Here is a 144179-nt window from a genome sequence, read left to right as displayed (position 1 = left end):
ATGAAAGGAAGCATCACAAAACTTTTCAAAATAAGCATGAGTGTAGATGCCCAGTTATAGAGAAAACACTTGACCAAGAATTTAATTGTACTGACAGAGAGCTTTTCAACACAGAAACTCAATGTTTTCCCTCCATCTTCACAGGACTCTCTGCTGTCAAAAACCACAGATTCCAAAGGCTTCTGCTTTTGCAAAAGTTATAACACAAATTCACTGCCATTCTCTCTCTCTTTGTGCTGAACAGATATGACAGACCACTGCTTATCACTGCAGTTACACAGTGTAAAACATCTTGCACGTGGATGGGAAATGCATTTTTTCCATCTTCTCCATCTCAGATGAAAGCAGAGCTCCAGCCACACAATATTTTTTCCTTAGAAAAAGGAGACATACATAGGCAACTTGCAGGTGGGGGAAATTAAAAAAATAGAGTGGAGGCTAGAATAGATGCAAGTGTAGGTGGACATTTTGAAGTAAGTTCAGCAGTTCAATATCAAGGGAAAAAAAATAACATTGTGCTGCATATTCCTTACTGACATATGTCTGACACTTCAAATGTGTATATGAGCCTCATATGAGGAAGCATATATATTTTTGCATGAGCCATTTAATGCTTCATACCCCACTTCATCATGAAAAATACCCTCTAAGATCTCTAGATTTTAAACAGAAGAATAAAGATATCTTGAGCCTAAAACTGTACATGAAGACCAGTACAGATCAATGTCTTAGTGTTGCAGAGTATAAGAAAACTGCATCAACAGCCCAGGCAAAACTGAGCTTTCAGAGGAACATTTCTTCTGTTTTCTTTCCTCTATTTCTTCTCTCTCACTTGACTTCTTCAACATGAGAATTTTGAATAAAAATTTATGAAGTTTCTTCAGTAGTCACTGCTTTTTTTTAGGTAGTCATATATGGACATTAAAGCATAACTACTCACTAAGCCATGAGCCATTAATAATATCTTACCTAGGTTCCCAGAGAAGCTGTGGATGCCCCATCCCTGGAAGTATTTAAGGCCAGACTGGATAGAGCTCTGAGCAATCTGGTCTAGTAGAAGATGTCCCTGCCTGTGGCAGAGAGGCTGGAACCAGATGATCTTCAATGTTCCGTCCAACCCGAACCATTAGATAAATTTACGATTCTAATGAATAACTGCTAATATGAAAGGTGAAAGGAGCCAGCTGGCAAAGTTGTAAAACTGGTGCTGGCTTAAAAGGAGGTAGAGTAAATCATGTGCCTTACCAAAACCTATAGCCTTTCACATAACAGTGATGTACCCGTTTTCTATTGATGTATTTTCAATGACAGCAGTTGAGCACTTTTAAGACTGGGATATGTCAGACTACAATGTGGAGAACTTGTTTTCCTTTTAATAGAAAACTCCACATGGATTTTACTTCAGAGGACTGCAATTCTGTTTTGCAATCAAATTATCCTGGCTATTTAATCTAGGGACTGAAGTATGAACTAGAAAAAAACCAACAACAAAAAAAACCCAACTAAAAAACAATTCAGAGAATTATAGCAGTAAGAACTGAATTATTAGATTATCCTGTCTATATCATTTTTTTAAAACCATTTCTTTTTTCCAAATAAGATAAACACAATTTATTCCATGATTATAAAGTCAATGGACCTGAATTCCCATGAGATTTGCCTCTCATTCTGGGAACGAAAAAAGAAAATGAACATTGTATTGGATATCCTCCAATATTTGTTCAAATGCTTAAGCAAATTTGCTTGAGTGTCTTTTCAGTCTCTTGATGTTTTCTATTAACAACATCATTTTAATCTTTACTGACACTATCTTTTGTTAGTATTAGGTAGCTTTACAGGATCACTGAAATAATTTAAACCCAGTCACAGAAGTTTCAGTTCATAGCAGCGTCCACAGGGAGCCCAGATCACAGGTAATAGAGGTAGCCCTACGTGCCTGTACTCACCACCTTGTCCATATTCATCTGGACAATGGCTAAGGTGTCCTGAGGGTAAAAAAGTGATAAAATAGACAATGCTTTCCAAATATGTATTCTGCATGTTTGTATAATGTAAAAAAGTGAATTGTGGAAATGTGTTCCTTCCTTTACAAGATCATAAGTTTCTTTAGTCTTAACTAAGGCAATCTGCAAGACTAATGAAAAAAACCCCAAACTTCTTTTGACTGAATGAAATATGTGATTGAACAGCGTATACTTATGCTCTTGAAGATTATTTCCCAAAGAATTCAAGTTTTCAGGAACAGGCGATTAAATGTAGGACAAGAAGAAGTCAGTGTTTTGCATGTGTGTTTGTGTGTGTCATTGTTCTGTAATCTCTAGTTTGGGTTAAAAATTATATTCTATACAAGAAAAAAAGTACTGAATTTTCTGAATAGTGTTTTTGCATGGGAGTATGATTAAAATCTTATTTCCAACTTCAAGCCATATGGTGAGTGTTGATTCACATTTGAAAATAATTCCTACTTTAACTGCCTCTGGTAGCTCTTGGGAATAAAAACTGAAAAAAGAAAAGTAAGCAAATGAGTATTCCCAAACTTACTGTTTGCTGGAGCTAGATAAAACTCATATCTGAAATATTTAGCATTCTTTCTTACGCACACATTTCCTGAAAACTCCTTGGTCACCCAAGCATTTCTGATCACTTCATCCGACCCAGGAGCAGAGAAAACCCATCAAGCTCTTGGTGGCTGTTCGGTCTGGGCTGCAGCAAGAGCCATGTTACGAATCTCTGCAGAAGTTCAGAGGCATCTGTGCCTGCTGATGAAGCTTGTCAAGGAGGTGCCCTGGGCTTGATTCCCTCTGCCCAACTCAGGGTCTGCTCCTGGGTAGCCCTGCTGCCAGGGTCCAGCTGGCAGGGGCATGCACTGAATGTGTTTGTGTCTCTTGTCATCTGCTGAGAGCCTGGGGAAGCAGCTCCAGTGGTGTACACAGCACATGAGCCTGGCTTAGAGGGAATTCCTCACACAAGAGAGAGCACCCAAGGGGCTCATTGCTGCTCCAAGCAGCCTCTGATCAAAAATATTGCTCATCTGCCAGGCACAGCCAAGTGCCACTGAGGACAGCCCAGCTCTGCATGAGGCAAGGAGTCAGTTCAGAATGATTAAATCACTGAGTTGGAAGTGAAATAAGGGTGAGACTCAACAAGCGAGGCCAAGTGCTAGGAAGAAAAAGGAAAGATGTACACAGTGCTTAAATCCAACAGAGAAACTAAAAAACCATGGAAGCAGATCCAGCTGCAGTTGAACGTAACTGTGAGTTCCTTTGGACTTCATGAAACACAAAACTGGGAGAATATTATCTGTTATATATGCAGGTGTGCCTCGATAATCTCATCAAATCAAGGGAAACATCAACACCAAATCTTGATTGCACACGATTTCCAATTGGAGAGTTCCCAGGAACTCCTAGGAAAGGGAGGAAGTATAGTATAGGGGAATGATTTTAAAATCACCCTTTCCCAGCTGTTTGTTCCCTCCACCCCATGCCTGAGAGATGATGTAGTAGGTAAGCTAAATAACAATTGCTCCCTTTTTTCAAAGCAATTTTCTGAGCTGTTTCACAGATCAGTGCATGTGTCACAGAAACATAAACCTTGAAGATTTTGCACTACGTCAGGACCAAGCATAATTTGACACCGCTCATCTCCCTTTCACTCTCTTCTGGCACTACCAGGCTCCTGATAAGGGCTTGTCTAATCTGTCTTCATGCCAAAAGCTTTCAGTTGTCTCGCCACTGGACAACGTCTAGCTTTCCCTCTGGCAGGTGAAAATAGGGCAAAATGAAACCTCATTAGTTCATAAGGAAATGGTTCCTGTCGTTGTACTGCTTACGCTTTGTGCGTATGCAACCAATTTTGGAGACTGAATAGAGTTTGCCATTTTTTAATATACTATAGGCTATCAGGTTCACATCTGCTTTCACCACGTAGATAAAGTCCTAGTCTATTAGAAATAACTCAAGCAAATGAACCATTATGAAATCCCTTAATTTTATGAAGATTATATTGTTGAGCTCTTACAAAAACCCTAGTCCCTTGCTGCCAAAAAGCCAGCTGTAAAATCTCAATTCGCAAATATAAAATTCTGAATTTTTAATTTTACAGAACATAATCTTACCCAAGAAACTAAATACATTATTGATACTATTGCACAAGATCTGAAGAATTAGCCATCTAAAAGAAAATTAGACTATAACATTTACTTTTAATGTGTTTTAGAAAAATGCTTATGTGAAAGTTCGTGTATATTAAATTACCATCCTGTTTCTTTCTGCCTATTCTTAAAAAAACCCCTGCCAATGTTATCACAGAAATTGAAATGGTGCATTGAGATTGTATACATTTCTACCCATGATGCTACAGAAAAAATGCAAATATCTTTGTCTTAAATAAATGTATATCAGTGGTCTCACAGTAAATACATTTTTATGAATAGGTGAGTACATACAGAAAACCAGATGAAAGGCAAGATAACCCCGATTTAGGAAATGGAGATCCAGTGGCACGTAGTGTTTGCCTGAATTGTGACAGTATTTTGCCATAAACTATTGAAATTTCTTAACAGTTAGATGGATTCTCTTGACTGCTTTGTCTGCCAGACCAGAACATAGTCCACCTGGATACTTAAGAAGGATGAGACAAAAGCATCTCACTTGGGTGTAGGAGCATTTGAAGTACTTGTGAGAGGAAGAGAAAGCACAATGAAGGTACACTTCTCTTTTTCCCATCTTCTTTATATTAGGAAGATTTCTCATATTCAGAAGAAAAATGGTATTTTGAATCATGCAAATCAGATTGACCTGACGAAACACAATCCCACTTACTACTTATGCAGGGGTGCTTTAAAGTGATTCCACAACAAGCAGCCCTCTTTGCAAATAATGCATTTTATTCCCCAAGCATTGCAGTCTCTTGTGTATGTTGCAGTCACCCTAGGGCAAGGCCATCTCCCACATGTATAAAAGCAAAACATTGTGATACGAATAGACATCCATTCAGTTTTGGAGAAGTTCCTGAGAAAGAAGGTCAGCTAGACTTCCCACTGCATCTTTCATGGTTAAATGGTAAGACATTAACATAAGAGTTTATCTCATCTTCCAATGCACAAGACGGAGTCAAGGCCTGAAGCCCAGCTGCAAGTGACACTTTTACCCCAGCAGGGGCTACCAGCAGTTTTCCAGAGAAGATGGATGGACTGAAAATGAAATTGGTTTCACATGATGATCTCATTTAAGGCACTTTCCCAGCGCTCTTGATAATACTCCATCAATCTCCAGCATCCCACATGGCACAGGTTGAAAATATCCAATCTGGAGCTCTCATTCCTGTTACTGGAGTGCCATATGCTTCCCAGAAGACAGAACAAGCTTTGTGCTCACAACAAAAAAAAACCTAAACAAAACAAAAAAAACCCAGAGAAAATCTGGGCAAAGCCTCTTTCTCTCTCTAGTGCTCATTCTCTTTTGTACGCTTCCTGTAGGAGGCACACAGATCGGGTAGTGGGGCCAAACCAGCAGCTGAAAAATACATATTTTAACCACCTCTACATACAGGGATACAGTGGTATAGTTCTTCTAGGGGTTGGATGGAGAGGAGTTAAGTCAAATCCCTTGCAAGTGCAAGAAGAGAAAGACAACCAAAACAGAGAAAAACAAATCACAGCTGGGGGAAGGAGAAAAGAGCAGCAATCAGATGTTGATGTTCCAGGAGCTGACCAGGGTCCACTCCACCTTTGTAGAGATGCTGAAATAAGGGGCCTTTTTTGATTGATTTGACCAACTTGAATGCCTTCCATAATTATTCATTATGCCCAGTGATGTCACAGTATTTATTGACAGAAGCCTAATAGTTTCTTAAGAAATTGTAATCATGGTAGATTTGATTCCTACCAGTACAATCATCCCACACACTCCCGTTTTTTGACCCACAGGTGAACACTGCCTAGCAGAGGTTACAGTATCCTTCTATAACTCTCAGCAAATCAAAATTAAATATTTTTTTTATATTTTTCCCCCATATTTCTAGTTTCTTTTGGCTTGTCCTGCCAGCCTGCCAACTCAGTGGCACCGCAATATAGAGCTCTTTATCACATCCTTTAATTCTCAATATCCAGTGAATGCCAGACTACCAACTGCCTTTTATCAAAAATTTTGTGGAATAAAATCAGGTTGAGCTTTTATCATTTTAAACATGTAAAAACAAACAAGTTCCAAAACCACTTTCAACACATTTACGTGAATGTCTTCTCTTAGAATGGATGGACACTCCCTGGAAAGGAATTCCAATTCCATATGCACATAATAACTATTAAAGAAAATAGACAATATTCATAAAATGTTCCTGGTGAGGAGAAATAGCAGTAGGGAGATAAGATATTAGCACATACGTTAGCTATTCCCATGACTGATTAGGAAAACTGAAATAAATTATTGCACATATTGACTAATTGCTAATACTTTTCTCGAATTCTGTTATGAATTATTATTTATTGGCTCCATGGTTTCATGTGAAGCCTTCCCCAAAGGCAAGCACATTCATTTAATTGTAAGCAGTTAAAAATTTCAAACAGCTTCAGAGACAGTCCATAACAATAAAAAGGATATACTTAATCTGGATACACATATTTCATAAATTTCTCCCGGGCCGTGTATTCCCACTGCAGTGTTTTGCCAGCTTAAATGCCAGCACAGCTGTCTCTATCTTTCCCCCTGGGTACTAGTGTTCCTCCTAATGTTTCATGAGGGAAATCAAAAGGGGAATTTTGATACAAATCATTTCAGTTTTTAAAGAGACAAGAGAATTCACACTCAGGGCTGGCACTCTATCAAAGGAGCTTTTCACTTATTTGTGGGTCACTTGTGGAAGAGACCTTATTTCTCAGGCGTCTGAAACTACTCTTTAGGTCTGTTGGCACCAATAAAGCTAAGTGGCACACAAAAAGGATGAAAAAAATTGTCTTTTGTGCCACTACAGCAATTCTGGAAATGTTTTGTGTTATTCTATAAATATTTACCTGATGTCACCAGGCAGCTTCTTTATACAAATTGTTGCCCTTAAGCATTCTAGCGATTCCTTGTATGAGTGTTGTACCAGGTGTTTTTTATTGTCATCATTCAGCTCACAGGCTGCCTTTTTGGATAGTTTACCCTACCACAGCTTCTTGCTGTCACTACAATATCTTTTTATTCCAAATAAATACTTAAATCTTCAGCTGTTTTAATGACTTCAGAAATTGAACAGAGATGCACTGGGGTAACAGAAGCAGTGCAAGGTTCCACTGGCTACAGACCTATCCCTCAGCTGTTTGCTTATATGGAGCCATTTCCCTCTGTCTTGCAGACAATAAATGCAAAATGCTCCAAGTGTTTTTTCATCCCATTGCAGGGATTCTGTAACTGACTGGCCTCCAGATTGATCTACCCCATGGATCAGGAACAAGGACATTCAGTCTTAGTGAAAACAGGATCTAATGGCTTTTACTAATGCTTGTCACTCGTTAATGAATGGACAGAAACTGTTCTGGCAGATAATTTTGCCCCAGATATTTTAAGAGAGATTCTTTAGCAGTAATGATTTTGTGCCATGTGTGCAGGTAGCCGGTGAGCTTCAGGAGGAGATGGAGGATTGTAAATTGCACCTGAAAAGATCTCTGTCTGTTACTGACTCCTGCATGATGTCAGAATTTCCACTACTGCTCTTTCAGACTCTTGTCTGGACTGGGGATAAGATCCATCAAAATTATTCCAGTCCAACTGGAAGATGCTGTTACATTAAGGAAATACCTGGATGGGGATATCAGCTTTCTGCCTAGTTTGCATCTGCAATGCAGCCACAACAGCCACGACAGCCGGAACAGAAGAAAAATGGTGTAGTGACAACATTTTCACAGAATCAGAGAATATGCTGAGTTAGAAGGGACTCACAAGGATCATCGTGTCCAAGTCGTGGCCCTGCACTGCACCACCTCCAAGAGTCACACCATATGCCTGAGAGCATTGTCCAAATACTTCATGAACTCTGTCAGGCTTGGTGCTGTGACCACTCTCCTGGGGAGCCTGTTCCAGTGCCCAGCCATCCTCTGGGTGAAGAATCTTTTTCTAATATCCAACTTAAACATCCCCTTACACAACTTCAGACCATTCCCTTGGGTCCTGTCACTGCTCGCCCCAGAGAAGAGACCAGTAGCTGCCCCTCCTCTTCCCCTCATGAGGAAGTTGTAGGCTGCAGTGAGGTCTCCTCTCAGTCTCCTCTTCTCCAGGCTGAACAGACCAAGTGACCTCTTTCCAGGAACTACCAACTGTCTAGCAGATGGATTGTAGAGATCAGAGTAATTTTAACAGTGACGATTGCCTAAAAATTGACTGTCACTACGGCTGCAGCACACCAACAGTGCTACAGTTCTTGCTAAGGCATTCCTGACACACACACAAGAGCTTATTTTGGAGACCATATTATTATGCCTAGACTTGTAAATTATTGTGCAGTAATGGAATTGTGTTAGGAAACTAATATATAGCTAGCTCACAGCTAATCACAAGGGTCTTCAGACACTGTGTTTTATATATCTCTTAAAGCCCAGCTCAAGTAAGAGTAGAGACTGAGGCATTTTTTTTAGTCAAGAAATCCTGTATTAAAGTAAAATGATTTTTTTCATTTTCAGGATGCTTGAGGCTGGTCTTGATACTTCATAATCTGACAATATCATATTTATTTTAATATTCTGTATTGTTCTAAATTGCAAAGGTTGATGCAATGGAGCATTTCCCAAGGGGAAAGGGGGAGCAGTGCTAACAGAGGTGCTGACCTTTCATACCTGCATCCACCATACTCTTTTCACAGAACACAGGTGCTGACAAGACTCAGCAGCAGGTTATGAGATGGAGGATGGAGGCAATCCAGCTGCATCATCTTGGTGTTGCCTGTGCTGTACAGGAGCCTGGCAGCCCTCACAGGATACATGGAGAGCTCCAGCCTTCACCAGGAAGGGAGAGGCTTGTATGATGAATATCTCTTATTTTCTTCTCATTTCTGGGGTGACTGAATTCAGTTTTCATTAAGCTACTGTGAAGATTTGAGCCAGCTTTGCTCACTAGCCTCCTTCTTTTCTGCCGAGGGCTAGACCTGCTTCACTTTTTCTACATCTGCAGGTAAATCAAAGTGAAATTCATTAAAGCTGTGTAACTACTTAAGATCAAATCTAATCACAGCATATCCTCACTCACTCTTTTCTTTTTAATTACACCTGGGTACCAGTGACACATCACAGAACTGGCACTTTAAAGTACAATATTGCTCCTTTTTATGATGGTTTTGTTGATGTGCAAGTACTTCATCAGGAAGAATGACTAGAGATCAGAGAAGTATGAATCCGGTCTGCAGATCCCATATGTTCTCTGAAATAGTGCTTTTGGAGAGAGGAAACCAAACATATGTGGGATTCATAGCTGTCTCTCTTTGCAGTTTGGTCTGCCACAAAGAGTAGTCAGTCAACTGTCAGATAATGAAAAGTTAAAGAAATCTGGATAGGTCATAATGGGCAGGAAACTGCAAAATAGGGATCATAATGCAAAAATATCCTTTTTTATAACTGAATTAACAACTCCTTTATTCTTAGAAGCACCAAATCAGTACCATTGCCTCCTGATCACAGAAGCTACACGACTTTACCTGAAGTCTTAATAGTGAACTGCATATTTTATTAATGATCTTCACCATGAAGCACCACAATGGCCAAAGTACCAGTATTTCATATGACAGAGCACATCATAGCAGGATGAGAGGAAATGAGGAATGAGGGGAAATGGATGTTGCCACAATCCACCAGGAGAACAGGATGGAGGAAGGATTCTTGTAATATGTAACCATCCTCTAGGACACATTAGTTAGAAATTTGTTTTACGTGGTGTAAGCCCCCAAAACCAGATTACATTTCCCAGAGAGCACTGCTGAGAGCCAGTCCTATGGGGGAGGAATTAGCTCAACTGCTGACAGCACCAAAATATTTTGGTTTTCAGCTCCTTGTCAACCAATCAAATATCTCAGCAGGTGTACGCCCCTGGGCTGTAGACAACCATTGTTCTTGCATTCCTTTTTCATATATTTTTCAGTTCCAACCAAAAAAACCCTGTCTCAAATCTAGAAACCAACATAATAATTACAGAGGTAATATATATATACATCTGTCTGCTGACTGCTGGCACACGGCCTGAGTGACTGATTAAAATCAATTACTCAGATGTGGTTGCAATTTTTTCTTAATTACACATACTCTTAATCCAGATGACAATAAGGTTATTTTTAGCACAATGCAGTATTACCTTCTTGAATTTCTGTTTAATTACAGTCTACTGTGAGTTTATAAAATTTCAATATTAAATATTCAGTTCCTATTCTTAGAGAATTCCAGATTTCTGGAATAAATAGTCCTTCACAACACAGCAAATAGAAAAAATTGACTGTTCATCGAAACACATCTCAGTCAACATGTACGTGCAGTAAACCAACACAGGAAATTTGGGTTACGCTCCCCAAAAAAATTTTAAAGTTGTATAGGTGTGATTTTTTGGTTTTGGTTTTACCTTGCATTAAAGTCCATCTGTCTTTTCTTACAGAAAAATATAGCATAATTCTGATCCTTTTGTTTGATGGTACAGAAATGTGGTGGAGGGAGCAATTGGAACAGTAACTGCAAAATAAAGTATTATTTGAGAACAATGGCCATTTGAAATCTGGTAAGACAATCAAAAAAAAAGAACAGCTTTTATCATGAAGGGTCTTAAGATAAAACATTAATTTCAGAGGGATTCTGCCACAATCTTTCAATCTCAGTAGGGGGTATACAGCACTTTTGGGATTCTTCTCCTCAAGCATAACTTCTGAATAGACGGGTATTACTCTGGAGTGCCATGCCATGAGCTATTCAGAATGACAATTGTTTAGGAGAAATCCACAAGAATACTTCAGCAAACAGCTCTGTCATGGCAGGTGAAATCACATAGAGGACAAGTAAACTAAAGTTGCAGACTTGAGAATATCTGAATAAACATCAAGGTCAAGCACTTGTGAAACTTTGGCTGACTCAGCACTGCTTTTTTTGTCTACCGGGGCACATGAACCAGTAAGGCCGTGAAATTTTTAACACACTTGGTTTAAGAGAGGTCATGTATTTGGAAGGCACTTCTTTATACATGCTAAACTGCATTTTCATCAATATAAATTGATTTTATCATTCTTCAGAATATATACGCTATATTACTTATCAATCCAATGGCATTTTAGTCTTTAACCAAATGAAATATTGGTCCATGGTTGTTTCTTATGCTCTCACTCTATTTCCACAAGTCAAACATAATAACACTGTTTAAATCTATCTTTAAGCTTAGTCACAATCCTGAAATTTTATGGTGCATAACAGATTGATCCTGGTAAATGTTTAGCCAAGGAAAAAGGAAAATGAAATTACATATTGCTTTAAAGGTTAAAAATTTTCTTGATGTATCTGTGTTACATGATGGTTAAACCAAAGCGTTTGTTGTGGGAACACATCCAACTTTCAGAAAGATGATATCAGCCACCTGGATTGGTCTATTCACTATAACAATAAAAAGTCTATCTATAGGATTTGACTCCAGCAAGGACTTTAATCTGCAAGTTTTCCATTATACGTATGATTATGCATGCAAAGTCGCTCAGTTATATAAGAAATGAGATTTCTAGCATTATCAAAACCAGGAAGAGTTTTGCATACCCTTAGGTATATTTATGCTTTTTATATCCTCCTTACATTTCTTTAAGCAGACATTTTGCTTCCCAGGTTTTTTCCCAACTGAGAAGACCTGCAGCACTCTTTTTATATAACCTAGAAAATGCAGGCACAGCTTAACAACCACAACATGAAATACTGGAGATATTTTGTCCTCATCCATGCAAGCACATTTTATTCAAAGAAAATAATGATATCTCTTTAACCACCCACTCACAACACCTTAATAAAGTTCTGTATTTTCTGAATTTGTATTTAAGAAATCCTTTACTTCATTACTTTTGATGCCTGGCAGAAGAGATAGTGCCATTAGACACGCTACTCGCTCCCTGTCTATAAGACCTGAGCTCAGGATGACCTGTCAGGAAGAGTGTGACTTGTAGGTTAATGGACTGAGTATAAATTGAGATGAAAACCCCAAAACATCAAAACTGGAACTAACTCTAATACAATAGTTTAACAGTTAATCATACTTTTATTTCATCTCTTCTCATTCTCCAGAATCATTGTACTTCAATATCCTCCTCTCAATATTGGGAACTGAGTCTTCAGAAAATGGCAGATAAATCCTGTGCTGAGCTAGTTAAGCAGGAGTGCTTAAGGGCAACTTACTTTCAAGAGGTCTGCAGCACTTAGTGCTCTGCTTATTGGAGGTATCAGGCATGTGAGTTGTACTCCTTGTCAGCCCAAATGCCTTTATAGAAAAAAACCAGAAAAATCAATCTTTATTTTAATCAGGTGCAACTAATGAGAATTCTAAGGTCCCTTGGCAATTTAATTGGGCTATAAGATCATCAGAATATTTCAGTGGGAAACTAAGAACCTAAATGTTTACTTAGCTCTAGTGCTTATGGCCATCTTCTCACCAGTTTTAAGACACCTTTTGCCATCTGGGGTCTCCTCTGCAGATTTATTACCAAGAATTATTCCTAGCCATACCTGGGTTTGTTCTGAGTGTAGAGTGAAAAACATGATGAGTAGGAGTAGAAGCAGAAAACCTGATTAAAAAGGCAGGGAAAAAACCAACAACAACTGCAACAACAACAACAAAATAGACGAGAAAATTGCAGTCCTTGGTGTTGCATAAATATATAATTTGTTCTGAAAAAAACCACAGCTGTGGAAGGAAAAAAGGATTAAGTCTCAGCTGTGGTAGAGCTGAGACAATTACAGACAAGGCTTACCTTGTGAAAGCTGTTAAGAGTAAGTCTGCAAATAAAGATTAGGGAAAAGAAAATTCCTAGTCAACCTGGGATTATATACCATCTGAGCAACAGATCTGAACATCAGATTTGAAAAAATTCCTTTAAGACTTTAAACTGAAAGAAGTGGAATCCTGGTATTATTTCTGGGTTTCCACCTGACAGGGATTTAGCTAAAGAAGAATTTTTTCTAGCTCAGAGACAGCTAAACAGTTTAGCCAGAGTTACGGTGTTAAATGTGAGCAACTGATGCATAGCACAAATTAGCCCCATGTAACCATTACTCAAAATTGATGTACCTTTGCTCTCCTCCATTTCTAGAGTCTGAGAACTCACTCAAATTATGGGGAAAACATTCCCTTGAAAGTCCCAGGTTCCCTTGGCAACCCAGCTGAAAACCCATTTCTGCAGAAGCTATAAAAGAAACTTTCCCTCCTTGTCATTCTCCACCACTGACTCTCAATGGGGAGCAGCTTGAGGAGCTGTAGCTGCTGGAGCACATCCCTCTCCTCCTGAAGGCAACATCTGCCTGAGTGAGAACTCTAAGACTGCTGGGAGCCCCCTGTCCCTTTCCTCTATCTGACAGCAGCCAAATCCCATGTCTCCACAGCTGGGTACTGACAGCTCTGGACAGCTGAATCCGGGCAGAAAGCTTTGGATGTTGGTGCCGTAGGACTCGCCCATCTGCACCATTGTATGTAGGCATGACAAATCTGAATGTAGCATTAAGAAAACGTTTTTTTTAATAAAGCTTGAAAACTGCATTTAGTCAGACATCCTTAATTAGAGCAGCTGCCAGTAAAATAAGTGCTTTGGCTAGAAAAATAAAGAGATCTGCTATGCCTTTTGCTCTGCTCAACCCACTTGAATGTGTCCAAAACACAAGACAAAAATATTAATTGAATTCATGTTTTACAGATTTGGAGCTATTCAGATGTTGAGTACTTTCAAGCTTAAATAACAGCTCTATTAATTATTACCCACAGTCCTCTGCTTAGAGCCACAGCTGTTTTTCTTTCACAGACATTTTTCACAAATTACAAAACTACCTAAATTAATAAAAGTCTAGGCACATATGATTGCGATAGCTGAAAAGAGTTTCAGCTCATAAGCTGTGTGACTCCCCACACCGCTAATTCAGAGCAACTGAGCTACTCTATCAGTCAGCTTTCATCACTTAATAAAGTTACTCAAATATTGAAAAACACAGGCTGGATATCTTTAATGTGGGTGGGGAAGATGTCTGGACTAGCTGACGCTCTTTCTCGTATCTTTTGGAAGATGTATCTGTTTCCTAAACTCATGTAACACTTCATGGGATCATTATATATGTGCCCAAAAGGAGCAATGTCTAGCAGAAAAATCAGGCTGTGAGGTTTTCAGAAAGCTTTTGTTGGCAGCTGGGAAGGAAAAGACTTCTTTGTGAAAGCAATGGCTGGTTACATAGACTCGGAGACAAATGGAAGAGCTAAGCTGATCCAACAACTGTTTTCCCTCCAGAATAGAGGGGATCTGGCATGATCAAAACCAGGGACTTGGTTCCTGGGAAATACAGGAGCAGCAATCCTATTTTTGTCTCTAGTTACAGAAGAAATGAGGCACATGAACAGTATGAAGTGACACATGTAATTTTTCTAGGAAAATGCCCACCAACCAACACTGCATTTCAGCATGTTGTTAAAAGCTGTGTGCATTTTGCTGCGAGGTTTGAAAGGGTACATACTTTTCTTGATTAACATGAATGTATCTTATTAATATGAAAAATTACTGTAACAAACCAAAATGAGGAGAGGAAGAGGAGAGGAGAGGAGAGGAGAGGAGAGGAGAGGAGAGGAGAGGAGAGGAGAGGAGAGGAGAGGAGAGGAGAGGAGAGGAGAGGAGAGGAGAGGAGAGGAGAGGAGAGGAGAGGAGAGGAGAGGAGAGGAGAGGAGAGGAGAGGAGAGGAGAGGAGAGGAGAGGAGAGGAGAGGAGAGGAGAGGAGAGATCTAAGAGAATAAATCTTTTAATTAATCTTTTTTAAAAGATGTATCAACGTCTAAGCCAAAATTTCACATGCTTGAAAGCTTCCATGATGCATTGAAAAGACCTAATTCCAAATTAAAATAATGTAATATAAAGAACTATGGGATTTTCTGTTTTTTTAGTAGAAACAACGCTATTCACAGTTCTGCAGATCTCTTGTGGGTTTTATTTATAGTCTGATTTTGCATTCCAACTTTCAAAAGTTCTTTGCTTTGTTCCTGAAAATGTTATTTCTGTGATTAGAGCAATCTGGTGTCTGCATGTGCTGTCAGCTATCACACTCTGGCAAAAGAGAAGATTTAGGAGCAATGGCACCCAGAAGAGACTTTGGTCAACATTTAAAGTTATGTCCCACAAGAAAGTGCAGATGCACAAGTGGACAAGGAAAAAGATTCCCTCTGTCTCTAATGCTGTGATATTTTTCTCCTGGAAGAGGGATGAGGGATCTGCTTCGGGCCCGGAGACAGGGGACATAGTACCAACAGAGTGTTTGTTGTGGCAAGCACCACCTCAACTGCCTCCAACCTTCAGAGCAGCCAGCCAGCCAGTGTGACTGTTACCTTTCCGTCTGTGGGTGGAAGCTAATGTGAAGGAGAAAAAACAATAAAAACATTAATTCCCTTCTCCCTTCCTTTCCCTGCTATTCTACTCTAGCTGTATTTCTTATGTCAATAGCACACTTTTTAGGTCAATGTGAACACGTTCCTACGTGTTTGTACAGCTGAATGCTCTCCTAGTCTATCTCATTGTTCTTTCTGGGAATTGAAGTTACTCTTCAAAGCTGAAGGGGCTGGGTTGGTTTTCTTCCCCTAAAACACTCATTTTCTTGATTACAATAAACCAGAATTTCTCCTTTGGTGAGTTTACACGATGTCATTTGCTTATTAGATTTGCAGCAGTTTTATGATGTGGTTTACATCATGCTAGATTTCATCCTTTGAGATTTTAAACTGACATGGTGTCCAGAATGCCCTTGTATTACCCAGCAGGTGCTTGGACCATGCGTTTTTCATCTCAGGCTGTTGAAGAGAGCAGTAAGGAAAAGTGAGTCAGCTGAAGATCAATTTTGCACCAGGTACAGTTGAACGTCATTTATAGTTTTGCCTTTGAAATCACTTAAAAATCCCAAACAAGTGCAATTAGGAAAGAGCTGAAACATACTGTGGAGTATGTTATGGCTGCTGAAGTATAGAGTCACTATACAGAAAAAAGGGAGTACTTTAAAGACAAGGCAAAATCTGTATCACAGATCATCTTGAACCGTTCTCTGTAGTGTTCCCTATAAATTTTCTAGCCACCTTCCTGTATTTCTCAGGTACATTTTCCTATACATTATTTTATCTAAAAATGAAACGTTTGACTTTAACAGGTCCTGTTTATAGACTCTAGGGCACTATTTCACTGTGGAATGGGCAATTCTACGGAATTCATGCCTTCTGCACACACTTAGAAGGAATGTCCAAAACTGATCAGAAGATTGCTTCCTTTCAGAAAAAAAAATCTCCCAGTACACAGAATATATATACCTTGCAGGAAAAGTTCCATGTTTTCTCTTTTTTTCTCTTTGCCATGAAAATATTTTCTGTAAACATCTATTCTCACCAGTTATTTCCCCTACATCTTTATAAATGAGGCAGCTCTCTAAAACTCTTCTAGAAAAGTCCATATCCCAAAGAACTCTGTGAATAAATAACAGACACTGCAGCAAATTTAGAGGACTTTTCCAGTGTTATATCGGTCCAGCAGACCTTTTGGTTACTTACTGCTCTTTGGTTACTTATTGATCTTACTTATTCAAATTCAAAGCCATCTGAAAGAGGGATCTTGCATTTTTATGTTGATCATAAAAGAACCATTATATTTTGTTCCTCTCTATTAAACCATGGACATAATGAGGCATATTTCCTCAAGCTTACACACACCTCATATCAAATGTTGAAAAACGTTCCTCCAATCAGACAGAAGTAACAGAAGACTCCAAGAGTCCCACGGAAATAGCAGTGTAAGTGTCAGAAGTGCTATAACTAATTACTAATGAATGAGTGACGTAAGTGAAACAGAAAAAGAATATTAAAAAAAAAGAAAAAAATGCATTGATGACACTTACAGGAAAATTTCAAAAGCATACATGCACAATAATTTCCTTAGCCACCTCCCCCCTTCTTTTTTTTTAATTTAAACTTATCCATGAGAAAGAAAAGGATACTTTGAAAACCTTTATTAATGCTCTTCTTTATTAGATAGAACAGGATTTGCATACCTGCCCTTTTCACACTTTTTTACTTCTAGCTTCACCAGGTACTGGAATACACTTAGTATTCTGTACCAATAGTCTTTATTCATTGAATACCTTTGTCTTGCTAAGTGACAGCCTCGATCATACCAGACAAAAGCAGAGTGAAGTTTGCATTAACAGAATACAATAAACATATCATGGTGTTCATTCATTGAAGAAACATTTGCATAATTGCCCTAAATTAGAGACATTTAATTTTAAGTGATTTACTAAAAGTTGAAAAAGACTTTTTATTCTCAATTGTATATAGTCTGATTCATGACAAATCTTTTGTTGTATGTCACTTAGGAATTTTCTATTTCTTGTCAAGGTATTCAGTTGATAACTTTTCTGCCAGGGAATTCCGTGGCAGAGAGTCATACTGTGTTACAGCAATCTGGATACTCAAACTTCAAAAGTAGAAAGGGGAAACCACTCTGAACTTCTGAAGGTATTTAAACATTTCTGCATCGTTGTTACAAGCAAACACATCAAGTTCTAAATTATATTTATTATGTATTTTTCTTCAGATTCATAAGCCTTGATCAATTTCTGCCTTGAGACAAACTAGTCCATGTCTTTCTCAGTTCTGATGCAGAGCTGAGCAAAAATAGGGACACAGATTCAAAGGCTGGAGGACAAGTAAGAAGATTTGGAAACACTTCTTTTGAACCTTCTTTATTATTTCTGCTGCCTTAACAGGTAAATAAAGAAACCAGGTTTGTGAAGGTCCTCATCCAATTCCTACACTGACAGGAACTTTTCAAATGCACTACCTACACATAAGAATCAAGTGCTACTTGAATAGCACTCACATGCCACCAGATCCCAACCATGGCCTTCTAGGCTGACAGCAGGTGGGATATCGTCCCAGAATTTCTGAAGTGCCACTCTACAGTCAACTGAGAGTAAGCAACAGAGCCATGCCCTCCCTCACAGATTTTCCTCTCACATACTGTTAAAAAAGCACCTGTTCCCTGGTATTTCAGCTGGGATGGTTTAAAATAGTATATCCTCCGCACCTAGGAGACGTGATCAGCCACCATTGATCGTGGAGCTGAGTCATTCCAATGGATGAGCATGCAAGGCTACTGAGGAAAATTTCCCACCTGGAAAGAGTAAAAGTTCTAGCACTTGAATCAAATTATATGTCAGCCTATTTCATGAGACTGTGAGACTGACACCCTGCTCCAGACTCTGTCAGGCACGACATGTCACAGCAAGAGAGCTGCATCTGATCTGAGTCTCCTGCAGCCCACCCATGTGGATGCCTGGGCAAGAAGGACCTTATGACACATATCATGGCACATGACACACCAGTCCACACACGGTATTGGGATCCTCATCCCTCCATTTATGGCTCTGTTCCAGATAGGCAAGACCAGTAAAAATGGTAATGAATACTGCTCTGACCTCTATGATCTATTCTAATTGCCCCTGGTTTTTTCTTTAGAGAAGGTTATTGTCTTTCACAGGTCTCAGCAAGGTTTCTGAGATATCCAGATTTTTTTCTGCAGAGGGAGGATTATTCTGCAGGTTACGATGAAGTGAAGCAGAAATAATGTAATTAGCTTCCATCAGCTTTCTCCTGATTTAGACCAACGTATCTGATACCAAATTTGGGGCAAAGTTGTAATTACATATGCTTTTTTAAACATCTTTGAATTTGTAGAATAAATTTTATTTGTGTTCTGCTTCTACGTCCTGCTGACAAAGCAATGTTCCACCAATATGCCTGGGATGAAAATGGTGGAAAATGGCTTGCAGCAGGAAAGTGTTTCAGCTTCTAGTGTAACTGTTGTAATAACTAATCCATTATGTATAACTCTAATTGTATTATATAGCACAAGAGAGTAAATGTAGGGAAGAAAACAGTTTTCTGTGCATTGTCAATCTTTACAAAGCAGAATGGAATGTTAAGGAAAATAAATTAATTCACAGGAAAAATACTTCAAAGAGTTTTTTCATTAAAATATTTCTTTTAATACTCTAGGAGCCAGACCAGTTAAAAAAGAAAGTTCTGATTTCAAAAAGACAGTGTCATATAACCATTACCACACTATGGGGAAAAGTTAATGCTGATAATGCATTTTGAAACTTTGCACTATTCTGTGCATATGGCTTAGCAAGATCAATAACACTGTCTTGAGCTAGTCTGTAGATTTTCCCCTGTTAATAGAGGAGAGGAAAAGACCTGCTCACTATTAATTTCCACAAATAGTTTGGTAAATTTCAAAGTAATTAATCCCTTTCTGAATGTTGTTCTTTTTGTTCCTGAGCCATTGATAAACAAATATATAAAAACCTTCCTCCTGCACAATGTGAACTGCAGACTGTTTACCAAACTCAAATTATCTGGTGCATAAATAGACTAAAATATTCCTCTTTAAACTAATATAATTTAATAAATTAAATAAAATACCATTTACAAGAAATTTACTGGCTGTTACTCTAATATTCAGGATATTTTAATACTGATGATTTCTGCATAAGCTTAACAGAGATCTAACTTAGCTGTGCTGCTCTGGCTTCAGCTCAGCTCTCAGAAATAATCAAGTACCCTGGAGATGGAGCTTCATGTTGCAAGGAACAGATGTATTAGATTTTCATAAATAAATGTAGATTATTATTTACTTCTGCTTTTGTACTCCTTGTTTGGTTTTAAAAGAGCCATCATTTGCCATTCAGAATGAATTTAGAATGTGATATAAACTCAGAAATGTATAGATTATGAATAGTAACCACAAAATTTTCTCTTCAGTGAGAAAGAAAAACAAGTGTTCAATTTGTGACAGTTTTGTGGTATTTTACTTGCTACATTAAGAAAAAATTTACGTTCTACTCAGACTTAACCTTCCTTCACTGAGCTAGAGTTATCATAAGTAGGAATGATGAAAAGGCAGTATTGAGATGGATGTCACCAACACTGAATTCAGTAAGTGTCCATGTGTTTCTTCACTAAAATTCTGCATAACTTACTTCCTTAATGTCTGCTGATCAGTACTTGAAATATGTCAGTACTTGAAAGAAAACCTGAACGGTCAAGACTTTTTTGCCTTCCTTACCAGGAACCAAAGACCTCAGTTATCAAATCCCTAGCCTCCAAAATAATCTGATATTGCAACATGAAAATATTGGTCAACAATACAACAAAAATTATTTTAAGACCTTCTGCACACAACATACTGATATGAAGGTATTTGTTCATAAAACAATCTACATCTGACTTTAGAAGCAAGTAAGCTAATTACTATTGCCTTATTTGTGATACAGATTCAAGTAGGTAATACATCATTTGCCATGCTTTTTCTTGTAAGTTCTTTAAGAAATTATGACAAAGAAGACACTTATAAATGATGAGCACATTCATAACTCAGTTCTTGATCTTTTTGTCTGCCTTCTGTTTTCCTGCAGTTCAGAATAATTTTGTTTCAGACTGCTTACTAAAGGCAACGTAAGTGCTCAAAAGGCTAAATACAAAGATCAGTAAGCGCCACGTAAACAGCAAAAGTTGCTCATGATTAATAAATAAAAAAGTAATCAGTAGACTCATTGTTTGCTTCCTATGCAAGTAACTTCCATGGCAAAATGAGGTCACAGTGGCTAATGTGATTGTGTGCCTGTGTTTGTCTATTTAATTTCGGATTAATGTCACCTTAACCCACAGGTTAAATAGTGATGGATTTAAAATAGATCAACTAAAAAATCCACTGCATACAGTCTAATTCCACCTTTATTTGGCCACGGTCTCACTACATAGCATTAAACAGGATTTGCTTAGGGTCCTATTTGATGAATAAATGTAACACCTGCAATTTTTAACAATGATAGTTGGCTTCAAGACAGCTTTCATGCACACCATATAAACTGCAGATTTTTTTTTTAATGTGGGTTGTCTTTTTTTCCAAAATGACACAGGTGATGGGAAGGTTATCTCAAAGCCTACTGGTTTGGCAGTCATAACATGGCACAGGGAAGATGTTATGCACACATCAACATATGACACTGTCCAGGAGTGTGAGGCATGCCAGAGATGATGGTATGGGTTGTAAAGAGTGTCTGCCTGGAGCACACCCTGGGATGAACTCTCTTCCAGCTTCTTAAACACAGTTACTTGGCTTGTTTCAGCAAGATGTCCCGGACTAAATCAACATATGTGTGATGTGGAACCAGGACCCTGGAAATAAGAAGAGATAAAAGTGGCTGTGTTGTCACATCATGGCAACTTCCATGGTTTCAATGAAGACAGTGAACAAGGTCTCCTTTTTGGCCTGAGTAACTGTATTGGTGACACAGCACAAGAATGGCACCTCTGAGACTTGCTTTAGAACCCAGCTGCAGAGAAACTTCTGTAAAATATAGTTCGTATTGTAGAAAATTTACAAGAAATCTGGTGAGTTTAATAGCACTTTTATAAGCACATCAGATAGTATTCCACTCAAGACTTTGCTAGCAATGGTGAACATCAATATGCCACACTAATTGCTACATTAAAGGTTTTCTTTCCCTAACTAGTCTGTTTTTGAAAATACAATCCCTCCAGTTTTATGTGGTTCCTCATTTCTGCATGTATTAAGAAAAATATTTGTATATCTGTCTCTGTGGGTTTGTATTTAAGCATTTTTCCAGCTTGCAGTCAGATAAATAAGCTTTTTCTTTTCTATACTTCAGATTGCCTGAAAAGCACTGAAATAATGCTTTCATTTCTCAATAAATTCATGATCGTTTAGTGATCAAAATAGAAGGCAGTGTGCATATGTTCGAAAATATCTTCCAGCACCATAGGGACTTTCAATAGTTAAAATTCTTTGTTTAGGATGCTTCAGCAACCATTTAGGTTTAAAATCCTGATATTGCATTTCAGGTTTAGCATCTGCCGGGTTCCTGTTGGTTTGCTCTGTTCATAACTTCATAAATTGTTGCTGCATTCGCAAGAACAAGAGATGTAAAGGACAGTAATTCCTAAATTGTAGGGGAAAAAAATTTGCTGGTAAAAATCAGCCTATTACAGATTAGAAATCAACCTGCTAGATATTAAGTGTTCCTTTCATGGGGTCCCTCAGTCTCTTCTGAAATTAGAAACAATAGGTGGCTGTACCTGCAAAATCACCTGATATTCCTATAGCTACCACTGAAGCACCAACCTCACACTTTGTGTATCGTTACTTTTGCTTTACTCTGAACAACACTGAGAATGACAAGAAAAAATTCAGGAACTTGTAAAATTAATTTGTCTGATATTCAACAGACTGATTACTCTGAACTCTGTAGATTGAGAGTAGATTGACAGCCCAGCATTTTTTCACCAAATACTACATCACTGGCAAAGAAAGGATAAATGTCATTATAATGCTTAGTGAATCATTCCACTTGCAAATGCCGACACATCTTCCTTCCTATCAGACCAAAAGAAAACATCATAATTATATCTAAGATGCAAGAGATGGCATTCTCATTTAACAGTACAGTAGAACTGTGAAACACTGGCAAAGACTATTGCAGATAGATCTTCATGTTTTCCAATTCCCAGTCAGAATTACTGCCACATACACAAACAATATGCCTCAAATCAAATTTAAACATTTCTGCATATAAGTCATCTGGCTATCTCAGCAGAAAGTACTTAAATCCCAAGGTCTCTGGCAGCACCTTTAAAGTACCATTAACATTGCTATTTGCCATACATATGACTTTGCAGCGTGCAAAGGAGAAAAAAAGCATATGAAACAGGAAGTGCAATTGTGGGTGAGTAAGATGAAAGCTTGCATAAATGTTGACAAACAAGAGAACAAAAGAAAGAGCACTTTGTCTTCTAATTACCTTTGGTTAACAATGGTGATGATACCACACACCGCCCAAACCCCTAACCGAGACACTTAGAAAAGCACCAAGTGAATGTAAAACCATAGGATAGTGGATTGATGCAGGTTTGAGGGACATCAGGAAGGCATCAAGTCCCACCTCGTGCTCAAAGCAGAGATTACTTTGATGCTCTGAATTGCACAGAGCCTTGTTCTGCCAAAAAGCCCAACTCACCTATGCCATAATCCTGCTTTCTGTTACATTTGCTGCTGGGCAAGCATGAAACCCCAGCCCTTTTTTTTTCTTTTTTTGTGAAAAAAGGGAAAGATTTTTATAAAAATATGTAACAAAACAAATCTCTGGAGAATGGAGGGTTTGGTGCTTGTGAGAATAAACTTCCAGAATATTCTGAAACTTTGACCTTCAGTTGACACATTAATCAGCAGATGGGAAGCTCTCTGAGTCCCAAGGGAAACCCTGTCAGGGAGCATCTACAGGGAGAAGTGTCTGCAGAAAGTGTTGTTGATATAGACTTACCTGAGAAACACACCAAATCTGAAAAGGTTTTCTTCCCCAGTGCAAATTTCTGGCTGGCTCAAGTTACCATAATAGATTGTTAGCACCTGCATTTCTTCATTACAAGTGAGAGTTATTAACGGCCCGTCTGGAACATCTGACTCTCAATTTCTGAAGGTTCAAGGAGATGGTTCATTTAGAAAAACTGGTAATTTTATCTAGAATTTTTTTTCTTCTTTTCTGATGGAAAGTTTTGTGTCCCTATACCATTACATCTATGTGATTTGTACTAGGGATGTAAAGAACGTTAAAAGTAGTTTATGACACTTCCTTCACTCCAGAGGCTCAAAGCAGAGAATAGCTGATTCAAAGGTCAGATTGTTTTCTTTCTCAAGGAAAGTTTAAAGTCCACCAGCCTGTGATTTAAGAAATGCTAATAAACAGAGTAGCTGCTTATTTTTAATTAATGATTTTTATTCTTGAATTTTTTTGCAGAAAACCAAGAAAACTACTCAAAAGTTGCAGTACCTGACTCCAATAATCACTTTTTCTTAATGCCAGATAACAAATATGCAATGAGAAAATGCAGGTCTCAAGTATTTTTATTTTTCAAAACTGATTCCATGAGTCTATAGAATCATAGAAACATAGAATGATTTCGGTTGATAGAGACCTTAAAAATCATCTCATTTCAACCCAGCTGCCATGGTCAGGGACACCTTCCACAAGACCAGGTTGCTCAAAGCCCACCCAGACTGACCCTGAACTCTTCCATGGATGGGGCATTATTATAGTGGTGAACAACCTTTGGATTTTGGATATTTGCCAATACAAAGAAAAGGGCAATTAGAGCAGCTGTGTTTAAGAGGAGAAAGGTGTTTTTTGTGAATCTTATACCCAATGTTTAAAAACAATAAAGTCTTATAAGTTACCGTAGCAGTGTCCTGAGGAAGGTTCTACATCTGCTAATTTTCATGGTAGCATTATTGTCCATTGCTTTCTTCCCCTGTCTCTTTTTGTCTATCATTACTAACTACTAAGGGAAAATCAACCAAGGAAACCCCACCAAAACCCAACAAACCCAAACAGTACTGGATATATTTAAGTCCTGGTTTTGTTGCTGTGTATAGCTATTCAGGAACCGGAAGCCTCTCCTGCCAAACCATTTCTGTGGTAGAATGGATATAGAAATTGCTCGGTCTACAGCTGTGTACCTCCTGTTACTAGAAAGCTCCGATTGAATAATTCAGAAATCACATCCTGTTACCCTCACATGTAATAGAAGTATGGTCAAATTCAAGAGGGAAAGACAACTTTTTGTCACTCTTAATTTGCCGCAACAGTCAATATTCCCTGAAAATTAACTACACTATTCCTCTTGCTACTCTTAAAGTTAGCTGTATTTAAGAAGCGGGCTTGAAAACCATCAGCAACAATGAGGAACTGCACTTGTTCTGTCTCCTCAGTAGCGGTAGGGGCCACATAACAATTTGATTGAGTTGTTATCAAAGGTGTGTGCATGTTCTCACTGCACAAATGACGCCACAGACTCTGCTGCAGTCACTGGCACCAGAATGGCAGCACAAGTTAAGGACATGCAGTGGAGGTGTCCTGGTGTGCCAGCATCAGAAAGTCATAAAGCACATCCCTGCAATAGACTCGGGATCCGGTACAGGAAGTAATCTAAAAACTTTCTGTTTCACTTATAATTCTACTAGGAATATGGATGGATCGAAAGCAAAGTGGCAACAACCTTCTTTTTAAGACCAGCCCTTACATCAGTTTAGGTGAGACTTTCACTTTAAGACCAGCCCTTACATCAGTTTAGGTGAGACTTTCTCAAGTGACACCACCTAATAAAGTCAGTGGTAGTAAATTTACCACCATTACCAAGTGGTTAAAAGAGTTTAAATGTAAATCCCCAGTTTATAGCTTCTGCAGTCACAGCCTACTTATTAATTGAAACTTCCTAAAACTTCTAGCTTTTTGGGGTTGGATTTTTTTAATAGACTGATTTGAAATATGGCTGTAGCTGCAAATTTTCCCCATTTGTTGAGTTAGGCCTCTTCTCTTGAGTAGTGTGCTTGGATGGAAGGTGGAATTTCTCAAAGACCCATTCTGGGCATTGAATGTGTATTTGCTGAATACCCTGTTACTTGTTTATCTTTTTCTATGAAAACCGCTGTATTAATACAGCTTGCACTGAATAATAGCAAGTCCCCTTTGACTCTCTTTGAAGCTCATACACATGCTTTCTCTCACTCATCCTCTATTAGGCATTTTGATAGAAGGCAAAGAAGGCTGCTGGTTAAAAAAATAACGATTTTAAAAATTGCTCCCTTCATTAGCAGACAAGGAGGGGAGCCAGGCAGGAATGTCGAGTCTTGGTTTAGAGGCAGAGAATGAAGATGTTACCTCATTACGGATGTTGTGAACTGATTGGATAGCTCGGGGCTTTTCTGAGCAGGAAGCATTTGAAGCTGTTGGAGGAATCCGTGGAGGATAGATGGGTAGCTGACCTGGCGGGCTAGAGGCTGGAGCTGGGGGACATCAGTAGCTCTGAACAAGAAAAAACAACGCCACAGTGAAGAAAGAGTCAAGAAAAAATGAGGTGATAAGTGTCAGAGGAAAGTGGGATGAGTCCAGAGCTAAATATGAATGCTGGAAGAAGAAAAGTGTGAAAAACAGAGAGGAACAAATAGCTTTCTATCTAGTGCTTTGTACCATGATATTCTGTGTTTCACCCTCTGAAAGGCAGAATGGAAAAAGACAACATTATAAAGAGGAATTCTACTCTTTGCCACCAAACCCTAGCTCCTTCCTTCACCAAATCTTTCCCCAGCATATGCCGTTTTTCCCACCCTGCCCAGAGGTACTTCTCTGTTAAAAAAAAAAAAGAAAAAAGAAAGTTCGTTGTGAAAATGTGACTTATTAAATCCAGAGGGACTGTTTAATTTTCTCTGCTTATTTTGACTACCAGCCACTGCCAGGGTGCCACACACCTCCCAGCACATATAACCAGCACTGTATAGGTCCAAGCTCATTTTGGGTAGGAGAAGAGAGACACATCCTGAGGTCTGATTCCAACTTCTGTGCCAGGACAGAAGGAAAGTGAGAAAATAGGCATTTCCAAGCTCTCTGAATGAAAGGTTGGCCTTGATTATGTCTAGCTTTGCCTTGGCTTCTTCTGCGCTTCTTTAAAACCTGAGCCACTGCTACATCATTATTGAAATGAGAAAATGTTCAGTGAAAAAATAGTTTGATAATGGACTCAGCAAAAATCTACGGTTTGCCAAAGTCATGTGAATAACCTAGGAGAGAAGAGCTGACTAATTTTCATTGGGAACCCTGCACCCTCACAAATATCATATTAAAACCTTTAAACATACAGTATTTTTTCTTATCTGCAACAGAGTCCTCATGGGTGGTGTCACAACCAGATCACACTGTGAAAACTGTGGTCCTTCTTCTGTCATGTGTGATTAACCAAGGCCTTTAAAAGATGATAACTCAGGTGCATGTCCCTTACACACACTCGTGAGAAACTCATCGTTTTAGGCAAACCCTTTATGCAAAGACAAAGGTGTGTAAGTGTGTGTATATTTGTGCATGTATGAATGATAGGGATACTTGCATGCTTTTGCGTATTCATGTCGGACAATGTGCATTTTGTTCTGTACAGAAGAGCACTTGGAGTTTGTTGCACTGTGAAAAGTAGGCAGATTATGAATTGGCATCTTCCTGCTGGATTTTAGTTTACGGACTGGGTAGAAACTTAAAATCCTTTCTGTATGCTTGGGTTCTTAGCTAAAAATGAGAGGCATCAATTATGTCTCAGATAGGTTTTATACTGAGTTGCAGGAATACTAGCAGGGAGAAGTGGATGCTGTAGCAGCTGCTGTGAGCTGAAGGTTGCAGGCTGGTGGAAAGGTTTGACAAATCAAGCTCCTGGCTTTTTATTTTGTATTTCCTTTACTGAGCTTCATCTAATATTTCAAAACTTTTATTTTGCCATACTTTTATTCTTCTCTGAGGTCATTCTGTATAACATAATGTCATAATTAATATTTACCAGGATATTTTTTATGTTTGGTTGCTGTATTCCAGGATTGTTTATAGGCTAAATTTACCAATCTTAATGCTCAAATTAAACTGCTAAAACTACAGAGAATCAATGAGTATAGCGTAGCTTTGAGAACTACAGTTGATGCCTCCAGCGGAATCAGTTCTTATCCTTGCTACAATCTCTGGAGACATTGCAAACTTAATGATGTTTAATCCTGTATATGCCATTCCAATCTTATCCCCAGGGATATAGACTATAAGGTGGTTCAAATCAATGAACTATAGAGACATAAACCCAGACCAAATTCTATTAGAAATAGACAGGGTTTATCAAAGGTTTTCTATATCCCTTTCAGCTATGACAATGTTTTTTTTCTGTTTCCCTGTTTTGCTAATACCTTAAGCACACTCCATTGATAAATTCATTGCAATTTTTTCCCATTTTCCTTATCTGGATAATATAGTGGAATGCAGCCTTCCTGCTGGCTATGCTGATTCAACCAAGCATGTTGTTATTTTTATTTTTGTGTTGAGGAGAATTTGATAACCTAGCTGTCAAAAGGTATATGAGAGGCCATCTATGCAGAGAATACTATATTTTTGTAGAAAACCTGGAGAATCAAAAAAACCAAAGTATCTCAGTACCTATTTTTAGGTGTGAACAAAAATCAGCAAAGTTTAATATAATTAGTGTTTGGAAACACTTGTTCTGACTTTAATTATATTTTAGCTTAATTAGTTCTGACTTTAATTTAATTATATTTAGCTTAATTATGTTTAGCAATTAGATAAAATGCATGGTTAGACCTGTTTGCAAGTCCTCCCTTGCTCACTGTTAGCAAGGGAGAAGCAGTAATTTATTCTGTATTTCTGGAGAAAAGTTGGCAAAGAATTATTGCTTCTAACACTAGATTATAATTTCAGAGGAAGATTACTTGAAGTAAGATTCAGTGAAAATGTTTGTATGTTGTCAAACTGGTATCTGCACCAAGCCTCTGTGTTTAAGCATCCATAAGAAATCTGAGCTTTTTTTCCAGCATTGATATTATTAACTCAGACCTCGTTTCCCAGGCCTCCTTATGTCTTGTTCACAAACTCTGTAGGTGATTCCTACAGCCTCAAGGTTCCACTGTGGTGGCCGGTTAGCCTGTGGTACGAGGGACAGAGAGAGTTCTTGGTAAGACAGTCCCTGGTGCCAAAGACTTCCGCTATAGTGAGGGAAGGGAGCGTCTCCCACGATGCCTTGTTCGGTTATGGTAATATACCCCAGTTCTGTTTCCCCGGCTGGCTTCTGGTGTTAGCCACACCCCACACTTAAGCCTGAGTTTTCCCATGTTCTGGGTCTTTGCCTCTAAAACTCCTCACAGTGTAGTAGCAATAAACTGTTTCTGTGGAAACCTACGCAAAGACCCTTCCCACCTCTTTGCTGCCGACCTATATTACAGCAGCTGTCCATGCGTTTGTGCGTGCGCGTGTGTGAGTGCATGCAGCTGATCCTGCCAAGCGGCTTCGCTCTGGAGATGCTTTTAGAGATCACTAAGCACAGAAGCTGCAGAGCAAGAGGGATAGGAAGATTCCACCTTCACTTCCTAATTGTCTTATTAGTCCCTATACATGTCCAGGACTTTTGCCAGTAGATTTTTAACACAAAGATGCACTGATTTTTATAGGTTTGCTGTTGTGAGGTTTTTGTAAGTTCCAGTCCTGGTCTATTTGGCATATACTGGAGAGGGAATTTTAACCAGAACGTGTAGTAAAAATGATGGAATCCCCATCCCTGGAGTGTTTAGGTCCAGGTTTGAAGCAGCTTTGAGACACCTGGTCTAGTTTCTCTGTTGTGTTGGATAAGTTTGCACACAATACCTCATGGCATCTTTAGAGAATTAACGTATTTTGGAAGAGGACTCCCTTCATTTGATTAAAGTTATTTTTTAAGTGATAAGGTGAACACTGTAAGGGACGCTCCTTCGTCCTCATAAGGTTTTTTCCTAGAACTTGATTGTTTCACAGCTTTTGGGTGTGTTATGATTGCGGTTAGATTTGAAGAACAAGATTCATTGAGGTTTGGATTTTTGCCATATACTACTGCCATTTTTATGTTCATTCTGGCATCTGGATGGTCAAGTATAGGAATATTTCAAATGTTGTTTGGATGATGGTGATAACTGATTTGCAGATGAAATCAGCCACAGTGTTAAAGATGTCACTTTAGCACATAGGTACAGCAGGGATTTGCTCTGATGCCATGAAGATTTTTGCCTTTTCTTTTATACCCCTGTTATAGCTTTTTTACAACTTCTGTATTCCTAGTGCTTTTTCCCTACATTATGGGACTTGTTTGTCAAGCTAAGAGACTAAACATTTTAGAAGCTTCGTAACTAGGGATCAGTGGGCCCCAGACCCCAAGGTCCTCTCCAGAACACATTCTGTAAACTAAAATAGAACCATCCATGAGAAGTCTCCTTGGGGAGGGGTTCACTTGAGCTTCTCATTGGGGAATCTTTGATAGATATGCTAATTAGTAAGACCTATAATGTTATACCTGACCTTTTGGAGTGGGTATTTTCGCAGGGTGCATTTCGATGCATATGTACTGGACGTGTGCACCTAAGGATCCTTAAAATAAATACCAAGGTAAAATCCCTTTTCCCCTTCTAACTGTGTATGAATCGACTAATCATGTATGACTCGATTTTAAGACCAGGAAAAAGCATCAACTGGGCTTTTAGATATTAGTTCCTGCTATCTTTTCTTCTGACTATTCATTTGGTTCTTAGGTGGCAAATCAACAGCAGTCTGGAATTAATTATATTTATTTAACTTACCCCTGTAGTCCTAATAAAGTCCTTGTCAGAAATGTAAGCTACACCTATGTTGTATAGTAAATACCACAGAGTCTTACTATATATGATTGTAGCTAAGTTTTAACCTCTAGAGCAGTAACTACTTTTGAAGGGGTATAAGAAAATAGTGAAATATAAACATGATAGCTTTTGTACTGATGATTGTAAGCCAAAAGCAGAGCCTTGCACAATCCTCAGCTAAAAAAGAGAGAAAAAATTGTCTCCATTGTTGATTCTCATTAAAAAGAGATAAAAATAAAATATAATTCAAATGTATCCTCTAGTAGCTTCCACTGCATAGCCTGTCTTCACCTACAGTATCATTTTTTTTCCTTTAACCTATTACTAACTCATCAGCATAAGAGAAGGAAATAGATATTTTCCCAGTATTTGCAATTATAATGAATACCAGTGATTGCATGTCTCCTTCCTGTAGCTGTCCTTGAAATGATTGTTTGCATGGGTTTCTAAAGGACCAACAACCCCTCTGCAAGTTCTTAAAACTCCATTTTGGACTTTATAACCGACTCCTTTCCTCCCTCTAACACAATGCTAAATGTTCTCCATGAAATTTTTTTCACTAAAAACTTTTTCACTATTTTTGGCATTTTTTAATCTTCCCTGTAGGTTTTCTTGGTGACATATAATAACTTTGTGGGGTCCTTTAACGCCAGTCATCCTTCAACAGCAACAGAGAAAAAAACCACTGATGCTCATAGAAGGACCAATTCTCAGGAGCATGTACCAGAATTATCTGCATTAATCTCAGTGCACTCACAGATCTAAGGGAAGTTCCCATCTAAAACCTCTTTCCTTTTTCTGAGTATCGCTTGGAGAAAGAAATGGCAATTATAAGGTAGGAAATTATCTTCACCTGGCTATGATTGTGAAACTCTGGAAATTGGGTTAATTAGCAATTGAGGATATACAGTGTTGAAATACACAATACAGCCCTTCATGCGGATTCAATCCTAGACAGGGATTTGTAACAGCTGTCAGAAAAGGCCTCCAGCAAACTCCATTTCTGATCCTTGATGTCTTTCCTTCTAAAGGCCATTCAGTGCAACATTAATGAGGCTCATAACTGTCACCCCCTTTCCTCTGACTGTACCACCCGTTTTCCAGGTTTTCCCTTCTGCCACCTTGCACCAAATTAACGCAAAGAAAACACATCCAAAACTGAGCGGTTAGGTCCCTCAAGGGATCCCAGTGCTCCCAAGTAGACATTCTTAGTGGTGGGCTACAGTGGCAATGGATATGCTGGAGGAAACAGGAGCACGTCCTGAATGTTCTTTGACAAAATGTTTGACATTTCTTCAGCTCTTCCTCACGCCTCTGTTTCGGACTTCTGAAAAGGTCATATCAGGACAACTGCACATGTTTTCAAGGACAATACATCTGGGGATGATATGTGCAGTGAAAATTGGAGTTCTGATCAAACAACAGCCTGCTCACTACTCTTACCACTTTCATTAGAAAGAGCTTTTATTATGAGAGAGGGATATTTTTCCCTGCTGAAATATGCTTTTCAAATAGCTCCTATATTACTCTCCAATCATCACTTGTAATTGGACTACAAAGTAGTAGTGCAGGAGTGCGTGTCAATCTGCTGGAGTGTAGGAAGGCTCTACAGAGGGATCTAGACAGGCTGGATCCATGGGCGAGGACAATTGTATGACATTCAAAAAGGTGAAATGTTGGGTCCTGTACTTGGCACACAACAAGCCCAGCACTACGTGCTTGAAGAGGAGTGGCTGGAAAGCTACCCAGAGGAAAGAACCTGGGAGTGCTGCTTGACAGCTGGGTGAACTTGAGCCAGCATGTGCCCAGGTGCCCAATGGCATCCGGGCTTGTTGCAGAAATATTGTGTCCAGCAGGGCGGCGATTGTCCCCCCTGTACTCAGCACTGCTGAAGCCACACCTTGAATGCTGTGTCCAGTCCTGGGTCCCTCACTGCAAGGAGGACATTGAGGTGCTGGAGAGTGTCCAGAGAAGGACAACAGAGCTGGTGAAGGGTCTGGAGCACAAGTTCTGTGAAGAGCAGTAAGGGTTGGTCTCTTCTTCCAGATAAAAAGCAATGGGACAAGAGGGAATGGCCATGAGTTGCACTAGGGGAGGTTTAGTTTGGCTATTAGGAAACATTTCTTCCCCAAAAAGGTTGACAAGCTGTCACGATCCACTAATAAAAGCGAGGGTAGTGATGGTCCATTTATTGATCTCAGAGTGCAAAAGGACACAAAGGATTTCAGTTTTAATCAAAACAGTGCACCTTTATTAAGTGCCCACAACACCATAATGTGATACAGGAGAGAAAGAGAGAGTGATAAAGAAAACAAAGTAAAAGGGTAAAGAGGAAGACGGGGGGTGGGGGGGAATAGCTACCAATGGATGGGATGAAGTCCTCTTGGTCTTCTGCCAATGCATTCCCCTTCTTTCCGTGGGGAGATCTCATCTCAGTTAATTTGGAAAGTCCTTTTTTAGTCCTTTTCAAAAGCAAGGGGCAACTGGCCAAGAGGCGGGGAAATCTCCACCCATTGTTATGAGGCCCGTTGCTTTAGGAAATGGGTACAGGACAGGTCACTCCTTTTCACTTCAGCGCAGTCCTTCCCACCTTGGCAGCAAGAACGGCGCAGTCCTTTGTGACCTGCACTAACTTTCCTCAGGAATGTGTACCAGTTCCCAGGGGCACACCTGCAGGCAACACTTGGCAGACACCCCACCTCAGCCAGGCCAGGACTCCTGTGTTCAGTCTCTGTCCTTGGCGATGATCGTGAGGCAGATGAGGAATCTTCGGACCGTCTCTTACACAAGCATTAGAACAGGCTACCCAGGGAAAATGCTGGAGCTACCATTCCTGGAGATGTTTAAAAGATATGTAGATGTGGCACTCAACGTCATGGTTTAGAGGAGGACTTGGCAGTGTTAGCTTAATGGCTGGACTCAAAAACCTAACAGGTCTTTTCCAAGCTAAACAATTTTATAATTCTATGAGTTACAAGCTTCACACTGTCTCATGAGGAAGAATAATATTTTTAGCTTCATTCAATTGAATTTACCAGGAGAATAAGGAGATGGGCAAATAGAGGGAGAATTTAAGGTTTTTATTTTGAGAGAAAAAAACTTCCTTTGGGATTGAAGCAGAAGCAAAAACATATGTTTTTCTCCCTCTGTGCTGCTCCCCCACCTCCCAAAAAAGAAAAACAAGAAAAAAAGGGGGAAAGAAAAGAAAACAAAAGACCTTACAAATAATCGCTGTGTGTAATATGCCTCACTAGAGATAACGCAATATCTCAGCACCTTCCAGGGAGTTTTTCCTTCCTTTGCAATATAGTTTCCATTTCCACTGTAGCATCAACTATAAATCCTTCTTCTGGAGAGTTGTTTTTCCGGTTCCTCTGAGAAGTGTGTATGGGAGACACACTTATTAATGCCACCAAAAAAAAATGTACTCAATGTGCAAGTAATTCTACAAAGTACAAGCTACAAGTGCTTGTTCATATGAGCTTATTGCCACAGCTCAAGTAATTACTGAAAGGCAAAATATGAAAGATGGTATCCACTTAATAAGCAAGATTACAGCCTTTAGGGTGTATTTGATCCTCTTTACCCAACTGTTAATCTTTTCAATATTACAGCATTTGTGATTAACGCTATAGGTGGTGATGAAGTGTGGCCTGATTTAATATTTCTTATGTGACAAGCACAGCCTATGATGGATGCTGCTATTGCACTCAGAGTGGGTAAATTTGCCATCAGTTATGTAGCATCCAGATTACCTGAGTGCATGAAGTCACTGCACAGGGATGCTTGACTCATCCTCCTGTTGACAGCACCAGTGAGAAGGGTGGCAACTCCCAGAGGAAAAGATCAAGGATGAGGAGAGATGAAGGAACAGGACCACTTGAGATTAACAATATTAAAGGTTCTAGAAATTCTGACAGCTGGTGCCAGACATAAAAGACATTAATTAAAAAAACATATTAAAAAACACAGACATTGCAATGTCTCCAGCACTTTCACTTTGATCTGGGGGCTTGAGGAATATTGGTGCTTTGTCCTAAAGCACGGCCACAAAGCCCACTGAAACATCAGTGTGAGGAAATAAACTGCAGAAACGGCCAGACTGCAGAGTTACACAATGTTTGCAGGTGTATATGTAATTGCACTTTCATTATATCTTATTGAGAGTGATTCCACATCTGTCAATAGGAGTCATATTTTCCCAGCCACAATCAAAGCTGTAGGTCATAAAAACACATCAGAGTGGATAATTAGTCCCATTGAGTGTGGGGAGTGAGTTTGTCCAAATGTACTAAGTATTCCGTACCTGCTTAGGAAGGGAAACATCTGTGATCGTAGACCTTCCTGCAAGTACCTAAGGAATTATTTGACATTGTGATTATACGCCTTAAATGTGCTTTCTTCATTTTCCTAAGCATTTGCCCACTGTAATATTCAGAAATTGTTAGTCTGATTAAAAAAAAAAAAAGGTGTAAAAAACCTGCATTGATCAGAAATGGAATATTCACAGATTTAGTGGTTAGGCTCTCTCCTGTATGTGTCTTCACTAAAATCCTGACTGCATGTGACACAACAAAATACAGGACCTTTGGATAAGGTGATAGCTATGTGGCATGATTTCAAAGCAAAAATAAATAAATACTAATTGCTTTCAATTAGTATAGTCCACAGTCTACCAGAAAACATAACTTGAAGGAATTTACCACAGAGGAAAACTCTTCTTTCATGAAAACCCAGACACTGCTTCTCCAGAGCCCTTCTCTGCAATATCTGTCCTCCTCTTTAAGAGTTAGGAGCAATCAGATGAAATGAAATAACTTTATTTCCTTAGAGCTCTGTACCTGAATGTGGTCACTGTGTTGTATTTGATCAAAGAAGATTCATTACTGATTGTCTTTAATGAACTTCTGACACTGGATTTTTCCCTTCTATTGTTTTCATATTCTGATCTTCATTGCTGAAAACCAGGAAGTCAACAGCCTTTTGAAATAATTTGTCTTTGACACAGGAAGCTTCATGAATTTTTAAACGTTACTGCCTAGCATACATATGAGAACCTCATTCTATCTAATTACATGGGTCTGAATTAATCCATCAATGTCTTACATGACTGCATTCTAACCTGAAAGGCTGATTGTATCGGTGAGAACACTGTCACATATTAGAGGAACTAATTAAAGACTGCACAACTTCATTAGTTCTGTCAAAAGTCTCTGGTTCGATTAAATATGCTGCAAGTATATCAGTGTTATAGGATGGACCCGGAGAGAAAGGTATAACTTACATAGGTGAGAGCTTCTACATCTTTTCTAACACTTGAATGAAAACATTGCTAAATTGCTCTCCTAAATGAAAATAATTTTTTAAATCACAGGCATTAAGAAAATAAAGTTTTAGTGGATTTGATGTAATCTTCTGCTAAACAACTGCTTGGTAAAATATGCTTTTATTCTTGGATAAAAAATGATGAAGAATTTTTCTCTTCTTTCCCTTTTTATGTCTTGTTTACTGTTAAGTTTTATGTTGAGACAACTATATGTGTACAAAGAAAAGATAAAACACATTAGGCACATGTGTTACAGAATTAACCCAGGAGATGGATTCAATAGCCCTTGCAGGTTCCTTCCAACTCAGCACATTCCAAGATTCTATGAACGCTGTTCAAAAACTAAGCAAACTGCCAGCATGGGAAAGATCTGTAATTCCAAATGTTCCACAAAAATTATTTTTAGCTTTCTATAAATTCTGAAAATTTCTTTGTTACAAGATACTATCTTCAAAATCCTCAGTTTCTACAGCATTTCCACAGACAACCAGGGTTAAATGCACTAAGTGTTTTTGACTGAAGTTTTTTGTGGGAAAGTCAGCAACTGGACCAGCCAAAGTGGTTAGACGTCTTCATAACTCACAGTGATCTCCAGAAAGCGACCAGCACAGCTCATGATCTTTGATTTGAAGGACGAAGAGAGGAAATTAGCAAAAGATACAGATTATCTCTGCCAACATTCTGATGGGGAATCAGAGAGCTGGCAAAAGCTACAGGGCAGGGGGAGAACCAGGCGAGTAACTGTGATTTAAAAGTCTGGAAGGGCGTTAGAAATCTATTCTACAGACCAACTTCACAATAACATATATTCAAGCCCATTGTATGTATCTAGAAGGTTATTTAACTGCCCAGGTTATTTCATGCCTGCCCACACCTACTGACACAGCAGGCCCGCAGTTCCAGGAGGAGACAGATATGTTCACCTTCACAGCCTTCCTTTCCTCCTGAAGCTGTTGCTGCTTTTATGCTCTTGGAGTTTCAATTTCTCCTTAAACAGGAGCTATGGTGCTTTAAAGGGTTGATTATTTCTCTCCATAGATGCTTAGCATGTTCCAAAATCTTCCATTACTGTATACACACTGGGGTGGCATGGGAGGATCCCCTCACATTACACTGCTCTCCTCCCTCTATGGCCACATCTAGGGATATCCTTGCTCCCCCCTCCCTGTTTGGTAATGTTCAAATTGCACTCAATTTTTATGTCTAGACAGAAAGATTTCCTTTCAAAACTGCAATTATAAAGTTTGATTTGACTAGCTAATGAACTGATCTAGCTATATAAATGAAAATTAAGAAGTAACACCATCAGCACACATACCAAGAGCTGCTCTTTTGGACCAGAAAATTCTAGTATCTGCTGTTCAGTATATTCACTGGTTTGATTTTCCTCAACACTTACGAATCCAGTAGAAACTATGTAAATACTTTTAAATGATTAAGAGGCAATAACATGTTTTTGTCTTTTTATAGGTTGTGAGAATTTCCACAAGAAGCCTGAATAGGAAAGATTGCTTCACAAAGATTTTTCAATGCATTATAGAATGCCACTCAATTGGATTTCATTTGTAACAGAACTGCTAGAATGGTTGTTTCTGAGTTAAGTGAACAAGTAATTCTCAAGAAAGTTCATCAGTGGGCTGCAGTATATAATTTTACTTTGTCTTAGGTGTTTTGCCTTTGAAGTTAAACTGCTTACCACAATTATACTTTAAGGGTCTTACATTGATTATTCACAGTCTTTGCTATTATTTCAGTGAATCATCAAAGGAAAATCAGTTAGATTGATTTCTGCAAAAGATAGGGCTTTGTCAAAGATGATTTTCAGAATAAAAGGAAAAGTGCAGTTTTTAGTTTGTAATGAAACAAAGTTGTTAAAAAATAATTTTGTTCTAACATAGAAGTTTTCTTGTGTGTGAAGAACAACATTTTAAAAGCAATGCATAGGGAGCTAAATACATTAACCACATAATTCTTTTTGATAAGATTTGTCCACAGTTCTTCTTGTGTACTGCAATGAAAGTTCACTCACAGGACCCAGCTGAAAGGCTTTTTGCTAAAGACCGTACTGCACGAGGTGGAAAATGCAAAATGAAGAAATAGGCTTCAGCTGCATCAAAGAGAACATGTATTTTGCTGTTCTTAATAGAGACTAGATGAAAGGAAGAAACATTATTGCAGTACAACATCCTGTTCTCCCTAATTATTGTCATTGCATGAGAAATGCACTATATTGTGCAACCCCTCTTAATGTGGAAAGATCTCTTAGCTATTCTCTGTATAATTATATAATAATTAAAACACAACCAAGGACTATCAAATTCTGCAAAAGAGTTTTTCAACAGTTTCTGTGAATCTCATTGTAATTTCTGAGTAAAAAGCAGAGAGCATCTGTTTTCTACTCTCTAATCATATGTTCTTTCTGAAAAATCAGGTATTATTGACTCAAGCTATTTGGCCAGATTGAAACCAGGATAGAATTAAAACTTCTGATGTTACAAAGCAGTTTAGACTCAAACTCTCTTTTGGTAGCAAGGCAAGACCTAAACCTACATTAGGGTCTGTATCACACTATCCAAAATAAGTGTAGAAATAGATGTTTGGATTACAATTTTAACCAATTTATAAACATTGTGAAATCTAATAAAATCTTACACTACTAATTAACAGAACCTGTTCAATTTCCCACTGAATGAGAACAAGTATGTGAACTCCTGTTTTTTCACTGGGAAGGGCACTCTTACACCAGAAGCAAGTTGCCTTTATCCATAGAATTCTCTCTTTTACACCTCTGTCTGTTTTTTTCACTATTAGAAAAGTCACAGAGAGGATTTTAAAATGCTCCTGATTTAGCTGATCTTTGGGGTATCTCACATGGGATATCCATACTGCATGAAGTGTCAGGGGACATCCCAGGCCCTCCATCTCAAAGACTTTGAAAAAAAAACAGACAAAAACAAACAAACAAATAAATAAATAAAACAAAAGATCCTTTGGAGACAGTGTCAGTGGGAACAGTTTGTAGAAGAAGGGCACTGCCCATTCCGCTAGAAGTATTTTTATACCTTTAATTCGCCAGGTAGTGTGTCCTGGAAATGTAGGATCTTCCATCAGGAAATGGTGAGGGCTTTGTGGGAAGCTTTTTAAGAGACCACAAGAAGGAGGACTTTTACCATGCAAATAAGTATTTTCACAGCTGCTTGGAAGGTTAGAACTGACAGCTGTCATTCAAAGAGAGCAAGATGAACAAAGGCCTTTGATGTATTTAATCTCAGCCATCATATATTAATCAAGATACACAAAATAGAAGAATGTGGTAGTAGAAAATGAGGGGCTTGGATAATGAAAGCTGGGGAAAAGCAGGTTAAAGGGATAGTAGATTTCAAGGCCCATTACAACACAGAGAGTTTCTTAAATCTTCAATGCAACCAAAAGAGGAATTGTGCTTTCTGACTTCTTTTCCTTCCCATAAGGAGAAATTTGGTAGGGGAATCTATGAGCCGGTGGGGCGTTCTTCACTTTGGGTAGTTGGTTATGCAACCTGTGAAGACCAAAAAATTTTATTCTTTAATAAAATTTTCTGCTGCTGACAGCCATTTAAGATTAAATAAGTCAAGACAAACAGTAAAGCAGATGTCAATGACAGAGTATTTTGTCATCTAAATCACTTATATTTCCATGCTCTGGCTCATTTAAATTTGTCCCTGTATTTTCAGAAAAAGATTTTTTTCATGAGTGTCAACCTCTCCAAACTAGTGATATTTCCACAAGTAAAAGGCCATGCTACATGTCAGAAAAATAGGCATTAGTCTATTTAGAATTTAAAGAGCAAAGAAGAGCTATGATGTCTGCAATTTCCCAGTGATATTGGTCCATGATGCAGTCATCATTATATGTATAACAGATGTTATTTAAGCTGCTACAAGAAGAACCATTTGATGGACAAAGAAGGTGAAATCCTCATTTCTGAGGATGAAAACACTCTTCTGACCATGACTGCATACAGGTAGCTTACTGGGGAACTTGTCAAATATTCCTTATTCTGACAGGGAAGGGATTGCATTCACCACTAAATTTGCTTCATTTCCTGAGATCGCATCTCAAACTCATTTTCTCAGCTATGGGTCCGTTTTCAGAAAGCAAATCTCCATTTTTAGGTTACTTCACTTATTTGTTCTAGGTTCCCTGATAAAACCTGCTCTGTCTCAATTCACTTATCTCGTAAAGTTCATTGAAGTTCACAATTAATCTGACAGATTCTTAATTTATACCTCATATGAATTAACTTACCCTCAAAGACCAACTTCAGTGGGTGTAAGAAATTGATGTCATAATGGAAAAACCATGAATTACAGCGAAAAATCCTAATCATGGGCAGTCACCAATCTGAGGAAGAATGAGACCATACAGACTTTGGGAACTTTTAATCACTTTTTATTACCTAGAGCACTATGATCTATCCACTGACTAAGGGAATTTTATCTGGAAATCGTTAGGTAGGAGGCTTACATAACGTAGTTCATCTAAAGTGCTTTCCTAGAACTTCCTGAGTGAATTTTGAACATTGGATTTGAATACAGTACTGCTCTTCATTTCTTTTTCTTAGTTTATTGTCACAAATCCAAAAAAACTGTGAATGTTCATCACAGACTTTTTCCTTTATTTGTGTCCCTTTCTAGCCTGAACAGTTTGCAATGACTCCTCTTTCAATTCAGTGCCATATTCAAACGAGAAAATAAAGTTTGGGCATAGATTTATTTTATATTCATTTTAATTCCCATTCCATGTGCTTTTCACAGCTGATCATTTTATTGAGTTGCTTTTCCAAATGAAAACTCCAGCTGCTCTGCCCTCACAAACCATTTAATACATATTGTATAAGCCTGTTTCAGTAGACTGCTCCAGAGGCTCAATGGTTATTGTTTTCCTCATCTTCCACCTCTAGACAGAAAATCTTTAGGTTTATGTTGCAAATGCAGTCTTTGAAAAACCCAGCACTTTCTTGTATTCCTTAGAAAATGAGCGAGAATCACATAATCACAGAATATTCTCAATTGGAAGAGAGCCACAAGGATCATCAAGTTGAACTCCTGGCCCTGCACAGCACCATCCCCAAGAGTCACACTACGTGAAAGTTTTCTTGAATTCGTTCAGGCTTGAGGCTGTGAGCACTTCCCTGGTGATCCTTTTCCAGTGCCCAACCACGCTCTGGGTGAAAAACCTTTTTTTCATGTCCAACCTAAACCTCCCCTGACAATACTTCAGGCCATTCTCTCAGGTCCTGTCATTCGTTGCCAGAGAGAAGAGATCAGTGTCTGCTACTCCTCTTCCCCCACAAGAAAGTTGTAGACTGCAATGAGGTCTCCCCTCAATCTCTTCTTCTCCAGGCTGAACAGACCAAGGGACTTCAGCCACACTTCATTCAACTTCCTCTCAAGACCTTTCTCCATTTTTGTTGCCCTCCTTTGGATGTTCACTAATAGTTTAATCTCTCTCTTATATTGTGGCACCCAAAACTGCCCCCAGCACTCGAGGTCAGGCCACCCCAGTGCAGAGCAGAGAGGGACAATCCCCTCCCTTGCCCAGCTAGCATTGGTGTGCCTGATGCTCCCAGGATACAGCTGGCCTTCCTGGCTGCCAGGGCACTGCTGACTCAGTTTCAATTTGCCGCAGACCAGGACCCCCAGGTCCCTTTCTGCAGCACTTCTCTCCAGCATCTCATAGCTTGCTTTCTTTATTCTCCTCAGTAAATTCTAGGTTATGGGACAACTTTAAAGAAAATTTGGCAGGTTTCCAGCTGAGCCAGTTTCCATATGCCTAATGCGAAAAGGTGTTCAGGTTGAGAAGAGAAACCCTTCGGCCACACCATCAATTTGACCCTTTTCAGACATTAAAGAATCCATGTTTGTGCACAGCCTTGAGACACAGTCCTTTAGGAAGCAGGAGTTATTGATCCTGATGCTGGAGTATTTTACATATAAATACCTCTGTAACTCAAAGATTTTCCTGGCTTCTGGCCATTGCCAGTCAATGTGGCACAGCGCCTGTGCTTGCAGTAAACCTGAAGTTTAACATCCCCATGAAGCAGTTCCATAACGCAAGAAGTATCCGCTTACCGTAGAGAGTCTCATAGCCAGGGTCTAGTTACAGTTTTCCTTGGACATAGCTTTGAGAAACCAAGAGATCAACACCAACAAAACAAGCAGGTCAGGCTCTGAATTCAATTCCTATACCAGAAGCAGCAGATTATCTGTACAAAAACTGACTCCTGTTACATTTCTAGTTAGTATGCACACTTTTCCTTCATGAGAAGTTCATGGAAGTCAAATGGCTTTTGTTTGTCTGTTGATAACAACATCTCCTGGGATATTGATGGGAAGTCTGTGTACCTTTCTCACATGCAGTGATCCTGCTCATTGCCACAGACTTCACCAGCTGCATGCCAATATTTTACTTTTCACTGCTGAGCAAACTTCTTGAGGTTCTTGCCAAAGGATGCTGCAAAGTCTGTTTACTAGTGCCAGTTCCTTGAATCCTCTCATACTGTCATAACCCAGGGCCACCCAGAACAAATAAATCTAGTGATATCAGCTGAATAACATTTGGAGCTCATGGCAAAGATTTTGAAACACTCCTGGTATAAAATCCCAGCAATACAGCAGTGAGGCTTGCTCTGCATCATCAACTCCAGAACAGCACTACTGTTCAGCTATGTGAGGGCTGGGTAAAGGACAGAAACTGCATAAGCAGCTTTTCGGAATGGTATTATCAAACAGACATGCCAATACTCTAAAAAGGATAAACTTCCACATCTAATCCTTTAGAGGATGGATCTGAATGTAACCCATGCTAAGAGAAGCATCTGGATTCATTGCAAATTTTAGTAGTAAGAAGTTGGATGCAAACTGCAAATGGTTCCTTAGGTTCCCACTTTCAAATTCTTCTCTTTGCCTCTTAAAACCTCCGAACTCTCAGTGATGGTTTGCTCTCAAATCCTTAGTATACTGCACTAGTTTTTCAGTGGAGTCTGCTGTTTTATCGAAGCACAAGGGATGGGATGAAGGAAAAGAAAAGCTGCCTCTGTTTTTTCAAAATTTAAAATTTATCTCTGTGAGTGCTAAGATGGTAGCTAAGGACACAGAAACCAGGACAATTGAACTATGTTTTTCCTCATTTTCATTTTTTAATTTTTAACTTTTTCTTTTATGTGCAATTCTATAGATTTTTAACTTCAGCTTTCATTTTTACCGTACAGTACCACCTATTTCAGCTTCAGCTATTTCTATTTATTTTTACATCTAAAGAACCTTGTAGTTCAGAATCAAATTTTACTGTGAAACTGCTGTTCTGTTAAAAAATAATGTATGCAATTAAATTAATACTCTGATGTTTTCAAATAATTAAAACTTAAAAAACTAGTTTTCATAAGCAAAGAAGTTCCTCCAAGCTCATTGCAGAACATTGATAAAATAATTTTTCAAATACATTAACAGCACTAACTGCTGAACAAAGAATTAATTTATTAGATTAAGTAAATATTTAAAATTCTTTCCTTTTTTTTTTTTTAATACTAAGAAATATTGTTTCCCCGGGTTTACATTTTCTTTACCACCACCAGTTCTGTCTCACTGTCTATTCACCATGATTTTCCACAAAAGACCCAGTCCAGTTAAGTCTTGGAGCTTTCAAATTCTGCTGCTTCAGTAAATATCTGCAATCCTTCAAAGGTAATCAGCATCTTCTTGAGATGGAAGTACAATATAGACATGGGAATCATTTAATGAGTTGTAATGCAGCAATTTTTTCTGATACGTTCCTCAATTCCCTCCAGGCTACCTCCTTTCCATTGCAATATGATAACTAATCCTATGTTTATTCCTTGTGAGCTCACACAAGGTCAAACCTAAGAGGCTGGGCAATTTCTCATAAGAAAAAGTATGAAAGAAAAAGCAGATGACTACTAAGAGCCACTGTCAGAATTGTGAGGCCCAGACTCCCCTCATCTTTATAATATTTGATAGTAAACTCTTCAATTTGGTTGGGTATTTATAGTTTACTATCCATATTAGGTCAATTTTTGCTCTTAGCCTTCAAGATTCTTGTGCAAACCATTAGTATTTACAATTAAAATTTTAAAGTAATCCTTTTCAGAAATTACAGCTCACAGAGAAAATAAATTTATTTCGAAAGTGGTGTCAAGACTCTGTCTACTAGATTGCAAAGCCCAGAAGATCCCGCAATAATACAGCTCAAACGCCCACCTGCTGAGCAGGGTGAGCATTCCATTGTGCTCTTTGCTTATGGTTTTGTCTATAATCTGTCATCGTTGATGTCTTGATGCAACTTTCCAAAGAAAAAGAGAGAAATCATTATGCTACTCTTTATGAATAATTGCCTGTTTGTAAGAAACACTCGTTTGTGACAGCCATAGATTTTTTCTTCACATGCTCAAAATCTAATACAATTCCGCTTCCCTTTGTTGGTCATCTGCATTTCTGTGGTCGTGATTAAATATGATTATATACTTGATGTGTCTTTCCCCCTGAAGTGACTAAATTTCAAAATTCAGAGACTACGTACTTCTACAACAGGTTTTTTTGGTCAATCTATAATACCAACTGTACAGTAAATTGGATAGAGCTCCATGTTTCAGTATTGTCTCTTGTCTGAGGCTCAGGTGGTATTGATGGCCTGGCTTTGTGCTCTTTTGAAATATGCAGGAACTGAAATATTGAATAATGTACTGTATTTTACATAATAAAACCAATCCACACAAGTGGCTGAAAATGCAAAAGGAAGTTTTAGTGGAGAAGTTGAAGGCAGTAACATTTTGTCTTCCTGCGGGAAAATATTTTTTCTGTGAGTTATTAAAAAAAAATCCCTTTGATTGTTGCTCTTCTCTCTCAGAAAGTTTGGCTCTATATTTCTAGACCACCACTTCCCCAAGGATCACCCGACCAATTTCTGACCAAGAACAAAAGCTTGGACATCCTCAGACTACCCCAGGCACACCCAACTTAGCCTCGATGGATACCTTCAGGAACAACCACAATCCTGCAAGCCCTAGCACGTTTCAGGACCTGCTTTACTTCCAGTTCCCCTCTATTAGGCTCATCCCAGTTACCCAGCCCATGCCCCTTCCCTGCACCACCTACCAGCTTTCTGCAGACCACACTTGCACCATCACCCACTGCAGCCTGTGGATGGCCAAGGGGCAGGACCTCCAGAAAGTCCTGGCCAGAGCTGGACAAACTCACTGCCCCAGTGACCAGCTTTACCTCCATGACTCCACAGTCAACTACATTTCAGATGCCCATGGAAGTGCTGGGAATTTGGCTGAACCACAGGAAGTTGCCAGTCCAGAAAATATAGTCTGTTTTCACTCTTCAGAGGGTGTACAGCATTTTCCAAGAGTTTTCTGCTTCTCAAAATGTCTGAAGTGTGTGACACATGGAAAAACCGTGCCCTGGTCCTGCTGCTGCACCTGCATGCTCCTGGGTGCCTGGTGACTTTCTCCCTGAAAAGCTGAGAGTTGGCCCACATCCAGTTTCTTCTTTTCTGGAATCCTTCAGAGCTCTCTTGGATTAAATTTATCTATAGACCTCCTCATACCCTGGTCTGGGACAGATTTTTATTTAAATAAACACAGGAGAAATAAATGCAGGTTGGTCCTATAGTGAGTCTCACTCAGAGAGATTAATGTGTCAGATGAAACCAGTAAACTAAAAATGAGAGAACCAATATTTAAGAGTAATAATAGTCCCACTAGTTCAGGCCACAGCTCACACAGTCTGCTCAAGTACTTTCTGAAAGTCTCCACCATCACAGGCAAAAACTTAAATTCAAAAACAAAATGTGAGAAAGAGAAAAAGGCATTGGACCTTGAGAGAAGCTCTTGTAACCCCACAGTTTACCTTTTTTCCACCTAGCTCCTTTGTCTCTTGCTGGTGAATGAACTGCCTGAAGAATGACTTTACAGATGCCCCTGGGTCTATCCATTTCCAGTCAATGCTCCTCCTTCCAAAGCTGCTGCACCCTACAGGCCCTGGAGAGCCAGAAAAGCTGCTTTCTGGTGCTCATAGACAGCGCAGGAGCAGCCAGAACAGTGCCAAACTAATCATGGAGAGGGAAAAATTGGCCTGTGGTTTTCTTACCAGATCCTGAAATCACAAACTTTCTGTTATGCCCCTCTTCTTGGAAACTCATGATGTTTCTGTGTTCCTACTTACTCTCTTGGAGGTTCTTTAGTATAGAAGACTATTCCTCATTTCCTTTGCTAGCCATAGCACTTCATTCTTCCATCCTTTTTGCAGGACTTACCCTTCACTGCCAGCTGGAGTGATCCTGGTCTACCTTGGCATGCAGAGTAGGCATGCCCCTAACCCTGTGATGCGTTTGGCAAATGCCCAACAGACCCCCATTCTCCATCTCTACAGTTTCCTTGGATAAGCCAGGTGACCAGGCTCTCATTGCTTGCTGCACTTGGACATTGTGTTCTGCTTAGTGGTTGCAAAAATGACCTTCCTTCCACTATGGGCAAGAGTGTGGGAGCCTTCTCCCAGCTTCAGGCTGTTCCTCCAATAGGAGAGTGTCATTTTTTACAAATGAACAGTGACACCAACTTAATGCAAAGGCAGAAACACACATAGGAGAATGCTTTCATGGACTAGATGCAGCGCTGCCTCTAGCACTGCAGTCCTGGAGGCAGAAGAGCTCTGGCAGACAAACCCTGCAGGGCACAGTTACATGGTGGGCAGGGCCAGTGCTGCCCTGGCTCTTCCAGGGTGCTCACAGGGCCAGTGGGAGCAGAGGGCACTGTAGCAGAACAGCATTGGCACAGCTGTGAAGGTACACAGAGATTAACGGTTTGTATGATTAAAATATGGAGGAAATGTTAAAAACATCTATATCTGTGTATTCCTATTTCACTTTCTGTCTTTATCTAGCCCAAACCCAGTAAAACATGCAGGACGACAGCAAAGCTGTTTTTACATTCAGTTCATACCTGAGTGAATCTTCATCAGAGGTGATGGCGACACTTAGCACCAAGGAGTAGGCAAGGGAACAGCTGGAAAATCTCATGTCTACGGTCCTCCAGAATTCTGCCTCTCCAGCCCAGATAAAAGCCAAAGTGCTGCAAGCATGAAGGTACTTCCTCTTTTTTTTCTGTGTCACTCAAAATCAGTTTCCTTTCACTCCGAAAAGGAAACATATAACAGACCGGAAAGAAAAATGCTGAAGTCTTCCAGGCCTTTTTGGCACACCTAGGCTTACTAAAAAATGCAGAAGCCTCGGAGAGCTGACTAGAAACTGGCCAGCTGTTGAATCCATGTGCTTTTGATATCTGTCAGTGAATCAGTCATTACAGTTCAAATACTCTGACTTTTGAGAAGGGTCCATTGATCCCTGTCTCTGCTTTTTGGAGACTTGTCTCTGACATATTAAATGCCTCAAAACCAAATGTCCATACATAATTTTTTAATTATGGTTCAGATATGAGAAGTATAGATTCTTCAGCAATTTGTATTTTTTTACTTACTCTGGGGTGTAAGTACATGGCTCTTCATCTCCTCTAAAGCGATGTAAAGCCGTTTCAAAACCCACACACATGACACCAGGTTCTAGTACCAACGGACTTCAGACATGTATCATAAGTCTGCCTTCAACACAGAATTGCACATAAAATGAGTTAACAAATCATCCAACAAGGCAAGGATCGTGGCATCTCTTGCTTACACTGATTTTAATGTCCTAGAGTAGAACAGATATATGTCTGGGATTTTCAGATTCCTGCCATCCTGGCCAAAGTGGTAGTTCTGTATATTTACTCTGTATATATATATATTTGAGTCCTCATATTCCGATAGCACAAGATTTTTAGGAGAGGAAAGAGAGGACATCTGAAGAAAGGCAAACAAGGTAACCTGAGACACAAAGCCTGGTGCGCTGTATTCTGCTTATGATATGCTGTACTTCTCTGCTACAGTTTAACTTTTCATAAGTCTGGGGGAACTCAGTCTCCTATATGTCTATATGCAAGAAGAAAATAGCAACTCATGTTTGAAAAATGGGGTTTGTGCAACTTTTATTTTTGGAGGAAATTCAGTGTCATGATAGAGGAAATAGCTACATTAATTTTGAAATTAATTTCAAATTAATTTCAAATTAATTAAATTAGTTTCTCTTGATTTTTCTGTTTCCTCTTTAAGAACAGAATACATCATCCTCATACAATATTAGTGCATTTTATGATCAAAATTCCCTTATTCTCTTGCAAATAAAGGGAGATTAATGCTTTGAGAATATGGTGAGAGCAGCAGTGACATGGTAAGAAGAAATGGTTTGTGGGGAAGGCTGCATATTTAAATCACAAAGTCCTTTCGTTCTATGAGGACATCATGTTCTTCTTGGACTGGTCTGGTGGAAGAGAAAGAAGCAAGAAAATTTCTTCTTATATTCAGTTAGATGCTAGTTTCTATGGAGACAAGTTTCTCCAGTCATTTTTATTTGCAGGCATTAATAGCATAAAAAATACAGAGCAGCAAGGGTTTAACCCTGGATTGAACCCCATATTGAGCACATTCTGTAGGGAGAAAATGAATGTCTAAATTAGATACAAGGGCCATTATGCAATCTTGTTAACATTCAATCTTGTTAACTGGACTCTGGCAATACAAAGCAAAAAAACCTGAAGAGTCACGTATTTTCATACCCTCTATCCTCTTTTCAAATTTGTCTGGTACAGAAACCTGAGAGGGCAGCACCATCTGCCCTTTGGCTGGCCCTGTGCAGCTGATCACACACATTGCTGTGCATTAATTACCTACCTCTGTTTTCACTGGCACCCATGGAAAGGCTGTTGGATCCCAAGCCTAAGGTAGTTACTGACTATTCCAGGAGAGGTGAAAGCAATGAAATAAGCTATCTTTTTTAGTGCAATTGAAGTAACTTGATGTGAATGCAAAGACCCATATCATTTTGTGAATTTAAGTGATCAAAAAGGGAAAAAAAAGAGCAATTACTTTCAAGTATCAGGCAATCAAATTTCTCTGAGAGGGCTTTTTTCAGACCTTTCTTTCTCCTCTCCCTGCACATACTTTCATTTCCATTATATTATTTTTAACTGAATAAACAATTTACAGTGAACATTTAGCTATCCATATGTGTCTCTTATATATGCAGATCAGAGTATTAACTTCCTTGAGTTTTCAGGGATTCAGGAAGGGAAGAGCTGTTACTGTTCAAACACTGAACTGCTCAGTGGTATTACATAAAAACACTTAATACCTAAAACCTCAGTTTCATTATTTATTTGTTTAATTAAATGGAGGAATTGGCGTTAAAAAGAAAAATAATCTCCATGGATACTGGAAGAAGATCTGATAGATAAATTTTTTTAATTCATTCAGAATATTCGAAGATTGCCCAAGGCCTGCTTCTCAGTATTAACCTTTATATTGAACAGATATGGGACATTAACACCAACTCCAAGGTAAGCAATCCTATGCACTGCCCAATCTGAAGTGCAAAGCAACGGAAAACTGCCTCACTTTCGCTGGACTTTTCAATTTTAAAGCCAGATTTCAGCTCTCTGTGACCCTTAAATGCACAGAATTGCTGTATTGCAGTACCCAAAATAATTGTCATAGACAATAAAAGGCCCAAATATCTTGATTTTGAACAGCATAGTAAGTCCTTTCTCTCACTTCATTTTCCCTGTCAGATCACTGGAAAAGGGGGTTAGTGCTTCTAGTTTCTTCTTGTGCTGGAAAGTTTGTCTTTGTAAAATATGCCAACTTTGGGACAAATATCTTTTACTGCAAGTCTCTGAGTATTTTGGTGCTGGTGTCTGGATTGACCAAAGCACCTAAGTGTAAGATCTTCTCAGCAGGATGTTCAGAAAGCAGGGAAAGCTTCTAAGTGCACAAAAGATGTAAATTTGTTATTTTATAGAGTATAGGAGGACAGATGTTATACTACATTTGCCTGTTTTAGCTTTGACAGATAGTCCAGCTATTGAATAAGCAGGAATGTGCTGGTTTTTCCATTCTTCTCAGAATATGACACAAAAATGGTGGCCTTAATCTGAAACACAGAAGTACCAAATAGAGAAATTTGATATTCAGAGTTAAAAATACTTTCCAAATATCAGCAAAACACACACAAGCTCTCTGCCAGTCACACACCTTGAAAATAGAAAAGGCAAGACACAGCTGATGCTTGCACAACAGTGTGCTTTGGGAAATTCTGTACCTCATAACTAACTAAATCTGTGGAAGGTAGGCAAGTGAAATCTGGATTCCTTGTGTCCTCTGGCTGGATTGTCTGGTTCTTGTAGAGCGTGAACCTGCATAGTTGCAAGTCAGACACCCTGTCATCCATTTGGGAGAGCATTACCATAAGTACTGTGTTTGCACAGCAGCCTTTTCCTCAGCAAAGACCTTAAAAGCACCTCTCTCTTGCTGTTGAGAAGATATTTTTTTCTATCCAGCAATCCATTCCCATGAAACCAGGAGTGGCTTTATATCCCTGGGGCAGCAGCTGCCAAGCATCTTTTGACTGAAGCTGAGCAGCAGGTCCAGGAGTGAGGCTGAACAACAGACTGGCATGAAGAGACACCACATAAACCTCCTTAAAAAAGTGACTATTAAGTAATTGGAATAGACTCTTTTCTTTACCAGCCTGAAGCCCTCAGTTATAGAATGTGATACACGGACAATATATATTAAGGATTTAATCTGTTCTGCCCACTGCCTGTATAATTTCTGCACATGTGTCTGTTATTTCCTGTCCTCCCTTCACACAGAAGCTCTTTAATCATCGGCACACCCATTTGATCTAACCTACACAGCTGAATTCACTTCATAAGTGAATGCCATCAAATTGCTTAAGGTTAAACTAAAGAAATACATTTCTGCACTTTTTGTAAATAAATAGGTAGATATTAGGACTTAATCAGGAAGTTAAACGAGGTAATACCACCAAAATTTCTTAAGAATATCATAAATGAGACTGATGCAAGGAGGAAAATGTTCTGTCAGCCTGGAGGATGAGATCAGTAAAACCAAGAAATACAAAACTCAGTGCGGAAAAGACGGCGGAAACTGCAGCAAGGTTGTGCAAAGTCTGAGGAAAGGAAACTGCCAGGTGACAGGTTGGTGAGGAGGAGGAGGAGGAAAAGAGAGCTGACCTCAATCAAGTGTGTGCAGAAGTTCAGGAAAATGCCATACTGTGCAAAGCTTAAGATAGGCAAGCTGTTCCCAGGGACAAGTGTGGTTTTTGGGGCACTGGGTGCACACAGGAAGGACACCCATGCTGGCCACATGCAATTTGTGGAGAAGTCTCATTGCAGTGGTAGCTGCCCTGTGCAGGACTGGACAGAGCCCATGAAGGCAAGGGGAAAAGTTGGAAGAATAGCACATCTGGGCCGAGGTGATGAACAGTGTAACTGAGGCCGTGGAGGCTGAAAAAAACAGCTTGAGTGATGAATGACCATGAAGAGGTGAAAATTCACTGAAAAAGGTGGAAGAGTGGGAGGGTGTAAAATAGAGTATAAAGAAAGTGCAATACATTTGAGCATGTTTTTTATAGCTCGAGGTATTGCATCCATTTTCAATAAAAAATTGGCATCTCTATTATGACATACCCCTTTCTATAGATTTATATATTCAATTCTCCAATCTGAAAGACTTGCTGTCATATATAATTTGAAACCTTTTTAAAATCTACCATAAAATACAACCCAGGTGTATAGGTGATTAGAGGAGCAGTAAGAGTGTACAGGTCAAAACTCAGTCACAAAAGGAAGCAGTTATCTGTCATTTCCATTTGGCACAGCTGTACATCTCCATGTCCCAGGCTATCAAACTGTTGGCTCCCTGACGTGCCTGCAACTCCTCTTTGACAATAACATATATCCAGAACACTGCAGCTTTGCAAGACCTGAGGCAAAGCAATTAGAAAGAAAATTGGTGCATTATCGATTGCAAACTTAGCAGGGTCTTGGGCAGTTACTTAGAATGATTATACTGCTCTCTTCCTCTCTGTTAATTTTCCACTTGAGTAATCAAGAAATAAGTTTGGATTAAAGACAGAGTGTGTTTGACAGCTTCATTACCCAGTTGTTGTGCTCAGGAATCCAAATGTATTTCATATGTAAGGGAAGACTTTTTCTGATGCTCTTTTTCTAGAAAACTTAGGTGGCTTCCTGTGACTGTCTCAGTTGTGGCTCCAAGGATACAGCTCTGGTCAAGCTGATTTTCATGACATTAAGCTGTCTTTTTTCTTTACTTGGCAAAACTGTGTTTCTTCCCACAGTGTTAAAACATAAAACCATGAATAGATAGATTCCAGGCTGGTTTCAGCCCTGAGTGCTGTAAGTGAACATGCAATCGGCAAAGAGTAGAGTATTTACTACCTTTAATTGAGCTTTCCTGTTGCTGCTAACCTAGTGTACATAAGACACGAACAACACATGAAATACTACATAAAACTTAAGCTGTTGTTATCAAGCAAATGAAAAGATAAGTAGCCTTTCTTCGTATCAACGAGCAGGAAAACAATGTTAAAACTTTAGTGAACCTCTACACAACTGATCCAGCTAAAAATATATTTCTGGACGTGATGAGTACTACCAGAGTTCCTCTCACCTGACAGTGCTTAGAAAGTGGAGATATTTATTTACAACTCCTTAGCACTATGTTTCCAGAACTCTCAGCAGAATGAGGAGACCCTTTACCCACCAACCTGCAAACCACCATGCTCTGATGATTTGACCAGCTCTGAAATGAAAACCAGAGCTGTGTTCATGCTGACAAACTCGTGTTTCACCATGCCAAAGGGTATATCTGCTCACTGGCTCTTACTCAAGGAGACAGAGATATTGACTTTTACCCAAACTGTACAGCACATCACAAGATTTTGAGGTAGTCAATGCTTTTATCCAAACTGCACAGGATTTTTCAACATTTGTTTATATAGCCTACCACCACCAGAAAAAAAAAATCCATCTACATAATATGCTTTGGATATTGAGAGAGAGGGAATACTTCTTGCAGTTGCTGAAGACCTGTAACCAATTACTCCATCCTCACCAGCAGGAAATTCTTTGGGAGAGAACAGTTCATGAAAGGAATGCGGCATAAAGCTTTGATAAGAATAATCTTTAGTCTGCAGACTTTAGCACCAGGTCTTCAGTGACTTGTGGCAGACCCTATATAATCTGCATGCTTCACCAACAGGGTCTCGGAGGAGTGGGTCAACTGGACAGAAATGGGAAGTGTCCACTAGCACTTTTTTTTTCTGATGAGGGGTGAATCTCCTCATTGACCCCCAAAGTACCTTGGAGCTCATGACCCCAGCCAGAGATGTATCTTAGTAGTCCACCCAACACCACAACCACTCATGGGCATGGAGACACAGGGGCTGCAGAGGAACTGGTCGGCAGCAAACCTCCCTACTCTGCTTGATTCAGGTTTCCAGCTGGCAACACCAGCTGCCTCTACTCCTGGTGTGCACTACAAGATAAATGGAGCCAATTAACCCCAGTCCTTATAGATCTGACAGATGTGGTAGGCCAGGCAGAAAGAGGATGGCTGTCGCTGTTATTCCCCAGAGAACGGCGAACCACGACACAAGTCCAGATTGCAAGGTATGGCCAAAGCAGCCTCGTTTAATCACCCATAACCTTTATAGCATGGGTCACAAAAGAGAAATTACATTATTGGCCTATTGACCCACCACCTCTCAAGGTGATAGGTTGAGCAGTTAGACACCCATTTCCAAATATTATTCTTAAAGAAGGAAAATAATTTTCACAGTTCTCATAACAAGCTGCAGGTATAAAAATGGTTTACATTCTCTCAAAGTGTTGTCCATCCACTCCAGTTCGCAGAGAAGCTGTGAGAAGCTGGATTTCTCTAACTGCCCTCTCATGAGAAAGAAAAGTTTCACAGGAAAATTCCTCTGCGAGCCCTTCCTAGCATCCACAGATGGCCACATGGTCCATTGCTCTCTCGTGCCTACAGCTCCCTGGCTCATAACTTTATTAGGTATTAAAACCTGACACATCAAGTGGAGAATCTAGTCAGTTGGAACAGGGATACGGTGAGTTCAATGGCTGCTTTATCCATGTTGTTATTTTGTGCTTTTGCCCTGGTTTGTTTTACTTTTCAGCCATCAGAAAATGCAGCATCTGCCACCCCAAGGAGAGCCCCTGCCTGGGGACTCACTGCCTCTCCCCATAAAGTCAATGACAGCAGTATAATTTCCTGGGTTAGGCTACGGAAGTGCTTGGATAGGAGGCAGGAGAAAGTCAATTCCTACAGATCTACTTCATGTCTGTCCCACTGCAGAGCCCTCCCCAAATTAAACCTTGTTTCTCTTTCAGTTCTACAAACTGCTGTGATAGCAAGGGAGGCTTGTAATACTGATATTTTTTCTCTCACAGCAATGTCCACGCAGAGTTTGCTTACTCAAGCATTGTAGACGGGTCTTTCTCTGCCTATAATTCTGCAGCTGTATCAAAAGAAAGGAGATGTGGCTTGCTAGCCCTTTGTGTTGGATGGCACAGCAGTGTTTGAAGAGGCCTGTGTTCTCTCTCACATAATAGCACTGACAGCTTATTCAAAGTACTTGATAGGGACAGCATCAACAGAGGATGATGCTAGTTCTGGACCTGCTAGTTCTGTGCTGGAACACAGACTTTTGCTGTAGTTCTTGGTTTTTTTTCTGTTTCCTGAGGGATATTGCTCCCCATAATGTCACCAGAGATATCGTCTGAAGAAGAAAGGAACCTGCAAAAGTATCACATGTATACAACAACAAAAAAAGGATAACAGCTTCCACGTGACAGTAAAAATAGCTTGCTAATATATTTGTCAAGAAGAACAGGACTGAAGCAAATAAAACCCATTTCCTCAGAGGTGATTAAACAGAATCGTGCTGCAGGTACAGTTAAACAAAATTAAGGATTCAAGCACAGCTGTCAAAGCTTGAACATTGGCTGTTCCCCAGTGTTCTTGTGCTTACATTCTCCTACAGTATCTGAACATTGCAGGTTCACTTCAAATTAAGCTGTTTCAAAGTAAACATGATTAGTTGCTCCATGAAATGTGGAAGTTTATATTTAATGGCTTTTGGTTTTTCTGAGATTGGGTAAATACTGACATATCCTAAGAATGATTTTATTTTTGATTAAAAATACTTGGTTTTACTGGTGAGGACTTTAAAAGAAAAATGTAGTAAAACAAGAGATCAGCTCTGGTCCTGAAATGACCTAGTCATTGCTTAACTTTCTCGCAGTTAATACTTCATGATCCCTTGATTGCTAATTAATTCAATTTTTGTTGAAACCTTGAAATGAATGATTCATTTTTGTGTTGAAGGGATTATATTTTTTAATATCACTACTGAAGACAATTACTTGCAGTCTTCTCAAATGGTAAAACTGTATAATGCAAATTAATGCAGTCCCAATTGCTTGCATTTACTCCTTTTGTCCACAATATGAGTAAGTGTTTAAGCTGTTTTCTCTGATATTTTCTTTTGAGAAGGAGAGCATAATTTTTGAGAATATATTTATTTAGTCTTCACTGACAAAACAGATATATAATTTTTGGCAAATCTACCTATGATCTTTGACCCAGACTTGAAAAACAGGATTTACTGAAATATTGAATTACTTTAGATTAAAATAGCAACCCTTCTTAGAAGGACAACTTTAAAAATCTCTCAGAAATCACAGATAATCTTGTTATTTATAGTTGTTATCCTTTTTATATCACGAGTAACTTGATGGCTTGCTATTGGTTCTCAGTTGACAATGATCATGAATGACTCTATAGACTTTCTAATTATTTTCAAAAATTATTTTGAGACTGAGAGAGAAAAATGTGTCAACTTTTTTGTTGAAGTCACAAAAGCATCATTTTCTTGGAATTTCTGAGGTTTTTTTAGGAGAAAACTTTTCTTTGCATTGGAGAAAATTCTCTGCAGTATTAGTTTGACTTTTTCCCCCTTCTAGAAAAACTCAGTCAGTAGGAAGTGTTCTCCATCTTTTTGTCCTTATAAGATCCAGTACTGTATTTTATAACTCTTCCATTATATCTCTTACTACCCATAAGCCAAAAATGAAGAAATAAAGACAATTTTTCATACAGTTTTAAGTGAAAAAATAATTTCAGAAACAAAAGAACTTCACTTAAATTGAATTTAACATAAGGTTGGAAATATAATGGCCTGCTCTGAGTTGATATAAATATGTTTAAACACAGTTGAAGGGAAGAAAGGACAAGTGATCTCTTGTATACACATAAATCCTTAGATGGCATTTTCTATATTTTATGGTTCAGTATTGCTATTGGAATTTCAATATGCACTATTAAAAGGGATCGGTTTTTAAAATTTCTTATTTGGGTGTTCAAGAATACTGTAGGAAGCTGCTAAGCAGAATAGCAAAACCAGAGAAGTTAAATGGGCTTTTTACCCCTGAACAGTTTTTATATGGCATTGCAATCTGTTCTGTTAAAAAATTAGATCACTTCAGAAAAATTTATAACAAGAAGGGGAAGACAGTATTTAATGAGAAGACAAAAGAAGAAAGATGCCAAACACAAGACAAATCTGAGCTATTTATTTTTTTCCAATAAAATTTTTACAGAAAATAATTTGTTTGATGTGACACATGAAATATGCTGAAGTTTAAAAAAATAAATCCCAGAATTGCAAATATCTTAGAAAAATAAGCTTCACTGCCATTATTATAGCTTTTATGTGGATTATACAAATTTTAGGATTCAAGTAACATGTTCTTGGTCTCCCAGGATTACATACTGAAGTAGGATTATAGGATTAATCTTCTCTAAATAATTCAAAAATATGCTTTCCCACAGGAAGAACAGCATGCAAAGAAATGGTATCCGTGTTGCAGGCAGTTAAAAAACCATGGCGTATTCAACTCAATGAGTTCTTCACTACTGCAATGTGTTGAAGGTGGTAGAGAGGATGATTACACAAAGAACTCAGACTCAGAGCTATTCCAGACATTTAGGGTCAGGAACACATGCAGCAGGTTAATTTTTAAGACATATTCTTTAAGATGGACTGACTAGGGCTGGTGTTGGTACATCAGGGTTTCCAACTTTTCTTTTCTGGGCTGTTCAATACAGGTGGGTGACTCCCAGAAAATCATATCTAAATCAACATGCATTCTAAGTGGTCTTTGCCATCAGACAAGTAAATCTGTATGTGGAAGAAAACTGAACAACAGCTGTGGAGCAGCACCCATATTATCGTGAGGTCCAGTATGAATGGGACAGGGGACAGGGGCTGCAATAGGAAGGTAAGGCTCTCACATTCCTTGAAAACACCTGCAGGGATCCACAGCAGAACTGATAGGTACTCCCCTGCTCTTTTTAATTTGCTTTGCATACAGAGGGTTTTCTTTTAAGCTCACAACAATAATTTGATGCTTCTAAACAATTCCCTACTTTGAAAAACATATTTACATATCAATCAATTTATAATTATTATTGTTTTGAGGGCTGCGGGTAAAAGCAAGGTAAGATTAATCTCCTGTGTTTGAAAAAACACTTTATACTGTAACTAGAAAATCATTTTTTCTGAATAAAAATATTAAATTAGATTTAAATGCTAATTGCTAAAAATATTTTAATTTCTGCTGTTTGGGGACTGAATTCTGGGACCCTGAAGTATAATAGTTAAGGTATTTCAACTGTTTGGATCCCTTCAGAATCAGATAATGGGCTGCAGCAACAAAAAGTGTCCTAGTAGCCCCAGATTTATCTAGGAAATAATTACATGGTCAGAATGAGGAGGTTGGTATATCCAAGGAGAGCAAGGGCAAGGTGATGCACTGCAGGGCTGTAATACATGTGTTTCCAGGCACCTCAGCAGCCCACCGAAGTGTAAGAACCGGACTGGCTGGGGAGTCCTAATTCTGAGGAGAATCAAAATAAATTTGGAAGAACTCCTTCATCCCCTCCTTTGTGTAAGCATAATTCAGGACTAATAGCCCCACTTATTTCAGTGGGAATTGCTCAATACAAATTTAGCTGAACCTTAGCACGCATTTTGCCTATGAATAGTTAAATGTACTTGAGGTAGGCTGGGATTTGGTTGGGAACAGCTAAGTCAATCTTCTCATGCTATCAGGAATTCAGATCTAGAGTGGGAGCAGAATGTATGAAATTAATATTCTCCAGTGCACATACAGGCTTGTTGCTGGCTGGGATGCATGGGTAGTAGAACAAATTCAGATTAAACTGCAATGTATATTGACCACCTCGTGCAGCAAGCTTTGCAGACAACAGTATATGGTTTTCCTTGGGAAAGAAATTTAAGAAGGAATGGAGCTGCACAGTCCAACCCTGCAGACATCCTCACAAGGCAGTGTTGAAATAAAAGAGCAGCAAGCCAAGTAGAGGGCTACTTGCTGTTGGACAGGGAAGGTTGCAAGTGCTGCAAACACAATAGAAGATCCAGTTTCCTTTTGTTAAAAGGAAAAGACTAATGCTCTGGTTTGAATGCATATGAATGGATATGCCAAGAAATGCTATTCTGAAGAAACAAACTCAGTACAAAATCTGTAAAACCTGTGTTACATGTCTAGGTAGCATTGCTGAAGGAACCAGTTCCTCCAGAGTTTAAGTCCAACCATTCACATTTCAGACACGGGTTTCAGGATACTGTAGTGTGCCTAGGAGCCTGCAGGACTGATCCAAAAATTGTGCAAGTGACTAGAAATCTCCCCAGTGATTGAAATGGGTTTGGTTGAATTCCCAGGTCTCATGCACAATAGGCCATGTCCAGACTCCAGAGCAACTGTAGGATAGTATGGCATGGGCGTGTGTGTGTGCGCAGTGGGGAAGCAGCAGACATACAGATCCTGCTGTGGTATGAACAAAAGAAGCAGCTGGTGAACCAACCTGCATAGCTTTAGACTCTTCAGGGTAATTAATCTTGTGTAAAATATGGAGCTACAAAGAAGGAAAAGCTAATATCATAGTCGAGTCATAAGCATCTGCCACTTGAACGTGGTTTTTCTTTCAGACATAGAAACACCACAGCATTGATTCTGGGTTGAAATTATCAGTACATAGCAACAGCAGGCACTGCTCCAGTGAAATGCAAGACAAGAAAAATAAGTTCCACCTGAATATAGACTATAGTCTAATGAAATGTTACATAGTACAAAATAACATCCCTAAGCCATATTTGAAGTAAAAAAACCCAAGAAGTAAATTCAGCCCACATCCAATTTAAACAGACAAACTTCATTTTTTACCTTTTTTTTCATTTTTTACCTTTTTTTTCATTTTTTTATTTCTATATTGCCCTGTGGGTCAAGTTAATAATTTTGTTCTAACCAATATTTTGCTAAAAATATTAGATTGGCCAGAAAAAAGTGCAAACCTTGTATTTGTTCATAAAATTGACGAAAGTGAGGCTCAAGAGTCCTAGCCATATCCTGAAAACTTTCTCATTGCCATAGTTTCCCTTAAAGCCCTGACTGTTGAAAAACTGTGCTCCCAGAGAAGGTACACAGGCCACCTCCAGCTATTGTGTTTACTAATTTTAATTTGTTCTTCTTTACTTCGGTAGAAAAACAGATTGGTCTCATATACAGAACGGAAAAATAGTTACCCTTAGAAGAGTAGTTTTCTCTCTTCTCTTTGCAAAAATGAAAGAGTAGCAAAGTAATGTTAGCCAGGGAAAACTTTCTCCACACAGATAAACAACTTTGCTTTGTTCCTCTTCCAACAAGCACATTGTGGGTAACCTCCTAATCAAAGGCTCTCTCTTTTCCCCTGAAAAACTATTTTAAAAACGTCACACTTCTATAGGCTCTCCAAATTATGCATGAGAAAACACCCAAAAATGTTTTCTGTTGTTAAAAGCTCCTGCTGATCTTATTAAAAAAAACCTACGACAAACAGCTAAAATTGAAAACGAGAGTTATGACTGTAAAATCCCTTTTCCATGCTCAACAACAACATCCTTTCCTGATACATCAAAGCCACACTGAGAAGATTGTTCTGTATGTGGGACAGCAGACAGGATCCCGAAACCTACTGTTTGAAGAATGTGATTATGTATGTCACATAAGAAAACATAAGCTGTGTGGTAGAGAGAAGGCAGGTTTCACAAAAAAATAAAGGCTTATACTGTGCCTTGTTTACTATATCTGATGAATGACAGTAACACCAAAGTTTTAGCTTCATGTAAGGTGAAAAGAAAATAATCTCCCTGTACCTATAGCACAATTTTGCCTCAGATTTTTGTTGAAATATGAGATTTTGAACTCCATAGGGTAAAGGATAATTTCATGCCAGCATATATTGAGGGAACTCAATGGATCAGGTGTCTCAGGAATGTTTCAGCTCTAGCTTACTTTTGCAAGTGCACAGCAGGTTTCCCAATGATTATGGTTTCTCCTCAGTGGATTATGTAAAGCTGAACTGCTGATCCCAGTTTTAGCCAGAAAGTGCACCATAGCTTGTAAGTACTTATTTCTTCAGAAAGGAAAAAGAATGGGATTGGCAAACTTTGCAGCCCAAGAAACTCCATTTGTGAAGCCAGGATCAAGAGACATGAATACAGACGTGCAGATTCCCATTTTGTGCCACCTCTGTCATTAGAAATTTTTCATTCCCACGCCTGTAATCTGAAAACTTTAACAAACAAATGCATAATAAAGAGTACAATGTTACTGTGTTTTAGCATTAAGAAAAAGCATTTTCAGAAGGAATTCTGTTCGTAAGAAACCATAAAAAGATTAAAATTTTTGTAATCTCTTTCCTTCCTACTCTTAGTTTATGCTACTACCACAAGATCAAATTAAATGTCAATTTCAAAAGTATTTTGCAAATGTATTTTTTATTATCAGCTACTTACCAATGTGTTTGAATAGTAGTTGTGTAAGGTTTGCTTCAACTATTCATTTTTCAAATATCTGCTAGGTCCCACACTATTGTTTATCCTCTCCAAATAGGATAGTTGCAATTTAAAACCAAGGACTGGAGAATAAGGAATTTTCATTGATATTTTTCAAATTAACAAATATGAGAACTGCAATCTGTGAAGTTTCAAAATTCACAGAGGGTTTTCTCAATACAGTTGGATAAATATTAATAGTTCAGCTTATACTTTTTTTGCTGCTTTTGTTCATTAAGGTCTTCCTGAATAAGGAAGAATCAGGAAGAACCAGGAAGAATCAGAAAGAATGAAAGACAAACATTTGGTCATGTCTGTTAATAGTTCAAAGATGTGAAGTTTTACCACCATTTTGGCAGTCCACAGACAGAGCTCATCTAGAGTACATAAAAGTTGTAATTGCTTTTGAAAAATCATACCAGGATGAATCACAATATTATGCTATTTACCAAGGAACAAAATCCCAGATATAAGAGAATTAATAGTCAATAATCGAAGAACATCAAAAAAGGTTATTGGATGCATACTCCAAGACTAATGGATAGTCTTCCTCAGCATTTAATAAAGCTTGAATAACCTGGTCTTAGGGAGCAATCCTTCTGTAGACAGGATGATGGACACAGAATAATACATTTTATGGCAGAACACATAATTTCATTTTTTATTGCCTTCCACCTTCCCAAATTCACTTTTTCATATACATAAACAGAAGTTATAATACAATTTCCAAAACCAGACATCAGGCGTCTTAGTTGGGAAATACTATATTATTCTCTCACTTGTTAAACACTTCTGTTCACTTATCAATTACAGTATTCATTATCATAATTACTAGTGCTTGATTCCACTACATGGAATCCTGCAGCCAGCTAAGTTTTACAAGTCATTTAAGAGCATAACGATATGAAAAATAGCCCATAATGTTCATTGTTTCGGCGGTTCTACTGCTAGTCTGAATAAAGTAAACATGAATAACTAACAAAGCTAAGCTAATGCTTAAAAATGCACAAAAATTATGCACAATCCAACATGTACATAAATTACTAGCTGACTTTGCAGACATTTGGATACTAAAATTAAAACATAAACTAGGCTCTAACATTAAAGGTCTCAAGTGATAATCATTGTGTTTGCACTTATTTCTGATATTTTGGAAAAAAAATAAGCACCCATGATATTTCTCTTCTTAACAAGGTATAACACTTTGTTATCTCTTGTTTGCTGCTGATCTTCCCACAAGAAATTGAAAATGTCCCCATGATTGTTCATACAATCAAACAGGCAAGGAAACTTGACCCTGAAATTTTCTATGAGGAAGTGGTTGAAAAGTTTCCCAGTTGTGTGTTATGTATACTTTAATGTTAAATGCTGTCAAATGCTCAAAAGCAATTTATCCTCTTTTTTGAGCTTGAAAACAATGAATTTACAGTGGTAGTAATAACTGCTTTAGGAGATATACAGATTGATCTACAGAAATTTATAGAAATTTTTGTAGAGTTTAATACAGAAATTAAAAGAAAAAACCAACACTTTCTTGGCAGCAGGTAAACCTGTCTCTTCAGAGTGAGCACAGGCTGGGCAGTGCCTGAGAGCGGCATGATGGCTAATGAGATGCACAAGGATTGCAGGCAGAGCTTCCAAAACTGGAAAGCAAGTTTAGTAACTCCAGTTTTGCTACTGCTGACACAGTTTTACTCAAAATATGAATAAAAGACTGTGCTGGTTTTGGCTGAGGTAGAGTCAATTTTCTTCCCAGTGGCTGGTGAGGGGCTGTGTTTTGAGTTTGTGCTGAACACAGTGATGATAACACAGAGATGTTTTCGTTGTTGCTGAGCAGGGCTCACACACAGTCAAGGCCTTCTCTGCTTTTTGTGCTGCCACGCTGGTGAAGAGGCTGGGGGTGCATGGGAGGGTGGGAGGATACAGACCCAGGACAGGTGACCCCAACTGACCAAAGGGATATTCCAGACCATATGGCATCATGTTCAGTTTGTAAAGTGGGGGGAAGAAGGAGGAAGGGTGGACGTTTGGAGTGATGACATTTGTCTTCCCAAGTAACTCTTATGTGATGGGGAACTGTGGTCCTGGGTATGGCTGAACACCTGCCAGCCCATGGAAAGCAGTGAATTAATTCCTTGTTTTGCATTGTTTGTGTGCGTGGCTTTTGCTTTTCCAATTATGCTGTCTTAATCTCAACCCATGAGTTTTCCAGTTTTTATCCTTCCAGTCCTCTCCCCGATCCTGCTGGTAAGGGAGTGAGTGAGCAGCTGTGTGGAGCTTAGTTGATGCTGGGGGTTAAAGCACTACAAAGACACAATTTTATATTAGATATCAGAGTGTGAGAAATTATTGAGATGAATAGGCATATTAATTAAACAAAACACCTTATGATTATAGGAGGAATACCAGGCCCTAATGTTCTGCACGTGACAGTTAATGTCTGCAAGGATATAAGAGAAACTCTACCAGGGAGAGGAGCTGGTGCTGACCTCCCTTTCCCAGAGGCTGCCCAGTAAAAGCCCATTCATGGATAGGAAAACAGAAGCAAGGGAGTGAGACAGACTTCAGTGGAATTTCATACCATTCCCATAAAATACTTCTTGCCTCCTGACTCTATGGAAACATAACAGTCAGTAATACCAAAGGGGAAAGAGTAGTAGCCAAAAGGAACAGAACTGTGGATGAGTCAGGCCTGTGTTATCAGACAGAAAGGTCATCAAGTGGGGGCTGTTGAGGTGAAAAAGTAGATATCACCTTGGCAACCTGAGATAAACTCATGAAAAATGTAATGGTTTCCCTATGAGGGAGAAAATGACAATCAGATTAATATAGAATCAAGATGCTTTTATTCAGTGTAGGTAAACAATTCTCCAAGTGACGTGAGTGCATAAAATATTTCTTTATTTTCTTTCTAGGGTGGCCTACACATTCTAGTTATCACTGACATATCAATGTGTTAAACAGGTCAGAGAAGTAGGCATGGAAACTGATGCTGATTAAATTTTATTCCGATTTCTGGAAAGTAGTACTGCAGTGGGGTTGTTGCCTATTTGATCTTTAATTTGATTTCCTAATCTGATTTTTACCTGATAGAAGAGGGATGAAAACAAAAGATTTGTGATTAATATTTGGTGGAAATTTAGGAAGTGTTTTTCCAGTTCAAGGTTTGCATTTTCGCTTATTGTTTTAAGTTCTGACTGTAAGTTCTTTCTTGACTTTTAATTTTCCTCACAGAGATTTGGGAACTTGATGAGAAATTCTCTTTGCCCTTTTGTGCACTCAATGTGAGACACACACCAGGGTTTTTTCAGTCTGAAAAACAGCCCAGAATAAAATATAATTTCACTGCCTGAATAGTTGAGGCTGAGGCAAAATTTCTTACCCTGTTGAGATGTGGAACACCAGCTTCCTGACAAAGCCTGGTTCCACTCAATATTTTGGTGATAACCAGCTGAAGAACTCAGTTGTGTGAAAACCCACACACAAGTTGTCAGATATAAATTCATAATAAAGCTTTGTCATCAGCATGGGAGACATTGAAATGTAAATTACATAAATTTCCTAAACTTTAGGCATAGGTTATTCTTTGATTTTTTTTTATAACCTTTGCCTGTGTTTTAGCACCACCCTCTAGCACTCATTATGCCTTCACATCTGGACGTGTTGTGCATGCACTGCTTTTTTGTTGTGCATTTGTGTGTTAATATTTTATTCTTTTAAATTCTTAGCAATTTTGAATTCCATTGTTCCACTATAACTATTCCTCTGCTATTTTTATAGACAGTTTCCTCCTTAGCTTAGTTGCAGTAGGTTTTCATGTAAGTCGAACAAGAAAAACTACTGATGGGAAAAAAATAACTGGCTAAACAAGGTACTGCCCTGCAGCAAAGAAAGCATTAATAAATAATATGTATTAAAGTGTACTTCAAGTACTTACATAGCCAGATTTCAGACCCACCAAAGGACCGATTTTGATTGTTTCTTCTGATTCCCTGGGTCAGGTCAGGAATTTTGTCTATCAGTTTTCAAATATATCCCAAGAACTGCAAAATCAGACTCAAACTAGGCTGTTAGTGAGCAATCTCCCACTGATTTTCAACTCAAGCTGAAAAACTGTGAAAACTGCAGCACAAGGCCTTAGGTTAAACAAACCTCTGACATCTACTGTTTTTCACTTAAATACGTATTTGAAGTTAAAACATATGTTGTAGACTCCAGGAAAGTATCTCTGTTCAGAATAGCAATTGTGCCTCTGAAAAGACTCATCCAGTGATGATTTAACACTTAATCCTTATATTAAAAGTACCTACTTCATCTCGTTTATCAGACTTGACGATCTATAAATTTTCAATCCACTGGTAGCACTCAGCACCCAAAGGAAAGCATCTGTATATGTCTTTCCTTGGGAATAATATTTGAAGTAAGGATGTAGCTGTTAGTCTAGGCAATAGCTTACTCATAGCCACAAATTGATTGCCACTGGCAGGCAAAGGCCACACTTTAAATGAGTAAACATATAATAAAAACATTTGATAGAAATACTGGTGAATTTTTTATAACATCTATTTTGCAGTCTTTTAAACAGACCCCATAGATTTGGGGTTTTTTCTTAAATTGAAAGACAGCCATGGGACTGAAGCCTGCAGTTGTGCATGCCAGCTCCTTCACCAACCTCCCAGGTCCCTACCAGTGTATTTATAGCCAAACTTGCTGTTGGGGTTGCTTCCATGCACCAAAGCACACCTCCTCTCTCCAGACATATTTTGCCCTCTGTCCCCAAAACACACCAGGGAATAATTTATTGCTCACCTCCCCAAATCTGTGTTTGGTGCATGACAGGCTCCAGGACCCTGGCTGTGTTCAGTGGAACCTAGGAAGGGACCATCAGTTTCCACATACCCACGCAAGGTTGGGGCAGAATCTCTTCTGGCTCTCATTGTACATCTTGTCTGAGGACCAATGAGCAAAACAGGAGAGACAAAACCATTGTCTTGGACTCAGAGGAGGATTTGATTTCTTTTGCATTGCAAAAGCTCAATTCATCAAGGAAGCTATATCGACTTTGGAATGAAGTGGTGCCAGGAATGGTATAGTAGGGTGTTGAAAATTAGAAAAATGGCAGCTTTTGCAGCATCTGACAGTCCAACTCTCTTAACACTCACTCCGATTGTTTGAAGTTAGTCACTACAGTAGTATCAGCAGCAGGGGGGTAAACATACCTGCTTGGTTCTTCATAAATCTGACCAGTGACTTCACTTACTTATTTGAAAGCAAAGATTGGAGGTCAGACTTAGTGTGAGTACACACTAATGCAAATTCTTCCTTATTCTACATGCTAATGACAATCTCACCCAGACAACAGATTAATGAAGACTTTAACCTGAAGGAGCTGGAGAAAACGTACATCATGTGTAGTTAACATCTGATTTAACTTTTCATCTGTTCATGCCATCAGAACAAGCCAGTTGGTAAAATATTTTGGGGAATTTTTATATGCCTAAGTGAGAAATGGTATTATAAGGAAAAAAGTGTCTACCAGTGTCTTAAAAGCTGCTATGTTGACATGCATTCCTGGAGATATTTTTTTCCCCACTCTTTAATGTTAGTTCTTACAAATGTTGATTTCAAATGTCTACAAATCTAATCTTAATAATAGGAGAAATTCAACTGTTCTCATAAGGAATTTCAAATAATGATAGAAATTTCATTTTTAAAAAAACACACTCCTCAAAAGAAAAAAGGAAAAGAAAAGAAAACAAGAGCAGTATTTACAGCCTCCTCTTACTGTTTGTAGAAATATTTTTCTACATTGGATGCTCCTAATCCAAACTTGCTGTCACAAATCATTGCAAATGATGTCTAGAGGATTCCAGCAGAACTTTCCAGGTAGCCAAGCAGGTCAGGATGGCCGAGCGGTCTAAGGCGCTGCGTTCAGGTCACAGTCTCCCCTGGAGGCGTGGGTACAAGTCCCACTTCTGACAGCTTCTTTATGGCACCGAGCTGAGTGGTGCAGTTCACACTTTTGAAGGACAGGATGCCGTCCAGAGGGACCTGGAGAATCTCGAGAAATGGGGACATGGGAATCTCGTGATGGTGCTGCACCTGGGTCAGGGCAATCCCTCGTATCATCACAGGCTGGGGGATGAACAGCTCGAGAGTAACCCTGACAAGAAGGACTTGGGGGTGTGCTGGTGGGTGAGAGGCTGAACACGACCCAGCCATCGGCACTCACAGCCCAGAAAGCCAATCGTGTCCTGGGCTGCATCCAAAAGCAATGTGGGCAGTGGGTGAGAGGGGGGATTCTGTCCCTCTGCTCTGCTCTGGTGAAACCACACCTGCAGTGCTGCATCCAGCTCTGGGGTTCCCCCAAAGTAAGGACATGGACCTGCTGGAACAAATCCAGAGGACAGCCAACAGGTTAATCAGAGGGATGAAGCACTTCTCCGATGAGGAAAGGCTGAGTCAACTGAGATTACTCAGCCTAGAAAAGAGAAGGCTTTGGAGTGACCTAATATTGTCCTTCCAGTACCTGAAGTGATCTTCTAGGAAAGATGGAGCAAGACTATTTACAAGGACATGCAGTGACAGGGCAAGGAGGAGATGGGCTCAAACTGAAAGAGAGTAGGTTTAGGTTAGATAGTAGGAGAAAATTCTTTACTGTGAGTGTGGTGAGGCAGTGGAATAGGTTGAACAGGGAAGCCGGGGATGCCCACTTCCTGGGGGTGTTAAAGACCAGGTTGAATGGGCTCTGTGCAACCTGTTTCAGTCGAAGCTATCCCTGCCCATGGCAAGGGAGTTGGAACAAGATGATTTTAAAGGTCCACTTCCAACCCAAACCATTCTATGAGTCTATGATCTTTTATGACTGTGAATAAGGAAATATAAGTAGAGAAATAGAAATATAGGAAATTTTGGTACTTTTCTGCATCATTATAATGAGACATTTTAAGGGCCGTAAGGCTGTGCCAAAAGACTGTAGAAGCTGTATCACTTCCTATTAAAATTGCATAGAGATGAATAAACCTTTAGTCATGATTATGCTATACAGAATAAATTATGAACATTTAATTTCTTCCTCAGCCTGACAGAAGAAGACAGAATAATGAAAAATTTGTATATTTTTGCTATTCCTGGAATAGCACCCAACCTGGAAGAGTCCATCCTCCCCTGCTTTTTAATTCCATCTCATGTCCCCAGAGTTTCCAGTCACAACCCATACAGGGACACCATCCTTCATGGCACCTAACCCACAGTCCCTGCATATGCAGCACACAGTCCACCATCATTTGGCTCGTCTAGCTATGCCATGGTATCCCATGACCAAAATAATAAGCACCACCTGATTTATACACAGTGCTATTATCCATTAGCATCTCAAAACAGAGGAGGATAAAATCTGGTCCAGACAGCTGAGACCAGCAGTCTTGCTTGTTGTTCTTCCGGTGCATCTTCCCCTCATGCAGGGATACTCTTTGGAGCTGAGGCTGAAATGTAAATCAAGCTACATTAGAACAAGCTCTGCAATTTTCCTACCTCCATCACAGATGTTTTTTCCAGTTTGATTTCTATGGCCTACGAATGCATGGTAATTGAGACACCTGGTCTTCTTACCTGTGCAGAGCTTGGGAGGCAGAAGGAGGCAAGCAGGAGCCTTGGTGTGATGAGAGCGCACAGGCACACAGGCTGGGCTGTACTGTATTGTCAAACACAAGATTTCCATTCAGAGAATGAATCTGATGTCCATCTGTGTTGGGGGATGATGTCATCTAACCTCATTACCCAAGTCGTTAGCACATCCCTTCCTTTGATGCAGGCATCTTGCATGATGCCTAACTGATTTAGGAGAACCTAAAGAATCTAAACAAACTTGTTTAAATAGCATCAATAAAAAATTCAGGGCTACTTTTCTCCTTTATATTTTCATGCATTCCTTTGTGGAATGAAGGTGTTCAAGAAAGGTGATGATTACTGCACACTTAATTTGACTATTTTCATGAATCAAAGTGAGCTTACTCCAAGCAGTTTGGTTGTAGCTGACTGATGCTCTCCTATTTCCTCTGCTGGTCCTAGTGATGTTAATGTGATTTACAGTTAAGATGTAATAGAAATGCAGATTTAGTCTGCCAAAATCTTCACAGATAAAAGTTTTTTCTAAAGTTTGGGGGTTTCTCTTGGTTTTTTTGGTTTTTTGGGGGGGTTTGGTTTGGTGTTTTTTAAGTAATGTTTCATAGTATAAAAATACAAGAAAGCTTGCATACTCTGTAATTTGGACTCCAAAGTTTCACTGCTTTGGGGAGATTTGAAGCCAGGAAGTAGAAAGCCAAGTTTAATCGTATGTCCTTTGGTACTTCCAATTGATCTGTGATGTCACTTGGGATGTATATGTTTATTACCCTCAAAGTCCTGTTTTCTTGAGCAGCCCTATATGAAATTCAAAATAATCAATGTTCATATTAAATTATTTCAGCAGAACTGGAGAGGCTGGAAGCTGTTTTATGAAGTACCAAGTGTTCTTCTTTATGCCATCAGCTACTATTTCTTTTGCATTATTCTCCTGCCTTATTATTTCTCTTACTGCAGGGAAACATGCTCTCCTGAGGCTTTCTTTCAGCCTCCTTCTCAGAGGATCATGCAATCTAGCAGGCTCTTCCTGCCAGCTACTCCCTGAAATATTCGTATTTTTCCCTGTGCACAAATTCATTCCTCTATTTTGCCACATGCTTTTCTGTAGCTGTATGACCTTCAGCCCAGGCTTTCAACAGGGCTGTCCTGCTCTAGCTGAAATATCTGTCAAGGATAAGTGGGGGGGAAGAGACCTAAATGAGATGGAGGGGGTTCAAAAACAGTTACTTCAGATGAAATCAGCAACAGTAACTAATTTCTACTTAGTGCAGAAGGCAATCAAAGGAGCTAAACCATACCTCAGTGTTTTTCTGGGTGTGAGAAGCATAGGGAAGTATTTGAGAAGCATGGCAGCCTGACGGCAGAATAAAAGCATTATGGGCTGCTACACTGGGACTGTGTGCTCAAACTTTTAAAGAGCTCTCTCGTTTACCTTGAAACTCTTGAGTAATGGCTTAATTGCAGAAAAACCTTCTAAAGAGAAACCTGATAATAGAGACTTCTATTATCTAATAGAACAAGAACTATGCTTTTATCCTGTTATTAGGAATATGGTAGAATTGTCAATAGTGATCCAGATTAAGCAGAAGTATTTGCTTAACTTTTCTAGTTGTAATTTGAAGCAATATAGACAATTAATTCCTCACCTCTGGTGATAATAGTACTAATCAAATGTTATATTAAGGTGAAACAATAAATGATAGACAATTTTAAAGAGTAGACACGAAGGATTTGGATTTAGGAGCTTTAAAAATGCTTAAGAATGATCTAAGGAATTTATGTTGACTTCAAATGTTCTTTAGAAATTTGTAAGATTACCTTGTTTTGAAATTTAAAACAAGTAAACTGAACAGTCTGTTCCAGGCTTGTCAATCTGATGCTGATCTGAATCACATAAAGAACATGTTAGTCTGATAATAAAAACCTGAAAGAGTAGAACAAGTAACAAAAACATCCAGAAAATAGGTATTTTATAAGTTCAGTAGAGACAAATAAAACTGATGGAATATGCCCACAACTTTGTAAGGCATTTTAATTGGTACAAAATGATGTCTTGATAAGTAGAACAAGATTGTAGGCATAAAGTCTGGAGGAAATAACATAACCACACTTGCACAACAGAGAACATTAGCTGCACATGTGTCCTGAAATGAGCCTACAGGTGATGACTGAAGCCCAGCTGGAAAAAAGCATTAATGCAACCTTCCAGTGTTTAAACAACAAAGTACATTGTTGGAGTTTCTGTATTTGTTACTGTGGTAACTTGTTACTGAAACACCACCAGCTCAAGAAAGATGTTGGCAGTGTAGGAAAGCGCTGGAGAAGAATACAGGAATAAATAAGGATAGAGAAAGCATGTTTTAGGGAAATCTGTAAGTTTGATTCAACTAACATGTGTTTAACTTGGTATTCATATCAAAACCTGATGACTCATATACTTAACTTTAAGAGAAAAGACAATAATGATCGACAGGGGTGAGCTAATTGGAAGTTTTGGTGAACTTTCTATCACCAGAGTATTTGCTTTTCAAGGCTGGAAGTTCTCAGCAATACTGTAGAGTTTGATGACATGCTGCCTATAAAAGCTGTAGTCCCCATCCCTATTAAGCTAAAAAGAACAAGTACTTTGAGTGACTTCTGAGAGGTAGAAATATTCCTTTTCTTACAGCAAAAACAACTTGGTTCATTGTAACAGAGGTCACTGGTTTTCTGCAAAGACTGTGTCTCCATCCCAACTCCTATGTCCCTATTTCTTTCCCATAGACTCTATTTAAAATGAATGAGGTCTTTTGGAGCCATTCTGGCAGGGATACCTCCTAGTACTCCAATACACATCCCTGGATTTTCCTAGTCATTACTGCAAATCTGCATAGAATTGCTTAGTCTAAAATGTACTGCAGGCAATGAATGATCTCACTTCAGACATCTGTGAAATAATGGCCATAATCACAATAAAAACACATGAAAGTGTATTAATGGAGTAAATTCCAAGCTCTTTTATTCTTCTAGCATATTTAAACTGATACTTTTCAAGAATACTGAAGCGGTGGGTTTATTTAAAAAAATCGGATGAACATACTTCAGAATTTTCCGTTTCCTTTTTGAGTCTTAAATTGTATTTTTCTTGATGCAGATAAGTGAAACAGGTGAGGGTAAATTTCTACCTGCATGCTACCAAACCACATTAGAAATCATGACCTCAAAGCTCTCAGTGAGATAAAACAGCACCCCAGGAACATATACACCATGTTATGTAAGAAAGTTAAAGAGAAGGGAAGGATAAAAGCTTTTTTTTTTTTTAACTTAAACTCACTCTCTTTTGGAGAGTGCTGGGAAAACTTCATCTTGGTAAAAGATAAGCAGTGATGTTACTTTGAGTGCCCTGTGTTTAGCCATGTATACAACCTAACCATGCCTTGAATTAATGTGCAGCACTTTCTTGTTAGTCCCAGCTCCTTTCAAAGGCTTAATGGTCACACCAGCTTTTAGATTCAAAGTGCCAGTATACTGAAGAGTTGCAGTCACCTCCTAATTGATAGTACTAAGAGAGGTATATGTGAGTATCTCAATCATGGCCCATGCTTGAACTCATCACATGAATATTGCAGGCACACATTATTCTGCTCAGGGAAACAGAAAATGTAATTGCTAATTGTTCATAAAAGGTTTATTTAACTGGAATTTACATTTCTTTAAGTGACACTCCCAGACAGAGAGTGTCTAAGCTCTCATTAAAGCACATTTTATTAATAATTAGTTAGTCCATATTAATTAATTTGTCAAAGACAATTTCTTTGCCTTCACTCCATCCTTTTTGTATAATAGCTTGTCTACATAAACTTGGTTTTTGTCTACTGTTCTAAAAAGTGGCTCTTCAGAGCCAGGTAAAGAATAAATTATAAGAAAAATCCAGAGTATATTCACTAATGGCAAGCCAGGCTTGTTAATACCAGACTGAATGGAGAAAATCTAGCATAAAGAAATCAATTACCCTGATTTTAGGCTCTATGTGGCCTCAAATTAAAACACCTGAAACAGGGCCACACTTCTCACTATGCACACTCTCCTTCTGCAGTAAGCACTTATGCAGCAAACATAAATCAGAGAAAATGAGATCCCAGGCTGAACTATTTTACATCACAACATAACATGCAAAGCCAGGAAGAGGCAAGGAGAATTAGTCCAGTAAGAAATACTGCAAATCAGTTTCACAGAAAAGTCTAAGCCTCCCTGGCCACAGGACATCTTCATGTTCTTAACTCATTCACATGAATCAACATCTTTACTTTTTAGAATGGCAAAGAACAAGAATGGCAAAGAACAATGAAGGATTCCTAATATCCATTTTGAATAACCTGTTTTTCAACTAGACACAGATGGATTATTAACCCAGGTATTGTTTTTATAACTTAAAATAAATCAAGTAGAATAGACAATCTAGAAACACTGAACACTGAAGGCCTGAGCCCTTCTAGCTCTGCCAGAAACTCAGGAAGATGTCTATGCTATTGAAAATATACAGGATTATAAGCAAACACCTTTTTTGTCTGTACTTGCCAGGCAAAACTTCACAGAGTGCTAACAGGCAAGAGTTGAATCCTTTGGCATGTGCGAACAAAAGCACTGTTGGCCCTGCCCTGCCTGCCCCTCCTGCACCATGTGCCACGTTAGCACAAGTGGGATATGCACTGGAAACAGACAGGTGGTCTTCTAGTCCTTCCTGCTCTGTCCCATCAGCTGCACAGGCAACAAGCTCTTCTGGAAGGGTGGAGAAGTTTGCTGGCATGGCAGTGACGTAACTGTTCCTCACTTCTGAATGACATCATCTATAGGGGAACACAGTATTCTTTAGCTCCCCTGACTAACTTTTTATTCCCCGTATCTTTCCAGGGGAATCCTGAGAAGATCAATTCCTAGTTTTTTAGGGGACAAAGTTGGGCTGAGAAATGCAGGATTTGGTTAGGATAACCGGGAATAAGAAAATCTCTGTGGAAATTGCTTTTAAATTATCATTTAGTGTAATGCAAGATAGGCTTTCTCCTCCTTTCTCTTTTCCTACTTATTTTCTGGACACTTGATAACTACTTAAGTGAGGGAATACAAAATACTAATTTGTGATTTTCAGTCAGCCAACATAATAAATGTTCAGAGTTTTATTTTTAATCTTTAACAATAGAAAAACAGATGGCATGAGTAATTCTGTAGTGTCCTGTGCACTATCAGTATTCTCAAAATGCAATGGACACTCATGGTTTTAACACAATCTCATAGGGAGGGGAAGGGGAATATCATGGCAGCTGGGTTGGTATTTTTGTTACAGAGCAGTGGCCATTTGTGCATGTACAGAAACAGAGAGTGGAAGACTCATCCAACAGAGAGAGGAAGACTCGTCCTGTTGTGTAGGTTGGAAGAGATCCCTGAGGGCACCTTCCCCATCCTCCTGCTCAAAGCAGGACCTGTTTCAGCTGGTTTCCCAGGGCCACATACAACCAAGTCCTGAATATTTCCAAGGATGAAGATCTCACAGACTCTCTGTGTCACTCTCCCTTAGTGCTTGGCCACCTTCATAGTGAAAATATTTCCTGGTGACTAATGGGAATTTCCATTAATACAGGACCCACATCTCTTCCTCAGTATTTTCACAGATATTTTGGGTCACCTTTGGGGATCCTGTGACACCTAGAGGCCTGATACCACCACATCTAGTCGAGAAGGAAAATGTGAGAGACAGCACAGCTTGGTAAAAATCTGCTTGGTTCAAGCCTACCCGTAGAAGTGTTGAGCCAGTCTTCTGTAACTTACCTCTCCGGGTTTTGGTGTTTTGTTGTGGGGGTTTTTCTGTTGCGTTTTTTTTTCTTGTTTCCAGCTCCTCATACTTTCTAGACCTGGTTATTCCCATTACTTATGGATGGTTTGGTTTGGTTTAAAGCTAAAAACTACTAAAAAGCCTAAATTTAGTACTTTGCTCCTTTTGAACATGGGCAAAAGAGTGACAATTCTTGATTCCATCTGCATGGCAGTTCAGCTGCTGTGCTTAGATATAGCTCCTTATTGCATGGAACTAAGATAACCCTTTGTGCTTTGTGCAGAAGACAACATTAGTTCAATCAAATTTAAGTTCACCTACTGAGTTTAAAGGTGTTTGCTTGTCTTCCTTAGTGCACCTTGAACACAGAGGCCTGTGGGCTTAAAATTAATGAGAGTAATTATTATAATAGCCAACATGAACTGGAATTACAGCCTGACCAATGGATTTCTTTTTTTCTATACACAATTCATTTCATAGTTGTTTTCCATACGAATGTGATGTGGACTTGGCCTTAATCAATCACAGGCTGTATTTCTTGCCCCTTCTCTTGGAAAGTGCAAAACATATTTTTCCAAGTTTGCAAATTTAAGTATAAACTTATTTTGAGATGAAATAAGTTTTATACTTTGGGTCTTGATTTTATTTTCTTGCCTGCCACTGAACAACTTTCTTTTGCTTTTGATATAAGTGCTGTCTTATTTATCAGTAATCTTAAATGATCAGGCTTTCTGGGGTTTTGTTCAAAACACTTAAGGATAGAAGTAGATATGCAGCATATTTCCTACTCTAGTGATTTCCATTTAAAAAGACACATTGCCTGTAAAGACACATAAATTTTCATTCAAAATCCACTTTAGTAAAGGTATATAGTTTGAATTCTTTTAACTCATGAGTACAAACAATTCATCCTTCTACTCTTATATGGCATTTGTGCCACTCGTTTCCTGTGTTTTTATTCCATAGTAGCTTTTGTTTTCCCTGTTGCTTCCACCAGCAATTTATTTCATTTATCCTTAAGTGCATCCAAGTATCTGATCACAAAACTCAAATAGCAGCTCTGCCAATTACAGGGAAACAACTTTGATGTGCCTGATTACAGATGAAACAAAAACAAATGTGGGTACTTACAAAAAAGGATATCAAGCAGAAAGTCAAACAGCCAAGAAAACAATCTTTTGGTCATGAAATGACAAATTTAGAGGCATAAAGAAATCACATCCTATGAAGGCAACACAAAATAAAATAAACAAATATAACGAAATGGAACAAGATTTATAGGCAAAGGAAAGTAATTAGTTTTTAATTCAGGAAAGTTCTTCCTAAGGGATTTTTATATAGGGGGCTGATGTATAATACTAAATAGTAAAATTGTCAGTGGCAATGGACATCTGGTAATCTATGCTCAATATATGTCAAAATACATTAGTAGGAAAGTACGATTTGGAAAGAAAAAATTAGATTGTTAACAAAATTAAGCAACACATCAATGAATAATGATAAAAAGATTTATTTTCTTTTTTTTCCTTTTCTATGTAGTCCTTTGATAATGTTTCAAAATAAGTAGATTAAAAATACATGTATTGAATATTTTATAAAATAGTTTCACAATAATTTCTTATCACCAATGTGCTATAGGCAGGACCTCATCCCAAAGCCATTTTAGGCTATGTCTCTATGGATTTTAATGGTGATTGAATTCCTAAGTTCCCTTGAAGAGACATTCCCATTATGAGGCACATGTCACCAGTAGGGTAGGAAGCTTGTTCAGTTTCCTAATCCTAATCCTCCTACCTAACACAGGTAATGGCACACTAATAAAAAACAAGAATTGCTATTCAAGTGTCCTTGTTGAGTCTTTGTTCCCTTTTCACCAAAATTAATATAAGGTAAGTTCCAGGAATGAAGCCAAGGTTTAAAAATTAAAATGTGAAATAATATATAAATGGAGAGGAAAACTGGGGACTGTTTAATTCAGAGAAGGAAGGGCAAAAGAGCAAAAAAGATCCTCCAGAGCCACGTTAAGGCAAGAAGGACTGTTCATGACCACAGATTTTTTGCATATTCCTAGCACAACACATCAAAAGTCACTGGAAAAGCACATTCTATTTAGTGCATTGACACATCTTGACAGGAGTCAGAAATATTAATTCTTCTTCATTCGTAACACGAAATAAATTGTCCACATGTTCATTTAAGTCCACACAAAATTCATCTGATCTTGAAAACTGAACAGTTCTGGATGCAGTTTCTGGCCAAGAGATTTCCCAGATGCCATCAGCAGAGGCCATGAATTGTGTCTGAATGCTTGGCAAATGCCAGGCCACAGAAATCAAACGGGTGGAAGGGCTTCTTTTGGCCCAGTCACAGCTGCTGATTTGACAGATGGAAATACTTTGTTTTGAGAGGTGCCCTGTGACATATTCAGTTTTGACAACTGCCAGAGGCAGAACTGAGTGATCTGATGCAGGCTGTCAAATTCCACCCTTTTATTGACACCATTATGTGAAAAATGGGACATGTGAGCAAAGTACAGACATGCTGGGAGATTCAAGGTAGACTAATTAGTGACATTATCTGAATTTCTGACTTTTCATATGATATTAGGTATTTCAAAATCATAATTTTTACAGAATGCTTAAAAATATTTTTCCTCATTGGACACCTCAAATCTTCACTTCCCAAGCTGTCAATTTGTCATGTACTTGGTGATCACAGTGACAATTCACAGCGTTTGGGCAGAGACTAATTTGTTTCACGTTGATATAAACTACGAATCTTTTTTTTTTATGTCAACAGAAAGACAGCAAGACAACACAAGTGATTGGAACTGGGTCCTCTGTCTGCAATGACTTTGTGACTTGATGATGGCAACCAAAAAAGACATACTCAGACTCCCAAAAGTGTTGTTATGAGCAACTGACAAATTAGTTAAAAGCAGATTCCAAAAGCTGAGATTAACAAATTTTCTGCATCCGTGTTTTATTGCATAGGGGATAAATATTTTAATGAAAGAAAAATATGTTTTAAATGTGAATCCTTTTCTGCAGTTAAAGAAAATTCGCATTACTCATCATAATGGAGAACATTACGGATTCAAATTACTTGAGGTTTATGTCCCTTGTTTTTATGGCTTTTATGGTATTTCTTGCAAGTGTTTCATATACAATAATTGCTTTGCGGAGGTACCTAGACAAATGCTACAGAAGTTTTTGTGACTCTGTCTTCCACCCCCTCCTCCCCCATCCCCACTTACGCCCCTGCTGACTCCTGCTCCCTCAGTTCACCCAGATGAACAAACTTTGTGATATTGCTCAAGGGATTTGCTTAAGGCTGCAAGAGCTTCTTGGAAGAGCCCCCAGGGCTTCTTGGAAAGTAGCTGACGCCACTGTGAAGCTGAAAAGGAGTGCTCACCTACTTTCTCATGCTGGCTGAGATGAGGGTGGAAAATTTTGTCTAAAAAGAGAAGATAGATAATCCTAAATTTCATGTACAATTTTCATCTCAGTGATTTGTGAAAAAGCCTTATTTAATGTTTCATCCAGACCAAAATAACTGAAATGAACATACTTTGTCCAAGTTATTGAGACAAGTGTTAGAAATACAGTTATCTGTATTATTTGTCCTGTTTCCTATTCACCAGACTGCACCATTTCATGTCATGAAATTTTACAGAACTAAACTAAGAGCGAACCCTTCATGCAAGGCTAAAAGTCCCCTGCATGTGTGCCAACAGCAAAAGGGCAGAAACAGGTCACCTTACCTCCAGGCAGGTGGCTTTGGAGATCAGTATCTTCATACTAGTGCACTAGGAACACATTCACAAGCATTAGGAAAAGTCCACAAAAAATGATGCCTTTGTATTTCAGGCTGTTCTTAAGCTTCCAAACAATTAGGGGAGGAGCAGGAGTAACTAAGGGACATGGAGCTGGTGTCACAAGATGGGAATCCAGCAGATTGTGCAGAGGTCTCAGCAGAGAAGCAATACAGACAATTGCACTTGAGGCTCTTCTTGCATTTCTAAGGGCACGTTATCCTAATGTAATTATAATGGCCTGAGAGTAAGCAGCTGCAATACACTTCTGCAAGGTAGTAAGGGGAAGGACCTTACTTATCCATTCTAATATTTTAAAGTACTTGTTAATTATCGCTGATCACTTTTGGTGGTAAATAGGTATAATTTTACTGCTGGCCCTGCTCTAGGTTTCCCGTGTGCGTGTATAGAATAGACTAGAGATGAACAGTGTGGAAATCAGAGGATCCCTCTGAATGCCAGGGCTTTCTGACAGTGTACATGGTTAAGGACAGCAGTAAGTAACATGCTGAGGATCAGGGTGTCACTGCATATCAGATCTCCAAGTACGCCCCACAACCAGTCAAGTCAAAAGAAGGGGGATCAAAAACTAGAAAACCTAGCTCAGGCGTTTGAATCTAGGTTGAGTATTTGGGAAAAACTGCATGAAATTGACCTCAGGAGCTTACCCTCAAGCAGCAAGCGGCCAAATCTGATACCGTAAGGCTGTCAGCACTGTTCTAGGATGGATCCACGTCCCACTCACTTTCTACCATTGTGTTCCGTGAGAATTTATTTTGTCGTAGGTTTCCACTAAAACCAGCCATCAAAGCCTGTTCTTCACCCACAAACGGATCTTACTACACAATCCTTGGAAGTCCATCAACTCCCAGAAGCTCCAGACTCCTTGCAAGCGTTCCATGGGTCTGGTCCAGGGAAGCCCCATGGAACACGATGTGGACATCCCCAGGAAATGGGACCCGACAGTACACATGCAAAGGCAATTCACAGCTGCTTCCCTGCAACAGAGATGGGCATGCCTGGGGTTCTGTATTCAAGTGAAGCCTAACTTACAGAAAACACCCATTATAAATTAGCCATGTTAATGTCATTGAATAGAATACACATAAAGTGTGCAAGAGACACAAAAAATCTTCCAGAAAGAAATTCCCACTAAAACAAGTCAGACTCCTTATGTGAGGTCTTCACAGCTCACACACAAACAGCAGCTCCTTTGTTCCCCCTTGTCTTACTGACTTACTGCCGGATTGTACCAGAGTGTTTTAAAATCGCTTTCTATTGTCAATACATGATCATCTCACACCATTAAACACAGCTACCTTTCACTATTTACCAGTGGTGGTGAATTTAACATGTTGACCTTCAAAGAAAAAACAGATCAGAGTTTAAGGTCGGTGAAGAAATTGATAGTAATCAATATATAATTTAAAAGCAAATTAATTGGAGAAATAGGTGTAATTACTGACAAATGCCTTGATCACTTAAATGGTTTCAGTCAGTAATTTCATTGGTTTTAAAAGACAGAGGAAAAGAAGTTGAAGGCAAAATGAGGTTGCAGCATTAATAGCAAGCCAAATGCAGCTGGACTTATAAACAAAGCTGCCAAAAGCACTGAAGGCCCCTGTTTTAACTGCATGAATATCCAAACAGTCATGTTTGGCATAGAACATTCAAGGAGTATCCTCAAAAGTCCACTTTTGGAGAACAGGCAGAAATTATAACTCTGGGCTTTATTCACAACAGATTAGTCATACGGCTGTTGCATAATTTTGCTTCAAAGACTGAGCAAGTGGAGAGAGAAGCTCATGCACTGGTTTTGGATGAAGTTTGCATGCATGAAGGGGAAATTTGCTAAGTTATGGAGGAGTCAAGAATGCAAAACCCTAACTAAAGTGATTGGAATAGCTTCAGCAATTCCCTTTTCTGGTCTGAGAGGCTGCTGAGCCACATTTGACACATAAACAACATCTTTGACAGAGTCAAGCAAATTCTGCCCACACAAACTCAAACTATAATGAGAAAAGGTAAATTTTGCCCACTGAAAATTTTAGGATATTTCTCAGTTTGGCCCCTTTAAGGAGAAAAAAGATCAGTGAAAGTTTTCATTTGGAGAATATAAGGATGCAGCAAGTTTCAAAGGTATGCAGTTCTAGCTGTCTACATCTTGAGTTTACACAATAAACACATTAAACAAATTCTATTTGAGGAAACTGACATTTTGACCAAAAAAAAATTAAAAGCTTCTTCTTTTGCTAGAAGATGTATGTGAAACTGAGGGAAAAGCCACGATGTAGAATAAAGGGGAAAATAGCAAGGGAAGGATGAGGTCTGTTATATTTTTGGAGCCCTGGAAGGGAACTTGGCAAAGAATGTCCTGAGGAGTTGGTCAGAGCCAAATTCTCCTGTCTGTACAGACAAAATTTCATGGAATGGTTTGGGTTGGAAAGAACCCTAAAGATGTGTGCATCCCCCACACCATGGGCAGATACACCTTCCACTCGACCAGGTGGCTCAAAGTCCCATCTAAACTTGCCTTTAACATTTCCAGGCATGGGGCATCCACAGCTTCTCTGGGCAACCTGTTCCAGAGCTTCACCATCCTCACAGTAAAGAATTTGTTGCTAATGTCTAGTGTAAACCCAAACTCTTGCTAGTTTAACCCCTTGTCCTATCCCTACATGCCCTTGTGAAAGGTCCCTCTCCAGCTCTCATGCAGACTCCCTTTAGGTACTGAAAGGCTGTTCTAAGGTCTGTCCTAGAGCCTTCCCCTCTCCCACCTGAAGAAGCTCAACTCTCTCAGCCTGTCTTCATTGGAGAGCAGAGAAAGGGATAGTGGGAATTATAAAATCATAGCAGTTGGAAGGATACGACAGGTGGTAAAACCCACTTAGCGCAGGCTAAAGCTAACAGTAGCTGGGGTAGCAGATACTGTTTATTTGTAACAGAACAACATATTTCCACATGATTCACAGCTCTCAAGATGCATTGGAATCTATAACATGGCTGTAATAAGTTCAGGCATCCTCTTCTCCATTCTGTTGAATTTGCTACATTGAAGCTGTGGTCTTGAAACTCTTGAGGCCAGGGACAGCATTTGCCAACGAATTTAGCAAAATGCAATCCAGACGGTGGCTTTTGGAGGACTGCTTATACTAAAATAGTGATGCAAGAAGAGCAAACCAATCTATTATCAGTTCTGCCTTGCTTCTACAAGTTTTTAGAAATCCGTTTCTATTCTTTTTGAGCACTGTCAACAAAAATTCCTGATGCAATGGTAAGCTGTGGAAAAGTGAATTATGCTTTCTTGCTTCATGCAAGCTTTGGCTATTTTTCTCTTACCAATTCCAATTTGTTTCATTAGTTCATTCATCTGAGACTCCAGAAGAAAATTCAGGCTGGATAATTTTGACCCTAATTATCACAGACTGTTAATATTGGAAGTGAAATTACGAAAGTAATTGTCAAGTCCTAAATTCCTGGAAATTACTTTCCTTCACCTTCAAATACACTAGTCCCCTCTTCAGCTTGATATGATAGCACTCAATGTGGTCTGGCTTGTTGAAATCTCCTGGTGTAATCATAACAACATTTTCTGGTAGCTGGTTTAGTGAGTACTTATGTTAGGTGCAATCTTTCTCTGACACAAGAAGATGTACCAGCAAGATGCTGTACCAGCCAAAAACTTACGAATTTTTAATGCAGTGCACGTTTTTTGATGGAGTGAAAAAGAGAGAGAAAGTTCACCTCTGATAAAGACTAAAACTTATTGGATTTTTTGAAAACCCTGTTTCATTTTCTGCAATGCAACGATGCACTGAATAAAAAGTGAAACCCCATTGGTTGCACCAACAAAACACAAGCTAACTTTTGTGGTAGCTAATGTTGACCAAAGGTATTTAGAGTATCAGAATCTCATGAAGTGGAGAAGTTCAACGAAAAATATCAGAAATGTCTCCTAGATGGTATTTTTAAAAGTGATTAGCATTTCCTTATCATATTTATGTGTAATTTTCCAAAGAGATAATACTAACAGCAACTGTGAGGAAAGAAGATGCTAGATATATAGTGCAGTAATTGGGATTTTTCATAACTGTACATCTAATAGTTCATTCTCCACCTGTGCAATTCTGAATAACAACTAGGAAAATAACCTTCTCTGCCTCCTCTGGGTGGATAAAGAAAGTTGTCATATTACTTGTAGAGTTACAACACTCATGTTACATACATACATGTCAAACATACTTTAACTGGGTTTTTAAGCATCCACACTCAAATAAGCAGTGCTGTCAAGACTTCACTTCTGTCTGTAATTCATGCTTAAGTCCCTGTCTCAGCTGTGCAACTGAGCAATTTTATCACGTGGACAAATACATTGCTTTTTTTTGAAGAATCCTTTCTAGATACATCAAATTGGGAAAAAAAATAGGGTTTCTAGAAGAGAAAATCATTTTTATTTTTCATTAGATCAATGCTGTAAACCTTTGGAGACTTTCTGCTTGCATAGGAGTTAGTATTTTTATGTCAGAAGCAATGCTTTTAGAAAGACATCAAACTTAACCCTGGCTGGTGCTAATCTGAATTGCATAAAAAGGTTATATGACTTTGATCTAAATATGAGGTAAATTGAGGTAAATTGCTTTCTGGTTTTATTCCTGTAAATTTTGTCTATAAAAATATCTTCCCATATGAGATAAAAGTTTCTAGAGGTAGTGAAAGGAAAACAAGGGTGTTTTATGCTGTGAAATAGATTGCTGTAGCAGAGAAAAGGTACTACTAAATTCATCTATTGCACTTTGATCTCACATTTCCTCCCATAATTTAAAAATTGTTTTCAAAGAGGTTGTGGCTATGTATTAACCAATGAGTATACTTATAGTGTTGAATAACTTAACCCCATAACTTAAACCCCCAACTCAGGATCCCACTCCCTGATTATCTACACCTCTTACAGTTTTAATTGCCTTTGAGACAATCTCAGGAGTGTTCCATATTGAAAATTTGTTCTGCTCCAGGAGGAGTGGACTAAGAGAGAATGCAGGGCTCTTTCTGTATCTCAATAAGGCCCAACAACCAACAGCTTAATTACATAACTGCTTCAATGAGACAGGATGAGAACACATATAGACAAGCAAATTTGACATGCCTTCAGTCACAGGGCCCCCACAATTCATGTAACCTTGGATGGTAGATTTTCTCACAGCTCACTGCCCAGAGAAAATCCTGTCCATGGAGAGTTCTCCCTTTTGCTCATTCCAGCTAATGAGCCCAGATAGGTTGCAGTGTACATTAATAAATATGAGCTTCTCAAGCCCTAAGTACAAGGCCCAGTGGAACAGATGTTGTCTGTTCAAGATTCTGGTAATTCCTTGAAAACAATATCTTCCACATAGCTCCCAATATACAAGTCCAGTCCAGGCTGGGTTCCCTCAAGCCCTCGCAGTCCTCCAACACCCTTGCAGCAGCCATTGCTCTCTTGTATCCTCTAAGCCCAGACCCTGAAACACTGCCTTGACATAATGCTATGAAAGCACCCACTACTCCATCATGTTGCCACACCATGTGCCTGAGAGCATTCTCCAAACTCTTCTTGAACTCTGTCAGGCTTGGTGGTTTAACTACTTCCCTGGGGAGCCTGTGCTCTGCAGCATAGTATGCTCAAATTAATCATGGAAGACATGATTAAATTCTTTATGGTTTATATTGCATAAGCTATTAACTGTTACAAAATTAACAGTTAATGATGCCAAAAACAGCCAGAGAGACTCTGGGTTTCTGGACAGCTAACACAGATGCATTAAATCTAGAAAAAAATGGGTTTTCAGACACTCTCCAGTTTTCAGCATCTTTCCCTTGACTCCTTTCTAATCTTTTTTAAACCATTTCCCTCAGACACCTAGCTCTTCTCATTTAGCAGATAAACTGCCACAGTGGATTTAAATTCAGTGTCAGTAGTCATAAATATGATTTGCCACACCTAATCTGTAGACCCAAAATTCTTCTGCTGGAACTAGTTTGAAAACCGCCCAAAGTCAGTCACATCTCTGACATCTGACTGTAGTCAACTGAATCATACCTCCTTCTTCTCCAGAGTGCATTGTGGATACCTGTATGACATTTTATTTTCCAGTCCTCCTGCAAATTAGCAAATAATTGTCAGTGTTTTTCAAAGGAGCAAGCTGACACAAGTTCTTTCCTGACCCAACAAGAAATGCTCGTAACTTCAACCCTAAGTGATGCCTGGATTTGGTAAGAAATGTCTCCTAAAAGTTAATGCATTTGTCATGGTTTTCGTTCTTGATATAATCCTCCAAGAGATACAATTGTTGGAGTTCTCTTTTGAGCTTTAAACACCAAATAATAAGAAGGTCTGGTTCTTTTCTTCAAAATATCATTTATATATATGCCTATCAAGCCTAGTAAAATATCTGACTCACATATGCTATTCTATGGCAGAGGTATCTATTAGTTAGATAAAATATATCTAAGAGTTGTCCCTTGTTTAATGAAGTCAGACCAAGTTAAGAATATGTTGGAGCAATTAAAATGACTTGTGAGAAGACCAATTTGTGAGAAGAGCATTTAAAGCTGAATAGTCTTAAATAAAGTGCAAAATCGAACCCATTTATTAAAGTGTCTTTCATAAGAAGAACAAAGTAGTTCACTGCCCTCAATTAGACCAGCCAAAAGGCTGAAGGGAAAAGAGAAATATCTTTCTAGCTTGCTGTGGATGCAGGAAGGGCTGGCTAAATTAGCAGATGTGCTCATTTGGTGAGGGGCCCGGAAGGCATCACAGCACTTCAAGAGCTCTTTGTTCCAATTCCACCTCAAATTAGAAATGAGATAATTTCCCTGCTAAATTGTCCTTGCCAGACTTTGTTTCATTTTTCTAAACTGCACTTTTTTTTTCTTTAAAATGTGTAAGATTGCACCAAATGGCAGGTATTTTCAAGAGTACTGGGAAGAAAACTTTAGGAGAGGTTTTTCACCTTTTGGCCTCTATCAAGCCATATGCTGTCAGTACTGTCACCCCACCTTATTGGAAAGGAAAAGAACAAAACATAAACCCAAACAGCTGTGCAGTTCTTTCATCCTTGATTACAGCTGAAGAGAAGTTATTTTTATTCAAACAGTCCATTTTCACAATCTTTCACTCTTCATTTCCAAGCACCCACTGTTACATGTAGTTCAAAGAGGTTTTGTGGCAGACCCTTGTTAAAGATCCAACAGCACATTATTGAAACACCATAATGCAATGGAGAGAATGGTGAAAAATTCCATAGTATATTATTGCATCCAGCCATCACAACAGTTAAGTTAGAATAGAATAAAATCTTAAGGAATTCAAAAGCATTGAAAACAGGATTGATAAGTCATGTTCTCAAATGTAAAGTAAGACTCCCTGTTGTGCTTTAACATTAGGTAGCATGATTCACCCCTTAGCGGTCTCTCTTATTTTTCGACCCATTTGCACAATATTGAATTATTTGTATACCATCCAAAGCATGCCAACTTCTCTTACATTGTGCTGTACATGATGAGTTCTAAGAAAACTTTTGCTTCCCAACCAGGTGTTCCCAGAAATCTCTGAGCTTAATGGCTCTTTCTTCTGCAACAGCTATCAGAGACCTTTCAACAACCTCATCTTTGGCCACAGGCAGCCTTTTCTCTGACGTTTTTTTTTCTCCCATCCTGTCAATTACTTTCCTTTTATTTACTTTCCTCTTTCATACATTTTTCCTTCCACTGCTTGGAATTTGAAGAAGCTTAATCTAATTAATGGTTACTCATAGGTTATGACTGGATTTCATTATCAACCTCTATTAAGGCAATTGTAACATGAGTTAATATATATCACAGTGATGTTCTTTCCAAAGCTATGATGAGTAAACAGCTTTACATAACAGGTCTTCCATCTATTTATTCACCTAACGTCACTAAAAACAAAGCAAGCAATCAAAAAGTAAAAATAAATAATAAGTAGGATTACATCTCCCTTGTCTTGCACCTCCTAACCAAAAGCAATAACACACTTTAAGTGTATACCTGTGGAAAACAGCAAAACATCACAAATTGAAGGAGGCACAGATAGGAGGGAATGTAATTTCTGAAATCGTTGAAGGAAACTCACACACTGCAAAGCTGATGGCTGTTCACTCATTTTCTGTATTAAACAGTTTATATAATGATATTTTTTAAAAATATTTTGAAATATTTTACCAGGTTTTGCTACCCTTCACCTTCCTACCAACTGTCGAGGTTGCAGTGTCACAGCACCTGGGAGGTGCCTGGGTGAGAGCACGGCAGTACTGTTGGCTCCCCTGTATTTCACAAGAGCCGAGAGCAGTGGCAGGTCAAGGGTACTTTTCCTCAGGGATGGCAAACTACCCCAGAACTAGCACATAATTCAAGTTTAGTGACCAGAGCTCATAAAAGAATCCATGCAGGTGATGAGCTTGCTAATATTGATCACCATAATGAACTGGGTTTTCTAAGTCACATTCACTAAATCAGAGTTATACACTAGTTACTGAACAGCTAGTTCTGCTGAGGAGGAAGTAATGCAATCATTTCCACTCATTGTTTTTAAGACTCTCAGCTGAAAGAATTAATTCAAACAATTGTTAAATAACCCTGAATCTTACCTGTGACATACTTCATTCTGAGACCAGGTTTTTGAAGAACCGATTTAAAAGCTCTTTTGCATATTTATCTGAATATTTCAATGGCATCTTTGTGTTGTAATTCAAAATAGAATGTCTTTCTATGAAAGTTAGCAAAAAATAAAAGTTGCCAGTCCTCTAATGAATCTGAAAGTAGAAAGATCATAGCTCCATAATTGATATTTGAGCACACGGGCATTTCTAGAACAGATCCTTGAAACAAATTAATCTCAGTTCAGTTTTTAACGTTAATAAGTAGAATTTGAATTTATAATAAAATATTTATATAATAAGTAGGAGTCCTTTCTACTTTCAGAAATTGGTGAGTTTGTGAATCCAGTCCAGTCTTCCTCCAACATTTTTTCTGTATGAGCAAGTTTATGGAATCAGAAGTCTTTAATCAGCTTTAGATTAATCTGTCACAATATATGTTCATACTTAGTCCTTCACTGGTTTAAAACCTGATTTTAAAAATTGGTGATATAAACTGTGTAGTTGCCATAACAACTCCACAACACTTATCACAACACAAGGACTCTACTCTTACACCATCACCATGTCAAATACAAGTTAAAAAGTGAATGTCCAGTGTTTTGAATTGTGTCAAGGCAGCTTCCAAGCGGCTCAGGAAAGCACAGCCATGTGACAGTGACTGCTCAAAAATTCATCCATCCTTTCTCTCAGTAGTCATGCTCTGCTAATGAACTTTGAATAACAAAACACAATATTATTATTACATTATTTCAGCAGCAAATATCCAGAATTTATTTCAGTTGCTCAGTCACAGCCTTAGCAAATACCCAGAATTTATTTCAGTTGCTCAGTCACAGCCTTTGTGGTATTTTCAAATCATAAGCAAAAACTAGTTCTTAAGGCACTTAATTTTACAGCACAGTGTTCTGCACCCTGGGCATTTATTTGGAGGGTAAGAGGCTTCACTTCAGGAAATCCCTAAACACCTACATCCAGGTGGAAGCTGATGTTTGAATCCAGGGCTTCTCTGAATCAGAGCTGCAGTAATTAGAGAAAATGTTCCTCATGTGAGAAAAGACGAAAGAAATAGATTCAGCCATCAGACTCTCAGAATCTCTCAGGGACACTCCAGTCGCACCATAAGAACACCCAGCCAGCAGGGAGGCTGCCAAAATGTGCACCAAGTCCATGAAAAGATAAACGGAGAATTGATTGAAGAAAAACCATGCTGTATTTAGTTATTCACTGAAGGAGAGCAGTAAGAGCAGGAGCAGAGCCCTTAATTATGATGGAAGCAGAACCATTGTAACAGAAAAGCAGAAAGATGGCAACATGAGAAGGGTCCTACACTAAGAGCACTAGAACATGATTTTCTTTTCTGCCTTGTGGTTGATTCCATCACATATGCATTGAACTCTCACATGGTCCCACAGCTAAGCCTTTCAGAAGGATGCATAATTGATGTAAGTGGTAAAGACACTGGTTAAGCCACTGGGATTGGAACACACCAACAAAAATGTAAAAACATAAGTGTAAAGACATAAAAGGATGGAATTTTGCTTTTTAAAACTAAAATAGTGGGGACCCTTAGGAAAAAAGGTAGATAGCCTTCTTGTACTGCTAACTACAGGGGCATCTTTATCACCCTCCTTTCTAGTTATTACTTCTCTGTTCTCTCATCCATTTAATGGCATATACATGAGCTTGTAAGGTCTGATTGTCTCTCACATACACATTAGTATGCATAGACATTAGTACCAAATACTAAGAAAAGGAGTCTTTGTCTCTGTGGGCTTCATTCTGTATTTGAAAAAACTTCTCTTTACATGATGTACTAAGCCTTTAAACTTGGCATGACTGAGCCTTTAGAATGTATTCATCCTAATTACAATAAAATAAATAAAAATCAAGACCCACCACTGCTCAGATATTTTCCTGATTTGAGGTAAAACAATTTTCATTCTCCAAGGATTTAAACATTGTAGTCTGCCAAACTGGCATCTAGGGTGAGGACTGAGGGGCTGATCTAACTTTGCCAAAAGAAATATTAACAAGGATCTGGGCAATGGAAAAATCCCCAGGCAGCTACATGAGCTGAGTGATCATTTCCTCTTGAACTTGCTCACAGTGACAATTTAAGCAGCTGAGTCTCACTGACTCCAAAGTTAATGAAAGTCTTCTGTAACTGCTCTCATGCAAAATTCAGTTTCAGTGATATTTGCAGCTACCAGGGTTCTTAGTCACAGCAGAGAAAGTACTAAGGAATCTGTGTGAAAGAGCTCAGCTATTCTATGCTAAATCTTATAATTTGTATTATTCTAATCACCTTTCCACCTCTTTGCATCTTTTCCCATCCTTCTGTTTAGTTTCATAGCTTCTGAGGCTCAGTTCTCCTGTAAATACCTGTTCATACTGCACTTTGTACCAGGGAGACCACTCTTTTTTTTTATGTGATCATTCTGCTAGTAGAGTAAATTGGTCTAAAATATAAAAATTCAACCTGTCTAGAAAAGCTTGATATCAAGTATTTGTATTTAACAAAAGCCTATTCAATTCACTATATTTGGAAAGGGAGAATATGCAAGCAAATTACTGGCTCAACATGACTATTTCTCTGCGTACAGGGACTGGAAAAGTAGGCTGAATTAACTAATTATATTTCTCCTTAAACTATTGATTAAGGTCTAGCAGAATTCTCTTATGGTTTGTGTATGTTCCTGTTTCAAAAGCACTGTGATTTCCCTCTTCCAACTGAACACACTTCATCAAATAATAAAAGCCCCAACAGAGTAAAACAGCTAGAGGTGTGCTCTTTAAGAAAAGGCTGATGTAGAATATGGTAAAAAATATTCAGATCAAGCTAAGTTTGCATGTCAGCCATTCAAAAACAGGGTATACATCCTCACATTTCTCTCAGATCTGGTACACAGTGAGGTGTGGAAGTAAACACACAAATATTAGTTCTTTAGAGGTCCCACATTAATACAGAAATGGTAAAATTAGTGGTTGAAAAGGCCATTTCTCTTTTTCTGACTTTTTTTTAGTCAGTCCTTCCTTTTCATAACAATAGTTACTGCTCTTTTCTCTGTGCTCATTTCTGCTTGTCACCTATTTAATTTCTTCTGTAAAATTATTTCGACCCCAAATTTGGTAGTCACTCTTTCAGACATTCTTGCAAGCCACTGTTTCTCTCCACTGTTTTCTTACCTAGGCAGACATGACCATCTGTTTGCTTCTGTACAAAACAGGAGTTTCAACTCCTTACAGTGGCAGCACAAAACATTCTATGCGTAAAAAGCAAAGGAAGATCCAGTGCTGTAAATTTAGCTATCACTGCCAAATACTCCAACCCCTTTCTAAGCCATGTTTTGCTTAGGCTTCACCCTTCTTCACCTTGTACCCACCCATCAGCTCAGTCTTGGCAGAGGTGTTTCCAGTTGCCAATGCCTTCGGGATACAGTTACCACTATTAAAGCAAGGAAGGATGAACACCAGGGTAAACAGAATTATCATGAAGATAGGTTGTTATGTACAGAAAGGAAAACATTGAAGTAATCTGCAATACCTCTTCCAAAAAGAAAGCACAGGAGAATTTGCATGTAAATGTTGGCTTGGAGAATTAAGTTTGTGCGTAAAATCATAAAATTTTACACAATAATTTTATACAGTCCATCAGTTGGAAATACTCCTCTGGCTATTTCAAAAGGGCCCTAATCCTTTTTTGTCATTAGAACATCTGGGATTTTTCATATCTGTTAAAATGATCTTCCCTATGGCATTTCACAATAAATTTAGCTACATAATTTGATTAATTTACACATTTCTGTGCATTGAACTGTTAAAATGTGTAGTCAAATTTTGACAGTGAATGGTTTAACCCATTTATGCAACGTGTTTCAGCATTATTATCCTACAGGTCTTAAAAGAACCTCTTTAACCTGAAAATACTTCTTTTCTTCAAAATTAACAAGCTGTGCACATTTTGTTTAGTTCTTGGGGCTTAATTACATGAAAATACACGGAGAGGGTATTATGCAGTCATTAAAAAGCGTTAAATCTTTCTAGGAACGTTCTTATTCTGAATTTAAGTTGCTTTGTTCCAGCTAACTTATCTCATTTCCAGAATAAGCTGAAATAAGAGAAATTAAGGCAACTGAAAGTAATCCAAAATTGAGGCCACTTTACTGCTGTACAGAGTACAGAGAGATGCAGAATTGCGTGGTTCAGGTTACTGACAGAAATGTTAATTGGAATACATTTCTTTGAGTGTCTGACAAGCCCAGAAAGGTACACAGGCTATTTACTCATCACTGTACTAGGCTATTCACTCATCACTGTTACTAACTAAGAATTTTTATTAATTAATTAATATTAGATAATTAATTAATTAGCTTTGGCAAAAGACTTGTTTTTTCTAAGGAGCTCCTCCATAAGCAAACCAGAAAAAAAACCAGGCAGGAATATATTTTTTCTTCGTGCTTCACAAGCAGAGCCTGCTCCTGGACCTCTGCACATAGTTTTTCCTATCCTGTTTAGATAGGAAAAACTATGGGAAGCAAAACTTTGCAGGCATTTTAGATAAACTGGATGTATTCAGATCAATGGGACTGCATAGAATTTTACTACAGGGCTTAACAAAAATGACCACTGTAATTAAAGTGCTGCTATTTTTAATTTTATTTTTTTAAGTGACGGATAGGTCACTGAGAGCTGGCAGAAGGCCAACTAAAAATGCAGCTTTGAAAAACATGGAAAAAGAACCTGGGGAACTTCTGGCTGCTCAGCCTCCCCCCTGTCACTAGGAAGACACTGGAGCACAAACCATTCAATCAATTTCTGAGTCAACAAAGGACAAAAAGGCAATTTCAAAGTGAACAGAAAGCCCTTTACCAAGGGCACTTTGCACTCACCAAGGTGGTTGAACAGCCACAGAACAGCTGGGCTGGAGGGCACCTCTGGAGACCATCAAGTCCAACACCCTGCTATGAAGCTAGTTGCCTAGGACCATTTGCAGACAGGTTTCTAGCTTCTCCAGGGATGGTCACAGCCTGTCTGACAACCTCTTCCAGGGCTCAATCATCCTTAAAGTAAAAGTCTTTACTCATGTTTAAGTGGAACTACCTATATTTCAAATGGTGCCCATTGCTTCCTGTCCTCTCACTGAATAGCAGTGAGAAGAGATTAGCTTTGGATTCTTTGCTCCCCTCCACCAGTAACAAAAATATTAAAAAAAAGAAGTCATATATGAGGGTTGGAAAGTGATGCATATCTTGTTTACTATCTACAAATATTATAATACTAATTGAAACATAATGATTCATAACAGAAGGTCAGTTAGATCATATAAAAAAAACTTTGCATTTTTTGCTAAAAGGAAAAGTTTGGATTTTGGCGTAAATTAAAGCCCTTAGTATAAATTAGAAAAGCAAAAAAGAAAGTAAAGGTTATTTTTATAAAAACTGAAACATCCCTTTAATTTTACTTTTAATCTGTAATATATTTCATGTGCTACCACCAGAAATCTCAAAGTTTCCAACTTGTTTCAAGGTATTAATATTTACCTGACTTTTTCTAGAAAAGCTTAGGAAATTTGAAGGCAGCAAGTGTACTCTAAAAATAAACACTCAAATTTCTTTCCATCTTCCATAGAGAATTAAGAGTTTTTACAAGGCTCTTTAGAGTACATAAGAAAAGCAGTTTTAGATGAAGCTCACACCATCCTTACGGGTAAAACTAAAATGGATACTGGGACTGCCCATAACTCAGCTGGGTTAGAGATTATCTCAGATGCTAACAAGGAACAAGAGATTCAAAACTGAATGTTCACAGTGAACATTTTCATCACTAGAAGCAAAGTGTTAGAAACAAAGTGTGTATTTTAGGTAAGTATTGTGTTTTATTACTTTCCTGTTCTTTGGTTTCCTTTATACCTATTCCTTCATTTTTTTCTGTATTTAGAGATGGTTGGTGGGGTTTTTTTATCTAGAGCTGAGCAGAAAATATCTATCCTGACCCTTCAGCTTTTTCTTAAAAAAATAACTTGCTAACTCAGTGTTGTTTCTGTTTATTTAGCTCTAATTATACTTTGAAAAAAAACCCCAGGGGTTATGTAAGGGGATGGAAGAACAGCAAGGGAAAAGCTTTGTATATTAACTGCAATTAACTACAGTACAACTGAAAATGGCAATTTATTGACAGATGGACAAATGGAATTGCAGGTCCCAAAGGGCTGCAATTCAAATTAGATTTAACATTATAGCGGATGACAAGGAATTAATCTTATCAGCACACGTGCCTGTGCTGTGTTTGCTGCTACATATGCCTCTTTTCATCCGGCTGGCTTTTAAATATATGAAGCTGCAAGAACATTTGCAGTACAGCTGGGTGACAGAACAAAACAAAGTAAGATATAAAGGATATAAAGAAGCAATATGAACTTTTATCTTGCACATGGAGACATCATTCCAGGAGCCAGGACAGAGACAAAAAATCATCTGTGGGTGAAGCAGGTGAAAAGGTGTCCTTAGAAAGTACCCAGTTCCATGCAGAAAGCTGGAAACACACTGTGTTTGGCAGTACTCTTTGGTGGCTCCTGGAAGATAGGCTCAAGCCTGAATGTACCAGTTCAGTGATGAAACAGAAGGTAATATCTGGGAACATGTGCAGGGGAGGAGACATTAGAGATATGCCAGTTGTTCAGAAGGAACAGGGGGAAAAGGAGAGCAGAGGGGAGAGGGCAATAAGCTCCTGAGCCTTCCTGGTGAGAAGGTCCAGTAGAGACATGTTTCCTGGACTGTCACTTCTTTTTGGGCTTAGGAATCACTTCTGGTATATTATTTAAGTTGAAACCTTTAACACTGACAGATTGGGTGTGCAGGGGGGGAAAGGCAGGGATAAGGAGGTCAGACACATACATTGTGTAGACAGCTGTTGAAAGATCTCACATGAGTCAATGAAGTCATTAAAATACTGGGGAGAGAAGATGGAAAAATAGTTCAAGAGTTACCACCTGAGGTTTAGAAAAAGTTGTAGCAGTCTTATGTGATGTAAATGTACTGCATTAATGGACTGAAAAATAAGTTCTATACAAAACAGCAAAGTAGATATTAAATACCCTGCAATTGCCATACATGTTGAGAAACTGCCCCTCTGTTAAAACTAGAAAATACCATTAAACTAATTCAAAAGCTTTCAAAAGGCTTTCTTACATGTATACACACATTTGTGCATCATCAAATCACTCCATGTAAGCATAATTTTGAAATTTCAGCCCAGTTGGTGCCTTTATCTCTGAGGAGGACTTTTTGTGGAGTTTGGTTGGGGGCTTATTTTTTTTGTGGCATCTGTCACTGCTTTTACGATATTATTTTAAACTGGACTTGTAATTTGAGACAAATTAATCTAGAATTCCCAGACTAAAATATATAAAGGAACTGTAGTTGTAGATAGTGTTGAGTGAGTATCTGTCTCACTTAGCCCAGCTAAGGTATACCAAGCAAGGATCTGTGGAAATTATCTCCTTCCTGAAGCTCTTGTCCAAGGTGTTTTATGTTTCAAAGTAAGGTCTTGTGGCTTGTCTGCAAACACAGGGAGAAAAACAGAGACCTAGACATCGGTGTTGGCAAGACATGGATGTTCTTGCCTACAACATGGCCTTAGCTGAATATCAATCCAAGCATACACTGTTTTTGAGTGGCTTTCCCTGCTCTGAGCCACAGATTTCTCTTTGATCCCTCAGGCTTACTTCTTATTTCTTTCACACTTCATTTTATGTGATGTTGTTATAGAGGAACAAGTTCCAGCCCTTAAAGTGTTTCAATGCCTTTATCTGGTTATAGCATCAAATACTGAGAAGGAAATGAGATTTGATGAAGAACTTTGACTGCAGAAGGCCTGTAAATACTTCATGGAGGCAGTTTACACAACTATACCTTAGAGCATTGCATGTACTCCGTTAAATGCCCTGGGAATTTTGAAAGGGCTGAAGTGAATTTAGATGTCAAAAAGCCTCAAACAATAGACCTTAAAGCTTCGTTAGTACAAATAGCACTGAATCCTGCCCATACTCACTTGATATACAAGAGGCAGTGCTTTTCTAAAATGAGGTAGTTCAGGAATCATGTGTAGTATTGACTGAATCACTCCACTGTAGGTGCTGGGTGTGGGTTCGGCAGTCACAATGGGCGCCAGACTGTAGGGACTCAGTGGGTTCGGTCCGGACGGTCGGGACGGACGGAGATCTCTGTAGGCAGATCTTGGGACAAATGGTTTATTGCAAAGGGCGTGGGTATAGGGGCACTGCTTAGAGCTGCAGCTGGCAGCTCTGAGCAGGCCCAAGAGAGCAAGAGACTAAGCGAGTAAGTAAGGAGAGAGAGAGAGTGTAAGAGTGTGCGAAGAGTAAGAGAGAGAGTGTAAGAGCAAAGAGAGTGAAGAAGAAGTAGTAAGAGTGTCTGAAGTCCTGGTTACAATACAATAAATCATCTTCTGTACTGAATATTCTAATTGTCACTAACCAATCTAATACAAGATACAAATCCTATAGCATTTACATACAGCCTATAAGAGTTCTTATATTACCATAGAGTGTTACATCTTAACTGCTAAAAACTACTCTTTGGACCCCTTCTGCTGAGCTAGTAGGGTCTGCTCTGACCCTTGGACCCGCCTGCAAGCAGAGGGTATTGTTCCATCAAGAGGGGATTACCTTCAGTCGGCCATACCATTGTTTTCCAGTTGTTCAGTAACTAAGACTTGGTATTTCAAAAGTGGCTTTCATTTCGATGTTGCCTGTAGTTTTCATATTCCCAAAATCTTTTGTCAGGCAGTCATATTTACAAGGCTTTCCTGTTTCATCTTCCCCAACAGTGCATAGAACTGCTATTAAAAAGAATAACCCTGAAAAATGCATCCCAAGCTTGGGAGATGGAGAGGTGGTGGAATTCAAAATTATACGAGGTAGAAAAGGGTTACAAGCATCGCAGGTCACTGGGCCTGATGGTGTTCCTGTAAAAGGCAGTATATATGCAAAAATCGTAGTCATGTTAGACAATATCTCCATTGTAAGTCCCCCCTACAGTCTCCCTTTCCTAATCCCACCTTTCCCTTTTACCCTATGTCCTATTACCCCCAGTGTATTCCCAATCCATTTTTTCATCCATGGTTTCCCTCACAAAACTATGCTTTTGCAAATTGTTTCCCCAAAAATCCCTTTCCAATGCCGAGTGGGGGATGAAAAGGGGGAGGGAAGAAGTTAAACCCTCTCCTGCCTCAGTTTCCCCACAAAGCATGCTCAGAGAGTTCTGTCTCCCTTCTGTCAGCCAAAGATGTTCCACAGAATCTGATTGGACATTTAAAGACTCAGGAGGGTGGCTTGTTTTGTCTTCAAACTGTTCTTGTTATGTTTATCCAGTTGTTTTCATTCTCCTTTTATTAAAATAAAACGGGTGAGGTGTTGGGGTCCCTCCCCTGCCATGGAGCCCTGGGAGAGGGGCCCTGAGGGGACACACGGGGTTTCCCTGTCCCTGCTCAGCCTCGTTCCCATTGGTTGGTTTGTGCTCCCTGCGCGGGCAGAAGGACCCTTGGTCCGGTGACTGCCTCAGTTCCTCAGCAGAGCCCCGGCCATGCGGCTGGAGGAATAAACATCTCTGAAACATCTAGCAAGAATCCGTCCATATATATTTCCTTTCCACGGGACGCCTGGTTTGATATATGCATGTTGCAGTATCCCCACTGCAAGACTAAGTATATTTTGGTGACTGAACACAGTGGTCCAATCACCAACAGTGTGCTTACCCTACCATTTCATTTGTTCATTGTACTCTCATTTCCATTTGTCCCTGGATTGAAAAATCATGGGAGAGACATGAACATAGAAGCAATGGTGTGTCATACCATAGCTGGTACCATCTGTGGCCTGTCCTTTATGTTGTATTTATCATCTTGGAGATGACTGGGGAATTCAGGAGTTGGCTCTTGCACTACTGAACGGGTCTGTAGCCCTGTATCCTGTTCAGTGAAAATTGAGCCATTTTATGGCACTCCCTACTCTTCAGAAATTTAAAGTGTTGCACAAAATAATGGGAAAAACCTGTCCTGAAGTGCTTTCTCTAACAACCTTTATCCATCATCTAATCTGATTTTAGATTTCTCTTTTCTGTCGTGTTCATTTAACAGCTTTGCTAGTGCTTTGAAGTTTGAAGCAGTTCTTCAGTTATTGTATCATATTTATGGGAGACAAAACTGCATTTTTCTATGGAAGTAGTGTAGTGTCTTCTCCTGGACCTCATATTAGTCTTCCTCACAAGAATGGCCCTTCATGTCAAATAAGTTTGAGCTGATCAGTCTGCAGGCTTGTTTGGAACAGGTCTGTCAGGAGTATCTGTCACTCATGATGCCTGATGACTTTAATACAATTCTCAGTACTTCGGTCTGATCTACAGATTAGTGCACTTGATTAAAGATAATTAGGACTTGAACATCTTCTGTTTAAAATTCCAGTCAGCTTGGACCCTTGCATACTGGCCATGACTGCAGCAGCCTGTGTACTTCAATTTTTTGTCCCATGGATACACGGCACAAAGAGTCCAACTAATGTGGAGATTTCTGCCTGGATATTTTCTCTCACAGGAAAATGATGTTTCTGCAAAGTAGCTGAAAGTTCTTCCCTTCTCTTGCTCAACAAAAACATTAAAGGAAAAAAAATGTAATAGATGCCAGTCAGTATGGTCTTGCAGAAAACAGGTTTTGTCAAACATGTTTGATTTAATTCCTTCAGGAGACTAAAAGTTGGGTCAATAAATGTAGCATTGTAAATGTGATAGATATTGTAAGCTATTTGCCTTGGTGCCACATACATTCTGATAACAGTGAATTAGAGTGGGGTCAGCAAAGTGCATTCCACGTATATTAAGATCCACCTAATGGACAGATCTTCAAAGTAATCATCAATCATTTCATGGACTTCATTATAGTAGGGTTCTCCTGGGAGTGAGATTAAACTTCAGGCTTCTCAAAATTATTTTTTTGTGATCTGGGTAGAAATACACTTACAATTTAAATGTTTTAAAATTTTGGGGGAACCTAAAAATGTCTGAATGAAGATTAGAAAAGTGCGCAGAGCAATCTAGATTTCCTTGTAAAATTAAATCAGTTCAAAGTGTAGTTTTGTACTATCTAAGGCAAAATGAAGCCTAGAAGCAATATATGAATGGCAGTATTATAGAGTGGGAATTGTGGTTTGGAAATGAGGTTAGTGGTGGATGAACAGTTTAGTATAAGCTCCCTGAATGATGCTAAACAGCCTATCAGTAACCCTGATATGACTTAAACACATTCCACATCTCCTATCTCTTTTCTCATATCTCAGTTTTCTCTAAGATCTGACTTTTACACTTCAGCTGAATAAAGAAGCAACTAAAAAAAAAAAAGGTCGGGGATTAGTAACCTTTTCACGTCTAATACACTGCTAACAGTTTGGGGCTAGGCTGTTTGCTCATCCTAAACCATGTGGGACACGTGGTAGTTCACTTAAAAGTGATCAGTTACTTATAAAAGATCCACATTACACTGAAATTATAGACCCCTTTCCATAAATGCTACAACAACCTTGAAATGAGCACTGAAAGCCAATCTTTTTTAATCACTCAAGCCACAAGCCATAATCATGTAATACTAGACATTCAAATCTATGCATTGCAATCTGAATAGATTAGCCTTTAGGACATATTGACATCAAATTTCATATGATATTAGCTAATAAATTAGTCAAGCAGAAGAGTTCAAACTCTAATTACCAGATAGTCGTTAGATATGTCCAGTTAGCAGTATCAGGCAGTGTTGGAGTGAGGGAGAAAAGGAGGAAATGTTGTGATTAACTTGTCAGGGAAATGCAACTGTGAAATCATTACTCAGAGTTTCTGCAGTGTTATTGGAAGAACCATTTCATCAGCTGTTGTAAATATAGAACTAATGCATTTAATTGTAACAGCTAGGCAGACTGGAAGAGGAGTGCCTCAAAAGTGGGCATCTCCCTGTGGTAGTGTATGACTGTGTGTATATACACAGAGTATATACACACGTATGTATACACACACACATATATATGTGTGTGCATGTGTACATATGAATATCTATGTGTGGTGTATGACTGTGAAGATGTATGTTGGAAAGGACTCCTCCTGTGTGATGACTTTTACTGTAAATGGAAGAACACAAGAGCATACCATACTACTATACTTGTCCCTCCAACCCCCAAAGCCACGGGTTGCTGACATACCTGTGAGTATGTGCAAACGTAGAAAATCACCCACTGGTGAAAAATGTTTCCTCACAGTGTACAGGAAGAGAAGATGGCACTTACAGCGTTTCTGCTCTGCCTCAAAGGTTCAAAGCACTCCCCTAAGCAAGCCTGAGTCACTTCAAAGAGGTAAAAAGAGTTTAAAATTAGGTTCATTCACACTTCATCACTCACACAAAAAAGGTTTCTTCTTCTGCATACCAGACACAGATTAAGAGGTGGCAAGACAAAAGCACCTGTAGCAACATATTCATATTAATTCATTTATAGTGCTGAAGAACCCTTGAATGTAAACCTTTGAACACCTTTTCTCCAATAGTCCTCTAAGGTTAAAAAAGTCTATTCTTCACTTGAAAAAACACATACATTTAAAAAAAATACTTGAATGCAAGGTTGTTTAGACACCAAGCAAAGAGGTAACTAAGCCATAAGAAAGTGCTCCTTTGGTATATTCATAATGTTTCCATTTGTTCTTTGTGTCATTGGGAGCGCTATCAGAGTAATTTTTTTTTTTTTAGATTGGCCTGTTCCTGTTATTCAGCTAATCAATGTCCCTGAGAATCCTCCCTCATTTCTTCTTATCCAAGAATACTAGGAAAATGCTATTTAATTCACTGCTGAGAATTTCATCAAGGATTCAGCTCTACTCATCCTGATTATGAGCAATCAACGTTTAACAATGATGGCTGGCTTAAGTTCTGTTTAACCATTCCTGGATTTTGCATATTGCATCCTTTTAGGTTGCAAGAAAGCAGCAAATCCAGTAGGTTGCTCCTGCCCTTCACATCTTTGTAGTGCTATCTCTATCTCAGAAAGAAGAAAAAGACATAGTCTGTTTGATTGCTGTCAATATACTGAAAACATGACATGGTGTGATTTGGTAATTTCTTCCTCCTGAACCCAAAATAAGAAGATGAAGATGATGCTTTTGTTGCAAAGCATTTCTATTTCCACTGTTAACAGGTATTCTGCAGCTCAAATCTCTATAGCACATTGCTCTTGCCTTGGAGCCCTTCAGAAAATACTTGACCACATGCTGAAAATACTTAAGACTCACTGTTCCTCATCTTAGTGTCTACATTGCTCCCGTTTCTACAGCTGAATAAATACACTTGTTTGTTGATACATAATACTAAATCTGAGTTTCAGTACATGAGGAACCACAGTCCACCTGGCAGAAGGGGGAGTTAACCTGTGGATTTTGTTTCCTTACAGTACACTGCCAGAACAATTGCTGGTGAGTTCAGTTTAATGGATGAATAAGACATGGCTCCAGTTATCACTTCCAACAGGCACTGATATTTCTAGTGGAAACAGCCATGATGAAGGTACTGTAGGCCTTCATTCTGCCTCCATTATTAAACTACAGATCACAGCAGAAGCATGGAAATTTTTGAAATCTGTAGCAGCTCAAGGTATCAAGTTACCAGTGATCCCAAATCCAGATTTTCTTTAATAAAACTGCTAAGGTATGGCAGAAGCTTTTTTTAAAAACTGGATTCCAACCACCAGGCTAGGCAATTGTCCTCAGGAGTCACAAGTTGGTCAAAACAAAGCTGGAGACTTCCAAATGGACAGCTATAAGATCTATATTGCAATGGTCCTCTGTACTTCTTTCTAAATTTAATGTTGTGCTGTTAGCATGTAGACAACAGCAAGCAAATTCTTTCTTTATTTTTAATTCCTGTCTGTCTTGAATTAAATGTTACTTCATTAGGACTGGAAAAATATCAAAGTGTTCCATTTTTATGTTCCTTAAAACAGAACTAAAATAGCAATGGCCAACATGGAACAAGAGTAATTAAGATTATCTAGAAAATAAACAGTGTTCAGCTGCTGAGCTGGAGAATGAAAATAAGGTGTCAGTGTGGTAAAATTGTCTTCCAGCAACTGGTTTTAGTCAGAAAATCCTAGAAATCTGGCCAGCCAGGGGAAAATACCATGCAATCTTTGCTACTACAGGTCTTATGTGTGTAAGAAGCAAGGTAAAACGTGCTTGGAGTCAAAGTCTCTCTGAAAAATTGTGAAAAATAAGACATAAAGCATTGAAAAGGCAATAAAGACTAAAGTGTTCTAGTCATTTGTCTTAATCCTTCAATTTGAAAAGACATTTTTACCATCCAGCATAATCCTCTGACTAACAATAAGCCTGCTTTTTCTGAGAAATCATCATCATGATGTTTGAGTAAAATATAAAAGAATTTTCTCACATTCTAATTTTTTTCATCAGTCTGAAAGCTCTTTAATATTCAGTGCAGAAGACAGCTACCAAAAACAGACAGTAATGATGATGATTTTATTGGTTTTGACTTGCAAAGAAATCTCAAATGGGACTAACAAGTAATTTCTTCTTCTTCAGCAAAACCTTATAGCAAATCAGATGTCAAAAAAAAAAAAAGCATCTGTGGTGTCACATCTCATACATTTTGTATGAATTACGTTGTTATAAACAACATTAGGACCACACTCTTGTCTTCTTTACTTGTTGATTATTTGGACCTTTACTCATTGCTATGTGGACCTTCCAACCAATTTAAATCAATTCAGTTTCTACAACTCTCCCAAGAATAGAAAAATATATAGATTTTGTTTTCCTCTAAATTAACCTTCTGATCTTTGACTTGCAATTTATTCCGCACTTTTTCATATAGCTCAGTTTTGCAAAACAGAAATCTTGCTCACAGTGCTGCAGTGATGAGAATTATTTGCATTGAGTGAGGTTTGTTGCTCAGAAAAATGCAAATGCAGACATTTGGAGGAGATAATTTTTTTGATGCAAAGTAGTGCACAACATAAATATGTCTGTTTTATATTCACAGGAGGCATCCTCCAGTGGGACTTACAGTAGCATTAATACTTCACCAGACTTCTTCCAGACTGGCATGCTGTATTACTCATTCACTGGAACAACATTAAACTGAACACTCACCACCAGAATAAAGGTCGTGTGGTGTGAGATGACTCCAGTGCATGGACCACTGTTATTTTCACAGTGCTTAGCAAAGAAGAAGCAGTGTGAAGCCAAACTCCAACAGCATGGCAAAATATATTTTCTGGCTATTTCTCCTACTTCTTGTCTTCACTTCAGTGACTGTGTGCAATAGAATACCTAAAATATATGGGACTTTTTAAAGTAGTCTCCCTTTTTTTCTGAAATTTCTGTCTAAGGCTTCGTATAAAACATATTCATAAAGCTTCCATCACATTCTAAATCAAATTCCACTACAAGTTGCTTTCTTAAAATTCCTGTTTCTACTTCTATACTGATAATGGTCACAGGGAAACAAAACAGAAAACCTAGAAAAGACATGTTTGACTGAAGTCTCAGAATAGCTAAAGCTCAACCCACCAGTTCTTTCTAAGGTTTTGGTCTCAACTGAGATGGAACATTGGCTCTTTCTCAAGAAATGAGTATCATATACAAAAAAATGTTGTGCTTACTTGAGCAACAAAAGTGCATTTCTGTTTCTTGCTATTTGCATAAATACACTCAGCTAGCACACTTATGTGATTTTGCTCTGTGTTCCACAAACAGAAATTATACAACAGTCTCCAAATTAATTTTGTAGCACAAATCTGAAAGCAGTAATTATCACTTCCCCTTGATGTTCAAATACATGCATTTTTTTAATACATCTGCTCTAGAGAGAATTATTTTGTTTGTTTTTGTAATGAATTAATACTTCCTTAAGATCAATAATAGCAGCAGTTTCTGTTAAGGGATTAAGAAATATCAGCAAGTAAAAGATAATATATTTTTCTGTTATATGGAAGGAAAAAATATATACACATGTACACATTCTTCATTCAGAGTTTTTATTTATTTTATTTAGACCTCCTGGAACACTTAATGAACCATTTCAATTTTTTTTTTCAGTCCTTTTTTCTGCTTCCCAGGAGCCATTTGTAGCCCAGTAGCCAGACAGCCATCTTTCTTTCAAAGTGATGTAGATGAAAACACTTCTTTCTCTGAAACAGCAAACAGGTGTTTGAGGTCAAGAAATAGTTCCATATTGTAACTTTTTCCTTCTAATCTTTTCTTGCAAACACTCTCCTGTTCTACTTCTGTTACTTAGCAATTTCCCCATTCATTTTCTCTGTTTCTTTAAAAAATTAGTTTTCTAAAGTGTTATTACAACATAGTTTACTGTCCTAAAGGACCATCAGATGCATGGTCCATCTGATGCAGTCTGCCCATCAAATGCTTCTTTGCACAGTGACTTTTCCTCAGACAGTTTCAACCTCTTACATAGACCCTGAGAGAAAAACAGAAGAAATTTCAGTCTGGAACTTACCGGAAAAACATTTTGTATGACAGGGACAACACCATGCTTACTGTCAGATCCTGAGTAAAACTGCTCTGGCTAGTAAAAGATTTGTCTTCCTCTGGAGAAGCTGAAGAACACCTCTGCTCACAGATCTTCTTTCTTATCTTTTGATAGAACACCTTGCTACACACCTCTTCACTATGTTGTCTGGCAAAGCCCCAGAGGCAGTTATATCTCCTCATGCCTCAGAGAACAGGGCAATTAATCTCATTTATATGATCTGAGGAATGACTTTCCTGCCAAAATGAGTCCAGACTAATGGTAGCTCCTAAATTAGTTACATTTGGAAAAGGAAGTATTAATAGTTCTAATCAGCAGGCAATAATATTCAAGGAAAGGACTTTAAAAAATAATAATTCTGATTCTACAACGCACAGAGGTGTGAAATTTTTCTCTCTAAAACAATACAGAAAACAAATATCCCATGGCCAGGCAATTAATTAATGGAGAATAGGTATTTTTCCCTGTGAATCTGTGTACTAGGTTAATAGGCATCATAACTTACCAGAAATGAAGTGTGGCAAATAGAAAAAACAAAGATTTAAGAAAGCTAATAATCTTCTGATACGTATCTTGAATGACAAAATTGTAATTTCTATGTGTTACTTTATAGCTTTGCAAAATCAAACATCATCTATTTTACCACAAGGTTTATTCTAGCAGATGGGTTAATTATATTTATACCTAAATACAGGTATTTAGAGATCCCATGTGCCTGCATGGAAAACTGTAATCATGCCAACACCCTCACTCATGCTTTCTGTGCTATCTTCCGATGATACAACTTTAGAACCACTGCATATTTTTCTTTTCATTTCATCACATTGATGGCTTGAAATGGAAGTGTGTTTTCCATTTAGTTTCTCAATTTTACTGTGCCATTATAAGCCTTCAGCAAAACTAACCTTTAAATTGCATTTTTCTAAAGAAGATCCAATAACCTAAGGGCTGAAGAACCTAATAAACCACACAATACATCAGCTACGAGCACATGCAGTGTTAAAAAGGAAGTCATCAATAACAGGATTTTTTTGACTTTCAGTTTTCTATTTTTTTATTTGTTTTGTTCTTTCAGTAACAAAGGAAAGCAAATTGTGAAACCTGTCTCAGTTTGTCTAAGATGCTCTGGAAATTAAATGAAATCCAGTGTAACAGCTGAATCTCTCTTGCTGCCTTTTTCTTTGAATGCACTGATCCTGAACAAGGTCCACCTGGGCATAATCAACTTTTCCCATCAGAAACTGAAAGAAAAATTTGGGAGGATCTTGGAGGGATTTTTCCTTCCTTTTGAATGGTTTCATTGGTTCTTCCCTATCTCCTCAGGGAACCAGTCTTACCTCACTGTTCCTCCATGTTTCCCTTTGTGTCTGCTCCCTAGCAGGCCTTGCAGGGGGAGAATCTTTCAGATGGGTCTCCACTTTCAGGCAAAAAACACCAAGCTCTGTTGGTGTTGAAGGAAGAGAGAGGTACCCTAAAACTCAGGATGGCAAAACTCAGATGATGCTCTGTTTAGGATCCGCTCCCAGGATTTTGATATCTTGAGCTTTTGGAGTTCTGGGATGCTTTCTGAACAGAAGATCCCTGCAAGGACATCAGGAAAGGTGTGCTCTTTAGAACATATGTCTTAGTGGAGCTGCACTTCTGAATAATGAACTTTCCTCCCTGGGTTCCTTTCTTCTCTGAGAAATTGTACCAGCAAAAAATACATGTTCCCACCAACCTGCAGCTGGAGGAGTCTAGTCATCTAGTCAGTCTAGTTCATCATTCCATCTGGCAGGAACATTCCTGAAGCCTAAACCCTGACAGCACAGGAGCTTTCCCAATTGTGCTTGCCTGGCACAGGCTCTGTCAACTACCATTGATGATTTTTCCTCTAGTTCATGAAAGTTAAATGCATTCACTTTAAAGGGAAAAAATTGAGAAACTAGCTTAATCTTTAAAATAATTCTCTTTGGGACCAATATCAGGCTAAGCCAAGTGTAACAGAATGAAAATTAAGTGCATTTACTTAAATATTTTCTTACCCAAGCTTGAATGAATATTGCAAATGTGACACTTTCTTGGGATCACTATCTATATAGATATCCAAGAGCTAGAAGAGCTGCAAATGCAATTTGTGATATTGCATGTCATTTCACAGAAGTTGTTCTAGGTAGGAAAGTCACAGTCTAGCTAAGGAAAATTAGATTCCCCAGGGTTTAATGGGATGAGAATTGCTTTTGAATGAAGAAAGACATTAATGTCTTCTTCATCAAGTTCAGAAAAACTATTATTAGCTCTATAAGACTGCTTTTTCATTTCACAGGATGTCTGTAGACAGTTCATCTTCAGAACTGCCTTTCTATGAAGGACGAATTTTTAATGAGAAGGTGTGATATATTAGAGTTGCACTTTCTAGCAATGTGTGGGAGTTAGATGATCCCTAAGTAGAACAGAATAACTGCTGGGTAAAAGTTAAATTAAACCTGGTAAGCTGGAGGGGAATTATTCTATACCCTGTATAATACGGTCAACAGCAATTTCTATGACATTATCTTGCAGAATACTAACAACTGAGTTTCACAGATGTATGGCAGTTCTTATTCATTTCCTGGCAACTTTATTTCAAACTTTATTATCTCACTGTACATTCCATTACTGTGAGGCCCTTGCTTACTTGCAGTTACTAAGTTTTTTAATTGTTCTCACAAAAAAAAAAAACCAAAAAACCAAAAATTATTTGTCCAGTGTTCCAAACCTTTGTCTTTGCAGTATTTGTATTACAATGTGTCAGAGCTCAGCCAGCAGTGTGGCTACTGGCTGTGCTGAGACAGTCATCCCTTGAGCTGATCTTGGTTGCATGACCCAGCAAGGGTCTGTTGAAACTTTTCTGTGCCCTCAAATCTTTACTTCATATGGGATAGGAAATTTTTGCTCTGTTTTGCAGTTTGGCAGCACATGCAATGCAGAGCTTATAGAGAAGACAGAAAGTGCATTTCCACAATCCTCCTCATTCTCCAGACCTCTTAGCCAAGCCATGGCATTTCACTAGATGTCTCAGAGTGAAGACAGAAAATACCAGAGCAGTGTAGTACTTCAGAACACCACTTCACTCTGTGATTCTCTCTCCAGAAAGCTGGGGGTAGCCAGTGGGGGCTGGCTGGTGCTTGCCATTTTGCTCAGAAACAACTTGGTACAGCTTGGGGTTTTTTCCAAAAGAAATGCTCTCCAGGTCACAGCTCAGACAGCATGACTGTTTTATATGCAGGCAGAATTCCTTCCGATTTCATCTTTGCTGTTGGCTGAGCAAAGGGAGAGATGGGATTATGAAAGAGGTGACTAGAAGACACAAAGTACTGAGCTTGTTACTTCCAGGCAGAAGCTCAATCTCCTGATGCAAAGCTGGGATTGATGCAGGGACCAATCTCCTGTAGTTCCAGTTATTGCACCAGCAGCACAGTAGGATAAGAAGGGAGTTTTCCTGGGCGCCAAATATCCTCATTTTTTTCAGGTTGTCACAGCTGTCCCTATTCAAGGAAAAATTCTCCCAACCAGTCTCAGTGTTTCAGTGTCACTAACAGCTCCTTCCTTCTGTTCCAGTTCCATCTTTCTTATTTTGCCATTTCAGCCAGTGACTGCAATATAGTGTATTGTCTGGCATCACAAAACAGTAATATTTTGTTTCTTCCTTTGTGTAAATTGAAGTGCATCATCAGCAAATTTCTATCATGATGGGTTTTTTGCCCAGTCATTCCAGCAACCAATTCCACCTATTCAGTCAGAGTGTTTGGACAGGTAGAGATGAATACGTTCCTGCTGAATGCTTATAGAAACTTACAGCATCCTGTTTTGTGTAGGCTAGGGAGGTTTGTGAAGAAAGCCCAAACTTCTGGGAGAATCAAACAAAAACAGTTTTATCTCTTCCTTTATCTTTTGCATCTCTTATTTCTGTTCTGCTCTCCTCCAAACACAGCAGAATTTCCAGTAGCTTATTTTAAGATACTCTTTGCCTTCGATCCAGAAAAATACAAAATCTGTGCTCCTCTTTCCTGCTCTCTGGCCCCAAGACAAGTGCAATGCATTTCATACACACAAAATAAAAAAGTTCATCTGTAAGACACAGCTACAACTCAGTTTAAACACATCATTTTGGTTTATCTTGCTTGCTTAGCAAAGACCTGCCTTGCCTTGGTTTCTGAACTTCAGCTTTGGAAAGCTTCTTCAACTAGTGAATATGGTCCTTTAATATCCAAGCTTCAGAATAACTTTCAGCCAAAGAGTTTAGAAAGGCTCAAAAAGAATGAGCTACAGAGATAGGCTTCAAGTTTTTAAAGTATATCAAGTTTTGTGGGTTTAGATAAAAGATATTTTCCAAATACCAGGAGCTGAAGAAAAGCTTCCCTCAGCACAATGGTAGGGGACAGCCAGAGCACAGCAATTCTGTTTCATAACAACTTGGGAGATTTTTGAATCCATTTTCTGTCCTTCACCAGAGCAAAAACAAAACCTCTCCTGTATTTGTACAAAGATCTGTGCTAATCCCAAAACCTCTTTTTTCAATTTAAATTCTTCCCTTGCTCTTGTCTTCTCTCCAGGAATGAGCAGAAAAGATGCTCTGAACCTTAGAAAAGAGAAAACATTGCCCAAGTCTTTAAGCCCCCCAGCTACATGGTGTTTGCACACAGGTATCCACAAAGACAAATGCCTTTGCGTCAGCAAAAAGAAGCAACAGCAGCCTTTCCCAGCCCAAGTCCATTTTCATGCAGTTGTGAAGCACCTTGCCTCTTACAGCCAGGCATCAGACCCTGTCTGCTTTCTGGATATGGGTCAGTGGATTACAGAATCACAGAATATCCTGTGTTGGAAGGGACCCACAAGGATCTTCCAGTCCAGCTCCTGGCCCTGCCCAGGACATCCCCTGGAGTCACACCGTGTGCCTGAGATCATTGTCCAAACACTTCTTGAACTCTGTCAGGCTTGCTGCTGTGACCACTTCCCTGGGAAGCCTGTTCCAGTGACCAAACACCCTCTGGATTAAGAGCCTTTTCCTGAGATCCAACGTAAACTTCCTCTTTCTTACAAAATTTCAGGCCTTTCCCTTGGGTCCTGTCACTGGTCACCAGAGAGAAGAGTGAGACCACCAGGAGCAAATTCTTGGTCTCTAAGCATCAGAAGAGCCGTAAAATTCCTAATTCTGGGGATCATTTGTTTTTCTCATACACTCTACATGCTTGTGGATGTATGCAACCTCACAAGAGCATGGAGGGGATGGAGAAGCAGCACCAAGGACCCACACATGCTCCTCCAGTTGACACTTGGACCTAGGACAGTGAGCACTCAGTGCTTCAGTCCAACACTCGGTGCTGTGCAGCAGCATGAACTTCAGGACATCAGAGTTCAGACAGGTCCCGTCACATGAAACAGGCCAACTACAATTCTTCATTAGCAATTTTAAGAGTATCTCACTTGTATTCTCTCTTGGGGGCTTTGTTTCCTCATTTATTTGTTTGCCTTTGTCTTTGTTAGGGTTTCTATTTTCCCCCCTTGACATTTAACATGACACTCATTTGGCTCCATGACTGACAGCAGCAGCATTAAAAAGGAGACGAGACCAGCTCTGGAAAGGATTAAACAGCATGAGGCCCACGACAACTGCTTTTCAATGAGACATTCTCTGCCCAAGTGCTCCCTGCTGCTGCTGACACCAGTGCAGGGAACAAATGGATCTGACAAGGGGGAGAAAATCTAGGGATGGGGGAGCAGCGAGAGGGGATATTTGTGCATCCACAGCCTTTGTGAGAGCAGAGAGAGCTCATACACAGCACAGATCTGGAGGGGCAGGGGAGCTAGCAAAGTCATGTGAAGACCTGCTTTCACTTGGCCAGTTCTGCAGCTGTTTGAGTCATAAAACTGGCCTGCACAACATCCACACAGAACACCTTTCTACTCCCATGACCACTGGACTCCTGAAATAAAAATTGTTTCCAGAAGTTTAACACCTACCCCTTAAAAAAATAGATTCCTATTTTGAGCAAGCAATATTCCGCCTCTCTGAAAATCAGGACTACAGGATCTTTCTTCTTATTGTGTAATGGCTTCATTGTGCATATTCTTTGTTGCTATTTTGAGGTAGATTTAAAAAGCAGTATTTCATACAAAATGGTGATCACTGCTAAATTCAGGGAACAGCTGGATTTTGTTAAATTAGCTTTTATACAGCTATTGTTGTGCCATTTTTCCACCCAGCTCTCCTCAGAAACAGTGAAGGAAATTGTATAAAGAATTAACATAATGGTCATTTCAATTTGAAATACAAAAGTACTTCTAAAAACTGAATCAAATTTCATTAAAACTTTCAGCCAATTAAATGAAATCATAGTATTTTGCTTCAGGCTGGTTTGAGCATTTAATGTAAAAATCTTCTAAGTATTTAATATCTATTTTATCTTATTTTACCTTTTCATTTTGAACAGTTCTTTTCATTTTGAACCTTCGAAGGCTTTAAAATTAGAAACCTTTTTACGTTTGGATTTTGGTGATTTGAGGGATCTCTCCAGTGAACTGATGAAATCCTGGAACTAATTTTACTTTACCTGTTAATAAAATTCAGGGATCAAACCCAGTCTTAATCCTTGCAGTATATCACTGCATAGCCTCTACAACATACCCAGATGCTTTCCTGGAAATATAAGCTTCGATACCAAATCTAGTGATACTTTAAACTCATGCAATGATTAAGACTAGGTATACAACAGTTAAAAGATGCAGCTGGGATTGTTATGTGGCAAAAACGTCTCTGCATGCCCACAAAGAAGCAGAGAGACCTGATGGGGGAAGACCAAATAATAACGTTGCAGGCTTTTCCCGTGTCCATCACAGAGCCATCAACCCATCAAAGGTTGTCCATCTCCACAAGCAGAAAGGAGCACAGGGGCAAAAACCCAGATTAAGGACTCAGAGGAAGGGACACACTGTCCAGACCACTCCCAGGCTTGTCCCAGAAGACCTTCAGCCCCAACATCCAGCCATGAAAACCATCAAAATGAGTCAATGCTGAAGCATCTCCCAGACCGCTGGGTTTTGCTGCTTGAGGCTGTCAGACACTACGGGACACAGAGGAGGGGATTGCACAGGACTTACTATGGGATGTTTAGGGATAAAAAGGGCCAACTGCTCACCAGAGTGAGCAAAATCAAGTGCCAGCCTCTGTGTTGGAATCAGAGATGAGAGGCCTGTATCCATGATGCCACTAAGATGGAGAGACTGGCAATCCAGGGGCATCTAATGGGCAGACTTGAGTGTCTGGGGCATATTCATTACATACATATATATATATATAAAACTATATATATGTGTATATATTTCTACTAGCGTAACTCCATCCTGCTTATACAGGTAGGAGTTCAGGATGAGGCCCCTGACACTGTTTGTGTGAGTCTTCAGTGTTTCTGCCATTGTTGATCTGTATGTCTGGCTACGTGCATGTGTATTTATGACCCTTAATGGTGCACAGGCCTACTAGAAACATGTGCTAGTTGTGAAACTTGCTGCTGGTTGTACCTGGGGGAAAAGAGTTGTGCCAGCCTAATATCTATTGGGCTGTCAAATCTGTCCCAGCTCCTCTAACGGGGATGATTTATCAAAAAACCGCAATAACAGAATGTTACCTGGAATCTCTGCTGATAATTTACCCATATTTTCAAATTCATATCGAATAAATTACTTATATTTGACATCTACATGTGTTCCATCCCAAAGAGACAACCTCCAGAATCCTGGAAGTAATAATCATTCAGGTGTTATTTGCATTACGAGTCTATTCCCCAAACTGTTATTTTTCAGTAGTATATTTAGAAATAGAAGTGGAAGAGTTCAGAGAACTGATCAGTCTAAAAGTAATTTAATTTTATTTTGCCTCCTCCCCTTAGATTTTATTCTGTGTTGCATTTAAGTATTTTCTCTCAAACTGGACCTGTTACCAACCCAGTTTTGTAAAAGGTTAATAGCATTTAGCACTGCTGCAAAACTTAATGTTCTAGGCACACACACAGTAGAAGAGCTGGAGGTATCCAGCTTTATAACATGACCTTTCTCCCCCAGGAAAGCTAATTACTCTGTTATGTCTTCAGAAATAGTAATTGAGTTCACCCTGTCTTTGTGAAGTGTGCTTGGTACTCTATCAGTTTAATCCCCACTGGGCTACACTCTATAAGCTGTAGAGCTACATTATTGCTGGGGGACAAACAGGGCTTCAGGTGAAGCCTCCTCCAGAAATGCTTCACAGGTTCACCATGAACCTGTGAAGTGTTTGAGCTCTGCCCAGGTGATTGATGAACTGGAGGTTTCTGGCTGCTGTGTTGATGTTCACCAGGCTTTCATTGGCACAGCTCAAAAAGAAAGTGGAGGCAAAAGAGATTTTCATCTTCTGCTAGTCAAGTTCTCTGTTTTGCACCTGCTACAGCATCTTCAAATGCTTAGGACAGAAGCAAAATAACACTTTTTTTAGTTCCCAAATTGGCATGACAGGCTTTTGTTCTTAATTATGTCTTCCCCATATTCTTTTAGATTCATCCATTTTCCTTAGGGAGATATCCACAGGCTTCCCCATGCTTTCCTCCAGTGCTCCAAAAAGGGAGATAAACAGTGAATTAATAGCCACAGCATAAGGATCTGAAATTTGTCTGTTCTGAACAAAAGCTAAATCATTTTCATCTCTCTGCATATTTTCATTCTAATTTTTAATCCATCAAGTTGATGGGCTTACCTTGTCTTTCATTTTTCAGATACAAATATCCCTCCCAATTATGATTTAGCCATTTATTCAGAAATCAAAATAGAATGGAGTACAGTAAACTGAAGTAACTGATGTGGGCTGGTGTAACTGAAAACTGTGCAAACTTCTTACATCTACAGTAAGGAAGAACATAACTAAGAAGACTGAATTTCTCTCACAACATGAAAAGGGAAAGTGCTGAAGGTCTTGGACCTGATACGAGAAATTAGGATCTCTTGGTGGTTGCCTGAGGCCCAAATCCCTCAGGCACAATTTGTGCTAACGATGGTACAGGTCAAGAGCAGAGTTTCAAGGTCAGAGCCTGCAGCCCACTTCTGCTATGGTGTATCCCTAAAGCCAGCTGTGAGGCTACAAAGTTTTTCATTAAAATGTCAGCATTATCTGTGATTACAGTGTGATGGTGTCTGAGATTTTGTGGTGCTGGGCCTACAGAGTTACGATATGTAATGGGTAAATAGATCTAGAGAGATGATAGTTCCATTTCCCATAGGAGTTTTTGCAGTTTTGATGGTTTTTTGAGCCCATTTCAGAAAGAAAAGTTCAAGGGCTTCATCCACAGCCAGCAAAAAGAACACTTTTCTCAGCTCACTAAGATTTTTGTTTTACCTTCCTGCTCTTTTTACCTTTCCAGAGATAACTATAACTAACATTTTGAAATAAAGAGGTCTTTAAAAATATCAATTGGTCTGACCGTCTGACATTTCCATCTTTTCTACCACAGAGAAGCAACAGCCAACACAAAGCTCTTCTCATCACTTGTATTTGCGAACTGCACATTGGCTTCAAAATTACAAATGCCACTGGTGAGTTTGAAACCGCCGACTCTTCAGGATAAAGGCAGTGGGGTTTGATGTGCCCACAGCCCCATGGGCACTTCCAAAATGACTTACTGAGAACCCAGAAAATAATATTCTCTTTAAGATTTTCATTTTTGCAACCACCTCAAATTCTCTGCCTCTAAGGATGTCTTATGCCCTGTCTTCATCTCTCATCTTTCATAGACCATAATACTCTTTTTTCTTATACGCAACATTTTTATGGGTAACAGTCACTTCTGCCTGCTCCTTCTAGGCTTCAACAAACCACCTATTGAATCAATGAAGAAAATCAATGCAGGATTGCTGTCCTCCATCTCTGTAAGAGCTTAATCTTATATACATAGCTACATCTTATATACATACAGCCTAATATGTAATTAATTCTTCCCTTTCCACTCAGTGACCTATATGAAAACCTGTAAAAAGATGCTTTTCTTTCGATGAGGGAGTCACACTAGAGCCACCCATTTAGCAGATCTGAAATGCAACAGCCCTTATTTATGTACAAGCCATCCCAAATATCCATGAGATTAGAAACACGACCTTGTCACAAAAATGGATTAAGGTTGTACTTTTTTCCTGTATTTATATTTCAGAGCAGATTACTCTGGTTTCAACTTTTGATATAATCTCTGAGTACCAAAGGTGAGTACCTGAATAAAATAAGCACAGCAATATATTGCAATAAGCCATTCTAGTGAGAACACTTTTGCTTTGAATAGAGATGAAAGCAGGGTGTTTCTCCTTTATAGAAACAATCTTATCTTGAAAGGAACACAAACAGGGTGTCCTGCAGCTATCAGTTCTTACAACAAAAATAAGCTGAGGAACAGAAATTATACTCAATCTACTTGCTTCATGGTAGCTTGAAAGCATACAGTACGTGTTTTTCTCCTGTATTCCATAGTATTGATAAGTGGTGGAGAAACACAGTGGGATTGGAGTCTTTCCACGGGAAAGTCCTTACATTGTGCTTTTAGAGGAACTAGCACAGCAGATAATCTTACTCGTCTGTGGATTGCTCAGGTCCTGCACCTTCTGTTGCTCTTCACCCCAGGATCTCTGAGCTGATGTTGTATTGCCACAGACAGGGATTTCCCTGTACAAACACCAAAGGTGCCCATCTCAGTTGCTTCCATCATCACCAAGTGGGTCTCACTTCATCTTTTTATCAGTATAATCAGGGGATCTCTTGTTTCAGCATGAGGCAAAGAGCTTACTGAAGTCTAAGTCTTTCCAGCAACATCTGTTTCATTTTCTGTCTTAAAACAAAGGCCAGAACTATCACATTTGTCACTGCTCAGCAGCTTGGTATGGTCTTCAGAGAGACATTCCCTGACATCCACTGGTCCATCAGCTACATGCCCATTAATTTAGCTGTGCATTTTTTCAATTCTGCAAAGCAAAAGGATAAGTTAATTTTCCGTCTCTCGGTATTTGATTTCTCCAGTATTTTCTTTCCTGTCTTTTCTCTCCTTATGTAGGTGTTTGAGTATTTACAGGGTTGGTTTGGTGGCTTGCAGGAGCCATCTGGCAGCCCCATGGTGTGCCACAGTTCATGGTATACAGCGCTAGTCTGTCAGCACTCAGCTGTCAAAAAACCAGACTTCTGTCAGTTCCTCAGCTTCCAGTGAGTGCTGGAAAATGCACAGCATGGGGGTAAAATGAACACTGAGAAATTAAAACAGTTCAATCACATAGTACTTGAACGACCAACCACAGCTGGAGCTTTCAGAAAACTTGAAGGAAGCATAAAGGTTTGATGATAATGTTGAGGCCACCATGACCACACTTTTCTGAACAGACAAAGAAATCCCTTTAGTAGGATCCCTGTAAAATCCCTGTAATGGTGAGCAGTGCGAGGAAAATGGTGCTTGCTTTTGCTGACTGAAACAAGGACTTGAGGCCCATTCCTGTAAGAAATGGGGTGTACATGGGATACAAAGCTTTATATAGAACTTAGGAAACTGAAGGAGACAATTTAGAGGCTGCTCTTCCAACATACACTGACAGCAAAAGGGAAGTAAATTGTCTGTAGGTGTCTCCAGGATGGTTGTTTGCACAGCTGCCAGACAATGGTGTACTCAGAAATGGAAACCCATGGTTTGTGTTGGGGCTGCGCTAAAGAGAACTGAGTACCTGCTGTTCAGAAAGGCAAGGAGTGTTTGATACAGGGAAAGATCTGACACTGATGTATTTTGAAGTGCAAGGCTGAGCTTCACGCAGATGCAGAGTATGCTTGCATTAACCCCAAGCTACATGTAACCCAAACAATTAGGAATACTGAAGAGCTATCTCATCAAACCTCAATCAGTTCTTCAGTGCTATGAGTCCTTGCCAGCTTTTCAACTCGATACCAGGAAAAAACACAGTCATTTCCCATTAAACACTACAGATTAAATCTGCCACACAGGGGGCATGGCATGAAATTTAACAGCATTCCAGAGTGTGTCAACCCTCCTTAAGTCACAGTCAGTAATAGGGAGGGAGGATGCCCTTTTTTTTCTCTTCTTGTTTCAATACCAAACTCAACAGGAGACTTTCAACATTTTGAAGGAACAAAAGGGAATCAAAGAGCAGTAGGAGAGCTATATGCAAAGTTCATCCTTTGCAAATGTGTGGCAGGAATACAGCCTAAGCACATTGTTCTCAAAAGCAAGAAACCATTTATTTTAATGGAATTTTTGCTGCTTTAAAGGAATAAGGTAACTTCTACTGAAACTGCTATGCACTTCATGATAATACAGTCTTTTCATAACCAAGCTCTCAAGCACATTTAAACTTAGTATTATTCACAATTGAAAAGTTCAGTTTGCATTTACAGTCACAAGTGTCTGCCAAGAGACCAGTCCTGACCATGCGAACGTTCAGAAGGGATACAATGTTCTGTCAATGTGTGAAAAGAGGACACAGCACTATAGAACAAAAGATGACTCTATTTTTTCCTTTCCTTCCTTGAATGTAGAACTGGAAGCCCCAATCTCAGTCTTGATCCATTAATTAGAGATTTTTAAATGTAATTCTATTTTATTCTTCCTATATTCTTCTATCAAGGCTACATTCAATGCCTAATACATCTGAAAAATTACCTGCAACACTGATAAAAGATCAAACAGATCCAGAATTCATGGGAATATTTATAGAAATATGTTATAAATGGAGGAAGAGTAATGTATTCAATGAAATAAAGCCTTTTAGCAACACTGCTGCTGTTTATAACTGAGCCTGCTCAGAGCAACTTTTCTTGAAAATTTAAAGTTAACTTTATATCAAAGAATGAAACGTTATTGAAAATTATATGAAAGTGTAACTTAGGTTAAAACAATTGTCCTAAACAGGCACAAATAAAAGGTTAATGAAGAGGATTCTGGTGATTTTTTATAGAACTTTTTTTTACTTATAGAAATTTGAAAGACAAACCGAAAAGGACAGAAGATAACATTTTTCAGTCTTCTTTAAATGCTTTCATTTAAAAAATATACTTGGAACAAGATGACTTTTTCAAGCTGTGCAATTGTTACATGATTTTTTTTTGTTCATTTGGGATTTTTTTTTTGAACTGCATCTTTTTATTGTTGTTTCAGATGAGAGCAGAAATTCCTCAGCTCAGTCTGCGAGCTGTTACAGCACTCAGCAGTGGGACAGGAGGATGTCAGCATTGGTCTGAGTCTCAGGCAATGTCATAGGAATACAAATAGTGTAAAATAGGCATTATGCAATAAGTCTGGCAAGACCATGAACAAGAGGTGTGGGTACAATTGTGATGCAGTTAAGACTCAGGGACATGAGAGAAGCTGTGTTTGAAGCTGTATTTAATAAAAGGACAAACTGACATAGGTTACTATAATAATAACTTGGAGGTCTTGGTGGAGAAAAGACAAGTTTTACTCAGACCACTTACATACTAAGACCCCACACCACTTACATACATGGGAAACCTCTACCATCATCTGTGATTGCTGCTTGTGTTAGATATTAGAGAGAAGGGATGGATTAATGGACTAGCTAATGACCTTCCTGCCTCCATCAGCAATTTAACTTCAGTATCGCACCCTGCATTCATTGTATGAAAGAAATTGATACTACACTCCGAGAGAAATAAGTCATCAAAGTTCATCAGGACACAATTTGTAGGTGATAAAAACTTCATTCATCCTGGGACCTTTTTTATTGCCTTCAGCCTTGGTACTCTATAAATCTTTCCAAAGGGAAAGGGCATCTCTGTGCCCATAAATGCCAGTATTTCTGTTATTTTCCATCAGCTTGAATGAAGATCACATATGCAAGCAGCCAATCTTAAGGAATGAGTCATTATTCCAATATAGGAAACTACCTTGGGATAGGGTTTTCTCAGACTGACTCAACATCTGTTCTAATTAGATATTCTGCATGTGTTTTGATTTATATTGGGATACATATTCATTCCAAGATGAAGAAGCACCTGGCTTTATACACACACATTAAGAATCACCTTTATTTGAACATGTAGAGCATGGGAAGAGCTGAGTTTTCATATTGAAGAAATTGTATTAATATTTAATAAGCTGAATAAGCAATTGAAAGAAAAGTAACCATAAGGCACTGAAGGCATCTTTTCTACTGACAATTATAAAGCGGTCTACTGCAATTCCAGCACTTTTACTCCAGTGCCATTCTCTTACTGTGTTGCATTTTAACTACATGGCCAAGTACTGACAACCCCTCATCTCATGATTACCTGTGTTCTAAACTGGCAATAGAGAAAACCAGCAGAGGATTTAACAATTTGGGTATTTTCATCACCCTAGGGAATATGAAAATTACAATGAGAGCAGTAGAAGCCAAACTCCAGTGTGCTGGCACAGGAGTGGAAAAGAGAAACATCTCCCTTTCTCATTCTCTCTTGCTGCCAGAGGACAGCCAGGATGCTTTCCATCCCTGAGCATCCCGAGCCATTCCTGGGACCGTGCAGCCATCTTTGCCTCCCTGAGTGCTAAGGCAAGCTGCAAATGAGATGAAACCAAAAAGTAACTCTGAAGGTTGAATCTCTACCTGGAGTTAATCTTTACTATGATGCCTGTGATGACATTTCCGTTCTTTGCGCTACATGGAAATGATACAGAGATAATCTTTAATGAAGGGACATAGTGACTTCATTGAAACATAATTCATGCAGCTGTTAGTGGAAAAAATTTGATGCTCATGAAATAACTACTTGGAAGCAGTGATTTAAGCCCTGCACTTTCAATTTCTAGGAGGAAAATGATATCAAGAGTTCTCCCAGCAGTTTCACCTCTCTGAACTGGCTGGATGACAAAATGAGAATAGCATTTTTTACTGTTGGCTACAGATGATTTAACCAGAAACAGAGATTCGAATAAGCAAATCAGTAAATTTTAGCAGCTGGATGAAAAATACCACTTCAGATCACTATAGAGACGCTGGCTGTAACTGAACCATACCTGACCTTAGGCTGATGGAAAAAAATTAAAATTACCTTTTAGGCCATTTCTTATGGTTTTCCTCTGTAATTAATCAATGTACTCTCCGCAAGAAGGTACATGACTGGGCTTGTAATTTTGGTATCAATCCTCTTATTCCCATCTATCAATCCTTACAATGACGGCAAAATTCCATAGACTTTAGCAAATTGTCCATGGTAAATGGACATGGCTGAGTGGTAGATCGCAGAGTGTTGTGGTCAGTGGCACAGGGGCTGGTCAGAGGCCTGTCACCAGTGGTATCCCCCAGGGTTTTATACTGGGCCCAGTATTGTTTAACTTATTCATCAACACCTTGGATGAGGGTGCACATGCCTCCTCAGAAAGTTCACTGATGGTGGGTTGAAGGATGGAGAAGAAGTGTGTCAGCCCAGAGAAAACATTGGGAGATTGTCAGGTTTTGGTCAGAACAAATATTTAATTGGCAGGATATGGCAGAATAATACACATGACTAATAAATCACTATAAATGGATAAAAATTAAGCCAAATGGCCTGTTCTGAAAAACAGGCATGAGAATAGAGAGGAAATGTAGAATAAATTAAAGAGATAATATCCAGGCTGCTTTGGTAGGTGTTGGTTACAAACCAGAGCACCAGGCAGGGCAGAATCCTCCAGAGCACAAACTGTGTTCCCCCCAGAGGATTTTAGCTGAACAAATGCCAGATGCAAAAGGGGCACAGTAGGACACAGTCTGTCAGGGTCATGACATGCATCATAGGCACACTTTCTCTGCAGAACCCAGCTGAAAATCCAAGCAGGTCTCAATGTAGGCAATCTGCAGAAAATTTAGCAGTAAAGGAATTGTGACCACCTGTTCATGTCATGACTGAAAATTGATTATTTTAAATTACTTCATTTTTTCATAGAAATATCAGATAATTCTTTAGGCTTTCATCCTGACATCCAGTATTTTCCATGAAGATCTATAATTTTGTAAAATCAGTATGTATGAGCATGAAAAGGCAATGAGAACAAAAAGTAGAGTTTTGCTTAACAGAAGAGAAACCTGATAATTATTGCTAATATTCATTTGTGATGCATATCACACTGAGCTGCCAAAGAAAATTCTTGCTGCCCTGCAATGCTGAAATGCTTTCCACCAAGATCTGAGTAATTTTGCTTGTCAAGAAAACAATCAGCATGCTTCATTCCATAGCCTAGTTCCATCACCGTCTCTCATTCTTCTTCAAGGGGCAGAACACAGTCTCTGCTTAACTTTCCCATAAATACCTGCTTAACATTTCTTTTAAATACCACACGTTGTCACCGTGTGCAATTAGTGATCTTTGGCTAAGTGAGGAACCTTATGCATGTTTCAGGCTGGCTGACAGGTGACAGATTTACTTCCCACATCCACACGTTGTTATGAAGCACAACTCCCCCACTGAAGACTGACAGCTGCCTGCATTCACAAAGCCAAAGCCCGCTCAGACTGATTTGTACCAACACACCAGGCAAGACTGGGAAAATGTTCCTATTGCTTCATACACCCACACTGTAGGTGATAAAGCTGGTTACGTGATGGGGTTTTTCACACTGCCACAAGCAATTTTCTGATTTAATATCCACAGTTCCTAGATCTATTCACTGTTAATTCTGTAGGCTGCTTTGGGCCCTTTCCTTGCAAAAGCTTAACAAGGTACCATTTGCTGCACGTTTCATGGCTTCTTACTCCTTCCTACCTTGCAAAAGCTTAACAAGGTACCATTTGCTACACGTTTCATGGCTTCTTACTCCTTCTTACCGTTTGTGACATGGAATTAAAAGTTTATCTCCATTTACAGCATTTTAAATAGGCTTTTGTAGTTCTATGGCTATTTCAGCAGAGGTCAGTTCATCTCAAAGACTCTCTGATGAGCTGTGTATTTGCCCTGGTAAAGAAAGAGTCCCCACTTGACTGAGGTAACTGAGCCACAAGACTAGCTGGAGTGACATGTAGAAGAAGCAATTTCATTCAGTGTTGCCAGAGGACTCCAAAACATAAAGGACTGCCAGAAAAAAGACTTTCATCAAGGATTTTCAATTACTACCTTGGTTCTGATTATGTGACCTCTTGCACGACGTAAGATAAGACCATTAGGGGCTTCAAAGCAATGAGAGGAGCTTTTCTGGGAGAAAATGAGGATGAAATCATTCCTAAGTGGATAGTTAAAGAAATCTTTTGGAAATAAATTAAGGTGATATTTAAAATATTGAATATATCTTCTTGTCCAGTACATAGTTCTTTTCCGTATTTTTCCTGGCCACTAATCACATTGAGTTAAATGTCACCTTGCAAGTAGGCCCCTGGAAACAAGTGGAAATATCTAGAAAGGTGTTAGTCACTGACAGAAAGAGCACCAAAAAGTATTTTTTGGAGAAAATACTACTGACTTGTGAAAAGCCTTTCCTTTTTTGTTGTCATCAGGAAAATTGGCAGTACTTTTTCCAGGATAAATGGACAGTCAGTAATCCCAAGGGGAGCACCATCTAGCCTCATGTAGAGTTTGATCTGTGCTGCAGGAGAAAGGGGAGAGAGTTAGAGCTGCTTAAATTGCTCCTCCTTCCAGTGGAGGGAGGGATGTACCTTGAGACCTGTCGATGGGAGTTGAGTCATTGAACATAAGGGCTTGCCTTAATCCATAGACCATGTAGAGAACTTCAGTGACCCTACACGCAACCCACTCCATACTTGCTGTGTTTTAACAAGGAAAGATGAGAACCTTATCCAGTCTTTGTGAAGATTGTTGTGCACTGATTTAGGAAGATCCAAGGGGCACTAGCAATTTAAAAGACCTGTAATGAACAGACTGTGACTACGTTACTCAACATATAAGAGATTGAAAAAAATGGGGAAAGACTGAGACATAGAAGCATATTTCTGTGGATTGTGAGCTGCTTATAAAAATGGGTATGGAGCTAGTTGCTATCTGAATGCAAATCAAATAGCTTTAAACCAAGAAATGAATCAGTGAAGTGGCACAAAATCTGCCTGTCTGTGTTCATATACATGGCAGGAGTATTTTTGAGGGAAAATCCCAAAAATTACCAGTGGGGTTTGCAATTTCTTGAGAAAACAGAACTGTTTAGGAAACAGGCCCGCTCAGATCAGCTAATCTGTGCCCAGAATCCATTAGGCAGCATCATTTCTTGTTTTGACAGAATTTGATTTCATTTAAATCGTTAAATGAATGCAAAGCCCTATATTCCATTATAACTGAAAAAATCCACAGCAAATATTTTAAATTAAATTATACAGAGATTAAAATACCTTAGAGATGATATAATTACACCTCAGCATTTGGCATGTGCACGTGGGGATTTAAGAAAGTGCTGAAAAAAGCAGGCAGAAAACCTTTTCGCTCTTCGATGAATAAGAATATGCACTTCAAAGTGGATGAAGTTCTCAAAACTATTAGACAACTCAGATTGTGAAAATTAAAATTCATAGGGATTCTGCAATAGAGCTGGAAATAGGCACTCTGAACAAGGTGCTTCCTTTCTAGCAAGTTTCCATTTTTATAATTTCAATTATGTCATTACATCAAAGTTCTCCTAATTCTGAGGAAAAGTTTCAAAAACACCTAAGCACAAGTTTCTGATTTTCCAACTATTTATTCAAATCTGTACTGATAACATATAGTCCCATCATATGTAATACCTTTGTCAAATGGTTCTAACCCACCTCCTGTTAGTGTGGAAGGTGAGCCCAGTGAAAGCTGATCTGGTTGCTAAGATGGACTTTGGTATGCTGCAAGAGCAGCTGCATGAACTGTAGCAAACTATGCATGCCCAGACAGCCAGAAATTTGAATCTCTCCATTCTTTAGCTGAGTTTTATTTAAGATCTTTTCCTTTGAAAAAACATTCGTTGCTGTTATGTCTAAGCCTGCTGCTCAAAGAAGGCACAAGGTCCCTTCACTAGAAGACCCTGTGGGTCAGAACCAGCCCTGCACGGTAAGGTGCTGGTTGCAAGGTTGAGGTCAGTGAGGAGGGTACAGAGGTCATCCACTGATTGTCACTGAGTGTGTGGCACAGTATGTGTGTTGGAGAATAATGTTCATGTTGCTTCAACAAGCAAGCAGAAACACAGGAAACTGATCCATTTTTGCCAGTCCTAAGGCCGGGATTGTGCTCTTACCAGCTAGTGGGTCTGTCAGTGCTAGGGGCATGAGGCAGGGGGAAAACAAAGGCCATCATGACATACTTTAGCTCTGAAGCCTTCATGGGAAGGACACCCTGAGTGATCACTGAGCAGCTGGGAGCTGGTGGGGAAAAGCAGTGCTGTACAGGCTGTCCAGCACAGGCTGAGAGATCTGCCTCTGGTGTGTCATGCACAGCTGGTAACACACAGGATCTTCCCTCGCTCGACTCCAGTGTCCTCCACTCCTCTGCTGGCAGATGGTGAGAAAAAACAATGAATTTTCTTGATACAGAGTATTGCAGCAGAGTCCTGGGCTGGGCAAATATCAGGGTTTGGGGGCAAGAGTCACCCTAGAAGTCTCTCAGAGAGAGACAAGAGAAGGCTGGCAGCCTGCACTGCCACCTTCGAGGTTTCTTTAATGCTTTTCTAATATAGAATCACCAGCCAGGAATTAATGCCCAGGGACTTACCCTGAAGAACATGAGTTGCAAAGCTAGTGCAATATGTGTGCTGTAAGAGAGAGAGAGAGTGCAGCTCAGAAGTACCAAAAATTATGATTCAGAGTTCATCCTCGTGTATGACCACAGGAAAAGCGTGAAAGAAATACGCTCCAGATTTTAAGATTATAAATCTTCCCCTAAACAATGAGAAATTACTTCAACAGAATAATAGCACTGGCTAACTGTTAAGACATTCATCTATTGCGTAACTAAATCACTATTCATAACCAGCAGGAGTCATTGAGGGTCTCTGCACGCAGCCCAATGGTACGACTGCTTTGGTCTCACTAATATCATATTTCAAATGTTCCTTTCACTGGTGTTTCTTCTGAAAGCAGAGAAAAATATAGCACTCATCAAAGGTTCCTTTATCATTGCCAAGGCGCAAAGACATCTTCAATTCTATTCTTGCTAAGCTGAAATCTAACATAGAATTATCATCTGCAACAATACTCAGTGATTAATTGCCTTAGTACATCCCTAGCCAGAACCCCTGTGGTCAAACTTCTTAGGAAATGAGTCCCAATAGCTATTAGTACTGCTTTGAAATTATAATCAGTGACTGATGGCTCAAAAGATAACATAAACTCTCCCTGTAGAACTTCAGAATATATTTTTGTAGAAGAGAAAATTATCATTTTCAACTGACATTGAAAATGAAAACTACTGAGAAAATGTACCACCTTCATTCTCTTCACTCTGGGAACTTATTTCTGTGTCCTCTTTCCATACAAAACAGGACTAAAATATATAACCTTACCATTTGAATCTGTACACGACAAGCAACACCAGATGACCATTGCTCTTTCTGGAAAAAAATCAAAACACGTATTTCATCCAAGTAGCATACATGTTGATGTGAAAGTTTATTGAAAAGATCAACTGGAACTGCAAATGAAGGGATATCAGGAGAGGTACTCTGGGAAACAACCTCAATAAGCAGTGCTCCATGTGGCCAGGGTTGCTTTTAGTCAACAGAAAACACCAGAGCTGTAACAGTAGCTGTAGGACAGTTGAGGTGAGACGATAAAACCATTCCACACAGAGACAGGTGTGCCCTTTATTAGCATTCATGTCACATTTGTGCCCACACTAAAAAAAATTAATAGGTGAAAAGTTACTGCATTTTTCCTAAGTTATTTGGAAACGTCAAATGGATTGATCAGTAGGACACAACCAGAGGAGTTTGCACTTTGTTCCTGATGCATGCAGCACAGAGCCTTCTGAAAACAATATAAGTTTTCTATCATCTTTAGTGGATTTGATTTCAGACTTCCTCAGGGCTATGTAAAGTGCCAGTTACTGAACACAGTCAAAAAAGAGAAAATTAAAGTGCATTACCAGAAAGCTTGAATCAAAGTATCAATCAATTCTTTGATTACTGAGCAACAATGGACTTCTTCACAGTAAAAAATATTAGTTCCAGTTGCACAGTATTGCTAGCCACTCGATAATTTTTTACTGAAATTTATTAATATGGGAATATATGAGGTTCACAATAGTTTACAGTTTTGTCAAGAATAATGAAACAAATTCTGAAGTTTCTGGTGTAAGGAGAATAAAAATACAAAGTTTTTGTGCATTACAGGTTAAGGAAATTAAATATCAAAGAATTGTTTTCATCTTGAATTAAACAAAAAGTTATAATGTATATAAAAATTGTATATATATAAAAATATTTTTAAATCCTATAAAAACTATCTTCCTAATTTGAAAAATTATATGTTTTAATTGATTTTAAATTGCTTTAATTTGAATGTATCCTTTAAAGATTTATCTTAACATTGACTGAATCATAAAGTCAAAAATATAATTTCTGCAAAACAAACTTTCATTTTTTAAAACATCTGAGGAGAAGAATCTAGTTATTTTGAAAAAACTCACAAGTGTGAAATACATAAGAACATCTATTTCCTTGTGAAATGTTATGAGTGAAAAAAAATACGTTTTACAATACATGAAACTGTTTCAGAAAAGTCAGGATTTTTCAGGGCAGATGGAAATGTAGTGACATAGTGTGAGGAGAGGAGGGGCAAGAAAATTCTCAGTTTCTGAAAGTTCTATTCTTAATCTGTATTAAAATTTCCTTAGGGCTATTTAACTGTGATTTTACCACACTTTTTGTTCCACGTCCATGATAGAATTGGCTCTATATTGTCACATAATCAGATAAGAATCGGACCCTTTATTTTATTTACCTCTGAATCACAGGTCTGTCTTCACAGGTAAGGCTGTAAGTGGTGCCCAGGCTTCCTCAGTGCTCAAGTTAAAGGTATCTGCAAGTGGTCAGATGAAAATGACAAATGTCCAGGTGAACTTTAAGTACCTCCAGAGCTTGCTCACTCTGAGCCAGAGGCAACACCGTCTTCCCACAGGGAGGCTGAATGTAAGAAATCAGCCCAGACATCAGACCGGCGCAGCTGCAGCTCAAGTGATGAACTGGGCCACCCAAGTGGCTGGAAGGCAGCAAGTTCATGAGCCCAAAATCCCCTCTGCTCTCACTGAAAGATCGAGTCTCACCTTATTGTAAATGCATGCAGAGCACAAGCTCCCCTGTCCTTTGCACCCTCCATGGAGCTTCCACTGACCCAAGAAGGTGAAAGGGGCTCATCCCCCCTGTTCTCCCCTGCATTCTGACACACTCCCTGCCACCTTCAGTATGGACAATTCATACAGGAAGAGGCAAGAGTAGCTCCAGGAATATCTCTGCCCATAAACAGGATGCCAGAGCCAACACAAAATGCTGATTAAGGTCATGGACAGAGGTGGCTCTCAAGCTTACAATTGGACCAGGGCACTCTCTGCACTGAGCCCTAACACACAGGCAGGCCCACCCAGGGATCTCTACTCACACATCTCTCGTCGCCCAGTTCAGAAAAAAATCACAAGGTCTTGCCTGCGTGTGGGGGTAGCCCACACAAGCAAATATAAACTCCAGATTTCCTAGTCATGAAAGCTAAGAAAGAAATTATCAACCATTTCCAAATGCAGCAAAAGTGCTGGTCCAACAGGAGTAGCACTGGTCTAACAAGAAAACCATAGAAAACATTCCTTCGGCTTTCCTTTCCCGGTTAATTTAATATTTTGCCTTTTTACTTCAACATCTGCAGAACCATTATCCTACTGAACAGCACCGAGATCACAGTCATTCCATTGACTCTTTACATTCGACAGTCAAGCACAGCTTTCATTTTTACCCTGTCTGAGAAGAAGCATGACAATCCACGATAAAGATGGATTTGTGACACCAGCAGAAAGTTTGATAACTGTTTACAATTCCAGCTGGGCAATTAAACAGTGTTAATTTTTGGAATCCCACTTCATTCAATAATAGGATAGGCACTTTTCTGATTAATAAGAAATTAGACTATGCATAAACACTCTGCTGGATGCTAAAGGCTTTGTTGTGACAAAAGTCTTTCACTGTGTGACAATTAAGGCATGCATCTAGCTTGCTAGTTTCCAAATTTTTCCATGCACTGATATGCTCCTTTGTCATCATAGCATCCACAGAAAACGTGTAATATCTTCTCACTGACACCTGCTCAGTTCAACTCAAAAAAAGGCTCCATGAAAAGCGGTGTTTCTCAAACACTCTTTCTGAAATATGCAAGCCTTCAAAACCAATTTAACCACAATAAAGGGGAGGATTTATTTTTCTGAGTAAAAGCCATCCGTAACTACAAGACCAATGTATGGGACAGGATGCTCTACACCAGTGCCTAGGCTGCAGCAGTGACAGACACACTCTCTGTCTAATATTAATTTGTCTTGGTTTAAACTGGTTTTGGCCTTCATGAATTAGATTATTTTACTGCTCACATAACTTTCTCCTGTATGCAGTCAGTGCTGAACATAGACAGAAAAAGGATTAGGCAATGATGATATCCCACCATGCCCAGGCATGACTGAACTGAGTGTTGCCCTGAGTTTAGTGGATGGGCTAAAAGGTGGAGCTGATTTTTCATAAAATAGTTACTTAGACCCACATGTTAGGAAGGTTCAAATTCCTCTAGTTCTTAATTTGGAAAACAGCCTTTGTTATTTAGCTTTGAGTCCCTTCCTTATAACAATGAAATCTAAGCAGTTATTTCCCTTTTCTTACACCTCAAGAAGAGCAAGAGAAAAGATATATGGAAAAACTGTAGGTATTTCAAAACTGTTAGGAAATCAATATTCAGAAAAAAATCATACAAGTTCCCCAAGTTAAAATGCTTTTTCTTTTTTAATACCCTCTTTAAAAAATGTTGACTCTACCATTCCTTCTCAAGCTCCCAGAAGAGTTGAATTTAAAAATCGCCCCAAGAAAGAGGACAGCATAATATTCAATCCCCACCACTACTAGTTTTCAGGTACCTTCTGGTTTAATTAAAGTTCTCCTAAATTAATCAGCAAAAATTTTGCTACAAGGCCATAGACTCACACCACAAGCAAAGTTTCAAGCACTCCTAATATAAAGAGCTTGAGATGAAATCCAGTTTTTGACACAAGAATCCTGTGAAACCTTTTTTCATCTTGGATACTTTGTTAATGAAAAAGGTAAAGTACAACTTTTTACTGGAATTGTTAGTGCTTTCAATTAAACTTGAAAATTCTAAAATCCCGGGATAAGTTTAAAATAAAAAAAATGCCCAGCATCCACCTGATCACAGTAGCCACAAGGTGGGTCAGGTATTGTGTATCAGGTCATCAATCAGTATTGAGCCACCTGTTTTATCTGGAGATCCCACTGAGTAACCCAGTATATTTTATATCTATGCCAGTTTACAACTCCTATGTGTGGTACTCTCCCTGCTCCTGTTGGTCTCTCCCATCATGATATAAGAACCACTGAGTCAAGAGAGATAATAATATTCATATGATTTAGGTAAATCTCAGAAGAAGAAATAAGTGAGATAAAATTTGCCAATACCTCATAAAAATAATATCATTTGACAGACAAAAAAAAACATTTCAATACACTGAGTCCTAGGTTTCACTTTTTTAAATTGGGGAAAACCAAATATTATTGGTGGACTGATATTTTCCTAATTATCTGCATTACAGGCATCCAAGTGTTTCATACAACACTGTTGCTGCCAAATTAAAAAGGAAAGTGTATATTATGTATATATATGTGTATACACACACACTATATATATCACATATACTAGATTTTATGTTTAGAACTACAATAAAACTGAGACACGTACACACAGAGTAGTTTTAGTATAATGTGTGTGAGTAAATTGGCAATGAAGAAACAGTGACATGCTTTAATACAAGATTGCAACCTCAGTTCTTATCCAGGATCCTCCTTTTTCAAGGAAAAAAAAGCTACTGAGTATGTCCCAATCTAAGGACTCATACAGGGCTTGAAATTCCCTATGATAGCTCTGTTGGACAGAGGTGGACGGTTGGTCTTTAAAAATGTTTGTCTGTTTGTTTTGAGACTGCAAAGGAAAATATTTCTTTTTCTGTATTAGTAAGGTCAAAGGATTTGTTTTCTTCCCAGCTAGAGAGAAAAACAATAATGGGAAGCTCTTCAAACTAATGTTCAAAAGAGGAAAAGAGAGCCAACATATGATTAACTTCTCAGCAGGGAAGATGTTATTACAGCCAAAAGACTTCAAAATCCCTTTTCTTATGTGATTCATTAACAGATTTTCAGACCTCTTTGCCCTCAGAAGAAGAGTGTATGTGTTTCTCCAGTGGTGTGTCTTCTGGGAACTTGAGACTACCAGTGCAAAGCCTGTTGTCCAATGATTTGTCTCAAATATGGCACTTTTGGAAATGTCAGTGCCAGCTGGGTATTAAAGTCATTCATCTGTGCATTTCTCTGAGTTTTATTAAAAAATAAAAGAAAATTATATCACTGCACTCTGGAAAAACAATAAAATAATTTTTAAGGTCTTTGCTGTTTCCTCACTACCCACCACATTAAGCAAATATCTAATGCTGGTTCTACATATTAATGAATCTTCTAACATAACTAATGGCAAATTTGCAAATGGAGGGAAAATCCATCTCCTTTCTACCACAAAAGCAAACCTCTCTTGAAAAATATACTGTAGTTCCTATTGTGGAGCATTATTCTGGGGGGAAAGGGGTGGATGCATTTAATTTGCAGGTAAAAACACACTTCAGAGACCGAACTTGGATTGTAAACGCTTCATAAGATTATCTGGATTTGTTTATTAGGTCATAATAAGCCTATTGGTGCCACTTAATAAAGATATCTCATTCTCATAATTAGTAACTCTATGTTATATTTGTCTTGAATATTCTAAAGAAACAGTTTACTAGCTAGAGCATTCATGGAATTCATTTTCTGAGACAACAAATGCCTTCCCAATACTTACAACAAGCTCAGGCTCACAACTGTGAAGATCCTTACTAAAAACTTCATTAAAAGTTACACTGATCCAAAAGAAAAAAAAACAGAAATGTGTAAAATGTGCTATAAATATAATCCAGGTATAAATTTCAAATACAAATACATACAAGGCACAGGAATGAAGACAGTATAAAAAGAAATCACGATGTGATTACAATCACGCAGAAATACTGATTACATTCACACAAATTGATACAGACGTTTGCTGTATTTGTGATATGCTTAAAAATAGCAGATTGGTTACCTCAAACACAAAGACAATAAAAATACGTCCTCTAGAGCTGACTCACTCTTTAAATCATCAATGGCATAATTGTTTGCCTAACACCGTATAAACTGACTAAGAGGACATTTAAAATACATGGATGTTTTACAAAAATAAATAGGGAATTAAAGTAGAAATTAAGTGAATTTTGAGAGCGTGTACAGTACAAACAAATCATTCTTCCTGCTATCCAGTGTAGTATACAATGGTAACACATTCTGTAGTGCTCAGATATGTCCCTTGGTTTTATTTTCTATGAACAGATAATTCCTCCCAGAAACCATGTTTATAATTTACAATTCTCAAATTTTTTTAAAATGACATTAAATGTATAAATTGAAATCATAGACAAATCTCTCTATCACTTCAAAAAGTATAATTACACATTAAGAATATAAATGACTCTATCTCAAATGTCTTAATTTAACTTTAATAATTTTGCAGAACAAGAACTTTGCCAGTCACACCAACTTTTTAGGAATGGTACCACATACAGTATTTTAATATAAATTATGTGGCAGACCATAATGTGTGTGACCATAATAAGTCCATTTTTGTTTTGTGATAGTGCACAAAGCTAACCCTTTGTTTTATACCATCTCCATAAATATTTTGAAACCTTTCAGCTTATAATACAGAAAAAAATTGCAAAGTTTTAGAAAAACATCCTTTCACTGAGAATTTTGAAATTTCTGAGACACAGATAAATTTAAAGACTTAAACCTTCTCACAGGAAAATTTTAGATGCAAAGGTTAACGTCTGATCAATGGAAATACTTTCTTTCAAATTCCTTTATATTTGGCCTCTTAAACTTTGTATATAATATTTTAAAATTCACTCAAGAAATCACTCCAAAGTCAAAAATTTTCCTCATTTACTTCTTGCTTAGAAATTACAATACTCACAGAGGAGCTGCAAAATAAAGGTATATTTAGATCCTCACCTGTATCAAGGCAGACTGCAAAGCCCCATTCAGTAACCCCTTCAGTCCTGTATTTTTTAATATAGCTAGGCTTATTCTCACTTCTGGTTATCTCTACTCCTCACCTTCTCCTAGCCATGTGCTTACCCTGCTTGAAGCTGAACTCGACAGCCAACCCTGTCCCAAAGCTTAGTTTAGACCCTGGTCTTGCCTGTTCTACAGCTTGTTTCCCGTTTTTGCCGTCCTGTGTGAGGTATGTTTCCCATTTGAGATTAAAGCCATGAAAACAGAACACTTGGGCCTTTTATTCTCCGAGCCTTGAATTTCAAACCCTGTGTTTCAAAACAGCCATATATCAACAGCATTTTGTTCCCAAACATGAGATGATGACCAAGTCACTGGCATTGGCTGCTGGCTGCATGGGGCCCTTTACAGATGGAGGAGTCACAGGCAAATAAGATGGTTTCATGAGGTAGTCTTCTGCCAGTCTGCCCATTCCTTTCCTCTTACCATGTGGTGCCTCTTATGACTACATAGAAATCCAGAGGTAAAATGGACAATTATTGATTTTTTTTTTTTGCATTTCACTTGAATAAAAAGAAAATTAAATCCCCTAAATTTTTAGAAATCTGCAGTATAAAGCATTTTCCTAAAACTGCTAATCAATTTTTAAGCAAGTGTTTGGGAAATCATGAAAAGAGAAGAAGACACGTTTTAAAGAAAAATAAAATTAAAATTCACCTTAGCAACAGCTTTCCACAGCCCCCGCAATGCCACGCACTGCGTGCTTCCTCTTGACAAACAGGCTGCAGGGCTTGTCACTGAAGTGGGCATTGATGGGAAAAAAGCAAGTTAGAATTTTAAAACTCTGTAAGCTCTATGCTGGTTAGACCTTTCCATTCCCCGTTACTCATCTCTGGCCCTTCTTTGTTGCAGAGAGACAGGAGGCTCAAGAATGGCAGGTGGCATGCAGGGCTGAAGAATGAGCAGGGAGTGGGAAGCCTCCCTTCCTGGATTGCACAGAGTTCAGGCATCTTTATACCTGCAATTGCAAGAGTACTGTAATCCAAAACCTAACGAACAATTGATCAAAAATGTCTCACAATTAATCTCAAACTATAGGTAGCCCTGTGTGGAGTAGATTCCCTCAGAGATGGGAGCTGAGAGGGCTCCTGCTGGCATCTGTCTCAGAGGTAAATGCGCTCGCTTTAGGTAATAAGACTGTGGCCATGTGGCTGCAGCTCTCTGCCCTGCCATCAGCCTAGGTCTGTATCACATATAACGTCACTAAACAGATGCAAAAGAGTGTCAGAAAACAGAGAATTTAATTGCAGGGAACACAATAGTACAGCCTCAGCACCTTTAAATGGTTCATCTTATTATAGTTTAGAAGCTTTAACAACTGATCATATTTAAGCCTGAATTCCTAGTCCCATTACTGTATTCACACAAAAAATACATGAGTAATTTCTAATACAGTCTTGAGTTTTCCCATGTCTCTGCTAACAGGACATTGCACAGGGCTATTTCAAACTAAGACATGTTCTGGGCTGAGAGAGAAGCAAACAGCCTCTTGGAAGAAAAAGTACGGGGGACAAAACACATGCATTCATCTGAGCACTGGAAGGAATGAAAGATATTTTGTGCTGGAAATAAAGCAGTCTAAAAAAAATAGTCTGTTATAGGAAAAAAATTATCTAAATCAATACCTAAAGCAAATTTGCTTCTTTCAATCTCATGGTTGTCTTCTCCTACAATGACAGAACAGCAGTAAAAATTCCCACCTCTCAATAGAAATTACATGTGCTGATGTGCTGTCAACTAAGTCAAAAGGTCCTAGATGTCCAAGTGGGTGGGCATGCTGTCCTCAACCCCTGAGAACAGCTGCCTCTTGCTGCTGCTAACACCAGCCAGGCTGGATCCAGATGGGTTGAAATGGAGGGAAGAAGAGGAGAGCTGCGGTATGGATGGCAGGCTGCTAGGCTATGGAAGAGCAGAAGTGTTTTCCTCCAGCTCCCTCCTCAATTAATTCCACACCTGACTGTGTCAGCAGTTTCTCTGTATTTGCTGCACAAAAGCCATTCTGAGCAGCGGTGACAGACACACATCAATTTTCTGCCATTGCAGTGCTACCCTGCTTCAGAAGGCTGAAGCAGACACACTGCAACACATTTAGACTAGGAGGCATCAAATTAATTTTGCAAAATTCAGGGGACCTGGCACTGTGGCTCTTGTGAAATTATAAATGAAAATGTGACGGATTACAGGCATCGATGTGATGAGGTACAGGCATTATGCAAGTGAATGTACATTAACATTATGCACATTAATATTAACCAAACAGCACTTATCACTGCATGTAGAGACTGTGTCTTCGGCTGTTCACAGATGCTTACAGGACGATATAAAAATATACCAACTACTGATTATCATAAAAATAAACAATTTCTAGAAGTTCTCAAGGCAAACTGGAGAGTGTGTGAGCCTTCCTTAACTAAGACACTCAGAGACTAGTCACAACAAAAATGCGAACTTGTAGGCCCATTTCATACTTGAACTCAGCCTATGTGTAAAGGAGCAAATGTATTTGCATATACAAGGTATAAAATATGGATGAAATTAAAAGCAAGGGCACAGAAAGTATACTAGTAAAAGATGAAGAAGAGTTATTGGGGCATTACATTTTATCCTCCTGTTTAGATCACAATAGTGCAATAAAGGATAGCTTGAAAAATACAGAGTAAAAACAATGAATGTGATAGTATATATAGGGGAATGTTGATAGTTTATCGAGGCGTAAAAGAGAAAATATAGTTTATCAAGGTGTAAAAGAGAAAGAGCCTCCAGTCTGCTTTGAAATATCCCCTTTCAGTTTCAATATCAATATTCATTATTAAAATCACTGCTCCCCAAATCCAGGGATGGAAACAGTTCTGATATCCTTATATTTGTTTGATGTGTCAACTCTCTCTGCATTAATCCATTTTTATGGGCTGACAAAGCATTGAAATTGGTAAGAAAGCTGTTTTCAGGGAGCTTCACAGCATCAAAACTGACATGAACAGTGAGAGATGCTGCAACATATGGTCACAGTATGCCTGTGGGCTTGAGGCTGTACCTGATGCTTCCTCCCCCTGAACAGGTGAGAGATAAACAGGTTACAAAGGATTTTTAACCCAAAGGTCATTGAGTAGAGGTTTTGTACTTGTGCGTCTATCAGTTCCTCTGCTGCGACCATGAAGGTTTCCAAAATCATGCCTCTCTGAGTCAGGATGTTGTAAAAACACTGCTCCACAAGCAGCATATTGATGTACCTGATGCTCTTTTCTTGCTCTGGCTGGTTGCTCCTTGTCTTCTAACCACCACAAAAATTGTCTCTATCCACATATGCTCCAGCACTTCACCTCCACAGCCGTGCTCATGCTGTCTGGCCAGTGCCCCAGAGATGACTGCCAGCTGGCTGATAAAAACCAGGGCTTTCACAGCTGCCCCTGCTTTTTTCCCTTTTTTTTTTTTTTGCAGTAATCTCATTCCCTGTTCATTATGCATTCATCAGCCTGCACAGAAATAGTAAACACATGGATTGTAAACTTACTCAAAACAAATAAATAATCATTTCTCCTTCCTTTATTTAGGAAACCAAGCTAATATTGTTAGAAGTGAAATTCTTTTTATTTTGCTGCCATCGAGCACATTTATTCTGACATTTATTTTTCAGGTTCTCCTCTTTGCCATTAAGACAGCCCAAGCAATACACTCCCTTCTGTTATAGGTAAGTTGGAAGACTCACCTTTACATATCTTCCATAAGCCAGAGCATTAGCAAACAGCACTATGAGTGGTGTTTCAACAGCACAGGTTGGCAACACCGCTGTGCTGCAGCTCCTCAGCCCACATCCTGAAAAGTACTTTCATGGAGAATGACTATTTTAGTGATGCTGTGGGCTGTGTAGAGTATAAAACATCAGTGTGCGATGCATGGAATGAGCTAGAGGGAAATTGAATATGCATTTATGTAAGCAGTAGTAAAAGTAACTATTTTATGCAAATAAATGCAAACTATGCAGCAGGGGCAGAATTTGACAAAAATTGGGAAGGAGAGATGGAGTGTAAAGATCTCCGACTAAATAAGCTTGAGAACCGTGCAACAGAGCACAGAACTGGCGACCTTCACTGCGCGTGGCTCAGCCTGCGAGCGCAGCTGGTGCTCTGACACAGCAGCTGCCCTTGCAAAGGACCAGCTGCCTGCAGGTGAAAGAAGAAAAGCAAACAGTGTTAGGAACATTGGTACTTCCACTGACATTGGTACTTCCACTGTGCTGACACTCATGTGACAGGTAACACTGGGAATGTGTGAAAGACCATGGGCTCACAAAGCATACACTTGAGTATGGTCAACTGGAACACAGACCCTGAAAATATGACCATGCATTTTTCTTTCCCTCTTGGTAGGGCATATCTACCTTCATACTTGGTGAATAACCTTGGAAAATGTATGCAGTGGTGATTCAAATAATTTTTACTTGCATCTTCTGAAACAGTTTTACAGTCATCCCCACTGAATCCTTGCTCTCCAACAGACCAGTAATACAAGTTCTAGGAGAAAATCATAAAATCATGGAATGGTGTGGGTTGGAAAGGACCTTCAAGATCATCTAATTCCAACCTCCTTGCCATAGGCAGAGACATTTTCCACTAGACCAGGTTGCTCAGAGCCCCATCCAACCTGGCCTTGAATATTTCCAGGGATGGGACATCAACAACTTCCCTGGGCAACCTGTGCCAGAATCTCACCACCCTCGCAGTAAAGAATTTCTTACTAATATCTACTCTGAATCTACCTTCCTTCAGCTTAAAGACATTACCTTTTGCCCTATCACTACATGCCACTGCATAAAGAGCATAATCATCAGGAAAAAAACCAATTATTTGGCACTGTCACAAGCAGAAATTGTTCATCAGAGTTGGGATCACCTGTACAACCTGAAACTACCTCTGAGTCATTTCAAGAGACAAACCATGCTTCAAATCTGTCTTTCTGGCCGTAGCCTGTTTCATCTATAGGCTAATAGACCTCTTTAGAACAGAAATGTTGCACTAAATAGGGAGAAATGGGTTGTCATACAGGCCGTGGGGCTATAGTCTTACGTGGTACTTAACACCCACTCTTTTTAATTCCTTGTCTCACTAATAGTGGCAGTCATCAGTCTTGCTGGTAAGAGGTAGCCAACATTTGTGTTCCCTTGCATGTCTGTCTTTTTTAGGGGGTTGGGGGAGGTTTTTTGTTTGTTTTTCGTTTTTGGTTTTGTTTAAAATTCCTTTAAGAATTAAGATGAACAAAGAAATAGGAACACAGGTGAATGTTTTCAAGTGCAACTGGACACAAACACTGCCGCTCTGATCTTGTTTTGCTGCTGTGGGTGCAAGAAGCCTTTCTTTGTGCAAACCACTTCTCAGTTCTCTTCTTTCACTTCACATACTTGGATTATGTTTCTTGAGAGTGATTCCTAGACGTTTATGCAGATATTGAAAACCTGGGATGTAAAACTTAATCATGCCATTACTGTTAGCAGAGTCTCCCATCTCCGTATACCTTCAAACAGTACTACAATCAAAGATATCCTTTCATTCAAGATATGCCTCATAAGAAGGATTAAAACATTGTTACACAAAAAAATATCACAGGGGCTCTAGGGAATTTCTTCATCACTGAATCCTTCCTACAGGTAGTTAAGATTTGTCTGGGTGTTTACTCCAGTTCATTAAAAATGTTTTGGCTTGTGTTAGATAATTATTACTAGAAAGATCCAGAGGCAATTCTACTTATACGAGAGGGGGAAAGATTAGGTATGTAGACATTTTTTCCCCATTTCTACAATGGAATTAACCCTTCTCAGAGTGCAAAAGAGGCCCCAGAGTGCCTAAAATGATGGGAAGAAGAGAAGGGGCTGTTCTGAACTCAGTGGAAAGAGGAGGGAGCAAGCCACTTAGCACAAGAGCACACAATGTACCAGGCAGGGTTTGTGTGGGAGGTTAAACATTCTCTACCTTTCCAGTCAGTCTTGGGCCTGGAAGACAGCGCAGCAGCCTCTTATTTCGGCTTTTAAAGCAAAATATGAAAACTCGTGAACTTCCTCTTCAGTATGCCTAGAGACAGACAGCAAAGCTATGAAGAGAATGTCCTGCATTTATGTGCCATCAGCACTGCAGTCTGCACCAACTGCCTTGTGAAGGGTCACCAGTCTGACTGTGGAGCATGAGAACAAAGAAGTTCACCCGTGAGGAAACTCAGGGTAGGCGCATGCCTGTGACAATGAGGCAAAGTGGGATGCGATGTGCTGAGGACCAGCAGAAAGCAAAGGAGAGCTCACCATCGTAGTGACAAAATGCTGAACCAGCAGATACCTCCAACCTTCCCCATCTAGTATCTCCTTCTAAAGTGACCTCAGCAATGGATTGAGGGGAAGGGAGGAGATCCAGAGAGGCACAGCAGCTGCTCCTAGTAAGGTAGGTGGGCTTGGAAAGGCAAATCCAACACTGGAAAGTACCTCCAAGGCCTGATTGCCTCTCTTGTGTGAAAGATCAAAGGAATGAAGAAGGGTTTGAAACAAACTGGAATACAGATTTTTGCTATGCTTACGGATTTGCTTAATCCATTAAAACATCCTGCACAAGATAGGTTACTTCTCTCCCTCTTCAGCAGAAAAAATGTGAACCACTGCATTTGGTCTACAGGAGAGAAAAAGGGATTTATATTGAGCTTTATTGGGCCTCAAACTGCTGAGGTACTGAAAAATCTGAATGCATCTTGAGAAAAGATGATAGCATATCTCCCAGTCAATGAATAATTAATAAAATATTTCACTGAAGATTTAATGCAGGTCAAAAGTGTCTAATGCAGATCAAACGGATTTAATATAGATCCTGCACGTTTTCAAGGCCAGGTTGGATGTGGCCCTGAGCAACCTGATCTACTGAGTGCCATCCTTGCCCATGGTGGGGGGGTTGAAAATAGGTGGCATTTAAGGTCCCTTCCAACCCAAACCACTCTATGATTCTTTGATTCTAAAACAAAAATTCACAATGTAGAAATGGGACAATTCAATGTAGGTATGCAATTCAAATTGTATATGACTTTTTCAAAGTTATTAAAAAGAGAAACTGATTAACCTAACATGAAAATGGCAATAGTCATATAGAATTTCAAGCAAATACCAGGTCATGGTGTTTGTGGATGTTGAGTTTTACAGGCCATTCACTCTGAAGATTTTCCCACATTGCACTGTAGTGTACAATCAAGTGATAGATAATGCCATGGAACCAAAAAGCCTCAGGGAGACACTGATTATGATTGCCAGTGTCCACATCCCCAGAACCAGGAGATTTTCAATTATACAGCTTCGTATTAAACATGCAATTTTCTTCCCACTACAGTCAAAGGAGAATTTGCCCATAGTCTGTGGGGAGCTGGCTGACCTTCTTCTACAGCTGCCAAACAGCATTAATGGATTATAAAACATACACAAGAGACATTCCTAATAATACTTGTCAGTAAACAACAGCAGTCATGCCACAGAGACATACAACTGAGGGTGCAAGCCATGATATAAGTTCTGTATTAACAGGAGGCCAATATACTTAAGTGCCCCAAAAGCGCAGAACAAAGTGGAAAGCTGTGTTAGCTAGCCTTGGTTAATCCACACTTGCTCTCCATTCTTCCTTTTCTTCTCACCCTAGTCAAATTGCCATGTTTCCTCTCTGCCCAGACTAGTACAGACAAATCTTCTTTGTAGCAGCTCAAATATCTGATCTTTCCAGTAGTTGCCAACCCGGACTCACACCCTCTGCTCTCACAGGTCAGCTACCTCTTTCTATGGAAAACTTATGTCCAGATAAAGATTTATCTTGCACACTGGTTTTCCCTCTTTTTTTCAGCTTTGTCAGGGGAGTGATCACAGTATTTCTTCTCCTCTGCAGAGCCGGTGCCTGTGTTCATGAAATTCTTGGGGTAAGGTTTGCCATCAACATTGTTTCATCCCTAATGTTTTCAGGTTAAACTGAATGAAGCACAAATATAGCTCAAATCCTCTGTCCCTACAGTTACCCAGGATACATGACTGACTGGAGAATGATCCCACCTCCCTCCAAAACAGAGCACTGCTTTAGACTCCATTAGGGCCCATCATCATTAATTGCTCTGCTCTCTCCTCTTTTGGGTGTACAGGTCAAGAGACTGACAAAGATTTGAGGCTCCATCAAAACTACTCCAAAGTCCCATTTGTACATTCTCATGCAAAATGCTCCAATGTCATCCCATGCATATTTAGCTACCAAAGCTGAAAATGCCTGGAAATGATCCTAAAAGCTCCTTCAGGATCCTGAGTCACAGAAACCTTCTGGGATTTATTACTAGTTTGTGACTGTGGCCAATCCACCAAGTTTCTTATCCTAGCTGAAACATCTAAGCAACAACAGTACCTCAAGAAACACATGCTTTTAGCTCTAGAGATCTTTGTTCAAGCTTCTGCACAATCTCCCAGTGCATAATCACCCACCATAAGCACAGAGACCAGCAAAGAAGAAGAGAACACGGAATGAATATGAGCATTTAAGTAAAAAACCCTTCATCACAAGTCTGTGTACAACTGGAGCAGAAGGCCCAGAAACGTTGTGGCAATTCCATCCTGGAGTTTAAATATTTGACTCAGCAAGGTCCTGGAGTACCTGACCCTACTTTTAGCGGGAGTCTGAAAGAGATGACATCCAGAGATCCCTTCCAGCCCTCATTTTGCTGTGATTCCTTATTCTCGTGTGCACTATTGTGCTTGGAAGGGAGGCTACCTGTACAGAAGCTGATGTGCCACAGTTAAGATCCAACAGCACTCTCACTCTTTTCAGCCACTAAAAAATTATTTCACTTCCATTTGTATACAAAGAGAGGATACCATGAGCCGCAGATACTTGAATATATGAGAAGATACTTGGATTCCTAAAAGGCTCCTGATTCCAGTCCCAAATACAATACGGCACTGAAGCTGTTAAGTATAACAACTTCTGCAATTTGTTGAAAATCTGAGAGAGGAGCTTTGAAATGAAGTATTTCTAACTTCTCTCACAACAAAGAGGAAGTAATGACCAGCTTGTTTTCTGTGATGTTCAGGAGGGGTGCAGAAGGTATTAATGGTCTGTTAGACTCAAGTGAGAGACATCTACTTATCTGTTGGTGGCTTTTTACATTCAATCATAGGACAGTGTTAAGTCTACAGCCATGACATGACAGCAGGTCAAGTGTGATGCTCTCTTCTTGCAAACACTGCCATCTTTTAACTTAACAAGTGTTTTAAGTGCTTCTGGTGTTTCTTCTCATTAGGTTCATGTCTGTGTTCTCCTAAAGGCTTCCTTTCCTCCCTCTTTTATATAATCATCCCATAAACTATGACACAATGTTGAATAATTTTATGCAATGCTGAATTCACACAAATCAGCAGAAGAATATATCATTGATGTGGGTCTTTATAACTTAGTAACTGTCAGGAGCCATTTTTTGTGCTGAAAGGAAGCATTGCAACAACTTTTAGGATTAAAAACTTTGAAGTGACAACACTGAAAAAGATTCTAAAGACAATCAATTTGATAAAGGGCAGAACTAATGAAACTTAAATGTGGGGTTTCTCTGTCTTTCTTCTGTGGATTCTGATGTCTGATAAAGTCTCTCAGCCCTTCTATCTACACAGGGGCCTGTTCTCCTAAGTCTTGTAGGAATTTAAGAGCTAAGAGGTTTCCAAGGTCCTGTTAAAGGGGGCTAAAACTGATCAAGTTAAAAACTTGTTGTAGGGAGTCTGATACAAGCACAAGTGCACACAATGGGACTGCACAGATCTTATTTCCTTCAGAAATCTAGGTATGAAAAAACAGGATATGAAAGTAAAGCATACCTTTGGAGGAAAGGTGGGGAAATTATGAGGAAAAACTCAACATCTTGATTCTGGGAAAAGGAAAAATTACGTAAAAAGGGAAAAAAGCAAAACAAAACAAAAATAAAGACAAAACAGAAGCAACCATTCTTGTCCCCAGAGTATCTTCGACCATGCCATTACAGTGTGGTAAAAGAGAGGTAACTAAATACATTAGAAGCTGATGTGTTTTAAACTACACTTTGTCTAAGAGCCTAATAAGCAAACTGGGAAGAAGGGAATGGGGAATTCACAGTACCCCTTGGGGTTTCCATTACCTGGAACGACTTTGTTACATAATATTTGTTTTTACTTTGTTTTGAAACAGGGAAAGCTCTTGAAAGCTACTAAGAAATGAAGGCATCAGAGTATTTACTGTATGCCATGGATGCTATTGAGTATGTTTCAGATAACAATAGCAAAAAGTATCTCTTATCATGACACGCATTCAAGAAATGCAGAAATAAATAGGAGAGCGCACTACCAGCAATTACAAATACACAAATGTGCCAAGTCCCTGTGATGCAAAGGGTCAGGGATCGATAGAGGTCATAAAAATTCTTGTTGATTTTGTCAATTTAGTGGTAGGTGGTAAAGCAAATACAAAAAATAATTTGGGGTGCAGTAATAGATACATATATATAACTGTATATCTAGGGTGTCACATCAAAATGTAACATTACCTCTCTATTTTACTCTCCACAATAAATTAGAATTCACTTTCTGAAGGAAAGTTGTGTTTGTTACAGACATAAAAGTGTAAGTTGCTCACACACACACAAAAAGATATTTATGTGATGAAATACAGTTTTAAGGAACGTGAATCAGGGCAATAGCTCATTTTTCTTGTCATTGCTTTTACACATTAGTCACTGCCACTAAGTTTTCATCCCTGCAAATTACATCACCCCAAATCACTACACTGAATCACAGATCTTTCTGAATAGTTGCTTTTAGGTAGCTGCCCCATAATCATTTGATTTTCTCCATTCAAGTGAAAAAAAGATCTGTGATCCATCTGTTAAGTTAGAGACCATAAGCTCCCATCTGTCATCCATGGACCAGTGGTGGTCCCTGGAGCACTCTGCCTGTCTGCAGAGAGCTGGCTGCTCTTCTAGTGCTTCCTTCTCCTCATCTCCAGCTGTTAAATCACATTAAAAGATGGGTTAAAAAAATGCAGAAGTAAAAAACGTGAGTAACATTACTTTTCCCTGTAAACAACTGCTTTAGCTGCAAAAGGGATGTTATTCAATTGTGAATGCACGAGATATCTGCCTTTCTCAGGGCCAGCTTTGTGCACCCCAACCCCTGCCAGAAGCTGCAGTGAGGGCTGTGAGGTGCTCCTCCAGAAACTCAGGGCCCACATTCAAGGGTCACACCATAAACTGGTTCACTGCTGATTGCTTCAACAGAAATATCTACCACTTTAGAGATGAAAGAGCTGGTTTCCTTTGAATAGGCTGGATCAGTTGCTTTCCCCCTCAGCTGTTCATCTGGTCCTGCACCTGAAGCACCAGCTCAGACCACAGCTGGGCAGTCTTGTGACAACTCTCCCATTTCCACAATTTACAGCCTGGGGTAGGAAACACCATTTTTGTTTACTTCTATCTGTTAAACTGATGTAGTTCAGTAATTGCTACAGATTACACTCCAGGAGATGAGGAATTAGTGGTGCATTTCAGTCATTCCAGTTCATTCTGACCCCACGCACACGGTGACATTGCCAAGTACCTGCTCCTCGCTATGTCTGACAGCCCACAGTGTGGCCACAGCAGCAGTGGTTTCATCCCCTAACCCCACCTGCCCAAGGCTCCCAATACCACCCACACCACAGCTGAACGTGCTCTCCAGCCCGTTCACTCACAGCCCAGTATGCAAATCACTGTGCCACCAGTTTTGTTCTGTTTTAAAATAGCTCAGACCTTTGAATGCCTCATCCCCAACAGATGATCTGCCAGGGTAACTTCTTCAGCTATCACACCAAAATCTGACTGAGATCCTGAAACCAATAATACAATCCCATTCTGTCTCACAGATACTTGAACCCATCCTGTCCTTCAGCCAGCACCCTCCAGGCTGTGCACACAGTATTGCCATTACATATCAGGCTGGAAACTGAGGATGCAAGAACATCTTAACCAATCAATATTTAATCTCACCTAAGAGTACCTGAAGGGAAGATGGGTGTGGCAGTGGATTTGTTACCAGATTTTACTCATATTTAGCAGAGTGACATTGCCCATTTCAATGTGTGCCAAAATACCTTAAAGAGTTCCTGTGCACCGTGCCAAAGAAATATAGGCAAGACCCACTGGCAAAGGCAAGATTTAGGTGTTTGTGGAGTTGGTACATGATGTTTATTCTCCTCTGCACAAGAGAGACTGACACACATGGGTAACCACCTGCAACCCTCTGCCCACCTGAATCTATTCCAAGAGCACACCATAGAGTAGTGTGGCTGACACCCATCATGAGTTCTAATAACCCAGCACCAGTTTACTGCTGGGTCTGGTGGGAGCATCCTTACACAAACAGCTGGGATAGGGCTTCAGTTCATACGTGTGAATTTACACAGAGCTCTGCTGTCAGTCCTCACAGCAGCAACGTGTCTAAAAACACACTGATGTGGGAATACTCTGATACAAAGTAAAAATATCGCTTACTTAACTACTCCCAAAAGTACTATTTCAAACCTGAAGTTCTCATTCTTGGAGCACACATGCATCCACTGACTTACTGCCTAGTAAAACCAGACCTACTGACTGTATTCAAATTACTCCATGAGTGAAGATGAATATATTTGTAGATGTCCACAGCAGTAGCCTCTTGGGGTCCACTGTGCCAGAGTCGAGGTTCTTTGGCCACTTCAAATTCAGCATAAAGTTTAAGCACTTTATACAGTTTAATTCTGGATTCATAGGAAGCCAGAATATTCTGCACACTAAATATGTGGAGCAATTGACAGCCGGTGCTCTCAGTGTCTCTCAGTTATTCACTTAGAACAAAAGGCTGTGCTTTTCCTGGGCTTTATGCTTTGCTAGCCTGGAATTAACTTTTTGCCAGCCCCTAAAGCCCAAATCTGATCTCATCCAAACTTAGGGAAAGAAAGATCTGGCACCAAGCCCTGTATTTCAAGGCCATCTTTAATCTAGAGCTAGCAAAGGGTTGGGAGTTTTTATGCTAATTCTATGCTTTCTCATCAACTAATGGAACAAAAAGAAGGAAAAACTATCTGGGTCCTAGGAATATTATCTTCCCTTTCTTTTGGAAACAGATGATGAACCAATCAGGCTGTGAATGATAAACAACTGCTTTAAATAGATAAGAAGCAAATAGGCAAAGAGACAATAAGGTTATTAAGGGATAAATCTGGGAAACTGAGTGACAGATGATTATCTGAACTTCATTTAATTTCAAATTTAGCATTTCTTTTATGCTCACTGCTATAATTTTTCTTTTCCCTTTTGTTCACATTCACTTTCTGGGGGGGGGGAAAAAGGTAGATTCAAAATACAGAATTTGTCATCATCTAAAACAAAAATTAAATGACTCACAAAAAATCTTAGTACCTTGCCACAGGTCTCCAGGATTGCATGTAGGGGCTTTCATGGATAAGCCAGCAGTGGCTGATACAGGAATAGTTCAGTGCAGTTGGTAAGTCCTGCCCTGCGTTCCTACTTTTGA

The 144179-nt window shown here is 39.0% G+C and overlaps 1 non-coding gene across 1 annotated transcript; it reads left to right on the top strand.

The window, feature by feature from the left end:
• Positions 1 to 66682: 66682 nt before the first annotated feature.
• On the top strand, positions 66683 to 66765 carry TRNAL-CAG. The gene has a single exon. It is a non-coding gene; the product is annotated as a tRNA-Leu (tRNA).
• The last annotated feature ends 77414 nt before the right edge of the window (positions 66766 to 144179 follow it).

The sequence above is a fragment of the Corvus cornix genome, chromosome 2 (assembly GCF_000738735.6).
Source record: "Corvus cornix cornix isolate S_Up_H32 chromosome 2, ASM73873v5, whole genome shotgun sequence".
Classification (NCBI taxonomy): Eukaryota; Metazoa; Chordata; class Aves; order Passeriformes; family Corvidae; genus Corvus; species Corvus cornix.
The sequence above is the reverse complement of the archived record's forward strand: the minus strand, read 5'-3'. Positions and strand labels throughout refer to the sequence as shown.